The 128,065-nt window shown below is 44.2% G+C and overlaps 4 protein-coding genes, 1 non-coding gene and 1 pseudogene across 10 annotated transcripts; 3 read left to right on the top strand and 3 right to left on the bottom strand.

The window, feature by feature from the left end:
- The first annotated feature begins 11,429 nt into the window (after window positions 1-11,429).
- Window positions 11,430-48,732, top strand: LOC129829078 (calcium/calmodulin-dependent protein kinase type II subunit gamma-like). Of its 6 annotated transcripts, XM_055890553.1 has the most exons (23): window positions 11,430-11,637; window positions 15,575-15,669; window positions 19,114-19,173; window positions 24,700-24,754; window positions 24,839-24,904; window positions 25,681-25,753; window positions 31,345-31,447; window positions 32,033-32,116; window positions 32,642-32,736; window positions 33,152-33,274; window positions 33,942-34,025; window positions 36,796-36,838; window positions 38,670-38,729; window positions 41,137-41,177; window positions 41,368-41,451; window positions 41,826-41,864; window positions 41,953-41,998; window positions 42,245-42,328; window positions 43,764-43,913; window positions 44,229-44,304; window positions 44,397-44,491; window positions 46,147-46,383; window positions 46,471-48,732. In XM_055890553.1, the coding sequence occupies exons 1-22, from the start codon at window positions 11,570-11,572 to the stop codon at window positions 46,377-46,379; spliced, it is 1,857 nt and encodes a 618-aa protein (XP_055746528.1). In that variant the 5' UTR covers window positions 11,430-11,569; the 3' UTR covers window positions 46,380-46,383; window positions 46,471-48,732. The 6 variants fall into 6 exon arrangements, with proteins under 6 accessions (XP_055746528.1, XP_055746529.1, XP_055746531.1 ...); XM_055890554.1 differs by lacking the exon at window positions 38,670-38,729; XM_055890555.1 differs by lacking the exon at window positions 43,764-43,913 and having other exon boundaries at window positions 11,432-11,637.
- A 2,422-nt stretch (window positions 48,733-51,154) lies between these two features.
- LOC129828513 (butyrophilin subfamily 3 member A3-like) lies at window positions 51,155-52,096 on the bottom strand (annotated as a pseudogene).
- A 9,513-nt stretch (window positions 52,097-61,609) lies between these two features.
- Window positions 61,610-105,054, bottom strand: LOC129829075 (neurotrypsin-like). Its single transcript, XM_055890549.1, has 14 exons — window positions 104,656-105,054; window positions 83,037-83,079; window positions 73,046-73,288; window positions 70,269-70,407; window positions 69,867-70,045; window positions 69,616-69,763; window positions 69,307-69,485; window positions 69,094-69,235; window positions 68,640-68,863; window positions 68,379-68,520; window positions 66,310-66,597; window positions 66,100-66,222; window positions 65,609-65,880; window positions 61,610-65,453 (listed from the first exon to the last, which is right to left on the bottom strand). Exons 1-14 carry the CDS (start codon window positions 104,791-104,793, stop codon window positions 64,825-64,827), a joined length of 2,889 nt encoding a protein of 962 aa, XP_055746524.1. The 5' UTR covers window positions 104,794-105,054; the 3' UTR covers window positions 61,610-64,824.
- Window positions 74,764-74,816, bottom strand: LOC129829270 (U7 small nuclear RNA). The gene has a single exon (XR_008755359.1). It is a non-coding gene; the product is annotated as a U7 small nuclear RNA (small nuclear RNA).
- Window positions 75,870-78,561, top strand: LOC129829077 (E3 ubiquitin-protein ligase TRIM39-like). Its single transcript, XM_055890551.1, has 2 exons — window positions 75,870-75,979; window positions 76,684-78,561. The coding sequence occupies exon 2, from the start codon at window positions 76,686-76,688 to the stop codon at window positions 78,324-78,326; it is 1,641 nt and encodes a 546-aa protein (XP_055746526.1). The 5' UTR covers window positions 75,870-75,979; window positions 76,684-76,685; the 3' UTR covers window positions 78,327-78,561.
- Window positions 79,433-82,052, top strand: LOC129829076 (E3 ubiquitin-protein ligase TRIM21-like). The gene has a single exon (XM_055890550.1). It carries the CDS (start codon window positions 79,887-79,889, stop codon window positions 81,576-81,578), a length of 1,692 nt encoding a protein of 563 aa, XP_055746525.1. The 5' UTR covers window positions 79,433-79,886; the 3' UTR covers window positions 81,579-82,052.
- Window positions 105,055-128,065: the final 23,011 nt, after the last annotated feature.

Below are 128,065 nucleotides of genomic sequence, written 5' to 3'. Positions count from 1 at the left end.
ATGTGATTTTCTGGATTTTTTTTTCTCATTTTGTCTGTCATAGTTGAAGTGTACCTTTGATGAAAATTACATGCCTCTCTCATCTTTTTAAGTGGGAGAACTTGCACAATTGGTGGCTGACTAAATACTTTTTTGCCCCACTGTATATGTACATTGCAATTTCTTTCAGAATGAGAGGCCGTTCATGTGCAAAGTATTAACATGTCCATAAGTACAATTATCCACTGTGTGGAGTGAATCCATTTTGTCTTTCCTGCTCTTTCTCAGTCCCCACCCCTTTCCTTTGTCTACCAAGCCATCACATCGGCTTAGGAACTTTGTTAGTAACCAATATCATTACTAACAATATCATTGTTAGTAACCAATATCGACTGTTTGTTTGTTATGTATTTCTGTGATTAGTTAGTTAGTAAATAAATAATTAAGCCAATTTGTATATTGTGGATTCATTATGGAAACTAGGGTTCGTGTAGATAACCAAGAATTTTACGACGTTAGTAATGAGAACTGATGATGCAATTAATAATCATTAATGGAAGACTAATTGATAGAGTTATATTCTGGAAATTATAACTCTAATGCTAAACATTTTCCCGTAGTGCCCTGACTTCCAAGTTAATTAATGATTAGTTTAGTTTAATCGTAATAAAAAAACAAATCAAATCAAATTTTATTTGTCACATACACATGGTTAGCAGATGTTAATGCGAGTGTAGCGAAATGCTTGTGCTTTTAGTTCCGACAATGCAGTAATAACCAACGAGTAATCTAACCTAACAGTTCCACAACTACTACCTTATACACACAAGTGTAAAGGGATAAAGAATATGTACATAAAGATATATGAATGAGTGATGGTACAGAACGGCATAGGCAAGATGCAGTAGATGGTATCGAGTACAGTATATACATATGAGATGAGTAATGTAGGGTGTGTAAACATAAAAGTGGCATAGTTTAAAGTGGCTAGTGATACATGTATTGCATAAAGATGGCAAGATGCAATAGATGATATAGAGTACAGTATATACATATACATTATATTAAGTGGCATTGTTAAATTAAACCTAGAGAATTGATTTGATAAAATAAATAAGTCTTCACATTTAATAATAGTCCAGACACGACAACAGTGACACACATAACACACAGCAACCTTTCTACAGGCATGTGGGGGAGGGTTCTTGAAATGAATGCGCGCCAACACATGCAGCCTATACACTGAGTGTACAAAACATTAAGAACATATTAAGAATATCGAGTTGTCCTTTGGGTGGTGGACCATTCTTGATAAACACAGAAAACTGTTGAGAGTGAAAAATCCAGCAGCATTGCAGATCTTGACACAAACCGGTGCACCTGGCACCTATTACCATGCCCCATTCCAATGCACATCAATCTTTTGTCTTGCTTACCCTCTGAATAGCACACATACACAATCCATGTCTCGAAAGAAGGCTTAAAAATCCTAATCTAGTCATCTTTCATTGACCAGCTATAAGTGAATTATTGATGACTAGAGCTGGAAACCAATCAGATGGCTTCCACAACTTGTGAACAATATCAGACCAAACAAATGGGATTGATAGACCTAACAACTAGAAATGGGCATATGTTTTAGTAAGTGGTGTCAGGTGTGGTCACGGGACGTTTCCAAGTTTCTGAGCCAGGTAGCAATAGCTCGCATTACGGTTAAAGGTTCTAGGCCTTGCTTTGTCACACCCAGGTCAACTGCATATCCCTGGAAAGCTTATCGCATTGACTACAAGACTGTCAAGGTGCCATAGTAGCCAATCCCCTGTGTAATGGATGCATATGACTTAATGGCAACATCGAATGTCCACCGAGTGACAATCTTTGTACATCAAAAATATGATGTTGCCTGCTTACACCCTCAACATCATATTTTTTATGTACAAAGGTGGTCACTCGGTGGACATTCGGTTGCCATTAAGTCATACATCATCAGATAACATTGGCAATAGATTTGTTCCTACCAACCTAAGGATTCATTTTATACCCCCCATGTAGCTATAGCTCAAACACAGCCCAAATCGAAGCTTACCTTTGTTGTTTGGTGAAAACGTTGTGTAAAATAAACATTTTGACTCTAGGGGCTGGTGATCAATAACGGTAGGTCACAGGCAGACAAATTAGATATCCTCATGATCTGTGGAGGCCTGGCTTTCGGTGTGTATCAGCGTATTCTGTGTTTATTTCGTTTATACTTCACGGTTGAACTAAGCTCACGAGGCCTTTAATTTAGTCAGAAGTCCAAAAATGTATGAATCAACGGCATTGCCCCTTTAAACAGTACATTACTGTAATCGCACAGCATTGTGGGATTGGCAACTTGCAACCTTTTCAAAACAATTCTGAGTAATAGGATTGAGAGACATCAAGGTCTGGAGTGAACCAACCGAACAATGTGTATAGGGTACTTGGGGATAACTAGCCCCCCCCCATAATTCACATTAACATTTGTGACCCCAAGATGTCACAAAATTATTTCCCCAACACTCCCTGGCTTCCACTGCTCTTGCTCAACAAAAAAAGTCCCCTGTGTTATCACAACTTTTGGAGATATTTCAACAAAACAATTGGTGTTAAGTTGATTTTTTGAAATGTTGAAAAAGTTGTCGATATGCCGCCCCCTCCACTAGTGACTGATAGCTTTACAGTTAATGTTACTTTTTTAGCCTTTTAGTTATTTTACACAGCATATTATGTCATATAGCTAGATAGCTAGCTACGTTTTTAAGAGAGCTGGGGACTGGATTAGGTGTAAGCAGTGCATGAGGCTCATGAGTTGTGCTCCAATTTTACTGGGGATAGCTTTATTTGTGACCTTATGTACAAATTAGAATCGTGCAATAGCAGAGCATAAGAGTTGCCACATCAAAAAAAATATATATAAAAATGACATTACAACATTTCATGAAATAACAAAAAGTGTCAACCGTAGCCATTTATTTTCCTTTATAGTTGATTTACCTAAGCATGGCCTTCATCCACATACTAGAGGGGGCTAGTTATCCCCTACTACATTTATATGATTTTCAACATGAATGACCTTGAATATTACACTGTAATGAATAACTGATTCATACAATGCATTTGTACATTTATACTGCAGCATATTGTAAATTATGGTGCATTGTTGGAAAATGTTGTGGGTAGGGAAAGAATCGCTTTTACGTCTGGAATACGGGTGAAGCGTACCTGTTCCGGTGCGCCTCTCAAAACAGTGGTATACGCAATTCTATTGGACTGAGTTGTGTACAGGGCAAGACTTGTGATTATGAACGGACAATTATGTGGTGTCCTTGTTACAGACTCATGGGGTTGGGTCATTGTGAAAAAAAAAAAATGTTGTTGTCTTTGCCTGAACAGTGATACAATATAATTTTGAGTTTTGCTCTATACTATTTCTGCGTGATTATTCTGTTCCAATTTCATTAATAAGGTGTACAAAGAAACACAAAGGCTTCAGTTTCTCTATTGTTATTTTCAGTTTTCTATAGTTTTGAACCTGTTTTATGTTGCCTTTTATTGCTATGAATCAGAGTGTATGTTACATAGTTGTCACGACTTCTGCCGAAGTCGGTTCCCCTCCTTGTTCAGGCGGTGTTCGGTGTTTTCCCACACATCCGGTTTTCATTCCCTCATTCCCTCATTTCATTCCCTCATTCCCTCATTCCGTGTTGCGTATTTAACCCTCTGTTCCCCCCATGTCTTTGTGTGGTATTGTTTGTTTGTAAGTGCTTGTGCACATGTTGACTGGTGCGCGTCGGGTTTTGTACCCAAGTTGTTATTTTCTTGATGCTGTTGGTTTTGGAATTAAACTGCTCCGGCTATTACCTAGTTCTGCTCTCCTGCGTCTGACTTCCCTGCCACCAGTTACGCACCCCTTACAATAGTGTTAGCCAGTAGGGTAACTTGTTGCCATTTTTTTTGTCTTTTTCCTTCTGTGTGTCATATTGGAACATGCTAATCATGGGATTTATACAGAGCAAGGGCCAGAGTCAGTGGCTCTCCATGAGTATCCAAACTTTACTGCTGGGCCTTATGTCACTAGGAGAGATCCCCCAGGGGAAATCACTTCATTTCTTATTACCTTTTACACATCTGATGATGATAAAAATGAAGAGGATGATGATGATGATGAAAATGTTAAACAGGCCAAAGCAGCTGCTGCAGCAGATCTGGTTCTGTTACAAGCACAAGTAGCTTCTCTTACTGCCAGTGGCATCTCTGAAGAATGATTACAAAGATTCCCTAGACAGTAACATTAACAGAGAAGAGAGCTACAGGGACTATGTAGATCAAAAGGCGATATCTCTTGAAAACCATATGATGAGTGTCCTCGATTATCTTATCAATGATGTAGTAAATTGTTTCTTATGCAGAGATGAGTAAAGTCAAACACTTCCAGCACCACTACCGTCCCACAGTCATTACTATACACCCCTGGTCTGAGTCCTATCCCAGTCATGACTCCCAGTAACCTGGCCGGTGCCGCCCATCTATATACTAACCCTCCCATCAGTCTTGAATTCCCTACCTTTGGAGAGTCTAGTGAAGCAGGTGCTCAACTTCATAGAGCAGTGTGATAACTTTCTCCATCTAAGACTGCTGCTGATGCTGAACTAATGGAAGCACTTTCTGCTGTCTTAAAGGGGCCAACACGCAGCTGGTGGTTGGCTGAAAAGACTAAAGTCCACAACTGGGCCACTTCCAAAGAGGCTTTCCAGTCAGCCTTCTTGCCCACAGACTATGTGACAGAAGTGGAGGAGAAGTTGATAAACACAGTCGAAGAGCCTAACCAGTGCCTCCTTGTTTTCACCTATGATTATAGGGTTCTCTGTCTCAAATGGAAGCCAGACATCTCAGAAGATGACCTGGTGAGATACTGAATAACTGCAATACACAAGTGGCTGGATGTTTGAGAGGTGTAGTGAAGACTGTGGATCAGCTGGTGAAGGTAGGAACCATGGCGGAGAAAGACTGTTCAGCTTCTAAAAAGTACTGGCAGAAAGTGGGCAACCAAAAGGACAAGGACAGAGGGGACAAAAAGGGGAGAAAGAACCAAGAAAAGGGAGGACACTATAGACCACCAGCAGATATCAATATGGTGCATCAGGGGAGAAGTACCCAAAGAAGGACCGTAACTTTTATTGGCGCCTATGGATATGGGTGGATTGAAGGGAGAACCTGTCTTGGACACTGGTATACTCATGCAAGAGTGCTTGTTGAAGAAGACGTCCGCAGACTCAGTGTCTGATGACCTGTGAACAAGAACTTTGTTGTGGAAAAGTACATCAAGCGCTAGGCAAGAAGAAGCTGATTTACGATGGATGTACTGGTCTATGGATACCTGCATCATGTCTGATGCCTACCTGGCGTTCCCACTGATTATTGGCCTTGACTTCCTCTCAAAGACTGAAGCCATAATCAACCTAGGGGAGCATACCTATGGGGGTCAAAACGGATAAAGGGCATTCCTTTTTCGATTTCATCCAAAAGAGGCTGATGAGTGCAAATGGCAGGTGAGAAAACCCAAGATTCATCATCCCAATGTTAGTCTGTGCTGTACATAGCATTGCCGTGTGAGAAAGGCCTTACAACACTGACCCCTATGGGTGTTACAGAGACTCTGCACCCCTGGGATGCGGACCAGCCAGATGTGTTGCAAGAGCTCATCAGAACATGACTCACAGTGACCTCTGGTGTTCTGGGAAAGACCTCAGTGCGAAAGCACAAGATCTTCAACCTTGATGAAATCCCAGTAAAGCATACAGGGTCTCTCCACTCAAGAAGAAGATCACTAATGAACAAACCAGACAGATGTTGCAACATCGCTGAGACATCCATCTCAGCATGGGCTTCGCCAGTAGTCCTGGTTCAAAAGCCAAATGGATCATACATGTTTGTGTGGACTACCGTCGGGTCAACGCAATAACACTCCAAGATGCCTATGCAATGCCCATAATCCATGACATCCTAGAATCGTTACATTGCGCAGCCTGGTTCAGGTCACTGTATCTAAAATCTGGTTACTGGCACGTCACCATGTCAGAAGAAACCAAAGCTAAGATGGCCTTCATTACTTCTGACAGCCTATTCCAATACAAATTGATGCCGTTTGGATTGAGGAACACCGTCTACATAGACAACATTATCATCTACTCCAACAGCCTCGACCAGCATGTGAAGGACCTGAATGAAATGTTATCTAGACCGCATAAAGCAAACCTGAGCCTTAACATGAAAAAATGTCACTTCTTCAAGTCTCAGCTGAAGTTCCTTGGACATGTAGTGTATGGGAAGGGGGTTGAGATTGACCAAGACAAGACAAAGGCAGTGAAAGACTATCCAACCCCCAAAGACATCAAGTCTCTCCGGAAGTTCTTGGGGTTAGTTGGCTGGTATCACAAGTTATCCCACGCTTTGCGGACCTGGCAGCACCTTTAAACCAGCTGAAGAGGAAAGTGTTGGAATGGAAGTGGACAGTTGAAAGACAGGCCAGTGTGGATGTTCTGAAGGGTGCCTTGCAAGACCCAACTGTGTTGACTCAATTGAACCTCTCCTTACCCTTTCAAGTGCACACTGACACAAGTGAAGTTGGGCTGGGGGCCATCTTAACCCAGACCACACTAAAAGGAGAGAAGGTGATCGCCTATGCCTCCAGAGGTATCCGTGGAGCGGAATATAACTATTCTACCTCTGAGAAGGAGTAGTTTGCTCTTGTCTCGGAAGTAGAGAAATGGAGGCACTACCTTGAAGGAGTAGAGTTTGAGGTGTATACAGACCATGCTGCCCTCTCCTGGGTGTTCAACTGCCCCAAAATCACATCTCGACTGACTCGATGGATTCTAAGGCTTCAGCAGTTCCACTTCAAGGTACACTACCGCAAAGGTTGCCTTAACCTGGGCCCAGATGCTCTGTCCAGAGCCTTTGAACCCCTAACTGGGGCTGCCTTTCCATGTCTCGCTGTCGTCTCCAGCAAATGTCGCTGTGATCTGCCCAACACACTAATTGAAATCAAAACAACAACCTAGAAGTGTGTGACATATGTCAAAAAACACCAAGATGGACAGCAGACCAGAATGCATTGGGTTTGAAGACCACCAAGGAATATTCTATCGTAGAGTTCCTTTGAAGGATGACGGGGCAAAGTAGCAGTTGGTTGTTCCCCAAGCACTGATCTCCAGTTCTCTAGACTACCTCCATGAGAACCTTCTAGGGGTCATCTAGGACAACTGAAGACCTTAATACTTGTTCTGGAAGTTGCCTGGCGGCCCAGTGTGGGTAAAGATGTATGGGAGCACATAAAGTGCTGCAACACCTGCTGACAGTGCAAAGCATACAACAACATCTTCAGACTACTGAGGTCAACGAACCAGGAAACACCCTTGGTTGATCTGATTCTAACCAGTAAGAGGAACAGAAATATATACCTGAAGCCATAGGTGGATATTACACCAAGTGAATCGAGATGTTCGCTCTGAGAGACAGCAAAACACATCACATCACCAAGATGCTGAAGGAGGAAATCTTTGCCCGGTGGGGGGGTCCCACGATTCTTGGTGTCTGACCGGGGTCCCCAATTCCCCTGCCAGCTGCTCTCTGACCTATGTCCTGAGAGGTCACTCAGAAGCTCACTACCAGCTACCACCCACAGACTAACCTTACCGAATGGTTGAACCGCACCGTCAAGACAATGATTGCCTCTTTCATAGGAGAGCATCACAGAACATGGGACCTAAACGCAGCTCAACTGGAAACTACAGGAAAAGCTCCTGCTGAGTTGGCACTAGGGTGGCATCTGAAAGGTCCCCATGAGAGACTGATCTACAAGCCACCTTCACCACAACAAGCAATTTACAATCTGATTGAGAGACAGCAGAAGAGGTTCACCGAGTGTGTGTTCACCGAGCCAAACAAGCGAAATATTACAATTCTCGGGGGAAAGATGCGCATTTCCAACTGGGAGATTGAGTCTTTCTAAGGCCATAGACAATTACATGGCACAGCTATCGCCAAAGTGGGCAGGTGCAGCTAAAGTGTTAAAGAAACTATGACCAGTGAACTACCGAGATTAATGGGGCAGACCAGTAGGGAAAGAGAACTCTGTCAATGTGGTGAAACGCATACCCTATTACAGCCTTGTGCTGGATTATAACGATTGAGTCTCGGGCTCTTGCAACCTTGTCACGGGCGGATCGGATTTCTATTGGACTGAATTGTGTACAGGATGGGATTTGGGATTATAAACGGACAATTATTGGGTGTTTTTAGGGTGCGCTCGTAAATTCAGTCTGGCAATCTACTCCGAATTCAGAGCACTCGATCTGCGTGTTTCAGAGCACAGAATAACTGATGCATTCACGAAAGCTCAAACCCCGTTGAATATTGCCGGTGTCAGTAAACGTCGGCAAGAAAGCGTAATTAAATTGTTGCCAGCAACACAGTTAGTCACCAATGCTCTAGATAACATGAAAACAGTCTAAATAACTCTGCTAGGGCGCGTAAACTGGTCAGTGAGGCGTTCTCCCATTTGTGTCTGGAAGTAGCTAGCAAGCTAGGCAACGAAAGCCAGTTTGCTTGGGTGCTTGACTGACGTGAGGTCAGAACGCTCAGATCAGCCCCACTCCTCGGTCATAGCTTCCAGGGTGCGCAATGAACGCTCTGAGAGCGAAACGCTCTGGATTTACAAACGGACAATATAACAATACGTTGAATTTACGAACGCCCAGAGCGCACTGTTAACACACACTCTGGCACTCCAGATTGAATTTACGGACACAACCTTAGTTTGTGTTTTTTGTTGTCTTTGCCTGAACGTTGATACAATATAATTTTGAGTTTTGCACTATACTATTTGAGTGACTTATTTTGTTCCAATTTCTTAACGTGTACAAAGAAATAAAGGCTTCAGTTTCTTTAGTTATTTTCATTTTTTTATCGTTTGAACCTGTTTTATCTAGCCTTTTATTGCTGTGAATCAGACAACGTTACAGGCTTATTAATATATTTTGAGGCTACATTTGTGCAACCTGTCAGTGAGAGTGCTGTACCAATTTCACTGGTACGTGGTAGTAGTTCCCCAACAATTAAATGTGTATAGGGGCAGTAGCACGTAAATCTTGGTGGGACAAAAAACAACAACTAATGTTTAGATGCATGCCAACAAAGCCACAACACAACATTAAACAATACATTAATTGCACTATAAAGGTGATAAAGCTATCCCAACAGCAGAGTCCCACCACATTACCATTACTACACCTGGCTATCAGCGGAGCCTTGTCTGGAAGCGAAACAGTTAATTCAGCCTCATTTTCTGCCTTTAAAAAAAAAAATGGCTGATATGGCTGACTTGCTTAAACAAATGTGGTTTCTACTGACAATTGAGATGTACCAACTGTGGCATAAGGGGACTACGAGCGATAAGGGGCTATCTGTAATTTCAATTAAGACATTAATGGGCAAGCTACAGTAGGATGGACATAGTCAGTGTAGCTATTTGTTCATCACTTTTGAAATGTACAGTGACAGAATTCAGAATATGGGCCGTTCTTACAGTATTGTCTCTATACACTAATTCAGAACTGTAGGACAAATACATGGGGCATATAAGCAGACAATGATAGCTCTTACAATATTTGATTATGACATTTCTCTAAAACATGTGTACCACCAAGTCAGAACAGTAGGCTGGGAAAAGGGACCAAAGGGGAAGGGGAAGGGGAAAAGGGACCAAATTATAAGGGTGAGGCACATGGGCTAGTAACAGCTTACTACACAACAGACACTTAGTATTACTTTCTTAGCTACAGTATACATATCTCCCTGGCATATTACATAATACATAATTTATTTAATACATTTTTGGACTCACTTATGATCAGTCCAATCAAAGCTACGGCAGATATGTGATTTGACATCATTTTATCTGTGGCCAATGACCTTGAGCCTTCTTGGAGGGACACTTCTAATGTAACTATGGCAGCACCCAAGGGGCTTGAATTTTCAAGCTCTCCCAGTTGATTATGCGTGAAGTAGTGTCCCCTTGAGTGACAGAACACTGAGCCAATCACGACACAACTAGAAAATATTACCAACCCCTACGCTCTCTATTTTCTGCTGGCTGCCCCTCCACCACAGAAAGCACTGAGCTAGGCTCAAACACCTGCATTTTGGAGATGCCTTATTCAAGAAAGCAAAAAAGAGAATGTTTGTATGTTTGTATAACTAAATGTTTTAACATTTTTTTATATTGTTTGCAAACTGATATGTGACATGTATTAATGACAAAATAACATGCAAAACAGGGAAAAATAAATAAAAATTACAGGTTGCCACTAGAAGTGCACGTGATATAAAATACCAACATGTTGTATTTCATTTATATCACTTGCACTTGTAAAGGCCTTAACAAAGGCTTCCAAACTGGCATTCATGCTATAATATGCGAACACATTACCTAGCAGCCAACCTGCTTGCACCAATCCCATGCAGTTATGGTAAGATATTGTAAAATACAAACCCCAATATCCCCTCAATGAATTTTAATAATCCATCCATTCATTAATTTGTTACAATTACTGTAAAAATGTTACATAATGCACTGTACTGTTATACGGTAACTTGCAGGCAGCCAGTAAGTTACTGTTAAAACAACAGTAAAAAATATTAGTGCGTTTTGGACACCATAAAATACAGTACGTAACATACTGTACCTATTTCACAGTAATTTACAGGCAACTGGCTGCCTATAAGTTACCGTAACAGGAACAGGAAAGGATTTACAGAGCATGTAATTATTTTATGGGTAGACATTCACCTGGACTTGGGAAAAAGATTTGGTAAAGACATCCATCTGCAAGTTTATGATGTTCTTTTTATGTTTGATAATCCAAGATTCTCCACTAACGAACAGCATGTGATTCATTTGTTTAATTCTTGCTAAATATTACATCTATAAAATGAAATTAGGAACAATATCATTCCATTTTTTTAAAGGTTTAAATTAAATAACTTTACCACATTGAATAATAAGGTCAGTAAGAAAAATAAAGTAATTACATGAGTTGATACTCTTAAGCTTGTCAAATGTTGGCTATTTGAATGTAAAACTGTGTTTTTGTGTTTATCAGTTTGTGATGTTTTGTGTTCATTTTTAAGGATGTGTAGATTTTTGTAACATTTGAATTTGAATCCTTCATATTTTGTACTGAGTGTACGAAATATTAAGAACACCTTCCTTGTATTGGGTTGCACCCAAATCAAGGCAGGAGAGGAATGTTGTTAAGTCTTCAAACGTCTTGTTAGAGCTCGCGAACCGCTGAATCACCGAATACTGCCCCGCTCTGATTTACATGACTCTGCTCAAAAACCCTGCTCACATCTCGCGTGGCTCTGTCTCTGGCAACCCCTCCCTTCTCGCTCTCTTTCTTCCAGCCTGTCAGTGCCGTAGCTAGTACAGGAGGGTGACAGTCCTCCCCTAAACCCAGCCTGCCGTACCCTGACCGAGGCTTGGAGACCCTTTCCCTCCCGCTCAGCCATGGCTACTACTATCGTTACATCCACACGCTTTACAGATGAATACCAACTCTACGAGGAGCTTGGGAAGTAAGCGACTGTCGCCGTTTGCTAACGTTAGCTTGCTAATGCACAGTGCCTTGCTGTCTGTCTTTCCTACTCCCCACCCCCGTATGCTAACTCGCTCCTTCTTTAGCCAACTAGCTAGCTGCGATAACTTGACCCTATTGTCTTTTGCTGATGTTGACAGAAGGCAGCTAGCTTGCGTGTCGTAGGTTAGGGACAGAGTTTACAATGTATGTATTTAATGCACGTTGTGTGTATATGCGATAGCACAACTAGCTAACAAACTAGCTAAAAACGTTAGTGTGTCAACGTCTTGTCTTTTGGTCTGCTGAAAATTGCCAGGCAGGAAGCGTTTGAGCGAAAACACTGACATTTGCTGGCACGGCACGTTGCGTTAGCAGCCTGTTTGACTGTGCTGAATGTTAGCATGTATGATAACTAGCTGTCTGTGGTTGAACAATATTAGGTCATTTGTCTAAACTGCGGTTTTAGCTAGCTGTGTATAAGTCTGCATCTGATGTGTCGAACATAGATCTATAGTTATAGCCCACAGGCCTCCTCCCAAAGCGAAATTGTTTGCACATTATGTAAAACCCTGCACGCCTTCATACAACAGCCGTAAATATAAATGCCATAAGTAGCATTATAAGCCTCCTAACACACGCTATGTCGCTGTGGCTTAAAAGTGCAAGGGTGAGCGTGATGCGGTTTCTCAGAATCTCGATGGCTTTTTTTTTCTGAGAGAACCGGGACGTTTTATTATTATTATGGGCATTTGTCGGTGGCTCGATCCTCTCGACTCTGATGATGGTTGTTTTCTATTCCTAACTCTTTAGCCCCAGACCCTGGGTAGAGTCGCAGTGTCTGGGCGTCTCTCTCTGGCATTCTATTGATCCATGATTGGTTTATCAGTTCACACACCTGGGCCGCGTTGAGTAGTTCAACGTTGTGAAACGTTCAGATAGCAATGTATGTAGAACAGTTGCTTCTCTGACATGTATGCTACTCTTATCATGATCAACATAAACAGTCTAGTCATCTAGGAAGAACCACCAGAGTTGGGCACACTGCCATAAAGGCCCAGACCTCTTGGTACATACTATTATAATATAGCTATAAACATATGCCATTTAGCAGATTTGATCTAAAGGTACTGCGCACATTTCTTATCGGTGGCCCCAGTGGGAATCAAACCCACATCTGGTGTTGTTCATCATTCTATACTAACTGAGCTACCCAGATACTGTAGCACGAACACAGGTAGATGTTGGGCTACAGAGTGGCTGTTTCCAGTGAGAGCTGGGAGAGTAGTTAAACCTGCTTCTGTTTGTCCTCTGATTTAGGTGTGGCCAACCCTCCTGGAGGGCTACTGGCTTGGGTCGGCAGGGTTTAACCTGGTCCCAGCTCTGTTCTAACACACCTGTTACATTTAACTAGCTTGTATCCTAATCAAGACTGAGCTGCTGTGTGATCGAGCATGGTTGGCGCAGAAGCATGCTCACCCAGTAGCAGTCCAGGAGAGAGTTGGCCATCCTTGCTCTGTTCTACAGTACCAGTCAAGTTTGGAGACATCTACTCTTTCAAGGGTTTTTCTTTATTTAAAAAAAAAACGCTTTTCTACATTGTAGAATAATAGTAAAAATGTCAACTATGAAATAACACATGGAATCATGTGGTAACTAAAGTGTTAAACAAATCAAAATATTTGAGATTCTTCAAAGTAGCCACCCTTTGATGACAGCTTTGCACGCTCTTGGCATTCTCTGAAACAACTTAATGAGGAATGCTTTTACAACAGTCTTGAAGGAGTTCCCACAAATGCTGTTCCTTCAATCTGTGGTCCAACTCATCCCAAACCATCTCAATTGGGTTGAGGTCATGTCATTGTGGAGGACAGATCATCTGAAACATCATCTTCACTCTTTCTTGGTCAAATATCCCTTACACAGCCTGGAGGTGTCATTATCCTGTGGAAAAACAAGTGATAGTCACACTAAGTGCAAACCAGATGGGTTGGTGAATTGCTGCAGAATGCTGTGGTAGACATTCTGGTTGTGTGCCTTGAATAAAATAAAATAAATTACTGACAGTGTCACCAGCAAAGCACCCCCACACCATCATGTGCTTCACGGTGGGAACCACGCATGCAGAGATCATCCATTCACCGACTCTGCATCTCACAGACATGGTGGTTGGGACCAAAAATCTGAAGACAGATTTCCACCGGTGTAATGTTCATTGCTCATGTTTCTTGGCCTTGGCCCAAGCAAGTTTCTTCTTCTTATTGATGTCCTTCAGTAGTGGTTTCTTTGTAGCAATTCGACCATGAAGGCCTAATTCACACGGTCTCCTCTGAACAGTTGATATTGAGATGTCTGTTACTTGAACTCTCAAGCATTTATTTGGGCTGCAGTTTCTGAGGTACAGTTAACTAATGAACTTATCCTCTGCAGCAGAGGTACCTCGGGTTCTTCCTTTCCTGTGGCGGTCCTCATGAGAGCCAGTTTCATCATAGCGCTTGATGGTTTTTGCGACTGCACTTGAAGAAACTTTCGAAGTTCTTAATTTTCCATCTTGATTGAACTTCATGTCTTAAAGTAATGATGGACTGTTCGTTTCTCTTTGCTTATTTGAGCTGTTCTTGCCATAATATGGACTTAACAAGGTGCACCTGTTAATTGAAATGCATTCCAGGTGACTACCTCGTGCACATTCATCTTCTGCACATCGATCACTCCAGTGTTTTAATTGCTAAATTGTAATTATTTAACCACTTTGGCCTATTGCCTTACCTCCCTAATCTTACTTATTTTGCACACACTGTATATAGACTTTTCTATTGTGTTATTGACTGTACGTTTGTTTATTCCATGTTTAACTCTGTGTTTGTGTCGCACTGCTTTGCTTTATCTTGGCCAGTTCGCAGTTGTAAATGAGAATTTGTTCTCAACTGACCTCCCTGGTTAAGTAAAGGTGACATAAACATGTTTAAAAGCTGCTTGAGAGAATGCCAAGAGTGTGCAAAGGGTGGCTACTTTTTATGAATTTCCATTATAAAATATGATTGGATTGAACACTTTTTTTTGGTTACTACATGATTCCTTATGTGCTATTTCATAGTTGATGGCTTCTATTCTACAATGTAGAAAATGGTACATTTAAAAAAAAAAAAACTTGAATGAGTAGGTGTCCAAACTTTTGACTGGTACTGTACATACACTAGTACTGGTGTCTAGACTTTCGTGTACACTACAGCCAGTCTGATCCTGGTCTGCACTACTATTGGTTTTCTCTACTAGGCCTACCTAGTAGTTAGTTGATTTATTGACCAATCTAATGCCATTAATTAAACAAAGTCCGCTTGCTCACCAGGGATGTGTTCAGTAGGGAACAAAATAGCAAACTTTGCAACGGGAAACAAAAATGTATTTTCTTATTGGACTACATCCGATAGTAGCCTACCTTTTTCGGTTCAATCTATTTTGAAAAATGTTCTTGTGCCGACTGAACATGACCTCGGTGTCGTAGAGCTGGATCAGTACCTGATTAGAGGGGAAGGAACAACCAGCGGTGCTGTAGACCTGTATTTGAGAAAGAGAGCTCTGCAATCTGGGTGTCCAACCCTGTTCCGGGAGCGCTACCTTCCTGTATGTTTTCGTTCCAACCCCAGTTGTAACTAACCTGGTTCAGCTTATCAACCAGCTAATTATTAGAATCAGTTGTGCTAGATTAGGGTTGAAGTGAACCTACAGAATGGTAGCTCTCCAGGAACAGGGTTGGAGAGCCTTGCAATACACTGTCAATTTCATTTTTATGGCTCCATGCTGTGTATCAGTGTTGATGGCCAACCCTTCTGTGTGTGTGTGTTGTGTATTTGTTTGTGTGTTTGCCTGGGCATTAGTATACTAAATGTCAAACCCCCCCCCGACCCAGAACTGATCATTGCTTGCCTTGTTTTCAGGGGAGCGTTCTCAGTGGTGCGCAGATGTGTGAAGAAGTCATCAGGTCAGGAGTTTGCTGCCAAAATTATCAACACCAAGAAACTCTCAGCCAGAGGTAATACACACACACACACACACACACACACACACACACACACACACACACACACACAGACAGAGAGAAAGAGCGGTCAGTGGTAGATTTGTGGGGGGGGGGGCGGCAATGTTCATCCCTGTGAGCTGTCAGTGATCTGCTGTACAAATTGGTGACTGTCAGAGATGTCTTGAGAGTTGACCACAAGTAGCTAATGTGTCATGTTTATGTAATCTCTTGTGGCAAATGTTATCAGACATTCTAACTTTGATAAAATATTCTGCATACTCAAGATCTTGGTTCTGAGATTGTGTGGGGGGAGGGGTTGGTAGGTTATGTGGTAAATATGTTTACCAAGGAGGCCGAGCTCCACTGTGGGCTGTAGGCATACGGGGCCACGACTTTTCTCAGCATACAGACCTCTCTCTCTCTCACACACACATAGACAGTGTGTCTGGGGACTGTGTACTGCCTCAGCTCAGAGCTGCCCTCCTCTGCAGTCAACACGCATTCTCGCTCGCCCGCTCTTTTTTTTTTTCTGTTCAATTTGAGCAGTCCTGGCTTTTTGCTTCATACCCGTTTTCTCGATACCCCTCCTGCTCTCTCTCATTTCCTCCCACCCGCCAGTAGCTAGCGGATTGGTCAGTATCGAGGCTAATCCAGTTAGCCCCTGATGAGATATATATTTGGTCTAAGAACCCACGGATCACACACACCTCCCTGTTAGCCCCTTCGTTCTCTGTGCGTGTGTGCCTGCGTGTGTGTTAATAGTGTGACATTAGGGAAGGTATTTGGTATTCTGAAACAATCTAGGTTCAGCAATATCTATAGGCTTTTCATGGTAGCAGTCAATTGCTAAGCTTTGCACAGCATTTAAATGTGTGTGTGTGTGGGTCAGGATGGGAGGGACTCCGACAGTCTTGCAGTGATCTGTGTCTAGAGACAGAGAGGAATGGTGGAGGGAGATGCAGACAGAGGGTGTAGGGAGGAGGAGGAATAGTGAGAAGGGGAAAATTTGGAGATTAGAGGAATAGCCATAGATGGTTGGGTTGTTTAGCAACAAAACCGATGCGTGCGCAACCCTTAGGGGAAAACAGACGGGGTAGGCTTAGAATCAAAGGATTGTTCACACCATGTCAGCTATATTTCCTCTCAATGAATATTGGAAAAGTGAATACACTTTCACAATGAGCCCTTGTCTCTCAAATACATCATTACAGTTCTTGGTTAGCTAGCTAGTGAATTTGAGCCATATTAGCGTAGACGTGACATGAGTCAAAACAAGACATGTAATCAATAACAAGATACGACGAGCTACCTAAGATTCACCACGTCAGCTTCTTGTCATCGTTGCTAGCTATCTGACCGTCCAGAATCAACACGGAGCCTAGTGCCTTTGCGTTGCACGGCCATTGTTTTTGTGACGACGTCAGGCAACCCGTCTATACGTAGTGTGTACACACCGGTGGCAGTGTGCCTGGTAGGATTTAAGGATTTAAGTGTCGTTTTTAGCACCATTGGGCCTGTTTGACCTAGCGCACTGCCCCATGGGTAATAAGTCTCTTAAAGCTCCGCTAAACACCGTCATAATCTGAGGCGGGCTAGTGGTGTGTGTGTGTCTTGCCTCTCCTTCTCTCCCTGATGTAACATGGCTATAGGCCCGCCCCCCGGTGGAGCAGATGGCCAATTAGAGAACAGCAGGAAGTGCCAGTAATGAGTTACCCTGCAGCACTCTCTGTCCCATCTACTACCGCCATACACACATGCATTGTGCACGCCCATACATGCACACGTCAAGAAATAATCGAATGAATCAGCAAAAGCTGTAGTATGGCGTGCTGAACACGCACCACACATGCAATGGGAAGTTGTGATCCTTTTTCTAGGGCTGGGTGGTAAACTACATACCGGTATTCATTCATTCACAGACCAGATTGGATTTTTACTTTACCGTTTACAATAGTTTTTTAAACTATTTAACTGTTTCATATGTTACATTAAATAATTCACTAATGACTCTAAAAGAGGATTGAGAAGATTGTCGCCAGTAAAAAAAAATCAAACTGCTTACAACTGAGGACTGCTAGCTAACACAACAAGTTAACAACTTCTGGAGGGCAAGGCTTGCCAAATGGATCCCAGAAAATCATCTGACTACCCCTAGTGGCGGAAGTAAGAACTCAAGTTGAAGCAAAAATGCCTTCTGAGGAGAATAATTATTCTGTCAAATAGAGGCATACAAAGACAAAAGAAGAACCTAACGGTGTGTACATTTTAACAAATTAGTGTAGCAAAGTAAGACATTTATTGAAATGCTGGAATTGAACAAATAACTATGCAAATGGCAACCATTGGTTCAGTACCAGAGTTTGAGTCATCTTCAAAAGGATTTTGATTCCTATGCAAGGTTCTACAAATAGGAGTACTTCACTGTCAGTCTTGTCCAATTATTTTTGGTTGAACAGTTTAATGCAGTCAGAATGGAGAAAGTCTATTAACCACTTAGAATTAATTTGTTACCATGCACTACCCATAAAGCATATTTGGAACTGTTTTATTCAGAAACACCAAATGCCGTCAAAAATAAACGCAGTGATGATATTTTGGCAATTACGCTCAGCCCCACCTCTTTTTACAAATGGAAAGTTCATATAATTATCTCTCGCTCTCTCTATGCGCCAGTAGGGAAATGAGACAAGTTTCTGTACTTTTTCCCCTTTGCAGAAGGGTGAGAGAGAATCTATAGCCTACATTGGGAGGAGAAAAAGGAGAGGGGTAATGGGGAAGATGGAAGGGGAGAGAGGCAATCAGGAATGGAAGGAGGCAGAGCAGTGATGGGGGAGGTGGAAGGCTTAAGGAGTAGAGGGAGGCATGGGGGGAGGGGGGGTAGAAAGGTGGGAGAACTGTGTGTTCGGATGTAAGGCTGGTTAGCAGCAGTATAGGAGTGCTGCATTTGTTTGGCTGAAATGTATAATGTGAAGAGCAAGATGGATCGGTGTGTATTGCAGTGTGTTTGTTTGACAGTGTTTCAGATGATGAAATTGCCAGGTCTTGAGTTTAAGATATTCAGTGTTGCAATATCAAATACTCAGATTGAATTAATGCAAATAAGTGCTGTGTTTGTGTGCATGCTCTCCCTCTGTTTTGGAGCCCTGTAGCAGTCACACTTCTGACTCACTCTATGCCGTTGCTAGGTTTACCCCAGATTACCTCTGACCTCTCGCAACCGCCTTGCTAACAGTGCCGACGAGGGGCGGGGGTGTGTGTGTTCCAATTTCATCATGTGTCCCCTGCTCGACAAAGTGCTGGCATAGCAATGTCCCACAGCTGGAGCTGCGAGTAACCTCCACAAACATACACATCTGATACAGTCGTGTATATAACGGTCTGTCTCTGTCTCTGTCTCTGTCAAGTGAAATCAGCTTCCCTAACTTAATTTTTTATTTTTTTTTGTCTTCTCCTCAGATCACCAGAAGCTGGATCGAGAGGCTCGCATCTGCCGTCTTCTCAAACACTCCAACATAGGTTTGTCGTCTCTGTCTCTATCTCTCTACACTCTTAAAGGTGCTAAAAGTAGAACCATATGGGGTTCTTTGACTTCCCCATAAGATAACATATTTTTTGGTACTTGGTAGAACCGTTTGCAGAGTGTTCTACCCCTCTATGAAGGGTTCTACAGAGAACCTTCAGCTTATATTTCATAGTAAACTCTTTATGACATTACATTACATATAATATAAGGCTGTTCCTTGAAGGCCTAGTTATACCCTAACACAGTGGTCTGAAGCTCCTGCAAGTCACGTCATGCTGGCTTGCAAAGTGATGTGTAATTCCATTTGGACTCCAGCCAAAGTAAGGATATCCAACAATTGGAACTTTTAAATGTAGATTCAGCGATATGATGTAGATGCACAAAGTAAGCAACGTTGTACGTCAATTTCTGCAACGACTGAAAGCGTTGGAACGCGATGAATAACTTCTCCACTTGGTCAGATACTGTGTTTGACTGTGAGAGCGAAGTCTTGCATCTTGCGCATCGCAATAATGTTTCGCTGACTACCTTTAATCACCCGCAACCTGCATTCAGAATGACTGCCAGAGAGGGCAGATTGATTACTGAGACTACTTAAATCATCTAAACTGGAACAACTGTCTCAGTAACGGGTTTAATAATTAAAACGGCTAACAGATTGGATTAGAAAAATCTGTTATTTATCTTTGTATCATAAGATGACTCAACTTGTACATGCAAAAGAAAAGATATTGAAAGAAACAATTCTGAAAATCAACCTGCAATAGAGCATGCTGGGTAATATGATAATGCATGTGGTTTTGAGTGTATTACTCAATTCAGAGTATGGATGTTACCCGTTAATCCGTTAGTCGCTGAAAACACATTTGACCTGTCATGCTTATTAGTCTATATATTCATTTGCATAATTTTGTGGAATAAAATTGCTGCTTGTGAGTTTTTGAAACCGGCTTTTATAAGCCTAGTCATTGCGCAACCAATAACAATTCTAAATGCAATCGTGTGTTAACGTTGGTGGCCACCATTTTTTAAAAGGAGCTATTTTTATTTCTCAATCTCTGCTTGTAATTAAGGCACGCCTTCCATTCGCCCTATGGGTGTATAGGCTATAGCCTGCCTACCGTTGACTATCAGCGTGTCACCCACCAATTTACAATGTGAACTTGAGGCAGTATAATTGTTTGAAACGTGAACGGTTTACTTCAGATAATGAGACATGTCTTACCTTTGCTTCAGAGTAGCCTGGCCAAAATCCAACCATAGAAATGTGGAGGCAATTATTTTATAAAGACTTCCTCCAGCCGTTAACCAGCGTTTCTCTCCTGTTCTATTTGTTTTCATATCAACTTTCTTTCGTTGTCCAGAAGCCAAAGGCACAATCCTTGTCATATATTAGCAACACATCCCAGTTGCTGCTATTAGATTCCCCGTCTTTAGAAGTTTCTAACAGAGATTTATCTCTCACAACTGCTCGCATTAGGTGTGCTGTTTAGAACAGTGTATAACTCGAATTGCATTTTTGCAAACGGTTGAAAATGACGTTTTATTGGTTGCTTCATTACAGGAGTTGCATGTTCAATAATAGGCTATAGCCTTTTGACTAGGATTGTTGCGTGTTTCCAGTAAGCTCTTAATGAAAAATGTCCGGTCCTTGTATGCATGCATTGTATCAGAGAGGAAGAGGCAAAGCGAGAGGTTTCATTCTCGCCAAAATAAGCCCAATGCGTTTCTATGTGCTTAACCTTGTCGCTTGCCTTCGCACCTAGTGACAACTCCCATTGTTAGTGGGGAAACATAAGCATCTCGTCATTATATACAGATCTCTGTTGATCATTTTACTGTTTGGAAAAATTTTGTTTGTTGACCGCTTAATTAGGGTCAGTTAGACGGCAGCAAAATGTACCAAAATTTGCATCCCTAATTCAGAGTAAAAATGAGTTACACTCAACTCTGGTTATTCACACCAATACTGGGGTTCTCTAACACCACGCAGTCACCTGAGTGTTAAATTAACTCCTGGATCAACACTAGACACATTACACTGGCCAATTTGTAGTGTACCAAACAATACACTGCTGGGTCACTCAGACTCCCTTCTATTCTCCTACTCTCTGCTCAATAAAATCACAGAAAATATTTAAAGACGGATATCATGGCAAAGATATCAACTTTGCCAGTACTGTATATGTAAAATGATTAACAGAATACCAGATATATATATACCCATAACATTGGTACAGTTTAAAACATTCACACACCTATCGTTTTAAACTTAGCAGATTACTTTACCTCCCTGTTTAAACTTTAATATGAGGAGTTTAACACTAATGTTTAAGCACTATAAAAAATATCTACAATAAAAAAAAAAACGGATTCAGAAGGTTTTTATGTAGAACCTCTTTCTTGCCTTCCAAATAATACTTCTTGCCTTTCCAAGAATCATCACATAACCCTTTCTTCCAAAAACTGTTTTTCGGATGAAAAGGGGTCTTGGTACAAACTAAAAACAAATGGTTCTATATAGTGCCAAATAAGGGTTCTTGGCTTGTGACCATAGCAGAACCCTTTTTGATGCCATATGGATTTTTTTTAAAGGTTCTATAAAGAACCATGCTCATGAAATTCTAAATGGAACCTGTATGGTGCTATAAAGAACCATAAAGAAAAAAATTCTATATGGCACCAAAAAAGGGTTCCGCTTTAGTTACAACACTTACTTAGTCAAACGACCTCAATTGACCCAAGACCATACGTGAGTTTTTCACAAGACACCATCACATAGTCATGCAATGCATTCGCAAAGTATACAGACCCCTTACCCTTTTCCACATTTTGTTACGTTACAGCCTTATTCTAAAATGTATTTTATAATTTTTTATCTACACAACTCATAACGAGAAAGCGAAACAGGTTTTTAGAAATGTTTGCAAGAGTATTAAACTGAAATACCGTATTTACCGAAGTATACAGACCCTTTGCTCTGAGACTCGGAATTGAGCTCAGGTGTATCCTGTTTCCATTGATCATCCTTGATGTTTCTACAACTTGATTGGAGTCCACCTGTGGTAAATTCAATTGATTGGACATGATTTGGAAAGACACACACCTGTCTATTTAAGGTCCCACCGTTGACCGTGGATGTCAAAGCAAAAATCAAGCCATGGGGTCGAAGGAATTGTCCGTAGAGCTCCGAGACAGGATTGTGTCTGCATAGATCTGGGGAAGGGTACCAGTATAATTTCTGCAGGTTGAACACCGTGGCCTCCAGCATTCTTAAATGGAAGACGTTTGGAACCACCAAGACTCTACCTAGAGCTGGCCACCCGTCCAAACTGAGCAATCTGGGGTAGAAGGGCCTTGGTCAGGGAGGTGACCAAGAACCCGATGGCCTCTGACAGAGCTCCAGAGTTCCTCTGTGGCGATGGGAGAACCTTCCAGAAGGACATCCATCTCCGAAGCACTCTGTCAATCAGCCCTTTATGGTAGGGTGACCAACACGGAAGCCACTCTTTAGCCCGCTTGGATTTTTGCCAAAAGGAATCTAAAGGACTCTGACCACGCGAAAAAATAATTTCTGGTCTGATGAAACCAAGATTGAACTCTTTGGCCTGAATGCCAAGCGTCATGTCTGGAGGAAACCAGGCACCGTTCATCACCTGGCCAATACCATCCCTACGATGAAGCATGGTGAAGCATCATGCTGTGGGGATGTTTTTCCAGCGGCAAGGACTGGGGGACTAGTCAGGATCGAGGGAAAGATGAACGGAGCAAAGTACAGACATCCTTGATGAAAACCTGCTCCAGAGCGCTCAGGACCTCAGACTGGGCGACGGTTCTACTTCTAACAGGACAACAACCCTAAGCACACAGCCAAGACAATGCAGGAGTGGCTTTTGACAAGTCTCTAAATGTCCTGAGCGGCCCAGCCCGAGCCCGGACTTTAACCCCATCGAAAATCTCTTCAGAGACCTAAAAATAGCTGTGCAGTGACGCTCCCCATCCAACCTGACAGAGCTTGAGAGGATCTGCAGAGAAGAAAGGGAGAAACTCCCCAAATACTGGTGTGCCAAGCTTGTCGCGTTATTCCCAAGAAGACTTGAGGCTGTAATCGCTGCCGAAGGTGCTTCAACAAAGTACTGAGTAAAGGGTCTGAATACTTATGTAAATGTGATAAAGGCTGTAACGTAAAACAAATATGGAAAAAGTAAAGGTATTTTCGAAAGCACTATGTAATTGCTTAACAGTTTAGTTATACAAGAATGACTGTCACTCACGTTTGCACAAAAAGAGCTGTGCACAAATCACGGCCCAAAATTTTCTGAGTCACCGCCCCTACATTTGAATTATCAGTAAAATAACCCAAACATTTTTTTCTAACTGCGAAGAACCGTTGAAGGGCTTTTCGTTATGTATAATACTCATCGCACCGATTGACAGTCTGACGTTCATTCGCTTGCTGACAACACGGTGTGTTTAAGGGACCAACCGCCAGTGTGCGACTGACAGCCGTCATTTTCACCCGTGTGAGTTTCCCTTTTGCAAGGGTGGAGACTTCGTTTTTGCCTGAACTCTCAATTTCTAAGTCGTATGAACACAAGTTAATCAGGCTGCTGACCAAATTACAATATTTTACTTCTTTGCAGTTGAAAAAGGGTTCTCTTTTTTTGTTGTTGTGGTAATTCAAATGTAGGGGCGGTGACTAAGAATATTTTGGGCCGTGGTTTGTGCACAGCTCTTTTTGTGCAACCGTGAGTGACAGTCATTCTTGTATAACTAAACTGTTATGCTATTACATACACTGCAGAACCTTATCCCTCTGCAAAGAACCCTTTGGAACCCTTTTTTCTAAGTGTGTCTGTCAATCTGTATGTCTGAGTGTATATCTCTCTGTCTGGATGTCAGTCTCTGTATTTGTTTGTCTACTGGTTTTATTTTCAGTAATCGATTTGAGGATAATAATTAGTGTTGAAATCAGTTGGGGGGGGTGACCAGGAGGAGAGAACAAAGGATGTAGAGGAAGCGAAAATATGAGAGCGGGATGAGGCCATACCAATGAGTCAATGACAATTTTGTGCTGTCTTCTTCATTTGTATCCCTCTATCATGTCTCACTCTACCTTCTTTCTGCCTCTTTTTTTTCCCAGTATCCCAGATTGCTCTGCCCCTCAGGCATGGTCTCCTTCCTTTTCTCACACTCTCCCTTTTCGTTCAAATTGTTTTATACTTCTCCCTCTCTCACCCTCTCCTCTCATTTGGCCCGTGCTTCTATAAACTTTGGATAAAGAGAGTGGGACAGATAGAGGAGACGCGGGGATAGTGATATGTACTGTACTTGCTGCAGGGCCGACCTGCTTCTTATTGCACAGCAAATGTACCTTTTACATCACCTTGAACCCTTACAAACCATACAGTAGGTCAGATTTAGAATCACAAACTGAGCCCTAGCCTGTAATATTCCACTTTTAAATCTCACAATTCTTTCTCTCCCTCTTCTCCACCCTCTCTCCTTTCTTTCTCTAGTGAGACTACATGACAGTATCTCGGAGGAAGGCTTTCACTACCTTGTCTTTGACCTGTGAGTATAACACACGCGCACATTTCAGGCTTGCGAATGAGCTTTATTATGTATGATAACAATCATGTTCTCTCTCTCTTTCAGGGTGACAGGAGGAGAGTTGTTTGAAGACATCGTTGCTAGGGAGTACTACAGCGAAGCTGATGCCAGGTGGGCAATCCCTATTTACTGTTACCATGGTTACTGTGCCGCACAGCGCGGGTCAAAACCGTGGGAGAGTGGCGTGATTTCATGTGGCGCGCGCACACACACACACAGGCTGACTGGGTTTCCTTGTATTCATGTCTGCTGCATTGTCATGTCTTGTTATCCCTCTCTCCTCCCTCTTCCTATATATCCTATAACCCTTTCTCTTCTTCCCCTCTCATCTCTCCCTCTTTCCCTTTGTTTCCTTCCTATCTCTACTCCCTCTCTTCCCTCCCTCTCACTCTCTTCTCCTCAATCTTGCTGTTAGGTGATGCTCTTTGTTGCATTAAGGGAAGTGTCCATGAAATAATTTAATTAGTGCTGACCAGGGCTTTAGACACACACACTCTACAAGCCACATGGGGTCAGCAACACCCCCTTCCCAAGACTGATTTGACCTTTCACCTCTGAGCCTCACAACCAGCACACTGTCTTAACTGTATTTTTGCTAGCTGGCTTATCCATTTGGGGTACTTGGGAAGTCTCAAAAGAACATAGGCCAAGTTGGTCAAATGCTTATAAGGGGGTACTCCAGGCATAGCAAAATGTGATATGGGTACAGTAACGGGGGGGGAAAAAGGTTAAAAGCCACTATTGTAATACTGTCTCACTACTTTGTTTCTTCCTTTGTCAGACCTGTTGAGCTTTCTGTACAAACCAGGCATGTGTTTAGTGATGAAAGGATGACTGATTTTCTCCTTTTCTCACGCTCAACCCCCTTCTCTCCCTTTCCTCTCCAGTCAGTGTATCAACCAGATCTTGGAGAGTGTCCAACATATCCACCAGCATGACATCGTCCACAGGGACCTCAAGGTGTGTGTTTCTGTGGTTTGCGTGTGTGTTGCTATAACTACCACACACATGTGGCCATGGCAACGCACTGCTCTCATCTCCCTCTTTATCCCTCTCGCGCTCTCTCTTTTTACTCGCTCCGCTCCCTCTCACAAAGGCCCACTCTCTCTCTGTTTACCTCTCTAGCCCTCATCTTTTCTCACTGCCTCTTTTTTTCCACTCTCTTCTGCACTAGGGATATGCACATTTTAAAATGAAATTGGGTTTTGGTAATATTAAGAAGAAAATCCTTAACAAAATTACATTCACAGTGCCGTTATCACAAAACTCCCACTAACAGGTCCCCATCATCATAAAGGGAAAATAAAATGTAAAAAATACCTAATGCGATAATGCTGTAATGTTATTTTAATTTTTTTGCTACTTTATTAACTGGAGCTGTAATGCAGGGAGAGAAGCAAGTCATGCAGGGAGCGGGGTAGGGACAGTGTATCTGAGGGACAAGGGGAGCAGGGAGGGGAAGGGGGAGAGACAGCAACCAAGTCCACTCGCACTGGTAGACTAACTTATTGCTAGTTATTTATCTCATCTTGTTACATAGTGCCTGTCTTGACTGCATCAAACCGAGAGAAGCTAGCTAACGTCAGCTTCCGACCTACTGTTAATATCAACAACTTCATTCAGATGATTAAGTAGCAGCCTACCTGTTGGCTCTTAGTGTTGTAGCTTGTCCTTCTCATTTAACTTTTAGTTCTGTCATTTATAATTCCATCTTCCATTTATTAGCCTAGATATCGCCTAATAACTTGCCACACCGAGGCACTCGCTCTGACTGTAGCCTAGTGCTGGGTTAATGACTTGTGATTGGATGACAGCAAGCGCCACTCGTGAAAAGCAAGCGCAGCAGCATAAATTATAATGTTCTCTCTCTGTGTGAAGAGTGATAGAAACCATCTGCATTGTGAATTCACTGTGCTGGGAGAGTGAGTGCAACCTTGTGGTGTACTCCAGTTTGGAGTTTTTATTAGATTTTTTTTTTCTCCCCCTCCCCCCTTTCTGCCATTTGGCAGTAAGTTCAACTGCAGACCACACGTAACCACGCCAGCCCAAGACTTCCACATCTGGTTAATCAGCTTCTTGGCAAAGGATAAATGCTCACTAACAAAGATGTAAACAACCGGCCTCACAACCACAGTCCACATGTAGGCGAGCATTTTGCTGATGTCAAAGTTGTGATCAGAGTGCCCCATGGTGGGGTTATGGTATGGGCAGGCATAAGCTATGGACAACCAACACAATGCACAGAAATACCATGAGATCCTGAGGCATATTGTGAAGCACGTTTTCTTTTATTTTTTCCTTTTTAAAGGTCTCTGTATGCCCAGTTGTGAAATCCAAAGATTTGGGCCTAATTAATTTATTTCACTTGATTGATTTCCTCATATGAACTTTAACTCAGTAAAATCAATTAAATTGTTGCATGTTGCCTTTATATTTTTGTTCAGTGTGTGTGTATATATATGACATAGCTTGAATCGCTCTACCGAGGTTAGCTGTATTACCTATTGTGTGCTGTCTGCTTCGTTGGCCTTTTTTCCTGAGTGGGCTTTTACTGCAGTCCTTTACACACACACACACACACACACACACACACACGCACACACGCGCATGCAGTCTGCAGTGCTGTCTAAATGACTCTCAAGTGGTTTCCATGGCTACCACCATATGTCAATATATGGCTGCAGAGATAATTGTAGGAGAGATGGAGACCCACACACTGTCAAATGTGGACAATTCCAAAACGGCTTAAAGGAAAAATCCACTCAAAGGGCTTTTTTTTTTTTTGCTGGTGTCAAAACGCACGTTAGTTTACAATTTCATCATGTAAAATCAGGCGCACTGGCGTTTTCCAGCCCTAACACCAGGTTCGGCAATTTACATCAGTCCGCTTCAGCTCAGCTGGGCGGGGTGGAAGTATTTGTCCTTAAAAACATAATTTCAGGGCAGCACTGATAGTAATACTTATCACTAAAACCAGTTTTTGGTTAGTCTTAACGCAGTTGGTTATGGCATGGATTTTGACAACGGAAAAGCAGCCTATCCAGCCGTGACGCACACTGCCCATATGTGCATGAAACAAGAGTAGCCTAAAGTGCTTTTGGTGCATGTATACTTCCTATTTAGAAACATAAAAACACATGTTTTCCCGTTGTTTTATTGAATTAAAAAACCAAGCATAGTCTCCCCTCTCAATGAAGGCATCTTTATTTGTCTGCCAAATGCAATCGCGAAGTAGTCAAGACTGTCGATAAACAGTTTGACTCCTGAGACCGCTTGGAAATAGATCTTCATCACCAAAGCTTTATTAAAAGATCAAGTTTGAGGGGAGTACAACGGTGAGCTGACATTCCCTTTTTTATCTATGTATTGTAGGCAGGCCCACATTATTTTAGGCATCCAGGTTACATTTTTTGATGTGCAAGATGTAGACTACGTGTCCATGTCCACCATGAAACGAGAGATGAGAACCTGAATACCGGTGAACCTTGTATTTAGAAGTTATCTGTAACCTGTAAAAAAAAAAAAAAGTCTGTTTTCATATGTTAAACACCCAAGACCTGCCCTAGGCCTACTATAGCAAAGGCTGGTTCAACAGCAATGTGTCTTTTTACATGTTTGTTCTTTTTATTTTTTATTTTTATGGATTTTTTTTACGGATTGCTTTTTTTTCGTTTAATTTTATTACAATCAAACTTAGAATGATTCACCTTCATGGCGACAACGTCCGTGGCACGCTTGCAATGCCATTTCTGGAGATATGTGAATGTGATCTGATCTGTAAAATGGTTCCATTCTCCCTTTCTCTTTTATATTGGATATTTGTCCAGCTACTGTAAAAAATGTGGATGTGCGTAAAACCCTTCATAGTCTGTCTTAAAATGTATCCTCGTGGGCATATAGTAATGGTGCCTGTAAGTGTGACACAGCCTATTTTAAAACAAGTTGTTGTGTTAAGACTAGTTTTTACATTTAACCTTTATTTAACTAGGCAAGTCAGTGAAGAACAAATTCTTATTTACAATGATGGACTACAGGGCAACAGTGGGTTAACTGCCTTGTTCAGGGGCAGAATGACAGATTTTTACCTTGTCAGCTCGGGGATTCGATCCAGCAACATTTTGGTTACTGGCCCAACGTTCTAAGTAATTGCATGGCTTCAATTGCATTCACACTGATATAGGGGCCTACTGTAAATTGCATCATGGCTAATTTGGCAAATTTGAATCAAATTTGGGGCGGCAGGTAGCCTAGTGGTTATGTGGACTGCAAATGTTCAAGTTAATGTATTTAGCAGAGATAGGCCTACATTTTGTTATTTCGTTTCTATAAGCCATTTGACAAACTTACAGACTAACATTGGAGTTGATTCTAAGGCAATACATAAAATACCGTAAATATACAATTTGAAGCAAACACATATTTCGCCATGGAGCACGTTCTGATTGGCCAGTGAGGGCTAAGCCACGACTTGTTTGTTCATGTAAACCCAGCCCTTTCACGCTAATGCTAGCAAGTGCCAATGGTGGAAAAAGTACCCAATTGTGATGCTTGAGTAAAAGTATTTGGAGGGAGAGAATCTCTCTCATATCTCAAAGTATAAATCACTTCAAATTCCTTTATCAAGCAAAGCATACCGCACCATTTTATTGTTTAAAACATTTCATGATAAGCAGGGGTACACTCCAACACTGACAAATGCATTTGTGTTTAGGGAGTCCGCCAGATCAGATGCAGTAGAGATGACCAGGGATGTTCTCTTGATAAGTGTGTGAATTGGACCATTTTTATGTCGTGCTAAGCATTCCAAATGTAACAAGTACTTTTGGGTGTCAAGGAAAATATATGGAGTAAAAAGTACTTTATTTTCTTTAGGAATGTAGTGAATTAAAATGTGTAAAAAAAATAAATGGTAAAGTACAGATACCCCCCCCCCAAAAAAAAACCCCTCAGTAAAAATACCCTAAAGTACTTTACACCACTGACAAGTGTGCCGATTTTAATTGTGGTTGTGAAAATAGCACAAATATTTCTTACACACCCCTGAACGTATAGCGCTACCGCCTGCGCTTAGAATTACCATTGCGTTAGTTTTGGGGCTCTATTTAACAAACTTATCTTGGTATTTTGTTCATTAGTCCACTGTTGATACAGTCCAAAAATGTTTTGCATGTCGGCAGTGAAGTTTTCAAAATATTGGACTTTCAAGAAGCAAAGTGTCACCGGCCTCATGTAAAATACAGGGGTCAGCAAGCCGCGGCTCTTCAACATCCCCCTTGCGGTTCCCCTGCTATTTATATACTGAACATAAAATATTAACGCAACTTGTAAAGTGTTGGTCCCAATATCCCCGAAATGTACCATACGGAACACAAGCCTATTTCTCTCAAGTTTGTGCACAAATTTGTTTACATCCCTGTTAGTGATCTTTTCTCATTTGCCAAGATAATCTATCCACTTGACCAGGTGTGGCATATCAAGAATTTGATTAAACAGCATGGTCATTATACAGATGCACCTTGTGCTGGGGACAATAAAAGGCCACTAAAATGAGCAGTTTTGTCACACAACACAATGCCACAGATGTCTCAAGTTTGTAGGGAGTGTGCTATTGGCATGCTGACTGCATTCATGTCCACCAAAGCTGTTGCCAGAGAATTGAATGTTCATTTCTCTACCATAAGCTGCCTCCAACGTTGTTTTGGAGAAGTTGGCAGTCCGTTCTACCGGCCTCACAACCGCAGACCACGCGTAACCACGCCAGCCAAAGACAGCCAGATTATTGGCAAAGGATAAATGCTCACTAAAAAAGATGTACACATATGTCCACAACATTTGAAAAGCGCTTAGTTCATATTGAATGTTTTTGATATCTTTTATTTCAGCATGTGAAACATGGGACAAGTTGCATTTTATATTTTTGTTCAGTGTAGGTAAAGCAGTATAATAAACATTGATGACAATCAAACCTTCTGTTTCCATTATAATAGTTGTATGTGTTTCGTTATTCAATTTCTTGCTGAGCGTTATCTGAATATTTCAATTAATCACTGCAGAACAATATTTCCTTTGTTGGTAGTTTAAAAAAAATCAATATATGTTCACAAGATTCAATTCTCCCTGCAACTTCACCAGTCAGATGCTCCAACTGCTCTGTGACCGTGAATGCCAGATTTCGTGGTAATGTGATCCGACTGATATCCGTGGTGCTGAATATCATATATTGCCACTTGCACATGCAAAGGACAAATGTCTTCTGCGGCAACCTCAACACTTGTCGCTTCCAGTCATAACGTTTCAGACCCCTGACCTAGTACAATGTATGGCATTATTTAGGTAGCTACATAAGATAATCAAAAACTTAATACTCCTCTCTTTCCTTCATTTCTCTCTTTACTCCCCTTTTATTCTCTCCCAACTGAATTCAATATTTTGACAGGATATGGATGTGTAAATGTTGGCAAAGCCGAAGAGTTCGAAGCACTTTAGTTTTTACATATAGGCAAATGCATCTCTGTCCCTCTCCATATCTCTTTCTATCTCCACCCCTTCAGCCTGAGAACCTATTGCTGGCCAGTAAGATGAAGGGCGCAGCGGTAAAGTTGGCAGACTTTGGCCTGGCCATTGAGGTGCAGGGAGACCAACAGGCATGGTTCGGTAAGACCACGCGCACACACTCTTTATGGACAGTTTTTTTGTCATAAACACACACTGAGTGTACCAAACATTATGACCACTTTCCATGACATAGACTGCCCAGATGAAAGCTATGATCCCTTATTGATTTCACTTTTGAAATCTAATTCATTAAATGTCGGGGAGGAGACAGGTTAAAGAAGGATTTTTAAGCCTTGAGACAATTGAGACATGGATTGTGTGCCATTCAGAGGGTGAATGGGCAAGACAAAGATTGAAGTGCCTTTGAACGGAGTATGGTAGTAGGTGCCAGACCCACCGGTTTGTGTCAAGAACTGCTGCTGTGTTTTTTTCCCACGTAGAGTCCATGCCCCGTGTGTATCAAGAATGGTCCACCACCCAAAGGACATCCAACCAACTTGACACAACTGTGGGAAGCATTGGAGTCAATATGTGCAAGCATCCCTGTGGAACGCTTTCGACACCTTGTAGAGTCCATGCCCTGACGAATTGAGGCTGTTCTGAAGGCAAAGGGAGGGGTGGGTACATTTTGAGTAACCTTCATCAGACCTAAATCTTCAACATGTTTTTTTTTCTGCCTGGCAGGTTTCGCGGGTACCCCTGGCTATCTGTCTCCTGAGGTCCTGAGGAAGGACCCCTATGGCAAGCCTGTGGACATATGGGCCTGTGGTGAGCCTTTAACCTCTTAACTGTAGGTGAAAAACAAATAGACGTGTTGGCTGACAACGTCACGAAAATGAGGCGCGCACATCGATGGGGCCTGAAGCCTGCTTTTTGATTCTGAACAGATACTGTAGCTAGCAACAATGACAAGAATCTGCCACGTGGGGAATCGTAGGTGGTTCGTTAAAGCTAGTTTTATCATGGTATTGATACAAGGTCTTGTTTTGAGGTGTTTTGACTGATTTTCATGTCAATACTAATATGGCAAAAATATTCGCTAGCTAACCAACAACTGTAATGATGTATTTGCGACAAGTGCTCGTTGTGCAACTATGTTTTCAATAAACATTTGGAGACTAAATAGAAGTTACACGTTAAATCTAAGCCATTCCTGTCTGTTTTGCCCCATAGTTACGCACGCGTCTGAAGCTGGGCTATGGTGCAGAGATCATACATCTTACACCAGGGTTTACAGAAAATCTAACCGCTCTCTTTCTGTCTCTTTCTCTCGGTCTCGCTCAACCTCTCCAGGTGTTATTCTGTATATCTTGTTGGTTGGCTATCCTCCATTCTGGGATGAAGACCAACACAAACTCTACCAGCAGATCAAGGCTGGGGCCTATGATGTGAGTCGGTGTGTGTGTTTGTGTAGGGCACAGTGTAGAGGTTGACTGGACAGCTGGTGAATTTTTAATAGTGTCCGATTGAGAGCTGCACCCCAGCTATTGATCCTGTCAGCCTCCTGACGCATTGCAGAGGGGGGTGTGTGTGTGTGTGCGAGGGGGGTATCCTCTCCTTGTCTCTAGTATCCGGTTACACAGTTAATGAAGACTGGTTCTGAGATTTAACATGGCAGACATTCATATACACACAAATGTCATGCGTCTGTTAGCGTCCTGAATTATAGGAAGACATTGTTTACATGATATGAAACATGAAGAAGTACATTGTGTTACGTACATAATGCAAATGATGGTCTCTGTATATCTGTTCCTCTTCCTGCCTCTCTCTCTCCATATATATCTATCTCGCTCTCTCTAGTTTCCCTCTCCCGAATGGGACACTGTGACTCCAGAGGCTAAGAACCTGATTAACCAGATGTTGACTATTAATCCTTCCAAGAGAATCACTGCTGATCAGGCTCTCAAACACCCATGGATCTGCGTAAGTACACACACACACACCTGTATATGGCAACACAAAATCACACACACCTCACATACTGCTTTGTGTATAGGGTTGCAATGGGAGGTTTTATTATAGTTAACTTTCAAAGTTCACCTGTACTACCAATATTGTTTTAACTTTCAAGGATTTTATGGAATTTTATCACATGACATCTAGTGCCCTTTTTGGGTACTTCAGATTATCACAGGTGTCTGTAATTATCTCTGGCACTCTGTGGCCTTAAAATAATCAAATAAGATGCTTTTAAAAATAAAACGGAATGATAGATGTAAATGTGTCGGCATGAAATGTCCTTTATTGTACCATGTCTGTCTTTTGTAAATGATTTGGCTTCAAACTGGTGGCAGTTGTCAAAATCAGTAGTTAAGAGTTAATTGAAAATAATGTCATTACTATTTAAAAAAAAAAAGCATCTAATCAACAATTAGACTATTTTCTCTTGAACCATATGGTCTATTAGAAAACCATGGACAATATGGGCACAGATATAAAAACCTAATACTATATGTTAATACATTTTTCATAAAATTCCGCTATACATTTCCAAAATTGCCGTAGACTATTATAAATTCCGCTAACTTTGGTAAATTACCGGTAGTTTTGCAACCCTAATTGTGTAATACTTCTCTCTCACCTCCTATAGCAACGTTCCACCGTGGCGTCTATGATCCACAGACAGGAGACTGTGGAATGTCTGCGCAAGTTCAACGCTCGGAGGAAGCTCAAGGTACACTACTGCTACTTACCCCTACACCTCTCCTTCTCCACCCCTACACCTCTCCTTCTCCACCCCTACACGTCTCTTCCTCCTGCTTTCCTTCGCTACCTCCGCTCCTTACACCGTTCTTCCTCTTCTTCTCTACTCCCTACACCTCTCCTTCTCCACCCCTACACGTCTCTTCCTCCTGCTTTCCTTCGCTACCTCCGCTCCTTACACCGTTCCTCCTCTTCTTCTCTACTCCCTACACCTCTCCTTCTCCTCTGGCTCACTATACCGCTCTACACCTCCTTTTCTCGTCTCTCTATTCCTTCTTTATTTACACGTGTCCTCCTGCTCCATTATATACCTCTCCCCATAGACCACATCCTTTTCTCCTCATTACCCTCCCAGACCACATCCTTTTCTCCTCATTACCCCCTCAGACCACATCCTTTTCTCCTCATTACCCCCCCAGACCTCATCCTTTTCTCCTCATTACCCCCCCAGACCTCATCCTTTTCTCCTCATTACCCCCCCAGACCACATCCTTTTCTCCAAATTACCCCCCCAGACCACATCCTTTTCTCCAAATTACCCCCCCAGACTACATCCTTTTCTTCTCATTACCCCCCCAGACCACATCCTTTTCTCCTCATTACCCCCCAAGACCACATCTTTTTCTCCTCATTACCCCCCAAGACCACATCCTTTTCTCCTCATTACCCCCCCAGACCACATCCTTTTCTCCTCATTACCCCCCCAGACCACATCCTTTTCTCCTCATTACCCCCCCAGACCACATCCTTTTCTCCTCATTACCCCCCCAGACCACATCCTTTTCTCCTCATTACCCCCCCAGACCACATCCTTTTCTCCTCATTACCCCCCAGACCACATCTTTTTCTCCTCATTACCCCCCCAGACCACATCTTTTTCTCCTCATTACCCCCCCCCCCAGACTACATCCTTTTCTCCTCATTACCCCCCCCCCAGACCACATCCTTTTCTCCTCATTACCCCCCCCCCCAGACCACATCCTTTTCTCCTCATTACCCCCCCCCCCCCAGACCACATCCTTTTCTCCTCATTACCCCCCCCAGACCACATCCTTTTCTCCTCATTACCCCCCCCAGACCACATCCTTTTCTCCTCATTACCCCCCCAGACCACATCCTTTTCTCCTCATTACCCCCCCAGACCACATCCTTTTCTCCTCATTACCCCCCCAGACCACATCCTTTTCTCCTCATTACCCCCCCAGACCACATCCTTTTCTCCTCATTACCCCCCCAGACCACATCCTTTTCTCCTCATTACCCCCCCAGACCACATCCTTTTCTCCTCATTACCCCCCCAGACCACATCCTTTTCTCCTCATTACCCCCCCAGACCACATCCTTTTCTCATCGTTACCCCCCCCCCAGACCATCGTCCTTTTCTCATCGTTACCCCCCCCCCAGACCATCGTCCTTTTCTCATCGTTACCCCCCCCCCCAGACCATCGTCCTTTTCTCATCGTTACCCCCCCCCCCCCAGACCATCGTCCTTTTCTCATCGTTACCCCCCCCCCAGACCATCGTCCTTTTCTCATCGTTACCCCCCCCCCCCAGACCATCGTCCTTTTCTCATCGTTACCCCCCCCCCCCCCAGAACTTCGTCCTTTTCTCATCGTTACCCCCCCCCCCCCCCCCCAGACCATCGTCCTTTTCTCATCGTTACCCCCCCAGACCATCGTCCTTTTCTCCGCGTTACCCCCCCCCAGACCATCGTCCTTTTCTCCTCGTTACCCCCCCCCAGACCATCGTCCTTTTCTCCTCGTTACCCCCCCAGACCACATCCTTTTCTCCTCGTTATCCCCCCAGACCACATCCTTTTCTCCTCGTTATCCCCCCAGACCACATCCTTTTCTCCTCGTTACCCCCCCAGACCACATCCTTTTCTCCTCATTACCCCCCCAGACCACATCCTTTTCTCCTCATTACCCCCCCAGACCACATCCTTTTCTCCTCATTACCCCCCCAGACCACATCCTTTTCTCCTCATTACCCCCCCAGACCACATCCTTTTCTCCTCATTACCCCCCCAGACCACATCCTTTTCTCCTCATTACCCCCCCCAGACCACATACCTTTCTCCTCATTACCCCCCCTAGACCATCGTCCTTTTCTCATCGTTACCCCCCCCCCCAGACCATCGTCCTTTTCTCATCGTTACCCCCCCCCCCCCCAGACCATCGTCCTTTTCTCATCGTTACCCCCCCCCCCCAGACCATTGTCCTTTTCTCATCGTTACCCCCCCCCCCCAGACCATCGTCCTTTTCTCATCGTTACCCCCCCCCCCCAGACCATCGTCCTTTTCTCATCGTTACCCCCCCCCCCAGACCATCGTCCTTTTCTCATCGTTACCCCCCCCCCAGACCATCATCCTTTTCTCCTCGTTACCCCCCCAGACCACATCCTTTTCTCCTCGTTACCCCCACAGACCACATCCTTTTCTCCTCGTTACCCCCACAGACCACATCCTTTTCTCCTCATTATCCCCCCAGACCACATCCTTTTCTCCTCATTACCCCCCCAGACCACATCCTTTTCTCCTCATTACCCCCCCCAGACCACATACCTTTCTCCTCATTACCCCCCCTAGACCATCGTCCTTTTCTCATCGTTACCCTCCCCCCTAGACCATCGTCCTTTTCTCATTGTTACCCCCCCCCCCCCCAGACCATCGTCCTTTTCTCATCGTCCTTTTCTCCTCTGCCTTTATGACTCATCTCTCCGTTTCTGTCTTTCTCTCCTAGGGAGCGATCCTCACCACCATGCTGGTGTCCAGAACCTTCTCAGGTGGGTGTGTCTCCTCCCTCGCTCCAGTTAGAGTAAGGGGGGAGGACAGATGGAGCTCTACTCCCTCCTTCCCTCTCCTCCTCGGTGGAGACCACCTAATGTAGGTTTTTAGGCCGAGTGTGTGTGTGTGAGTGAGTACTCAAAGACGTGTGTGTTCAGGACACCTCTTCTGAAGGAGAGGAGGAGGTGAAAGGAGCTCCTCTGCAAGTTCTGAGCAGATGTCATAAAGGTGTCAGTACACAGAGGTGCTAGAAAGAGGTCATTGATTCTAGAATTGCAGACTGTTTTCTAGATTCTAGAATTCCAGCAGTACTGTGTTTTTAGATTCTGTGTGTTCTATATCTGTCTAACGCACCTCTCTCTCCCCTTGTCGGCTCTGGAGTGTGTGCGGTTCACTCAGGAGTGGTGGATGTCTGTCTGGTGTCACAAAGGGCACTTTTAAGGCTCTACTTTCACTCTTCTGCTACTTAAGATGATTAGGAATATAACGATTCACCGATTTTCAAACTGTTTAAGATAGGACTGCATCGGTCCGCGGATTCCAAACCGATCCAAATGTAGCATGCATCGGTCAGAAAAACGATTCCAGCGTTACGCGTTTTTTTCTCGTATTAGTTTCTTTCTACCTTCTGAAAAGACCTCCTATTTTATGACAACTGATGCGTCCTCTCCTGTCGAACTAAGCATGTAACTGCATTGACAGTCATTGATCTACAAGTCATTTTGCATGCCGAACAAGCCCAGCCAATATCAGTAACCTAGTCAAACTGTGCCCAGCTTCGTACGGTAGGCAGCCATCTTGCACATCTGCGCGACACCTTCAGCATTCAAATGCTGAAATGGCTTACCTGATATTAGGCTTTATTACTTAAGTGACAACCTAATGTAATTTGTTATCTGTGCGCTGTTAAAAGTAAGCTACCGGAGACTCATCTAGCTATAGGCTACCCACTGAACGGGGCTTACAATAGATTTTATTTTGATTGTTCAGGTTCATCATCAGCAATAGTTTGGTTTAAATAATCAGTGTTTATGGTCGTTTTTAGATATACAGGGTGAAGGTGATCATTTCCATAAGAAGACCGCAATCACTTTGCGAGACGCTGCATGGCAAAAGCGGGAGGCGAAAAGCAGCTCACTAGACTTCCAAATGGTCAAAACCATTTGATTTTGAGATGAAGGTAGAATCCAAAGTTGACTATATATTAATAGCTCATTTGTAAACTAATATTGATGCATTACTAGCTCAAACGCTTGATGTGCAAAAATGACAAGTTTAATTAGAGGGTGATGGTGATTTCAGAACCAAAGTGGGGGGGACAAAATGTAGGCTATGTTTCCCCCTTTAATCTGGTAGTGGGGTTGTAGATGCCTAGTCTCCCTTATGGCTCATCTCAAGCGCCTACATATACATACAGAATTTACACACACATACAGACAGATCCAGGTCAGAGAGGCCCAGCTCAGGAGCTCCATCTGCAGCAGATTTGAATTTAGAATGGAAAATGAACGTGTTTATGCAACAAATGTTACTGCATCGATTTGTTCTCTAATCAAATCGGATCGTTTCAAACTAAAACATTTCGGTGCCCTTGTATCTAGATGCGTATCGAATTGTCTTGAAGTGGAAAGATGCTCATCCCTAGGGTGAAGACCTGGCTTTAAGGGAATAGGATTTTTGCGTCCTAAATGGCATCCTACTCCTCGTATAGTGCACTACTTTTGGCTACTATATGGACAATAGGGTGTCATTTGAGATTGGTCACTGTATTGGGTTAGGCCAGCCCAGATTTGAATAGCTCCTCCCAACCTGAGTATTTCTGTCCAATAGTGGGCCGGCAGCATGCCAACCCTGCTGCTGTGTCCTCCACCGCCTCGCTGGCGCAGGAAGGTACGTCACAGAGACACGCCCTCTTACTTCCTCTACACACACTTCCTGCTTCCTGTCTAAGTCCCTCCCACTTCATTCTATAAGGGAGCACCATGTGTTTTTTTGTTTTTTTACTTCTAAAGAGGAGCACCAGGTTATCTGGCCCCTTTCCTGAATGCAGCTCACGTTAGCCTGAAACACATACACACTCATGTGAGACCATATGGGTGTTTTTAAGGAGGAGGCTAATACCATGGACACACAGGCTAAACACATCTAACTCTACACATACTGTCAACAATACTACTTAGCCTCATGTCAACATCAGAAATCATCAAATTCATTAGCCTTACATTTCAACCCCCCTCCCCACCCTCCTCTTTTGGTTACGGCCATGAGAGGGGGTTGAGGGTGGCGGGATGGGGGGGGGGGTGTGTATCTGTGGCGACTGACTGACTGGGGGATGGACAGGAGCAGAGGAGGCATGCTGCCATCGTCTGACCTGGGTAAAGAGGGGAGAGTGGGTGGACTAAGGTCAGCGATCCCATGCGGACTAGGAAACGGTATAATGTTTCTGGAAGGGTTGGATAGGTGCAAGCCACAGCAAATTTCACCCAGCCAATCATAGGGAAAATTGGAGCTACTACCATATTATTTACACCTATCAGATCCTTTCAGATCTACACAAGTGTCTCTAGGAAGTAGGGTAATAGTAGTATTGACCCAATATCAAGCGTGGGGGAGCTCCCCTGAGCGTGCGATTGATGCTCTGGTTCTGCATGAGGATGGTTGACAGAGCTATACGCTAGAACCCTCCAATCACAGGGCTCTCCTCTGAGAGTGGACCAATCGCCTGCCAGTAAGTCCTGAAGACGGATGACATCATCGCCCTATGAAAGGCATCTGCAGCTTAGCCTCCCTGCGATTTCACTGCTTTCCCCTCCACTGTGTATGGCTGAGGCAGACTCTGCTCTCTGCTTATGACCCTCCATCTTACCCAGTCACATTGTCACACTGTAGCCCAGATTAATTACAGTGTGAACAATGTTCCCTTGCTGCATGTGGACTTGTATTCCCTATACAATCCTTTTCCCTTCCATTCTCTACTCCCTGAAGTGTGCACTCGTTCACTTTCCCTCCCAGAGGTAAAAGGATTGGATTGGTATGAGTGCACACTTGGACACTTACAAGTTACTTCCTGTCTTCCTTGAAATAGCCACTGATCTGAGGTGACTGGACAGAGGAAAGGGAAGATATTAGACAATGGCCACGTTCTAGTTAATTGCATTGCAAATGCCTGTCTGCCAGATCTCAGGTGTTTTAACACGTCAGCTAATCTGATGCTCGACTGTGAGGATGTGGCATGCAGCCATTGGTTGATGCAATGCACCATTGCAATGTAGTTGGCCTGTGACGCGACCGATATGTCCGACGAAGATGTTGGAACGGGGACCATGCTTGCCCGCCCTGTCGGTAGTTGGGTAGAAGACGTGGCAGGTGTCAACGGTTAACCAATCAAGGCCCAGCTCTGTTCTGCTGTTTGCTGAATGGAAGCTATGCACCTTTGGAACTGTTGTTGATGTGGATGCTGCATGGCTGGTCCACTGCGCGTTCCAGCCGTTCCGCTGTGTGATATAAAGTGCATGGCATGGAACAGCTCTGATCAAGGCTGCAACCCCAAGACGGAGCAGCTATCTGCTCCGCCCGCCGCTCCGCTAGGGCGCAAGACTGTTCCCTGTCGATACTGCCACACAGTAAGAACACACACACACCAGCAGTGCACGAACCACCACCGACAACCGATGCCTGCTGCCTAAAACATGTCTCCCACCCTCCCTCCCTCTCCTTGTTTCTCTCACTCTGATAATGCACCACTGAGACTTCTCTTTCCATCTCTTTTCTTCCCGCTCTCTCCCACTTGTTAACGGAAGGTAAGGAACCCCAAGAGATTGCATGCATCCCAGAATTGCGTGTGTTTGTCCGTAATACTTAAAAAGCAGTTGGGACAGCAGCAAAGTGAAATGCTTTAGATGAGACCAGAGTGAGATGACGGACTGGAGCCTCCTAAAGGAAATCAATAGTTTACAGTAACGTGTCTAAACATCCGCCTCTTCTCTATAGCACGCTCATTCTCCCTGAAGTGTGCGCTTGTTCACTCCCCTTCGTGGAATAGAATGCCTCTGGTGTCAGGAATATGGTGGGATACGCCCTTAAGTCCATGTTCACACCAATCCAATGCTTTTAAGTCCATGAAAGGGTAGTTATTAAGTACACACTGCCGGCAGAAGGTGTGGAGAATCAGACTGCGGTCTAGGAGTGGTTGTTGCTTGACTTGGACCAGGTTGGATGAATGTGAGTGAAGTGACTGGAGAGATGTTTTAAGTCCAGTGCAACTCTCTTCTTATGCTGTATTCCCCTCTCTTTACAGCATGCAAAAGTTTACTGAACAAGAAGGCGGATGCTGCTAAGGTAATGGGTTACGTCTGATGTCGTGTAGCTGTCACACACACTCCCTCTTCCACTCTCTCTCTTTGGCTCACAGGGGTAGTGAAGAGATTGTTTGATTACTTGATTTAGTGGAGAATTAAAGGCTGCTGTATTTATAGAGGGAAATGAAGAAAGATATTACTCTTCATTTTGTTAATTTTGTGTGTCTCAGCCCACGACCAACAACAACAGTAAGAACAGCATCGTGAGCGCTATAAATGCCATGAAGGACAACAGCATGGCTGCCTCACAGATGGTACAGAACCTTTACCTCCTCTCATCCCCTGTTCCCCTCCTAGTTCCCTAACCTTCTAGCACCCTAGCCTGCTCTGCTCCCTCCATTACCCTCATTGTATCTCTCTTCCTAGCACCCTAACCTCCTAGCACCTTAAAGTCCATACTCCCTTCCTAGCCTCCTAACTCGGCCCCCTAACCTTCATTCTCTTCCTAGTGGTCTTTTGTCTCTGTTGGCTGGAGTCTAAGATTGCTTCACGTTTGACCCTTCACAAACCTCTAACCCCTTCCCACACCAGCCTACATCTTAATATCAACTCGCACCCTAACCTCCAGGCACTTGTACAGACCTGGGTGTGTAACCAGACTTTTAACTCTATGCTTCTCTTCTATCAGGAATCTCAAAATACAGTGGTTGCTACTGATGGGATCAAGGTGAGGGTGTTTGTGTGCAGAATTAGGTTAACAACATATGAATAAGGCTCACTATGTGTTGTTAACCCCCCCCCTTCTCTCTCTCTAGGGTTCTACAGAGAGTTGCAACACAAATGAGGATGAGGATATGAAAGGTAGGGAAATTACACTTATCTTTCTTCTCCGCTTGCTTGCTCTTCTCTCTCTCCTTTTGCTTTGTTCCCTCTCTGTGATCTAACCATATAGTTTCTGATAGATCTTCCTGTGCTCTGTAGCTAGCAGTGTGCTAAGGTTTGTGTGTGTGTGTGACTCACCCGTGTATATGTGTGTACGTGCGTGCCTACGTGTTTGTGTGTGTGCATTATTTGCGTGTGCGTGCCTGTGTGTGGATTCTAATCTAGGGGACAGCGTTGTGATGATGAGTCAGGGCAGTGCAACAGAGGAGATGCCCTCTCTACTGACCTCGTCTGACAACTCGCCTGCCAGTAAGTGTTTTCACGGCAACCACAACCTTTCGGGGACGTCCCTGGCAAAGACCCCACTCTTCCTGCCCTTTGTGCCTCTTTTCCGCTGTGCGTCTCCGACCTTTGTGTCTTTTTTCCCTAGCCTTCAACATTGGGAATCTCACCTCTATACCCTTTTTTTTTGCTGAATCCCAAACCATTCCCTTCCCCTTCCTCTCACCCCTCTGCCTTCCATTTGCTCATTCACACTTGCCTCCACCACATGCACAAGTGCTCCAAAGCTGAGTAGTCTTTCCACTATGGTCATTTAGCAAATAAAAACCTGCCGAGTCACTCTAATCTTAAAAAGCGTGCCGAGTTACAACAAGTTACGTATCTTCCGTAGATTCTCACCAGATTGTCAGAGAGAACTCCATTGGTAACCACCTAGCTAGCTTGTAATCCTGGAAGTGTAGCCAGCCCTATAAAGAGATGTATGTAATAATTGTTAGTAGTGATGGGGGGAGGAGAATCAGTACAGTTACATATCGCAATATTATTTTTAGATGATTTGCATTTGTTTGCGTCCCATTTCAAGGCTTGGCACGTGACAAAATGTAATACCTCCCAAATTAAGTATTTCACTGTTACTGAAGTTCATATCTTGTAAAACGACAAGGGGAATTTATATATATTTATTAAACGCTTGATTATTATTTAAATGTAAAACATGAATTGCATAATTTAATAAGTTGATGCGTTTATTGGATTTCGCACCACTCTGAAAGTCTCCCTCGCGTGACAACAAAGGGCCCTCTAAGCGAGTTGGTTGGGGCGAGGGGCTGGTTTGGTATGGTCTCTCAATCTTCACTGCGTCCTGAGAAACGGGATGACCCCCCCCACTCCTTCTCCTACAGTTGTGTTTGTGTGTCTCTATCAGGAGATGGTGAAGAAGAGGAGTCTCCTACTCTTATTCCTCTCCTTCTCTCTCGCCGTCCTCTGGGTGTTCTAGTGTTATCCTTCTCTCTTTTCCACTTTCTCCCACAGTGTTGCTCTTTACTCCCCCCCCCCCCCCCCCCCTCTCTCAAAACACTGCTCTTCTATTGGCCAGTGCTCGTACAAGCGCTGAGCCAATGGCAGGCATCGGTTCTGCTTCTCAAAGTGCTGCTTGTACATTCGTCCTTTTTATATTGTCAGTTTTCATAGAGAGAAGTGTGTTTCTGCACTGTGATAGAATATAATAGAGTGAAGTGGAGTAGAATGAAGGGACATGTAGTTTAATATCACGATCTAGTCAGTAAATTTCTTAATCAGCTGAGCTTCTCAGAGCCCCCCCCGTCCCCCCCCCCCCCAAACAGTCTGTCTGTTTCAATGTCTTAGCGAACTAACATCATTCATTACTGTTCATGTTGTGTGTGAGTGGTATGCACGTGTCTGACTGCGTACGTGTGTGTTGACCATGCGTTGTGTGTTCCAGCTGTTCCTCTGCATGATGTAAAGCGCATGGCGTGGAACAGCTCTGATCAAGGCTCCAACTCCGAGTCAGGGCACGCTCAATCTGCTTCCCCTGCTGCTCTGCTAGGGAGCAACGCTGTCCCTGTCACAGTCAATACCACCACACAGCACAGTAAGAACACACACCGAGGGAGAGAAGCAGTTACATGCACTCATACAAGGGAGATACTGTATGCACACCACATAGAACAGACACACAAACTCATGACAGAGTTGGAGCACCCACTAGTAGGGAGTTGTCCATTGTTAGATGTCAGAGAGAGAAAAGGGAGTGAGAGAGAGAGTGGAATATATAGAAAGAGTGAGGAAAGACAGTACAGCTGTAGTGGAGGGTGAGTAGTGAAGTTGCTCCTATTTAACTAGATCGCTGAACTTCCATCTCTTCTCCCATTTTTGTTCTTTCTCTCCCCCCTTTCTCTCCCTCTAGCTCGTAAGCAGGAGATCATCAAGATAACTGAGCAGCTGATTGAAGCCGTGAACAATGGAGACTTTGAGGCCTACACGTGAGTACAGCTACGTTGTTTCACACGTCTGATTACTGAATTACTAGCGTTAGTCTTTCTCTCTCTTGCTCGCTCTTCTCCTCCCCCATCAGGAGGATCTGTGATCCAGGTTTGACCTCCTTTGAGCCTGAAGCTCTGGGGAACCTGGTGGAGGGCATGGACTTCCACAAGTTCTACTTTGAAAACCGTGAGTCTCTCTCTCTCTTGTTCTGTCACAAACAGTGCATTCGGAAAGTTTTCAGACCCTTTGACTTCTTCCACATTTTGTTACGTTACAGCCTTATTCTAAAACGTATTAAAACGTTTTTTCCCCTCATCAATCTACGCACAATACCCCATAATGAAAAAGTCCGAAATGGGTTTTTAGAAATGCAAATGTATAGAAAAAATATTCAAACAGATTCCTTATTTACATAAGTATTCAGACCCTTTGCTATGAGACTCGAAATTGAGCTCAGGTGCATCCAGTTTCCATTGATCATCCTTGAGATGTTTCTACAACTTGATTGTAGTCTACCTGTGGTCAATTCAATCGATTGGACATGATTTGGAAAGGCACACACCTGTCTATATAAGGTCCCACAGTTGACAGTGCATTTCAAAGCAAAAAACAAGCCACGAGGTCGAAGGAATTGTCCGTAGAGCTTCGTGTCGAGGCACAGATCTGAGAAAGGGTACCAAAAAATGTCTGCAGTATTGAAGGTCCCCAAGAACACAGTGGCCTCCATCATTGTTAAAAGGACGAAGTTTGGAACCACCAAGACTCTTCCTAGAGCTGGCCACCCAGCCAAACTGAGCAATCTGGGGAGTCGGACCTTGGTCAGAGAGCTGACCAAGAACCTGATGGTCACTCTGACAGAGATTGAGAATTCCTCTGTGGAGATAGGAGAATCTTCCAGAAGGACAACCATCTCTGCAGCACTCCACCAAGCAGGCCTTTATGGTAGAGTGGCCAGACTGAAGCCACTCCTCAGTAAAAGGCACATGACAGCCTTCTTGGAGATGCCCAAAGGACTCTGACCATGCATAACGAGATTCTCTGGTCTGATGAAACCAACATTGAACTATTTGGCCTGAATGCTAAGCGTCATGTCTGGAGGAAACCTGGCACCCTACAGTGAAGTGTGGTGGCAGCATCATGCTGTGGGGATGTTTTTCAGCGGCAGGGACTGGGAGACTATATTAGGATCGAGGGAAAGATGAACGGAGCAAAGTACAGAGATCCTTGATGAAAACCTGCTCCAAAGCACTCAGGACCTGACTGGGGCGTAGGTTCACCTTCAAACAGGACAACAACCCTAAGCACACAGCCAAGACAACGCTGGAGTGGCTTCGGGACAAGTCTCTGAATTTCCTTGAGTGGCCCAGCCAAAGCACGGACTTAAACCCCATCGAACATCTCTGGAGATACCTGAAAATAGCTTTGCAGCGACGCCTCATCCAACTTGACAGCTTGAGAGGATCTACAGAGGAGAATGTCAGAAACTCCCCAAATACAGGTGTCCCAAACTTGTAGCGTCATACTCAAGAAGACTTGTAGGCTGTAATCACTGCCAAATGTGCTTCAAAGTAATTATGTAAATATGATGTTTCAGTCCTGTGTACATTTTTTGCAAATGTATTAAAAATACGTCTTATGCTTTGTCGTTATGGGGTATTGTGTGTGGATTGAGGGGTAAAAAATTATTTAATCAATTTTAGAATAAGGCTGTAACCTAACAAAATGTGAAAGTCAAGGGGTCTGAATAATTTCCGAATGCACTGTACATGCAAACACACTTGCATACAACGAATGAGTTCAGCAGAAAGATCCAAACATGTTTTATCTTTGTGTTCCTACAGTGCTGAGTAAGAACAGTAAGCCGGTCCACACCACCCTGCTGAACCCCCACGTTCACCTGATTGGAGAGGAGGCTGCCTGCATCGCCTACATCCGCCTCACGCAATTCGTCGACGGTCAGGGACGCCCCCGTTCCAGCCAATCGGAGGAGACCAGGGTGTGGCATCGCCGTGACAGCAAGTGGCTCAACGTCCACTTCCACTGCTCTGGGGCTCCGGCCGCACCGCTGCAGTGAACTGGTACACTTACACTTACACTTACACACTTACACTTACACTTACACTTTTAACCCTTTGAATGTTCTAAAGTATCTCGCTTTCTCTCAGGTGTCCAAACGCTCCAGGCTGTTGGAGTGTGAGTTTTGGGGCGTGTTTTCGGCGTGTGTTTTGGGGGCGTGTCCTCTTTGTGGGTTGACCAATGCCAGGAGCCCGGCCGGGCAAGACTGCACCCTCTCCAACACCAACCAATCCAGTCTCTCCTTTGATCCGCTGGGGGCCGGCCAAGTGTGGATTCCGCCCCTGTGGGATGATGCATGCATCTGACGGCCAATAGGAGGGCTCGTCCTTTGACTTCTGACCCCTCCCACCCGGCAGCCATTTTGTCTCCCGTCCATGGCCGCCATTTTGAGATGAGAGGAGCGGGGAGGAACGGGTTCTTGAACTTGTTATGAGAATGAGTATACAGTGTAATATATGACTAGTACAAGATAACACCCAACCCTAACAAGCATTTATATATATGATGAGAGGAGAGTGTGTGTGATGGTAGTAGAGGACATGGGAAAAAATAATCTCCGGAGCAGGATTTGCTCTCTTTCCCAGAGAATGTAAATGGAGAATTCCCAAGCAGAATTCTATTTGGAAGGACAGTTGTTTCAATCAGAAATATGTAAGAACCTGATGCGAGAAACTTGATATCAAAAGGTGAAGCACCAAAGTGTAGAACTTTAGGCTTTGTAGGAGTTTGTTGTTTTGTTTTTTATTTGTTTTGAAGGGAAGGTAGGGGTGCATTCCAGAGCACTGTTTCTGTTGTGTTTTTAGCCTTGTTTACGTTGCGTTTCTGTGGACTGAGTCTGATGTAGTCAATTTTAAGCGACTGAGTTAAAAAAATAAGTTTTGTGAAAGTGAACCTGCAGTATGTACCTGCTGTCTGTTTTATTGTTCTGCAGTGGGAGATGGCAAATTTGGGGGAAAGGCATCTGCATTTGAAATGTTTTCCTTCTTCCTCTCCCCCTTGTCCTCCTTTTTTTTCTTTTTTTCCCTAAGACTTCTCCCTTTTTTTTTTGTCCCTCCATTCTCCGTTTCTCACTCCCACCCCCTGGCTGTGTATACATGGCGTGTGTGTGTGATTATACATAACATGTACGTGTGTCTAAGAGTCACTCAGAGAGCATGACAAAGGGGTGGACACTTGTCTAACACACACCAACCAGCTCTAGTCCCATGTCCATGTTACTGACACCATTTTGACAACCTCTGACCTCTACACACACATGTATACCAACACATACACCTCCCAAATTCTTATTTCAACCTGATGTCCTGAGCTGTCAGTCTCGTAATATCCTGTGTAAATACATATCGTGCACACACTTGCGCACACACACTGTGGTGTCAGGTTTTGTAACGTATCTTCACCACTGCAGTGCCCATGGTGAAACCCTGGCACGTTTGTTTGTGTTTTCGTCCCATTAGTAAGTGTCTCTCCCTCTGAGCAGTCTGTTTATCTGTGTGAATGTGTGTATATATGTGTGGGTCTCTGTTTGCTGGTTTGGGTTTTGTTGACAGTTAAAAAAAAAAAAAAAAATTCTCTGCTTTTTGGAAAGTTGTGCATTCTATACGCGCACACACACTAAAGTTAGGCCAACTATTAAACTGATCAGACTAGCTGGTTAGAATATAACAGGGATGGAATGGACTGAATTCAGATAAGTTGTTGAGGATATAAATCTGTTACACACACACAGGAGGAAATGGAGGGTAAACGAGGAGACAACTGAATTTTTATTGATTACCAGTAAATTTATAAATTTTATTTCACCCAGACAGTGGGATTTTAGTCCTTATATTGCCCATTCAGGTGGAGGGAAGTGTTCCGAGAAGTATTTGTGGAGTTAAACCAGAGAGCAATGTATGCATGTTTCAGTTTAAGCATCTCTACCGTGCACCTACCTGAACTAGGACGGAGGATAGGGTATATAATAACTATCATATTTGCATATTTTGAAATGAAGAAAAATAAGAACTCCGCCTCCGTCCAGCATATTAAATAGGTGACATGAGATAATAAAATAAACAAAAAATACTATTTAATTACAAAAAGGATTGAGGAGCCTTAGCTTGTTATGAAGCTCATTGTCAGTACTCTCCCTGCGTCGTGATGTTAACCTGTCGGGCTGCGCTTTCTTTCCCCAGCAGTCGTTGGATGCTGGAGTTTCTTTGCATGATCATGATGTACGGTAAATTAAAACCATGAATTGAGGACGATCAAATGTTTGTCTAATTGTTAGTAGGTCCTTTATCATAGCTTTGTTATTCTTCGAAACTTGGATCTTGAAAGTATTTAATAAAAATACTATTTCAGCACCGTTTTGTCTCCGTGTCTCTTTTAATGTAAAACTAGGGGCTAGATTATATCAGGCCTGCGCTAGCCGCCACACAGCGGATATTTTGGAAGTGTCGGAGGTGGAACTGCATTAGAGCTGTAAAATCCACAAGCGGCTCCTAGCATTGGCTTTTTGCGGAAACTGCCATTGGATTCAACGAAACCACCCAATTTTGTAATCTGACAAAATCCTATACAGTGGCCTTAATTCATGCAGCTGCATTACAAGTTAAAAAACGTTTGTTTGATTGTCTACACCTCGATTAGACTGATAGGCTATACATTCACATCCAAATGTACATGAAAGCATGCATCAGACTCCAATTTCTAGCTCTGTTTTGAACTTCTAACTGTAGGGATAGTAAGGGAGTGGTTTGTGGCATGAGCAGTCACTCCCCTATTTGTCAGCTCATACCACAGTTACACTTCCAAAACGGATGTCTGCTAACGAGGTTTAAGGCTTGATCTGATTAAATCGAGGCCTAGGTGTTCCAATGTTCTGCTAACCCTAAGAATGCACGCCCAGTAGATTGCCTCTAAGTGGTGTGCTAGGGAAGGCGTAGTGTTTGCTGGTTTTTCCTTTCAATTAAGACCGAGACAATAATTAGTGACCATCAATCAAGTACAAGGGAAAAGCGAAACCCAGCAGACACTCGGCCTTCTGTGGAATGAGTTTGACATGTGCCCTAAAGCTATTGATAGTGTGTCTATCAGGCCTTTTAAGTCTTATTTAAAGATTTCCTGTCCTGTTGTTCTCATGGAAGGTGACTCTAGCCTATGCCTATTTAGGGCAGTATTGGAACCTTATTTAAGGCAGACTGTGTATTCCTGTGTGTGTCTGAGATGTAGGACAAGTCTCTGGGTCCCTCTCTTCTCTGTGATTAATGAGGACACTGCTGCAGGTCAGCTTCTACACACACACACACCCCACCACCATCAAATACACACGTTCATGAACACACACACACATATACTAGTACTAACACACAGGTTTACCAACCAACCTACCATCACCTTTCCAGCATTCTATTTATCTCTCTGGCCATCTGCCTCTATCACTCTTGTTCTCTACCTTTCAGTCTTCTCAAAGGTCACAAACATCATGTAGACATGAGCTGGGAATAGATAGCCTGAGCTCATTCTCAAGTCTTTCCTCAATTCCTCGTCTCTCATCTCGTCTTCTTCCCGCCTCAAAATGTCAGAGGGAAAAGAGAAGGTCCGAGGGTCCTCCTCCACCAATCTTAACACTTAGCTTGAATACTCCCCTTGTTTACTCACTAGATCATGATATTAAAGTACATGTCCCTTCATTCTACTCCCTGCTCTACTTTACTCTATTATATTCTATCACAGTGCAGAAACACACTTCTCTCTATGAAAACTGACAATACACAAAGGATGAATATCCAAGCTGCACTTTGAGAAGCAGAAGCAGCCGGGGGGGTGGGGTGTGTCAAGAGGAAAGACTATTGAGAATTACCCCTGGTCTCCACAGGGAACTTGAGTCATATTGTCATTGTACAATATGACCTGGTGCCCTGGGCTAAGATACAGCTCTCAAGGTCAGCCACTGAAGAACAGTTCTATCTGAGGCCAAAAGGAGGCGTTAGCGCTTCATATACTTAGAAGAACAGGGAACAGATCAGCATTAATAAATGCAGAAAACCTGCCCTTTCTGTCAGATGAATGATGTATGATTCTGTAGAATTAGATGACATATTTAGAGAGAGAACTAGATACCAGTCACTCATTCCTTCTTAGAGCTTAGTCAAGTATTTATTTTGTTTAACCTTCACATTAGATTAAACAGTATACCATGAACGTTAGACATCTTGATATACATTGAGAATACAAAACATTAGGAACACCTTCCTAATATTGAGTTGCGCTCCCCTTTGCCCTCAGAACAGCCTCAATTCGTCGGGGCATGGACTCTACAAGGTGTCAAAGGCAATCCACAGGGATGCTGGCCCATGTTAAATCCAATGCTTCCCACAGCTGTGTCAAGTTGGCTGGATGTCCTTTGGGTGGTGGACCATTCTTGATGCACATGGGAAACTGTTGAGTGTGAAAAACCCAGCAGCTTGGCAGTTCTTGACACTCAAACCGGTGTGCCTGGCACCTACTACCATACCCGGTTCAAAGGCATTTAAATCTTTTGTATGGCCCATTGAATGGCACACTATGTCTCAAGGCTTAAAAATGATTCTTTAACCAGTCCTCTCCTTCATCTACTCTGATTAAAGTGGATTTAGCAAGTGACATCAATAAGGGATATCTTTCGCCTGGATTCACCAGGTCAGTCAGTCTATGTCATGTCCCTAAAGTTTTGTACTCTCAGTCTACATAGCTAGGCAAATAGAACATGACGTAGGATCAACATTTTCAGTTCTCTCAACAAGTTTCCTAGGCCATGTGATTGACGGGGGAGATGACCAATGAGTTTTCATCATCAGTTAACCCAATTTCAAATAACACTGAGTTTCTCAGGGAAGGTGTAGCCAATGAAAGAGTACATATGAGACCTGGCCTCCACATTATAGAAGGAGATCTGACCCTCCTCATAATCCACAAACACCCCTACCTTCTGGGGCTTCGCCAAGAAGAAAGTGACACGGGAACAGCTGAAGGCCTCATACTCATCCCTCAGTCCCACATTCCAGTATCCATTCTTAGTGCTCTGTGTATACATCTTCCTGTCAATGGACTCTCTGGCCACCCCTAACCTCCACCAAGTATTCCCCTCCACCTGCACCTCATAGTAAAATCTCCCTGAGAAGCCCTCCTTTCCCAGGACAGAGCGATTCCAAACAAACCTCTCTGGGTTGTCAGGGAGATTATTCATTCTGCTCCAGTTCTCACTTGTTTCTTGTCCTTAGATAGGATGAGCCAGGTATTTGCTGTATCAGGGTCCAGAGTCTCCCTAAGCTCAAGAAATGCTCTCCTCACCTTCTCCTCCAGCTCAGACACAGAGCTCCTCAAAACTCTCCTCACATTCACCACACACAGCTCACTGTGATTACTGATCTCAGACCAGTCCTTGGTGTTTGGAGGGGTACACCGGGATGGGGAACTGTGGTGAAGGTGGGCCTTAGTGTTTGAGAGCTGCTTCTCCTCAGTGAATTTAGCCTGGTATTTCTCAATAGAGTGCATCCGATCAGTGAAGACCTGCATGCTGTCTGTCATCTCTCTCTCTGCATCTCTCTTGCTGAGCACTATTGATTGTTTGAACTCCTGATTCATCTGGAGTCGTTCATGAATCATCTGGAGTAGCTCATGAATCATCTGGAGTAGCTCCTGAATCATCTGGAGTCGCTCATGAATCATCTGGAGTAGCTCCTGAATCATCTTGATTCGCTCCTGGATCATCTGCTGTACTTGTGCCTATGTCTTCCCCAGTTCAACTGTGGTGAGTCTTGTGGTCTGTCTCAGTGCAGAACTCAAAAATACACGTCTAGTCGTCCTACAGAACATCTCAAGGAGTAAAATAAATAAATATGTATTTCACATTACATTTACATTTAAGTCATTTAGCAGACGCTCTTATCCAGAGCGACTTACAAATTGGTGCATTCACCTAATGACATCCAGTGGAACAGCCACTTTACAATAGTGCATCTAAATCTTTTAAGGGGGGGGGGGGGGGGGGGGGCAGAAGGATTGCTTTATCCTAGGTATTCCTTGAAGAGGTGGGGTTTCAGGTGTCTCCGGAAGGTGGTGATTGACTCCGCTGTCCTGGCGTCGTGAGGGAGTTTGTTCCACCATTGGGGTGCCAGAGCAGCGAACAGTTTTGACTGGGCTGAGCGGGAACTGTACTTCCTCAGTGGTAGGGAGGCGAGCAGGCCAGAGGTGGATGAACGCAGTGCCCTTGTTTGGGTGTAGGGCCTGATCAGAGCCTGAAGGTACTGAGGTGCCGTTCCCCTCACAGCTCCGTAGGCAAGCACCATGGTCTTGTAGCGGATGCGAGCTTCAACTGGAAGCCAGTGGAGAGAGCGGAGGAGCGGGGTGACGTGAGAGAACTTGGGAAGGTTGAACACCAGACGGGCTGCGGCGTTCTGGATGAGTTGTAGGGGTTTGATGGCACAGGCAGGGAGCCCAGCCAACAGCGAGTTGCAGTAATCCAGACGGGAGATGACAAGTGCCTGGATTAGGACCTGCGCCGCTTCCTGTGTGAGGCAGGGTCGTACTCTGCGGATGTTGTAGAGCATGAACCTACAGGAACGGGCCACCGCCTTGATGTTAGTTGAGAACGACAGGGTGTTGTCCAGGATCACGCCAAGGTTCTTAGCGCTCTGGGAGGAGGACACAATGGAGTTGTCAACCGTGATGGCGAGATCATGGAACGGGCAGTCCTTCCCCGGGAGGAAGAGCAGCTCCGTCTTGCCGAGGTTCAGCTTGAGGTGGTGATCCGTCATCCACACTGAAATGTCTGCCAGACATGCAGAGATGCGATTCGCCACCTGGTCATCAGAAGGGGGAAAGGAGAAGATTAATTGTGTGTCGTCTGCATAGCAGTGATAGGAGAGACCATGTGAGGTTATGACAGAGCCAAGTGACTTGGTGTATAGCGAGAATAGGAGAGGGCCTAGAACAGAGCCCTGGGGGACACCAGTGGTGAGAGCGCGTGGTGAGGAGACAGATTCTCGCCACGCCACCTGGTAGGAGCGACCTGTCAGGTAGGACGCAATCCAAGCGTGGGCCGCGCCGGAGATGCCCAACTCGGAGAGGGTGGAGAGGAGGATCTGATGGTTCACAGTATCGAAGGCAGCCGATAGGTCTAGAAGGATGAGAGCAGAGGAGGGAGAGTTAGCTTTAGCAGTGCGGAGCGCCTCCGTGATACAGAGAAGAGCAGTCTCAGTTGAGTGACTAGTCTTGAAACCTGACTGATTTGGATCAAGAAGGTCATTCTGAGAGAGATAGCAGGAGAGCTGGCCAAGGACGGCACGTTCAAGAGTTTTGGAGAGAAAAGAAAGAAGGGATACTGGTCTGTAGTTGTTGACATCGGAGGGATCGAGTGTAGGTTTTTTCAGAAGGGGTGCAACTCTCGCTCTCTTGAAGACGGAAGGGACGTAGCCAGCGGTCAAGGATGAGTTGATGAGCGAGGTGAGGTAAGGGAGAAGGTCTCCGGAAATGGTCTGGAGAAGAGAGGAGGGGATAGGGTCAAGCGGGCAGGTTGTTGGGCGGCCGGCCGTCACAAGACGCGAGATTTCATCGCGTCTTCCATCACATTTATTTAACCAGGTAGGCTAGTTGAGAACAGGTTCTCATTTGCAACTGCGATCTGACCAACATAAAGCAAAGCAGTTCGACACATACAACAACACAGAGTTACACATGGAATAAACAAACATACAATCAATTATACAATAGAAAAATCTATATACAGCATGTGCAAATGAGGTAGGATAAGAGAGGTAAGGCAATAAATAGACCATGGTGACGAAGTAATTACAATATAGCAATTGAACACTGGAATGGTAGAATGTGCAGAAGATGAATGTGCAAGTAGATATACAGGGGTGCAAAGAAGCAAGATAAATAAATAAATACAGTATGGGGATGAGGTAGATTGGATGGGCTATTTACAGATGAGCTATGTACAGGTGCAGTGATCTGTGAGCTGCTCTGACAGCTGGTGCTTAAAGCTAGTGAGGGAGGTGAGTCTCCAGCTTTAGTGATTTTTGCAGTTCGTTCCAGTCATTGGCAGCAGAGAACTGGAAGGAGAGGGGGTGACCAGTGAGATATACCTGCTGGAGCGCGTGCTACGGGTGGGTGCTGCTATGGTGACGAGTGAGCTGAGATAAGGCGGGGCTTTACCTAGCAGAGACTTGTAGATGACCTGGAGCCAGTGGGTTTGGCGACGAGTATGAAGCGAGGGCCAGACAACGAGAGCGTACAGGTCACAGTGGTGGGTCATACATGGAGCTTTGGTGACAAAACGGATGGCACTGTGGTAGACTGCATACTATTTGTTGAGTAGAGTTTTGGAGGCTATTTTGTAAATGACATCGCCGAAGTCGGGGATCGGTAGGATGGTCAGTTTTACGAGAGTATGTTTGGCGGCATGAATGAAGGATGCTTTGTTGCGAAATAGGTCATCTAGATTTAATTTTGGATTGGAGATGTTTAATGTGAGTCTGGAAGGAGAGTTTACAGTCTAACCAGACACCTAAGTATTTGTATTTGTCCACATATTCTAAGTCAGAACCGTCCCGAGTAGTGATGCTGGACGGGCGGGCAGGTGCGGGCAGCGATCGGTTGAAGAGCATGCATTTAGTTTTACTTGCATTTAAGAGCATTTGGAGGCCACAGAAGGAGAGTTGTATGGCATTGAAGCTCATCTGGAGGTTAGTTAACACAGTGTCCAAAGAAGGGCCAGAGGTATACAGGTGGATCAAAGAATCACCAGCAGCAAGAGCGACATCATTGATGTATACAGAGAAGAGAGTCTATACAGATAATTGAACCCTGTGGCACCCCATAGAGACTGCCAGAGGTCCGGACAACAGGCCCTCCGATTTGACATACTGAACTCTATCAGAGAAGTAGTTGGTGAACCAGTCGAGGCAATCATTTGAGAATCCAAGGCTGTTGAGTCTGCCAATAAGAATGGTTTGATTGACAGAGTCGAAAGCCTTAGCCAGGTCGATGAAGACGGCTGCACAGTAATGTCTCTTATCGATGGCGGTTATGATATCGTTTAGGACCTGGAGCGTGGCTGAGGTGCACCCATGACCAGTTCTGAAACCAGATTGCATAGCGGAGAATGTACTTTGGGATTTGAAATGGTCGGTAATCTGTTTGTTAACTTGGCTTTCGAAGACCTTAGAAAGGCAGGGTAGAGTATATATATGTCTGTAGCAGTTTGGGTCTAGAGTGTCTCCCCCTTTGAAGAGGGGGATGACCGCGGCAACTTTCCAATCTATGGGAATCTCAGACGATACGAAAGAGAGGTTGAACAGCCTAGTAATAGGGGTTGCAACAATTTCGGCAGATAATTTTAGAAAGAGAGGGTCCAGATTGTCTAGCCTGGCTGATTTGTAGGGGTCAAGATTTTGCAGCTCTTTCAGAATATCAGCTATCTGGATTTAGGTGAAGGGGAAGTGTGGGGGGGTTTTGGCGAGTTGCTGTGGGGAGCGCAGGGCTGTTGACCGGGGTAAGGGTAACCAGGTGGAAAGCATGGCCAGCCATAGAAAAATTTGAAATTGAAATTCTCAATTATGGTGGATTTATCGGTGGTAACAGTGTTTCCTAGCCTCAGTGCAGTGGGCAGCTGGGAGGAGGTGCTCTTATTCTCCATGGACTTTACAGTGTCCCAGAACTTTTTTGAGTTTGTGCTAAAGGATGCAAATTTCTGCTTGAAAAAGCTAGCCTTAGCTTTCCTAACTGCCTGTGTATATTTGTTCCTAACTTCCCTGATAAGTTGCATATCACGGGGGCTGTTCGATGCTAATGCAGAACGCCACAGGATGTTTTTGTGCTGGTCAAGGGCAGTCAGGTCTGGAGAGAACCAAGGGCTATATCTGTTCCTGGTTCTACATTTTTTGAACGGGGCATGCTTATTTAAGAGGGTGAGGAAGGCACTTTTAAAGAATAACCAGGCATCCTCTACTGACGGGATGAGGTCAATATCCTTCCAGGATACCCTGGCCAGGTCGATTAGAAAGTCCTGCTTGCTGAAGTGTTTTAGGGAGCGTTTGACAGTGATGAGGGGTGGTCGTTTGACCGCAGACCCATTACGGATGCAGGCAATGAGGCAGTGATGGCTGAGATCTTGGTTGAAAACAGCAGAGGTGTGTTTAGAGGGCAGGTTGGTTAGGATGATATCTATGAGGGTGCCTGAGTTTACAGATTTGGGGTTGTACCTGGTGGGTTCATTGATCATTTGAGTGAGATTGAGGGCATCAAGTTTAGATTGTAGGATGGCCAGGGTGTTAAGCATGTCACAGTTAAGGTCACCTAGCAGCACGAGCTCCGAAGATAGATGGGGGGCAATAAATTCACATAGGATGTCCAGGGCACAGCTGGGAGCACAGGGTGGTCTATAGCAAGAGGCAATAGTGAGATACTTGTTTCTGGAAAGATGGATTTTTAACCATAGAAGTTTGAATTGTTTGGGTACAGACCTGGATAGTAAGACAGAACTCTGCAGGCTATCTCTGCAGTAGATTGCAACACCACCCCCTTTGGCAGTTCTATCTTGTCAGAAAATGTTATAGTTAGGGATGGAAATTTCCTAAGCCAGGATTCAGACACGGCTAGGACATCCGGTTTGGCGGAGTGTGCTAAAGCAGTGAATAAAACAAACTTAGGGAGGAAGCTTCTAATGTTAACATGCATGAAACCAAGGCTTTTACGGTTACAGAAGTCAACAATTGAGAGTACCTGGGGAGTAGGAGTGGGGCTAGGCACTGCAGGGCCTGGATTAACCTCTACATCACCAGAGGAACAGAGGAGGAGTAGGATGAGGGTACGGCTGAAGGCTATCAGGACTGGTCGTTTAGTGCGTTCAGAGCAGAGAGTAAAAGGAGCAGGTTTCTGGGCATAAGAGAATAGATTCAAGGCATAATGTACAGACAAGGGTACGGTAGGATGTAAGTACATTGGATGTAAACCTAAGCATTGAGTAATGATGAGAGAGATATTGTCTCTAGAAACGTTTAAACCAGGTGATGCCACAGCATATGTGGGAGGTGGAACTAAATGCTAGGTTAAGGCATATTGAGCAGGGCTAGAGGCTCTACAGTGAAATAAGACAATAATCACTAACCAGGACAGTAATGGACAAGGCATATTGATATTAGGGAGAGGCATGCGTAGCCGGGTGATCATAGGGGTCCAGTGAGTGGTTGGGCTGGCTGAAGACACGGTGATTCAGACAGCTAGCAGACCGGGGATAGCAAGCTAGCAGACCGGGACTAGCAAGCTAGCAGAAGGGCCTTAAAGGGACGTCTTGACGGAGGAAAGTCTGTTTTGGCCTCCGCGTGCGGTGACGTCGGTAGACCAGTCGTGATGGATTAGTAGGGTTCCGAGTAGCAGAGGAGTCCAAGTCCAATTGGCATAATAGTTATAGTGGCCCAAGAAATTGGCCGATGGATCTATACAGCTAACAGTCCAATATGCTCTAGACAGCTAGCAGCTAGCGGGCCACGGCTAGCGGGTAATCAGGGGTGGTCGCGATGTAGAGGCCAGTTGAGTACCCCCTCGAGCAGATTATGTCGTAGTCCATTCGTGAAGGATCGGTGGGGTTCCGTGCCCCGTACCGGCAGTAGAAGGGGTCCGGGTATTTTAGCCCAGGGGTGGCTGAAGGGCCTCTTTAGCTAACCGGGAGAAAGGGCCTAGCATGGGCTAGCTTCAGGCTAATTGATGCTTGCTCCGGGACCGACGTTAGCCAATACTCGGATAGCAGCTAGCTAGCTGCGAAGATCCAGGTGAAAATGTCTAGAGCTTGCGGTAGGAATTCGGGGATATGGAGAGATAATAGGTCTGGTATGCTCTGGTTTGAGTCGTGTTGTACAGACTGGCGAGAGCTTTCTGAGCTAAAAGTTAGCTGCTGACTACTAGCTAGTAGCTAGTGAGCTGGCTAGCTTCTGTTGGGGGATTTCGGATTCGAGGTGAATAATAGTTTAGAAAAAAACAGATCCGCACCACATTGGGTGAGGCGGGTTTCAGAGAGTGTTTGAAGTTGAGTTTTAGAAAGAATTTAAAAAAGATATGCGAAGAAAAAGATATATACACGGGACACGACAAGACGAGGACAAAAGACGTCTGACTGCTACGCCATCTTGGATAAAAAAAATTCTGTCATGCTTCTTACACATCCTGTCTTCCAGGTTCTCCACAGGGTCAATTAGCTTGTGTCTCTTCATGCTTGCGATTCTCTTATGAGGCTGCACGTGCATTTCACAGAAAGAGGTCAGACACTCCAGGTAGGACTTTAGGGCTTTGCACCTTGTTGCAAACATCACAGGACACTTCTCCAGGCTTGGCAAGGCTTTGGTCCGGGCTACAGGGAGCTTTCAATTACACTTAAACTGACTTCCTGAACTGAGCAGCAATCTCAGCAAAGCAAGTATTTCCACTGAGATCAGGACCCGGTTTCCCAAAAGCATATTAAGTCTATGTTCCTCTTAGAACCAAAGGATTTTTTTAACGACAAACTTAGTTTTAAGATGCTTTTGGGAAACAGGGCCCATGGTCTCTTGTTTGAAGGCCACTTACACAGTGGAGACTGGCACAAGTCAGTATCCACTAAAACCATCCTTGCAGAAGTTGTGTCCACATGTGGTGACTGGTGACAAGTGGTGACTGGCTCAGCGAACACATCCAGACAGATGAGGCACTGGAACTGATCTTCAGACAGGAGACTGCTGGAGGACGTCATTTCTGCTGTGCAGGTTATGACCGTTGCAATACATATTACGCAGTCCACCTTGGTTGCTGACAAACAGTCACTGGTGTAGGCTCTACTACCATTGCGTCTTCAGCTCTACTCGCTCCTTCCACTCTTCTCACCGCCTCCAGATAGGTGACACGCTGGACAGCCCTTACTTGTGCCACCTCTGTCTTTTTTACCCTAACAGTGCAATCTGGAAATGTGTGTGCATGTTCGCAGCCACAATTGCAATATCTAACCTCCACTGGCATTCGATTCTCTTCCTGTCTGCATACACTTGACATGTTCAAATCTTTTGCATATATGGCACTGAAGGGGTTTGTGCACGGAAGCTCTTACAGGCTATCTCATTTAGCCCAACATGAGAAGGGAGAGACTCTTCATACAGTTGAAGTCGGAAGTTTACATACACAGGTTGGAGTCATTAAAACTCGTTTTTCAACCACTCCACAAATTTCTTGTTAACAAACTATAGTTTTGGCAAGTCGGTTTGGACATCTACTTGTGCATGACACAAGTCATTTTTCTAACAATTCGTTACAGATATATTATTTCACTTATAATTTACTGTATCATAATTCCAGTGGGTTAGAAGTTTACATACACTAAGTTGACTGTGCCTTTAAACAGCTTGGAAAATTCCAGAAAATTATGTCATGGCTTTTGAAGCTTCTGATAGGCTAATTGACATCATTTGAGTCAATTGTACCTGTGGATGTATTTCAAGGCCTACCTTCAAAGAAAAAAAGTTGGAGACCTCCACAACTCCAAACGCCTGAAGGTACCACGTTCATCTGTACAAACAATAGTACGCAAGTATAAACACCATGGGACCACGCAGCCGTCATACCGCACAGGAAGGAGAAGCGTTCTGTCTCCTAGAGATGAACATACTTTGGTGTGAAAAGTGCAAATCGATCACAGAACAACAGCAAAGGACCTTGTGAATATGCTGGAGGAAACAGGTACAAAAGTATCTATATCCACAGTAAAACGAGTCCTATATCCTATATCAACAAGGAAGAAGCCACTGCTCCAAATCCACAATAAAAAAGCCAGACTACGATTTGTAACTGCACATGAGGACACAGATTGTACTTTTTGGAGAAATGTCCTCTGGTCTGATGAAACAAAAATATAACTGTTTGGCCATAATGACCATCGTTATGTTTGGAGGAAAAAGGGGGACGCTTGCAAGCCGGAGAACACCATCCCAAACATGAAGCACAGGGGTGGCAGCATACTGTTGTGGGGGTGCTTTGCTGCATGAGTGACTGGGGCACTTCACAAAATAGATGGCATCATGAGGTAGGAAAATTATGTGGATATATTGAAGCAACATCTCAAGAGATCAGTCAGGAAGTTAAAGCTTGGTCGCAAATGGGTCTTCCAAATGGACAATGACCTCAAGCATACTTCCAAAGTTGTGGCAAAATGGCTTAAGACAACAAATTCAAGGTATTGGAGTGGCCATCACAAAGCGCTGACCTCAATCCTATAGAAATGTTGTGGGCAGAACTGAAAAAGTGTGTGCGACCAAGGAGGCCTACAAAACTGACTCAGTTACACCAGCTCTGTCAGGAGGAATGGGCCACAATTCACCCAACTTATTGTGGGAAGCTTGTGGAAGGCTGCCCGAAACGTTTGACCCAAGTTAAACCATTTAATGGCAATGCTACCAAATACTAATTGAGTGTATGCAAACTTCTGATCCACTGGGAATGTGATAAAATAAATACTGAAATAAATCATTCTCTCTAATATTATTCTGACATTTCACATTCTTAAAATAAAGTGGTGATCCTAACTGACCTAAAACAGGGAATTTTTACTCTGATTAAATGTCAGGAATTGTGAAAAAACTGAGTTTAAATGTATTTGGCTAAGGTGTATGTAAACTTCCGACTTCAACTGTACATGGATAAAATTAATTTATTCACTCTATCTACCAAATGGGTCAGTCAGCATGCGCCAACCACTCCACCTACTTCCTTAGGTGTTACATCTTCACATTTTATAGGCCGGCCCAGAGAGAACCCCCTTTATACGCGCTCTGCTTTGAAGAGCCATACACAAAACATTCCACTCATATATCTTCTTGAGGCCCAATGTATGATTCTTCTGCTCCGCAGACACACATAAAATCAAAATAAGCCCACTTCTTGTGACCCTCACTGACGTCACGTCACCCAACGCATCAATGACATTTAACTAGACTTCATAAGGATCTCCCAGTTTACATTGGTCCAAAACCATCACTCCGACTAAAAACGAGTCTAGGGGTTTCCTATTTTCCACCACAACTTTACTTCTCGTTTCCTTTCTTTTTCGCCACTGTAACCCACTCATTCACACTTTTAGCTAATTGGTGTCACCCAGCTCCTGCTCTTAAAGGGACACTTTTCCCCCCAGGTGTTACTATGAGGTAAGGAACAGTACAGCCACATACAGTTCAACACAGGACCTACCCATCAAGCAGCTGTTTTATTAAAGAAAAGTCCACATCGAGACCAACACAGGACCTGCTCTCTTTAATAGTCCACCATGTTTCAGTACAGAGACAGAACCGTCAGAGGAACACACGGATGGCTGTAAGACAGTTTTACATTTCTACTGGGTCAGACTCTTCACAGCGTTAAACAGAGACATAAATCCTCTGGCCGGGATTCAATCAAACCCACAAAAGCATCGTTTATGCAGTGTCTGCGTTTACAAACTACTGCTGCCTATGTGCGCACACACACTGTGTACAGTATGCAATGCGGGTTTGGTGGAATATGTCCAGCTATGGAAATATTTACATTGACTTAATATGATTCTCTGGACAGTGTTTTATTCAAACATCAGGGAGGAGTTTCATGAAACGATTCTATAGTATACACCACATCATGTTACTGGATAGGTAGGCGTCTGTAGAGGATTCACAAAAGAGGCATAGGAGCATTTCCTGTTTGAGAGAAACAATTAGTTATAGAATACAATATGCTACACAACACCAGGGCACAGCACACGATTGAGGAAGTCCATCCAGTAAAAAAACAAAAACAGAAAACAATCATGGTCATATACTGTCTGGGGTTGGGAGCTATTGTCCCTAACCACTGCTTCTGGGTCATAACTTTTTGTATCCTCCCTAATGGCTAAGCTTTGGAGTTGGCTAATCTGATCCTAGATCTGTGGTTAGGGGCAACCTCTCCCTCAAGCGTACGATAAATTATGGCTCTGAATATACGACAATATAGCCGTCTACTGGTTAGATCACACACATTCGCTCAGAGAACAGAGACAGGAACATTCAACTACAGGAAGTCTAACTGTTTGGCCATCGGAATTAGACAATAATTAATGCAACACACAAACAATCAGAACTATTTACAGGCAATGTTAACAACTAGAACAGTTCAGGGAGATCAGTAGAAAATAATGAATATGATCCATCTATCCCTTGGCTCTATGGCTTTGACAGGAGAGAGAAGAACATAGTACATTAGGAATAGAACAGAGTAGAGTACAGTAGCATAGAATTGTATTGTCCTTTTTTTGTGATGTTGCAGTGCGGTTGAGAGGCACAGCGTATGCCACAGTGCAGAATCCCTGGAGCAATTTGATCTAACAGTAAAGTGTCTTGCTCAAGGGCACAGCGGCAGATGCAATCTGGGAACAGGAACCATTAAGCTCAGGTTACTGGCCCACACTTCAAGGCTAACTGCTGTCCCCCAAAGAGTCCGGCTTTAGGCCCCCAAGAATGTCCAGTTTATTTGAAAGGAGAGAGAAGAGTTGTCCAGTTCACATTCGAAAGAAGAGAAAGTCCAGTCCATTTCCAAGGTAAATGAAATAGAATCTTCAGAAATACAACCGTGGTATTAGATAGTCCAGAACAGCATTTTTTTTTTTTTTACCACTGGTTAAGGAACAACCGATCAGTCTGGATGGACTTTACATTTAAGTAGGGCATCACAAGACCAATCATAAAAAAAGCCAACCCCACTGTCAGAGAAAAGACATGTTGTCTAGCTACACATGATCAATACAGCATCCCACCTCCCCTCCACACACACACATATGGCACCCATACCCGCACACACACACCACAGCTAGCGTAACACACACACCCCACAGCTAGCGTAACACACACACCACAGCTAGCGTAACACACACACCCCACAGCTAGCGTAACACACACACCACAGCTAGCGTAACACACACACCCCACAGCTAGCGTAACACACACACACCCACAGCTAGCGTAACACACACACCCCACAGCTAGCGTAACACACACACCCCACAGCTAGCGTAACACACACACCCCACAACTAACGTAACACACACACCCACAGCTAGCGTAACACACACACCCACAGCTAGCATAACACACACACCCACAGCTAGCATAACACACACACCCACAGCTAGCATAACACACACACCCACAGCTAGCATAACACACACACCCCACAGCTAGCGTAACACACACACCCACAGCTAGCGTAACACACACACCCCACAGCTAGCGTAACACACACACCCCACAGCTAGCGTAACACACACACACCACAGCTAGCGTAACACACACACCCCACAACTAACATAACACACACACCACAGCTAGCGTAACACACACACCCCACAACTAACTTAACACACACACCCACAGCTAGCGTAACACACACACCCCACAACTAACTTAACACACACACCCCCACAGCTAGAGTAACACACACACCCCACAGCTAGCGTAACACACACATCCCACAACTAACATAACACACACACCACAGCTAGCGTAACACAGACACCCCACAACTAACTTAACACACACACCCCCACAGCTAGCGCAACACACACACACCACAGCTAGCGTAACACACACACCCCACAGCTAATGTAACACACACACCCCCACAGCTAGCGTAACACACACACCCCACAGCTAGCGTAACACACACACACCACAACTAACTTAACACACACACCCCCACAGCTAGCGTAACACACACACACCACAGCTAGCGTAACACACACACCCCACAGCTAATGTAACACACACACCCCCACAGCTAGCGTAACACACACACACCACAGCTAGCGTAACACACACACACCACAACTAACATAACACACACACACCACAGCTAGCGTAACACACACACCCCCACAGCTAGCGTAGCACACACCACAGCTAGCGTACCACACACACCCCACAGCTAGCATAACACACACACCCCACAGCTAGTGTAACACACACCCCACAGCTAGCGTAACACACACACCCCACAGCTAGCGTAACACACACACACCACAGCTAGCGTAACACACACACACCACAGCTAGCGTAACACACCCCACAGCTAGCGTAACACACACACACACACACACACACACACACACACACACACACACACACACACACACACACACACACACACACACACACACACACACACACACACCACAGCTATGATAATTATCAGACAGAGTTGACATGAATATTAGAGGTTTACATCGTCTGGGTCAGGAGGCAGAGGGAGAGGAGGATCTCTCCTCTTCTCTTGTTGTCTTTTTCCTCTTTCTCCCCCTCCGTCTTTTCCAACATGTCCTCCTCCTCTTCCTCCATTATCATCCATTCTTCCTCGGAAAGTCACATGGCACAGCTGGTGAGCCAATGGCGTGTCCTCGATCAGACCAGGGCGTGTGTGTGGGTGACAGCTTCGCGGGTCTGGGAGTGTTTATCGTGAGTGTGTGTATGTGCATGCTGATTGTGTGTGTGTTTGAGCTCATTGTGAGTGTTGCTTTGCAGATCGTGAGTGTGTTTATGCTCATTGTGATCGTGTGTATGGATATTGTTGTGCTGTGTGTGTATGAATTGGTCAGTGTGTGTGCTCTGCTCTTGGGAGTGTGTGTGTTGCAGCTTGTCATAAACGTATGTGAGTATGCTTCGCTCCTCCGTGTGTGTGAGCTCCTCGTGCTCCTGACTGTGTGTGTTCTGCTCCCGCTGTTGCGTGTGTGTGTGTGTGACCTCCTCGATCCAGCGCCGGAACCGGCCGACCCGTGTGTAGAGTGCCGGGGTTGAGGGGTCGCTGCAACCGTAACCCCCGGAGACAATCCCGGTCAACACCCATCGTCCCCCGTCTCCCTGGCACACCAGCCCGCCACCCCAGTTGCCTTGGCAACCGTTGTTCTTGTGGAGACGGCGTGTGTCAGGGGGGCTGCCGGCACATAGCGTGCTGTGGGAAGAGTAACCATCCCCATAACGCTTCTTACACTGCCATGACGACAGGAGGGGTACCCAGGACTGTAGCACAGCATCTGTGAAGGGACAAGGGAGTGGTTGGAGGAAGAGTAAGAGATTGTGAGTGAATGGGGAGACTGGATGTACAGTAGGCAATGCTAAACCACAAATCAATGTCCTCAGAGGTTGTAGTTGAGAGATCAGAGTTGAGGGAGTGGAAGGTGAGGCGTACCTGGGCCGTCCCAGCCTGCGGTAACCGCAGCGATGCAGGAGGAGGGGGTCTTGCCACCCGCAGTGTCCGGGGTGGGGAGGCAGGCAGCATTGGTGTGGGGATCAAAAGTCAAACAGTGACCCTTGGGGCTGGGCACCCTCAGCAGGGCCAGGTCATGACCCCCAGGACCCTGATCTGACCTGAACTTCCTGTGGACCACCACTTTCTCCAGGGTCAGAGTTCGGTAAGAACCCCCCACACGCACAACGTACTGGGACGGGTCAATACCAAACCTAGAGGATGAAGGGATGGGGATGGAGCGAGAGAGAGAGCGAGAGAGCGAGAGAGAGATAGACGAAGGAGAGATAGGGGAGGGAGTTTTTTAAAAAGGTGTACAGATAATTGGATGGGGAGAAATGTAGGCAGAGAAAAAAGACGTGAGCAACAAAAACTAGTGAGCAAACAAATGTCAGGAAAAGAGCGGAGAAAAGACAAAGGAGAAGTGCTCTCACCTGGTGAAGCAGTGAGCGGAGGCGAGGGCCCAGCAGGGAGAGATCAGAGTACCGCTGCAAATAGGGTGGCCATCTTTCCCCTCAGAACCCAACCACACTGACACCTGCCACGGCCATGACGTGCTAGAGGAGAGGGGGAGATGTGTGTATGTGTTCTCATGTATGATATACTGTACTGCACATCTGAACCATAGGTAAAGCTTCTCTTACCCGAGTATATTCTCTCCTCCTCCTCCCACTCCACTCTTCCTCTCGTTCCCTTCCTCCACAACCTTCCTCACTCCACAGGTGCGCTCACTTGGCCTGACTTGGCCCTCTGTTGCCTGGGGGGCGGGGTCACAGCTCACCGCTGCATCCTCTCTCTGTCTGCAGCCCTCAGGGTTCCGGCCCAGAGATGGACACTCCCCCAGGAAGTCCTCCTTCCCCCTACACCTCACCTGGTCCAGGTGGACGGGACCCTTTCCCCGACCGAACCCACCCACCACTACCGCATGACCACTGAGGGAGATGGGGATGAGAAAGGGTGGGAATGTGAGGATGAAAGACAGATAATTGATAAGAAACATTGAAAATGCTGGATAGACTGAATATACACAATTACTTCAACACACATACAGTTGAAGTCGGAAGTTTACACACACTTAGGTTAGAGTCATTAAAACTTGTTTTTCAACCACTCCACAAATTTCTTGTTAACAAACTATAGTTTTAGCAAGTCAGTTTGGACATCTACTTGTGCATGACAAGTAATTTTTCCAACAATTCTTTACAGATTATTTCACTTATAATTCACTCTATCACAATTCCAGTGGGTTAGAAGTTTACATACACTTAGTTGGCTGTGCCTTTCAAGAGCATGGAAAATTCCAGAAAATTTTGTCATGGCTTTAGAAGCTTCTGATAGGCTAATTGACATAATTTGAGTCAATTGTACCTGTGAATGTATTTCAAGGACTACCTTCAAACTCAGTGCCTCTTTGCTTGACATCGTGGGAAATCAAAGGAAATCAGCCAGAAAATAAATTGTAGACCTCCAAAACGCCTGAAGGCGTTTTGGAGTTTCAATTTCCAAACGCCTGAAGGTACCACGTTCATCTGTACAAACAATAGTATGCAAGTATAAACACCATGGGACCACGCAGCCGTCATATCGCTCAAGAAGGAGACACGTTCTGTCTCCTAGAAAGGAACGTACTTTGGTGGAAAAGTGCAAATCAATCCCAGAACAACAGCAAAGGACCTTGTAAAGATGCTGGACGAAGGTAAAAAAGTATCTATATCTACAGTAAAACGAGTCCTATACCGACATAACCTGAAAGGCCGCTCAGCAAGGAAGAAGCCACTGCTCCAAAACCACCATAAAAAAGCCCGACTACGGTTTGCAAATGCACATGGGGACAAAGATCATACTTTTTGAAGAAATGTCCTCTAGTCTGATGAAACAAAAATAGAGCTGTTTGGCCATAATGACCATCATTATGTTTGGAGGAAAAAGGGGGAGGCTTGCAAGCCGACGAACACCATCCCAACCGTGAAGCACGGGGGTGGCAGCATCATGTTGTGGGGGTGCTTTGCTACAGGAGGGACTGGGGCACTTCACAAAATAGATGGCATCACGAGGCAGGAAAATTATGTGGATATATCGATACAGCATCTCAAGACATCAGTCAGGAAGTTAAAGCTTGGTCGCAAGTGGGTCTTCCAAATGGACAATGACCCCAAGCATACTTCCAAAGTTGTGGCAAAAGGGCTTAAGGACAAGGTATCAAGGACAGGACAAGGTATGGAAAGGCCATCACAAATCCCTGACCTCAATCCTATAGAAAATGTGTAGGTAGAACTGAAAAAAGTGTGTGCGAGCAAGGAGGCCTACTAACCTGACTCAGTTACACCAGCTCTGTCAGGAGGAATGGGCCAGAATTCACCTTATTGTGGGAAGCTTGTGGAAGGCTACCCGAAACGTTTGACTCAAGTTAAACAATTTAAAGGCAATGCTACCAAATACAAAATTGAGTGTATGTAAACTTCTGATTCACTGGGAATGTGACGAAATAAATAAAAGCTGAAATAAATCACTCTCTCTACTATTATTCTGACATTTCACATTCTTAAAATAAAATGGTGATCCTAACTGACAACTGACTGAACAATTTTTACTAGGATTAAATGTCAGGAATAGTGAAAAACTGAGTTTAAATGTATTTGGCTGAAGTGTATGTAAACTTCCCACTCCAACTGTAGGTCTATGCACACCAAAGCACACAGACACACACACTCACCTGTGGCCCAGCTGTCTGCAGACCACGGCGGCGTTCAGGGCACTCCAGCCTGAGTCACAGATACTTCCCCAGTCTCCATGGAGATACAGCTCCACTCGACCTTCCTTATGGCTACCACCCCCTACCAGACGCACCAGGGGACCTGCAACACACATACATGATAAACATCACAGATTTCTTTGAAAACATACTTGTTCAAAGTAATAGCCCCAGAAGAAAAAAAAGGGCTGGATGGAAGTTTGCACATATTGTCAGGCTCACCTGTGGCAGGTGCAACAGCCGGGACCTCATTGGTCTCTTCTTCTTTCGCTCCGGCTCTGCAACGGATGCCCACGTCCTCTCCATGGGAACAGTCGCTACGGCCCCATATGCCATGGCGACAGTCCAGCAGGGACGACTCCGTTCCCTCACAGCGAACATCGTCCAATAGGATGAGCCCAGAACCCTCGCCAAACGTTCTGTCAGCCATCACGTCAGCATGTCCCCTAGAGGTGGACCACGAAATTACTTCAACTTAAAGGTGCAACTTGGTAGTTGATGATTACCATAAAGCTCTGACATTTATGATGATGTCATATCACTGAGTCTACCTTTAAAACATGAACAGAGACTTCCTAGTTGCAGGAATCAACAACAATGAAATTCAACACTGTGACACTATTGTCTCTTCCAAGTGTGGTCATGTCTGCAAAGGAAAGTACACACACCCACACACCTGTATCCGAGCTGTCGACAAACCACCTGTGCGTGTTGTTGAGTCCAGTGGTCGTCGCACACCGTACCCCAGTCCCCAGAGTGAAACACCTCCACACGACCCTCCCATGGACTGTCTCCTCCTACCAACCGGACCACACCGTCTGGAACATACACACACAGTCATTTGTGTGCATGTTATATCTGTTTTCAGAATGTGTGTGTGTTTGTGTACCTGTGTAGGGGCTGCAGGACACCCCAGCATCTTCCATATGGTCACAGTTGTGTTGTTCCCAGTCTCCATGAAGACACTGGTCCAAGAAGAGTTCATTTCCTGTACATCTTACAGCGTCCAATTGAATGGGACCTGAGCCCTGTCCAAAGTGGGCCCATGACCAGGCCTTCGCCACACCCCTAAACACATGGGTACATCAATGTGTCAAAACCACAATAATGACTCTTCCTCGAGCTGAGTATAAATGGTACTACAGATTCCCTCTGTCTCCTCATTCTCTCTTGTATGCGCGTAAACACACACACTCACCCGAAGCCCAGCTGTCGACAGACCACCTCTGCATCTCTGTCGTCCCATTGGTCATCGCAGACAGAGCCCCACCTACCGCCATGGAACACCTCAACACGCCCCTCAAAGTCTTCCTCTCCTCCAACCAATCGTAGAGGAGGACCACTGCCTAGGGGAGGAAACAATGACCCAATATGGATGCTAAATAGGGTCAAGATGTAACAATATGCACTTTCTTTCCTTCTCTCTAGCTCCCGATGCTTTCTACTGACCTTTTGGTGGAGCACACACTACCCCTGCCTCGTTTCCATGGCTACAATCCCCGGTAACAAATGTCCTGCTCCGGCATTGGCTGATGGAGCTCTCATCACCACGGCAACCCAGCCGCTCATAGTGGAAGAGACCGGAGCCCGAGCCGAACCGGGAGTGCTGCAACGCTGTGCCGATCTCACTGAGTACACACACACACACACACACACACACACACACACACACACACACACACACACACACACACACACACACACACACACACACACACACACACACACACACACACACACACACACACACAATCTTACAGATGAAATGGAGATGCTGCAATACTACAATGCCGATCTTGATGAGGAGGCGCGCTCAAACATATACACTCCTACCACACACATCCCTCTTACCCCAGTCCCAGCTGTCTGCAGATCACACTGGCATCTCTGTCTGTCCAATGAGAGTCACACACTGCCCCCCACTGGCCATTCAGGTACACCTCCACACGTCCACTTCCTGACAATGTCCCGCCCACCAGCCGAGCTGCACCTAGGAGCGGAAGAGATGGACAGGTACATCAGCCAATCAACAATCTGGAAGAAAGACACATGACAGGTATCTCATCAAATCCAAATATTATGTACAAATGATTTGCTATTTGTCATATATGGTGCATTCGGAAAGTTTCAAAACCCCTTCAACTTTTTCACATTTTGTTACATTACAGCCTTATTCTACATTTGATTAAATTGTTTTATCCCTCATCAATTTACACACAATAACCCATAATGACAAAGCAATAATATGTTTTTATAAACATTTACTAATTTATTAAAAATAATAAACTGAAATATCACATGTACATAATTCAGACCCTTTACTCAGTACTTTGTTGAAGCACCTTTGGCAGCGATTACAACCGCGAGTCTTCTTGAGGGCGTTTCTCTCATTCTTCTCTGCAGATCCTCTCAATCTCTATCAGGTTGGATGGGGAGCACCGCTGCACAACTAGACATTCAGACACTTGTCCCGAAGCCACTCCAGCATTGTCTTGGCTGTTTGCTCAGGGTCGTTGTCCTGTTGGAAGATGAACCTTCGCCCCAGTCTGAGGGCCTGAGCCTTCTGGAGCAGAATTTCATTAAGGATCTCTCTGTACTTTGCTCCATTCATCTTTCCCTCGATCCTGAATAGTCTCCCAGTCCCTGCCGCTGAAAAACATGATGCTGCCACCACCATGCTTCACCGTAGAGGCCAGGTGATGAGCGGTGCCTGGTTTACTCCAGACATGACGCTTGGCATTCAGGCCAAAGAGTTCAATCTTGGTTTCATCAGACCAGAGAATCTTGTTTCTCATGGTGTGGTAGTCCTTCAGGTGACTTTTGGCAAACTCCAAGCATGTGCCTTTTACTGAGGAGTGGCTTCCGTCTGGCCACTCTACCATAAAGGCCTGATTGGTGGAGTGCTGCAGAGATGGTTGTCCTTCTGGATGGTTCTCCCATCTCCACAGAGGAACTCTGGAGCTCTGTCAGAGTGACCATCGGGTTCAAATCAAATCACATTTTATTGGTCCTATACACGTGATTAGCAGATGTTATTCTGGATGTAGCGAAATGCTTGTGCTTCTAGCTCCAACAGTGCAGTAATATCTAACAAGTAATATCTAACAAATTACACAAACATATACCCAATACATTTAACATTACACACACATCTACGTAGGAATGAATTAAGACTTTATGCTTATGGACGAGCGATCTCAGAGTGGACTAAGATACAGTAGAATAGTATAGAAAACAGCATATACATATGAGATGAGTAATGCAAGAAATGTAAACATTATTAAGTGACTGAGATACCGTAGAATAGTATAGAATACAGTATATACATATGAGATGAGTAATGCAAGATATGTAAACATTAAGTGACTAAGATACCGTAAAATAGTATAGAATACAGTGTATACATTTGAGATGAGTAATGCCAGATATGTAAACATCTCCCTGACCAAGACCCTCTCCCCCGATTGCTCAGTTTGGCCGGGCGGCCAGCTCTAAGAAGAGTCTTGGTGGTTCCAAACTTCTTCCATTTAAGAATCATGGAGGCCACTGTGTTCTTGGGGACCTTCATTGCTGCAGAAATGTTTTGGTACCCTACCCCAGATCTGTGCCTTAACACAATCCTGTTTTGTTTTGTCATTATGTGGTATTGTGTGTAAATTAATGAAGAAAATGTTAATTTATTCAATTTTAGAATAAGGCTGTAACGTAACAAAATGTGAAACAAGTGAAGGGGTCTGAATACTTTCCGAATGCACAATATATTTGAGTGTACAAAACATGAAAAACACCTGCTCTTTCCATGACATAGACTGCCCAGGTGAATCCAGGTGAAAGCTATCATCCCTTATTGATGTCACATTAAATCCACTTCAATCCATGTAGATGAAGGGGAGGACACAGGTTAAACAATTTATGTTAGACAATTGAGACATGGATTGTGTATGTGTGCCATTCAGAGGGTGAATGGGCAAGACAAAAGGTTTAAATCCCTTTGAACAGGGTATCGTAGTAGGTGCCAGGCACACTGGTTTGAGTGTGTCAAGAACTGCAACGCTGCTGGGTTTTTCATGCTAACAGTTTCCCGTGTGTATTAAGAATGGTCCACCACCCAAAGGACACCCAGCCAAGTGTGGGAAGCATTGGAGTCAATATGGGCCAGCATCCCTGTGGAATGCTTTTGACACCTTATAGAGTGTGTCCTGACGAATTGAGGGGGGGGGTGCAACTCAATATTAGGAAGGTGTTCTTAATGTTTTGTATATATATACACAGTTTGTACACACCTACTCATTCCAGGGTTTTTCTTTATTTTTTATTATTTTCTACATTGTAGAACATTAATGAAGACATCAAAACTATGCAGAGCTGTCATCAAGGCAAGGGGTGGATACTTTGAAGAATCTCAAATGTAAAATATATTTTGATTTGTTTAACACTTTTTTGGTTACACCATGATTCCATATGTATAATTTCATAGTTTTGACAATGTAGAGAATAGTAAAATAGTTTAAAAAAAGAAAAACCCTGGAATGAGTAGGTGTGTCCAAACTTTTGACTGGTACTGTATATACACACAAAATACTGCATTTATTTAATATGCCTATTTCACATATGTGCTGTCGACCTACCCTGGTGGCAGTCGCAGTAGGACCAGCCGATGGCCCCAGAAGTCTGTCTGAAGAAGCACCAGGGGTTGGACTCTCTGTCAGGGTTACGACAGTAGCTGTGCTCCCCAAGGCCTCGGCCAGGGTACTGCAGCACGTAGTCTGGAAACTCTGTCCACCGCAGGCAGGGGGCGCCAGAGTCCGTCTGAGACACAGAGCCGTTATAGTAACCCAGCTCTGTAAAACCCTCCGAACAGGAGAGAGGGGCTGAAGAGAGAGAGAGAGAGAGCGAGAAAGAGAATGGAAGAGAGAGAGAGAGGATAATGTTAGTAACCCAGCTTTGAAAAACCCTTGGAACAGGAGCAAGGAGCTTGGAGGAGAGATAGAGAAAGACAGTTGTGGATGGTGAGAAAAGGGACAATGTTACAGTAGAGCTGTAAACCCTTCATAGCAGAGCAGTGGACCCGGAGAGAGGGAGAGAGGAGGAGATGAAGAGAGAGAGGGAGATGGAGAGTCCTTATTCAAAATGGAAAACCACCTTGCTTCTCCTATATTCATGTACAGACAGTTACACAACGTATTAATATGCACTTTCCGATGACACAGCAGGGGACCTCTGTAATACAGTTACTCAACTGATCCATGTTAAAATCCCTCCCACTCCCATTCGTACTCCAAATGAAGGAGGACACACAGCAGAGGGTCCCTAAGGAGGGTACCCTCTGTAGTCTGAGGGTCCCTAAGAGGGGGAATTAGTGGAAGAGGCATAAACAACAAAGGCTAAATAGAACTGCTGCTGACACAAAAATGATGCTGCCCCAACCCAACAACAATATCCCAGGCAGTAATTAGGAGAGAGAGAGAGAGGAGAGAGAGAGATAGAGGAGAGAAAGAGAGAGAGAGAGAGAGAGAGAGAGAGAGAGAGAGAGAGAGAGAGAGAGAGAGAGAGAGAGAGAGAGAGAGAGAGAGAGAATGTATCAGACGTTCCATTGAGTAGCAGGATCAGACTCTATAGTGACTGAACAACACACACTCTGCCAGACACAAACACACATACATGCACGCACCCACACATGCGCGCACACTTACACACACCCTGTGATTAATAGCTAGGACAGAGAGAGGAGCTGCAATAGCCAGGACCAGTGTTATCTCTCACACACAGCTTGGCCATCCTTGAACATCATCTAATCATGCCATGCACGCGCACACACACACACACACACACACACACAGACACACACACACACACACACACACACACACACACACACACACACACACACACACACACACACACACACACACACACACACACACACACACACACACACACACACACACACACACACACACACACACACACACACACACTCTCTCTCTCTCTCTTTCCAGAGGCTGTAGCCCTTACTCATCATACCTCATTCCAATCTGGAAGAGGAAGAGAGAAAAAAGGAGAGGGACCCACATAAAAAATATTGTAGTGTATACTACAGTCGGAATACTATAGTATTCACTGTAGTGTTTTCTCTACAGTTTACTATTGCATAAATACTGTAGTAAAAAAGAGAAGTATATACTATAGTAATTACTGTATTGTTTTTGCGGCCTGTAGTATGGTATACTGTAGTATTTACTGTAGTGTTTTTGCAAACTGTAGTATACTGTAATATTTACTATAGTTTTTGAGGACATTACTGTAGTAATTACTAAAGTGATTTATTATCTTTGACATGGAAGTTTGAGGCTTTCTCCTTGAAAAAACCTACTGGAGAAAAACTATAAGAGCACATTTTCCATAACCTGTAGGTAGAACTAAACAGAGAGTTCACACTTTTGTTCTTTTCCATGACCTGTAGGTAGAACTAAACAGAGAGTTCACACTTCTGTTCTTTTCCATAACCTGTAGGTAGAACTAAACAGAGAGTTCACACTTCTGTTCTTTTCCATAACCTGTAGGTAGAACTAAACAGAGAGTTCACACTTCTGTTCTTTTCCATAACCTGTAGGTAGAACTAAACAGAGAGTTCACACTTCTGTTCTTTTCCATAACCTGTAGGTAGAACTAAACAGAGAGTTCACACTTCTGTTCTTTTCCATAACCTTAAGGTTATGTAGGTCTTTCACTTATGGGTGGCACACATTGGGATTATTGGGGAGGGGAATGGGCAGGGTATATGCAAATTAAGTACTGTAGCATTTACTAGTGATGGGGAAACAAGGCTTCCTGAAGCATTTCCAGCCAATTGTGTTTGAAAATGTTTCATTGCTTGAGGCTTTGATCAACACAGTGTACACTAGCGGCACCAGCTGGTCAAAAGAATTTAGATCAGCCAAATGATTATAGATGATGTCCCACACACCGTAGCGCCTGCGCAGGGTAGCATTTTTGTCTTCTACCAAACCAATCAGGTAGTTGTTTGACAAAAAATAAGCTACTTAGCGATTTTGACACATTCCTCGGCGTTCCGGTATGAAATAGTGATGGGGAAATGAAGCTTCCTGAAGCATTGATGCTTTCCAGACAATTGTGCCGTAAATAGGTTCATTACCCAAGGCTTCAATCAAGAATTTCTAGCAGCTAAATTATTATATTAGATGACGTCCCATACACGGTAGAGCATGGTTTCCCAAACACGGTCCTCGGGACCACAAGGGGAGCACATTTTGGTTTTAGCCCTAGAACTACACAGCTGATTCGAATAATCAACTAATTACATTACAAAATGATGTGAGGAAAAACATCAGAAGAGACTTTAGACAGGCTGGTAAAATATCAACTCTGTCCCTTTAAGGGCAAATATTTGCAAAGAGCGGAGCAGGGTGGAGTTAAATGATGTCACTTTGCTGAAGTGAAAGTTAAATATGGAGCTGGTATCTGCACACAGAAACAAACTTTCTCCTGCAACTCACAAAAATAACACTGCAGCGAAATAAAAGGGAACAACAAAAACTCTGGTGAGTAGCGAGAGAGATGGAGAAGATGCTTAATAAGGAGATAGCAAAACCTTATGAGTGAGAGTGGGAACTCAATTGAAGACACCAAGGTCGGCCTCCCGGGTGGCGCAGTGGTCTAGGGCACTGCATCGCAGTGCTAACTGCGCCACCAGAGTCTCTGGGTTCGCGCCCAGGCTCTGTCGCAGCCGGCCGCGACCGGGAGGTCCATGGGGCGACGCACAATTGGCATAGCGTCGTCCGGGGTAGGGAGGGTTTGGCCGGTAGGGATATCCTTGTCTCATCGCGCTCCAGCGACTCCTGTGGCGGGCCGGGCGCAGTGCGCGCCAACCAAGGGGGCCAGGTACACGGTGTTTCCTCCGACACATTGGTGCGGCTGGCTTCCGGGTTGGAGGCGCGCTGTGTTAAGAAGCAGTACGGCTGGTTGGGTTGTGCTTCGGAGGACGCATGGCTTTCGACCTTCGTCTCTCCCGAGCCCGTACGGGAGTTGTAGCGATGAGACAAGGTAGTAATTACTAGCGATTGGATACCATGAAAATTGGGGAGAAAATGGGATAAAAAAATAAAATAAAATAAAAATAAATTAAAAAAAGACACCAAGGTCACTATGAGAGTGAGAAAAAAGACACAAGTACAACGTTTACTGTCTAAATGCTGACACATTCTAGCACCTCTTTTGATGTGTTTGTTCTGTTGTTGTGTTCCAGAAATGGCGTCCCCTAGAAGTTTCCTGTCTGAAGATCAGTTCCAGTGCTCTATTTGTCTGGATGTGTTCACTGAGCCAGTTTCCACTCCATGTGGACACAACTTCTGCAAGGTCTGTATCAGCAGATACTGGGATACCACTGACCTGTGCCAGTGTCCAATGTGTAAGCATAAGTTCTTCACGAGACCTGAGCTTCTCATCAATACCTTCATTTCTGAGATGGCTGCTCAGTTCAGGAGGTCAGTTCAAGTGGAAGCTCCCGGCAGCCCAAACCAAAGTCTTACAGAGTCTGGAGAAGTGGCCTGTGACGTCTGCACTGGGACGAAGCTCAAGGCCCTGAAGTCCTGCCTGGAGTGTCTGACCTCTTTCTGTGAAATTCACCTGCAGCCTCATCAGAGAGTTACAGGCATGAAGAGACACAAGCTGATCGACCCTGTGGAGAACCTGGAAGACAGGTTGTGTAAGAAGCACGACAGACTCCTGGAGCTGTTCTGTTGTACTGACCAGACATGCGTGTGTCAGTTCTGTACTGAGACAGACCACAAGACTCACCACATCGTCCCTCTAGAGGAAGAGTGTGGCGAGAGGAAGGCTCAGCTTGGGAAGACGGATGCACAAGTGCAGCAGATGATCCAGGAGCGACTGCAGAAGGTTCAGAAGATCAAACACTTAGTACAGTTTAGGAAGAGAGACACAGAGAGAGAGATAGCGGACAGCGTGCAGAGCTTCTCTAATCTGGTGCGCTCCATTGAGAGAAGACAGGCTGAGGTCATTGAATTGGTTGAGGAGAAGCAGAAAGCAGCAGAGATGCGGGCTGACAGGCTCATTAAAGAGCTGGAGCAGGAAATCACTGAGCTAAAGAGGAGACGCACTGAGCTGAAGCAGCTCTCACACACTGAGGATCACCTCCACCTCCTCCAAAGCTCCCTATCCCTGAGCCCCCCCACCAACACCAAGGACTGGTCTGAGATCAGTGTTCACAGTGCGCTGTGTGCAGGGATCATGAGGAGAACTTTGTCTCAGCTGGAGGAGACAGTTATCAAAGAGATGGAGAAGTCGTGTGATGCTGAGCTGATGAGGATGCAGAGGTGTGCAGTGGATGTGACTCTAGACCCTGATACAGCACATCGCTGTCTCATCCTGTCTGAGGACGGGAAACAAGTGAGATATGAAGAAGGACCACAGCTTCTCACTGACAACCCAAAGAGGTTTGATTGTTTATACTCTGTCCTGGGAAAGGAGGGTTTCTCCTCAGGGGCATTCTACTATAAGGTGCAGGTAAAGGGGAAGATTGAGTGGATTTTTGGAGTGGCCAAAGAGTCCATCATGAGAAAAGAACCTGCAACTGAGTGCCCTGAGGGTGGACTGTGGACTGTGTATATGAGAGGTAAAAATAAGTATCAGGCCTGCAACTATACTCGTGTCCCCATTTCCCTGAGAGAGAAGCTCCAGAAGGTGGGGGTGTTTGTGGATTATGAGGAGGGTCAGATCTCCTTCTACAATGTGGAGGCCAGGTCTCATATCTACTCTTTCACTGGCAACACCTTCACTGAGAAACTCTATCCGTATTTCAACCCTTGTAATAATTCTGAGGGTCCAAACTCAGCCCCATTGGTCATCTGTCCTGTCAATCACACAGACTGAATAAAATGACGTAATTTAGCACATTTTATGTGCAATTAGTTTATAGATTTAATTTGATCATGCAATGATGAGTAAATAATATAATGTATTACAGTGTTGGTTATGTATGTGCTGTGTAAGATAATGGGGGTGTACTGTGTTGGAATATTGGGTGTACGGAAACATTTATTTTTATTTTTATTGGTTTACTGCCAGACAACCTTAAAAGACTCAATAAATCCACTAAATGCCAAAACTGACCTATCATCTCTGAGGAATATCACAGCCGATAGTAGAGGCCTGTATAAAACTGACCTATCATCTCTGAGGAATATCACAGCCGATAGTAGAGGCCTGTATAAAACTGACCTATCATCTCTGGGGAATATCACAGCCGATAGTAGAGGCCTGTATGAAACTGACCGATCATCTCTGGGGAATATCACAGCCGATAGTAGAGGCCTGTATGAAACTGACCGATCATCTCTGAGGAATATCACAGCCGATAGTAGAGGCCTGTATAAAACTGACGGATCATCTCTGAGGAATATCACAGCCGATAGTAGAGGCCTGTATAAAACAAACTACTGTGCTATACTTCCTCCTACTGTACACACTGTCTCTTCCTTCTGCTCATCTCATTACACTTCCCTCTCCTTCTTTCTCTTCATCCCCCCATTCCATTGTACTCCACGAGTTAATGAGCATTTTCTGAACCCGTTTTTGTTTTCCAGTATACTTTCAAGCAAATAACTATGGACGATTAAAGCTAATGACACGCCTTCCCTACTATAGGGTAGTAGGAGCATGGGAGGAGTTACGAGACGACACTTTGCTGAAGTCAGAGTTAAATTGAGAGCAGGAAACTGCACACGGTAATGAACACGTTCCTGCTGTTCGTGAAGATTGCAACACAGCTGCAGCCTGCACAGAGTCCACCTTTCATAGAGAAATAGAAGGCACAAGCAAACTCAAGTAAGTACTGATCGAGTTGGAGGGAGGGTTTACCTGAACAGGTAATGGCTTCTTTCTACCAGAATCGCTGTTCTTCCTGTTTTTCTCAGCTGTATTCACCTGCTACGCCCTTGGCTAAAAGCCATGATCTCTGTCGACAATATTAAAGGAATTGTATGAAGATGATTTGTTATATCCGTTTATTACATTTTTCTAGAATTATATTTCCTTGACCACAGAAGTCACTTTTGTGTTGTACATGTCTCAGGAAAAGACACGCAAAAACAGATAGTCACAACGGTAACATTACACGTCGATCAGCAACAGAGTATGACAACCATTTCGTTCACAACCACAAAACACAGTCTACAAACAGGAGAACAGAACAGTTCTGACAAACATCCACTACAGTATATAGTTTATAAATCACTACTGGGTCACTTCTTTAAACCGTAATATCTGATGGAAATGTGCAAATCTGACTGATTCATTTATCTGTATTATATTATATACTGTTGGTTAGTGTAAAGTATATTCTTTCTGAATCCATCATATTTTTATAACCTCTTCCTTGTCTGGATAAAAGGAGAATGAATTGTGGTTGTACTCCTTCCAGAACATAATTATATGGTTGCTCTTGCTCTTTGTGTTGCAGAAATGGCGTCCTCCAGCAGTTTCCTGTCTGAAGATCAGTTCCAGTGCTCTATTTGTCTGGATGTGTTCACTGAGCCAGTCTCCATTCCATGTGGACACAACTTCTGCAAGGCCTGTATCAGCAGATACTGGAACACCACTGCCCGGTGCCGGTGTCCACTGTGTAAGCATATTTTCTACAAAAGACCAGAGTTAAAGACCAACACAACACTGAGAAATGTTGCAGATCATTTCAAAAGAATGAGTGACAGAGACAGAGATTTGTCCCCTGCCAAGCCTGGAGAAGTGGCCTGTGATCTCTGCACTGGGAGAAAGCTCAAAGCCCTGAAGTCCTGCCTGGAGTGTCTGACCTCTTACTGTGAGATTCACTTGCAGCCTCATCAGAGAGTTGCAGGCCTGAAAAGACACAAGCTGATCGACCCTGTGGAGAACCTGGAAGCCATGATGTGTAAGAAGCACGACAGACTCCTGGAGCTGTTCTGTAGGACTGACCAAACGTGTGTGTGTCAGTTCTGCACTGAGACAGACCACAAGACTCACCACACCGTCCCTCTAGAGGAAGAGTGTGGAGAGAGAAAGGCTCAACTGCGGAACTCCATAGCACAAATGCGGCAGATGATCCATGACCGCTGGCAGAAGGTTAGGGAGATCAAACACTCAGTAGAGCTCAGCAAGAGAGTTGCAGAGAGAGAGATAACAGACAGCGTGCAGGTCTTCACTGATCTGGTGCGTTCCATTGAAAGAAGCCAGGCTGAGCTCATTGTGGAGATTGAGGAGAAGCAGAAAGCCGAAGACAGGCGGGCTAAAGGGCTGATTAACGAGCTGGAGCTAGAAATTACCGAGCTTAAGAGGAGACGCACTGAGCTGGAGCAGCTCTCACACACTGAGGACCACCTCCACCTCCTCCAGAGCTCCCCATCCCTGTGCACCCCCACATTCACCAAGGACTGGTCTGAGATCAGTGTTCACTACTACCTACATGTGAAGAATGTGAGGAGAGTTGTGTCTCAACTAGAGGAGACACTTCATAATGAGATGGAGAAGTTGCCTGACATCAAGCTGAAGAGGATGCAGCAGTATGCAGTGGATGTGACTCTGGACCCTGATACAGCATTTCCATACCTCAACGTGTCTGAGGACAGAAAACAAGTGACACTGGGAGACGTACTAAAGACACTTCCTAACAACCCAGAGAGGTTTGATTATAATCCCTCTATCCTGGGAAAGAATGAATTCTCCTCTGGGAGATTCTACTATGAGGTGCAGGTAGAGGGGAAGACTTGGTGGAGGTTAGGGGTGGCTAGAAAGTCCGCCAACAGGAAGGGCTGGCTTCCACTGACCCCTGAGAATGGATTCTGGACTCTGGGTCTGAAGAGTGGGTACCACCAGTACCACCGGCATTGGTATTGTGCAAACATGTACGATAACCTCTTATTCCTGCCCTTCTTCTCCGGCGAGCCCCCGACACCCCAAAAAGTGGGGGTGTTTGTGGATTATGAGGAGGGTCTAGTCTCCTTTTATGATGTAAAGGCCAGATCTCACATCCACTCTTTCACTAGCTGCAACTTCACCGAGAAGCTCTATACATACTTCAACTCGGGTGGTAATGCTGGTGGTAAAAACACTGCCCCATTGGTCATCTCTACTGTCAATCACACAGAATAAATTGTGATCCAATAAGGTCACAGAGCTTATAGTGGCATATGTATTCATAATGCTGTCAGTCAGAGATGTGACAGTATAACCTAATGATGATTTGGTCATTTGTCAGATGGTGTTATTCAATTAGGCACCTGAAAGAAAACATACATACATGAATGGAATTGTAAAATGTGTTGATGGGAGTAATGTCTTTGATATAATATGATGTTGTTGCATGTAATGGTGTGTTCAATTGTAGTGGCGTGAGGTGTGTCTAAGTGTTTGTTACATACTGAAAGTACAGAGGAGTTGTAATTTACTTTCACCTTATCTTTTACATCCGATGTTTATGATGTGTTTTAAGTTGATCATTTTGGTTATTTGATCATTTTTCCTTTTTTCTATCAAGTGTGATGAGACCATGTGTGAAAATACATTTTAGAACAAACTTGCGTATGATTTGGGAATATGTGCTGTTTCGAAGGAAATCATGTTTTTTAGTTGCCTTCTTGTTTGATGGACCCTGACAGATCTCAAAAGATTTGACCTAAACCCAAATTAACTCAAAACATTCTGGTCACACACTGATTGCTAGGGCAACCAACACTCTGTGTTGCTACGACAACCAGTCTCCTCCATCGCTATGGGAACCATCACCCCGGGAACACTCATTCTCTCAGCTCCCATAATCCATTTCCCCGCCACAATGAGTATTTGACACGGTTTACACGTACAGAGCTGAGCCATGCGGGGGTGGGTATATGTCTGTGCTCACACACATGCCGGCAGTGCATACAAACACGAGACACACTCATACCTACAACATCAGCTACACAATAATAAAGCACACTGATGTACTGTTCGCTAACAAAGCCAAGGAGGGCCTTACAGATTATCATATTAATCTCAGACGAAACCTCAGACACATTTCATCCAGAACCTTCCCCTCCCCAGTCTGCTGTCTGATTGGCCAGACGTTGTGGCAGGGTTTCTTTTCCTTGATGTGGCACCATTCAAAGGCCTCAATTAATCATCAGCACTGTAGAGATTTGGGTGCGTGTGTGTGTGTGCTTCTGTGGATTTTGAGCACTTGGATTGAGGCCAGAAATGATGAATCGGCTGGTCTTTGCTAGTGAGAGAGAGAGAGAGAGCCCCACCCAGATCACAACCACCAGCCACACAGAGAGAGAGAGAGAGAGAGAGAGAGAGAGAGAGAGAGAGAGAGAGAGAGAGAGAGAGAGAGAGAGAGAGAGAGGGAGAGAGAGAGAGAGAGAGAGAGGGAGAGAGGGAGAGAGAGAGAGAGAGAGAGAGAATAGAGATGGGGGATATAGGAGGAGGGGAAAATAGGTTATAAGAACATGTGGAGTGAGAGTAGGAATGGAGAGACTATGAGTGGGGGAAGAAGGGATGGCACATTTTATAGAACACAAAGAATTGGATCAGGGAACTGGAAGAAGATGAGAGAGGTGACTGTTAGCCTACCTGTGTTTTGCACCTCGTTTAAATAACTGTCATCAGCTACCACCTGAGAGAAGAGGAACACATCAGACATAGTTTCAGATAACACAACCTACTGTCAATGTTTCACATCATCTCTGTTACAGAACAAATCAATTCTATATAGACCCCCATGACCTTGCCTAAGACCCGAAGCCTGTTACAGGCTTTAGCTCAGTGGGCTTGTCTTGTGGCGTGCCGACGATGCAGGTGAAATCCCTACCAGTCACATAGACAAACATTACAGACACACAAGCATACAGAACACAGAGACCTGGGTACTGAATAGTGGAGGCGGGTGTGAGGAGCTTTAGGAGTACCGCCTCATTGTAATTGCTGTAATGGAATAAATGGAACCATGTGTTCAAATGTTCCGTGGATTTTTGTATACCGTTCCATTAATTCCATTCCAGCTGATACAATGAGCCCATCCTCCTATAGCTCCTTCCACCAGCCTCCTCTGGTACTGAAGAATTGAGTTTTAGACAGTTTCAGATGATATCTGACAGAATGCTGTGTAGTGCAGTCTCTTAGAGTCACAGAAACCAGGTCAGAGTCGAGAGGAGAGAAGGAAATGGAGGACATTCTCTGACTGTTTCTGCTGATACTATATATATATATATATATATATATATATATATAGTATTTTACACCATTTGTCTCCCCAATTTCGTGATATCCAATTGCAATCCAATTACGATCTTGTCTCATCGCTCCCCAACGGGCTCGTGAGAGGTGATGGTCGAGTCATGCGTCCTTCCAAACATTACCCGCCAAACCACGCTTTTTTAACACCTGCAGCTTAACCCGGAAGCCAGCCGCACCAATGTGTTGGAGGAAACACAGTTCAACTGATGACCGAAGTCAGCCTGCATGCGCCCGGCCCGCCACAAGAAGTCGCTAGAGCGCGATGAGCCAAGTAAAGTCCCCCCCGGGCCAAATCCTCCACTAAACCGGACGACGCTGGGCCAATTGTTCGCCACCCTATAGGACACCCGGTCACGATCAAACCCGGGTCTGTAGTGACACCTCAAGCACTGCGATGCAGTGCCTTAGACTGCTGCGAGACTCAGGAGGCCCCTGTTTCTGCTGATACTGAATAAAAGAGGACTCAGATAACATCTATAAATGTTTCACCCTCTTCACCTCGACTTCCATTGTAGCTTACTTTGAATCAAACACATATAGGCCTGGACTACCAAGTTTGGCATGAAAACACTAGGCTAAATCATAAATAAACAGTATACAGGCTTATCTTTCTTGTGTTTTTCATGTTTTACAGCACAAGGCATAGACGCATACACACTAAAAACAAATGATTCTAGTCCCAAATCCCAAAAAAGGGTTGGTTTCTAACCCTTTTTGGTGCTACAGTGTATGGAACCATTTTTTGAAGGTTCTATAAAGAACCATGCTCATAAGGTTCTAAATAAAACCTGAATTGTGCTATAAAGAACCCTTTCCCAAGGTTCTAAAAATAACCATTAAAAAAAGGTTCTATATAGAACCAAAAAAGGGTTCCGCTATGGTTACAACCCTTTTTGGGGCAATATAGAACCGTTTTCTATGGTTCTTAGTAGAACCTGTGTGGAGAATGGTTCTATAAAGAAGGTTCTTTGTAAAACCATACAGGTTTTGTTGTTGTGGTTTAATAGCCATATTATATTGTTAAAATTCCAAAGGTTTTATAATTGTGTTTATTAACAAGTTGCTCTGGAATGGCTGGGGGTCCCTAGTGATGTCATATTTGATGCCGGAGCTCCGAGGCATGCGTCGAAATTGCTAAGCAGTGTACTTCAAAGCAGTGTCCCGATGCCTGTATCACTTTATCAGAAGCACGTGATCAATGACGTCCGAAGGTTCGTTTTGTCAAACAACCACCTGATTGGTTTGGTATTGGTTTGGTAGAAGACAAAAAGGCTACGCTGCACACGTGCACTACGGGGCGTGTGTTATGAGAACTTTGTTTTCAATGTTCTTAAACTGAACTTTAATTCATCTACTCAGTCTGCAACCCAGAGTTCTGGTTTAAATGAAGCAGACGGAGACCAAGCTTTCAAGAGTCAGATTCTTCATTCAAGAGAGCTCTGAATATCATACAATGCCTTTTATACCTCACACATTTGGTTATGACATACACTTTATAATTTATAAATGCCTCTCCTCTCATCTAACACTGTCACAATGTTCACCTTCGATAGCTCCTTCTGTCTACCTGGGTTCCTCTATCTACATGTCTGCAACTGACAAGTCGAAACAGGAAACCTCTGTGGTTCCCCAGTGCCTGACTTACTTCTCTTCTCGGAGCACAGTCTAGTCTATAATGTCAGAGTAATAGACCAAATTGTTTCCTGCAAATCCACACAGACATGTTCCATCCTATAATTGTCTATATTTCTCTAACCTACTTTGAAACACACACACACACACACACACACACACACACACACACACACACACACATGTTAAATGACCCCTTCTATTATTTGGCATTAACTCAATAAATGAATGCTATGTATAAGTCTTCTCCAAATGGTCATTGCTTATCATATCCTGCAACATGTTACATAATCTACTGCAAGCCTAACGGTTTCTCCACTCCCTGGGTGGGGAGACCTCCTTCCTGTTATCAGTTTCACAGGTGTCACAGTACATTGAGTGGTTGTTTTAACTTTTAGCCCTTAACTTATATAATTTCTATGTCAGTGTGGGACATCATCTATAACACCAGCAGGTGCCACTAGTGTACACTGTGTCGCTCAAAGCCTCGTGTAATTAACCTATTTTCGACACAATTGGCTGGAAAACCCCAATGCTTCAGGAAGCTTAATTTCCCCATCACTGGGGGTCCCCAAGGAGAGAATTAAGAAATACTGACTTAATCAACTGTTCTCAATTGTCATGAGGCCATACATGAGTCTGTCACAAGGCACCATCACCAGCCATGGTCATATATAACATGTAATAGCAAAACACAGCAGATTAGATCAACTGGGATGGTACTCACTCACAGTTGCACAAAAAGGGCAGACTACAAACCATGCCCCCAAAAATTCAAATTAGCCACCGCCCCTACCAATTAATAAAATCAAACCCAATTTTATTGGTTGCGATACACTTACTTAGCAGATGTTATTGCAGGTGTAGCTAAATGCTTGTGTTCCTAGCTCCAACAGTGCACTAACAATTCACAACAATTCATACAATCTAAAAGTAAAAGAATGGAATTAAGAAATATATAAATATTAGGATGAGCAATGTCGGAGTGGCATTAACTGGAATACGGTAGAATACATTATATACATATGAAATTAGTAAAACAGTATGTAAACATTTTTAAAGTGACCAGTGATTCCATGTCTATCTACATAGGGCAGCAGCGTTTATTAAGGTGCAGGGTTGAGTGACCCGGGTGGTAGCCGGCTAGTGACAGTGACTAAGTTCATGGCAGGTTACTGGGTGGAGGCCGGCTAGTGATTGCTATTTAACAGTCTGATGGCCTTGAGATAGAAGCTGTTTTTCAGTCTCTCAGCCCCAGCTTTGATGCACCTTGATGCACCTGACCTTGTCTTCTGGATGATAGTAGGGGGAACATGCCGTGGCTCGGGTGGTTGATGCCCTTGATGATCTTTTTGGCCTTCCTGTGACATCGGGTGCTGTAGGTGTCCTGGAGTGCAGGCAGTGTGCCCCCGGTGATGTGTTGGGCAGACCGCACCACATTCTGGAGAACCCTGCGGTTGCGGGCAGTGCACTTGCCATACCAGGCGCTGATACATCCCAACAGGATGCTCTCAATGGTGCATCTGTAAGAGTTTGTGAGGGTCTTAGGGGCCTTTTTGCGCCTTCTTTACAACACTATCTGTGTGGGTGGACAATTTCAGATTGTCCGTGATGTGTATGCCAAGGAACTTTAAGCTTTTCACCTTCTCCACTGTGGTCCCGTTAATGTGGATGGGGGCGTGCTCCCTCTGCTGTCTCCTGAAGTCCACGATCAGCTCTTTCATTTTGCTGACGTTGAAATTATTTTCCTGGCACCACTCCGCCAGGGACCTCACCTCCTCCCTGTAGGCTATCTCGTCATTGTTGGTAAACAGGCCTATCACTGTTGTGTTGTCTGCAAACTTGATGATTGAGTTGGAAAAGTGCGTGGCCATGCAGTCATGGGTGAACAGGGAGTACAGGATGGTTCCGAGCACGCACCCTTGTGGGGCCCCTGTGTTGAGGATCAGCGTAGTAGAGGTGTTGTTTCCTACCTTCAGCACCTGGGGGCGGCCCGTAAGGAAGTCCAGAACCCAGTTGCACAGGGCGGGGTTCAGACCCAGGGCCCCAAACTTAATGATGAGATTGGAGGGTACTATGATGTTGAAGGCTGAGCGAAGTCAATGAACAGCATTCGTACATAGGTATTCCTCTCGTCCAGATGGCATAGGGCAGTGTGCAGTGCGATCACGATTGCATATTCTGTGGCTCTATTGGGGCGGTATGCAAATTGTAATGGGTCTAGGGTGTCAGGTAAAGTGGAGGTGATATGATCCTTAACTAGCCTCTCAAAGCACTTCATGATGACAGAAGTTACCTTTGCTTTCTTTGGTACAGGAACAATGGTGGACATCTTGAAGCAAGTGGGGACAGCAGACTGGGATAGGGAGAGATTGAATATGTCAGTAAACACTCCAGCTAGCTGGTCTGCGCATGCTCTGAGGACGCGGCTAGGGATGCCGTCTGGGCCAGTATCCTTGAGAGGGTTAATTAACAAGCTTAAATGTCTTACTCACATCGGCCACAGAGAATGAGAGCCAAAGTCCTCGGGAGCGGGCCACTGTGTTATCCTCAAAGTGGGCGAAGAAGGTGTTTAGCTTGTCCGGGTGCAAGGCGGCGGTGTCCGCGACGTGGCTAGTTTTCCCTTTGTAATCCGAGATTGTCTGGAGTCCCTGGCACATACGTCTCGTGTCTGGGCCGTTGAATTGTGACTCCACTTTGTCTCTGTACTGATGTTCCTGTTCCTGTTTGATTGCCTTACGGAGGGCATAACTGCAGTGTTTGTATTCAGGCATATTCCTAGACACCTTGCCATGGTTAAATGTGGTGGTTTGCGCTTTCAGTTTTGCGCGAATGCTGCCATCAATCCACAGTTTTGGGTTTGGGTAGGTTTTAATAGTCACAGTGGGAACAACATTCCCTTTACACTTCCTGATGAACTCAGTCACTGTGTCAGTGTATACATCAAGGTTATTCTCAGAGGCAACCCGGAACATATCCCATTCCGTGTAATCAAAAAAAAGCATGGATTCCGATTGATCAGTCCAGCGTTAAATAGACCTTAGCACGGGTACTTCCTGTTTGAGTTTCTGCCTATAGGAAGGGAGGAGCAGAATAGAGTCCTGATCTGATTCGCCAAAGGGTGGGCGGGGGAGGGCCTTGTAGTAATCCCGGGAGGGAGAGTAACAACGTTCAAGAGTTTTTGAAGCGCGAGTACTACAGGCAATGTGTTGATAGAACTTTGGTAGCATATTCCTCAAATTTGCTTCATTAAAGTCCCCAGCTAAAACAAATGCGGCCTCAGGATATGTTGCTTCCAGTTTGTAGAAAGTCCAGTGTAGTTATCTATCACTATAAGAGGAAAGAACCCTTTTTTGAACAGCAAGGAACCATTGAAGGGCTCAAAGGGTTCTTATGATCAGTATGGTTCCACATAGAACCATCACCCTTCCCTTGAGGAACCCACATGTTGTAGTGTGTAGGCTTGGTTAAAGATGGAGATTATTTCATCATAGTCCAAAAAGTCACTGTGTTCCCTTTCAAAGTACAACAGTGCAGGATTGTTGAGATGTGCAGTCAGCATGCAAGATGTGATGGATGTTTTGATCTGGTTTGTAGTGGAGAAGAGTCTCTCAACACTACATGAAGTAATAAGAAGGATAATGATGGCCCTCAGTAGTCTATTGATGTTAGGGAAAATGTCAGGCCTGCAGCTGTCCAAAACCTCAATAAGGGATGGGAATTCCTTTCCGGTGCAGTTTCTGAATGAACACGGTTAATTCAGCATCCATAACAGAGTTATGATAGTGACCACATGGGGCCTGAAGTGATTATTTCAGTGCAAAAGTCCTAGACCCTGGCAGACAGGCCGCTGCTGCCAGATATGGGAAGCATTTCTGTTACATGCATTTTAAATGTATATTTAAATTACTTCTGAGTATTTTGTATAACGCTGGGATGAACTACACTGTTTTGTAATAAGAAACTTTCGAGAACTGTAATTTGTATTTTCAAAATGGAAAAATAATTTTATATACCATTTTTTTTTATAGCGGTTCACAATTTTGTGGCCCCCTTTCACCCTGCATTGGTATCAGAAGTGTAATGGTACTACGGTGTAATGAGAGCAGCTGATAAATTAACTAAATATACAGTGCATTCCGAAAGAATTCAGACCCCTTGACTTTTTCTTACATTTTGTCACGTTACAGCCTTATTCTAAAATGGATAAAATTATTTTCCCCCTCATCAATCTACACACAATACGACATAATGACAAGGTAATTCTTTTTTGGTAAAAAACAACAACAAAAAAACACTGAAATACCTTATTTATATACAATTGAAGTCGGAAGTTTACACCTTAGCCAAATACATTTCAACTCAGTTTGACACAATTCCTGACATTTAATCTTAGTAAAAATTCCCTGTCTTAGGTCAGTTAGGATCACCACTATTTGAAGAATGTAAATTCTTCAAAAAAATAATAGTAGGGAGAATGATTTATTTCAGCATTTCTTTCTTTCATCACATTCCCAGTGGGTCAGAAGTTTACATTCACTCAATTAATATTTGGTAGCATTGCCTTTAAATTGTTTGACTTGGGTCAAACAGTTCGGGTAGCCTTCCACAAGCTTCCCACAATAAATTGGTTGAATTTTGGCCCATTCCTCCTAACAGAGCTGGTGTAATTGAGTAAGGTTTGTAGGCCTCCTAGCTCGCACACACTTTTTCAGTTCTTCCCACATATTTTCTATAGGATTGAGGTCAGGGCTTTGTGATGGCCTCTCCAAAATGGAAGACCCATTTGCCACCAAGCTTAACTTCCTGACTGATCTCTTGAGATGTTGCTTCAATATATCCACATGATTTTCCTACCTCATGATGCCATCTATTTTGTGAAGTGCCCCAGTCCCTCCTGCAGCAAAGCACCCCCACAACATGATGCTGCCACCCCCGTGCTTCACGGTTGGGATGGTGTTCTTCTGCTTACAAGCGTCCCCCTTTTTCCTCCATACATAACGATGGTCATTATGGCCAAACAGTTCTATTTTTGTTTCATCAGACCAGAGGACATTTCTCCAAAAAGTACGATCTTTGTCCCCATGTCCAGCTGCAAACCGTAGTCTGGCTTTTTTATGGCGGTTTTGGAGCAGTGGCTTTTTCCTTGCTGAGCGGCCTTTCAGGTTATGTCGATATAGGACTTGTTTTACTGTGGATATAGATACTTTTGTACCTGTTTCCTCCAGCATCTTCACAAGGTCCTATGCTGTTTTTCTGGGATTGATTAGCACTTTTCGCACCAAAGTACATTCATCTCTAGGAGACAGAACATGTCTCCTTACTGAGCGGTATGATGGCTGCGTGGTCCCATGGTGTTTATACTTGCGTACTATTGTTTGTACAGATGAACGTGGTACCTTCAGGTGTTTGGAAATTGGAAAGGATGAACCAGACTTGTGGAGGTCTACAATTTCTTTCTGAGGTCTTGGCTGATTTTTTTTGATTTTCCCATGTCAAGCAAAGAGGCAATGAGTTTGAAGGTAGGCCTTGAAATACATCCAGAGGTACACCTCCAATTGACTCAAATGATGTCAATTCGCCTATCAGAAGCTTCTAAAGCCATGACATAATTTTCTGGAATTTTCCAAGCTGTTTAAAGGCACAGTCAACTTAGTGTATGTAAACTTCTGACCCACTGGAATTGTGATACAGTGAATTATAAGTGAAATAATATGTCTGTAAAGAATTGTTGGAAAAATTACTTGAGTCATGCACAAGTAGATGTCCAAACCGACTTGCCAAAACTATATTTTGTTAACAAGACATTTGTGGAGTGGTTGAAAAACGAGTTTTAATGACTCCAACCTAAGTGCATGTAAACTTCCGACTTTAACTGTAAGTATTCAGACCCTTTGCTATGAGACTTGAAATTGAGCTCTGGTACATCCTGTTTTCATTGATAATCCTTGAGCTGTTTCTACAACTTGATTGGAGTCCACCTGTGGTAAATTCAATTGATTGGACATTATTTAAAAAGGCACACACCTGTTTATATAAGGTCCCACAGTTGACAGTGCATGTCAGTGCAAAAACCAAGCCATGAGACTTGAAATTGAGCTTAGGTACATCCCGTTGTCATTGATAATCCTTGAGCTGTTTCTACAACTTGACTGGAGTCCACCTGTGGTAAATTCAATTGATTGGACATGATTTAGAAAAGCACACATCCGTCTATATAGGGTCCCACAGTTGACAGTGCATGTCAGAGCAAAAACCGAGCCATGAGGTTGAAGGAATTGTCCGTAGAGCTCTGAGACAGGATTGTGTCGAGGCACAGACTTGGGGAAGGATACCAAAAAAGGTCTGTAGCTTTGAAGGTCCCCAAGAATACATTCGCCTCCATCATTTTTAAAGGAAGAAGTTTGGAACCACCAAGACACTTCCTAGAGCTGGCCGTCTGGCCAAACTGAGCAATCGTGGGAGAAGGACCTTGGTCAGGGAGGTGACCAAGAACCTGATGGTCACTCTGACAGAGCTCCAGAGTTCCTCTGTGGAGATGGGAGAACCTTCCAGAAGGACAACCCATCTTTGCAGCACTCCACCAATCAGACCTTTATGTAAGCCACTCCTCAGTAAAAGGCACATGACAGACTACTTGGAGTTTGCCAAAAGGAACCTAAAGGACTCACAGACCATGAGAAACAAGATTCTCTGGTCTGATGAAACCAAGATTGAACTCTTTGGCCTGAATGCAAAGCGTCACATCTGGAGGAAACTTGGCACCATCCCTACGGTGAAGCATGGTGGTAGCAGCATGGAGGTGGCAGGAACATGCTGTGGGGAGGTTTTTCAGCTGCAGGGACTTGGAGATTAGTCAGGATTGAGGGTAAGCTGAACGGAGCAAAGTACAGAGAGATCCTTGATGAAAACATGCTCCAGAGCGCTCAGGACCTCAGACTGGGGCGAAGGTTCATCTTCCAACAGGACAATGACCCTAAGCACACTTCCAAGACAATGCAGGAGTGGCTTTGGGACAAGTCTCTGAATTTCCTTGAGTAGCCCAGCCAAAGCCCGGACTTAAACCCGATCGAACATCTCTGGAGAGACCTGAAAATAGCGGTTCAGCAACGCTCCCCATCTAACCTGACAGAGAGAGGATCTGAGAGGATCTGCAGAGAAGAATGGGAGAAACTCCACAAATACAGGTGTGCCAAGCTTGTAGCATCATACCCAAGAAGCCTCGATGCTGTAATCGCTGCCAAAAGTACTTCAACAAAGTACTGAGTAAAGGGTCTGAATACTTGTGTAAATGTGACATTTCAGTTTTTCTTTTTCATTACATTTGCAAAAATGTCTAAAAACCTGTTTTTGTTTCGTCATTATGGGGTATTGTGTGTAGATTGATGAGGGGGAAAAACACTTTATAATTTTTAGAATATGGCTGTAAGGTAACAAAATGTGAAAAAGTCAAGGGGTCTGAATACTTTCTGAGCGCACCTAAATGTATATGTAAAAATGAAACTCAGTATTATCCTAGTTAGCTCAGTCCCGAAATAAGGCCAATAATAATACCCAGTGTGCTTTGCAGTTCATTTTGGTATGTTAATTTGCACATATAGATTTGATCATTTATCAGACACACTTATCCAGCGTAACTTCAGTTCATTCAATAAGGTAGATAAACAACATGTCACAGTCATAGCAAGTAGAATATGTTGGGAAAGGGGTCAAAACGACAGTTGTTTGGGAAAGTTTAAAAAACACATGGTAGTGCATTTAGTAAAACTGCTGTAATGTAAGTTCCATACTGAATAAACCTTCTCCGCATTTGACATGCGGTTTCTGGAACTTTCTGGAACTGTTTCTGTGAATGTTTTGGAAGGCTACTTGCAAATGTATTTCTGCATTTTAAAATACTTTTCAAAATATAAGTATTTTGTAGTTTATTTTGATACATTGATCTTTATGGTATTTGCTCCTCTCATTATTCCATATGTATCCTCGTGGAACCGGGTGTGCAGCTCAGTCAACTGTCTGTCCAGAATGTCAACCCACATGGTGTCTAGTTCCAGTGGTTCAATCACTTGTAAAAATCCTCTCAGAAATGGCGTTTGCGTTTGAATCTTGTGTCTAAAAACCCAATTGCCATTTTTGTTACCACCCCCCTGTGGACATCTGATACAAACTGTGGCAAGTTCAGGTTTCGATTCATCCTTGTACTCGTCTACCATAATAGCATATTAGGTGCTTGGCCATTCACAGAGCTCTGCTTTGATTTTGCACATTAGTAGGGAGGCTGCTTACTCAAGCAGCCTGTCTTGAATGTCTGGACACAGGAGTCTAGCGTTTTTGGGCAGTTGCTCTATACGGTTTTACATTTTTGGATCATATTTGGAAATTAATTAAATAAATAAAAACATTGCCCTTATTAAGAGCCTCTTCACTTTCCCTATATCCACGTAGTACTGTGTCCTGTTTAGCACATAGCATTATAATGTCCAGAACCAGATGGTTCCTCTCTACAAATAAATAGCCCATGGCCTTGCAGTTAAATTGATTTTAAACATTACCCTGGCTTTGATTGCGATGGCTTGTGCTGTAGCCTTGAAGTTTATCCAGTGCAAATGTAGGATTTGCTAGCCTGGTGCTTAACACATGCCTCGCGAAGGAACTTCCAATCCTTATATAAGTCCTGCAACATATTAGCCTTCAATAGTGGCCTCTGGGAAATGTCTACACATTTTACAGAAAACAGCGTCCCTTGTCGTATGCTATTCCAGCCAAGAAAACTGCTGGACCCCAGGAAGAGTAGCTGCTGCCTTAGCTAATGTGGATCCATAATAAATACAAAATACAAATACCACTTCCATGAGATTGTAACGACCGTCGTCGGGAGAAGGAGAAGAGGACCAAGGTGCATCGTGGTAAGTGTTCATATTACCTTTAATAAAATACGAAACACTTGATGAAACAACAAAAACGACAAACGAACAGTCCTGTAAGGTGAACACACAAAACAGAAAACAACCATCCACAAACACAGGTGGGAACAGGCTACCTAAGTATAATTCTCAAACAGAGACAAAACAGAGACAACGATAGACAGCTGCCTCTGATTGGGAACCATACCAGGCCAAACACATAGAAATACAAAACAAGGACAACATAGAACACCAGACATAGAATGCCCACTCAAACTCACACCCGGGCATTTCACCGCGGTGGCGGCTCTGGTGCGGGACGTGGACCCCGCTCCACCTTAGTCTTGGCCCACTTAGGTGGCGCCTCTGGAGCGGGGACCCTTACCGCCGACCCCGGACCGGGGACCCTCGCAGCGGGCCCCAGACAGGAGGGAGACTCTGGCTGCTCCGGACAGGAGGGAGACTCTGGCTGCTCCGGACAAAAGGGAGACTCTGGCTGCTCCGGACAAGAGGGAGACTCTGGCTGCTCCGGACAAGAGGGAGACTCTGGCTGCTCCGGACAAGAGGGAGACTCTGGCTGCTCCGGACAGGAGGGAGACTCTGGCTGCTCCGGACAGGAGGGAGACTCTGGTTGCTCCTGACTGAAGCCCGTCCCTGGAGGCTCCGGACTAGAGGGCGTCGCTGGAGGCTCCGGACTAGAGGGCGTCGCTGGAGGCTCCGGACTAGAGGGCGTCGCTGGAGGCTCCGGACTATAGGGCGACGCTGGAAGCTCCGGACTAGATGGCGTCGCTGGAGGCTCCGGACTAGAGGGCGTCGCTGGAAGCTCCGGACTAGAGGGCGTCGCTGGAGGCTCCGGACTAGAGGGCGTCGCTGGAGGCTCTGGACTAGAGGGCGTCGCTGGAGGCTCAGGACTGACATCCTTCGATGGGGGCCTCGTGCCATAACTCCTCACTGGAGGTTTCGTGCCATGGATCCTCACTGGAGGCTTCGTGCCATGGATCCTCACTGGAGGCTTCGTGCCATGGATCATCACAGGAGGCTTCGTGCCATGGATCATCACAGGAGGCTTCGTGCCATGGATCATCACTGGAGGCTTCGTGCCATGGATCATCACAGGAGGCTTCGTGCCATGTATCATCACTGTAGGCTTCGTGCTTTGGATCATTAATGGAGGCTTCGTGCCATGGATCATCACTGGAGGCTTCGTGCCATGGATCATCGCTGGAGGCTTCGTGCCATGGATCATTGCTGGAGGCTTCTTGCCATGGATCATCGCTGGAGGCTTCGTGCCATGGATCACTACTGGAGGCTTCGTGCCCTGGATCCTCACTGGAATGGAGAGACACACAAGAGGCCTGGCTCTGGGAGAAGAATACCCCGGGCCGAGGAGACGCACTGGAGACCAGATGCGCTCAGCCGGCACCATCCCTCCTGGCTCGATGCCTACTCTAGCCCGGCCGATTCGAGGAGCTGCGATGTAGCGCACCGGGCTATGCGTGCGCACTGGGGACACCGTGCGCTTCACCGCATAACACGGTGCCTGCCCAGTCACTCTCTCGCCACGGTAAGCACAGGGAGTTGGCTCAGGTCTCCTACCTGAGTCCGCCAATCTCCCCGTGTGCCTCCCCCCAAAATCAATTCTGGGGCTGCCTCTCGTGCCCGTTACCTCGCGCCAATTCCTCGTAGTGTCGCCGCTCCGCTCTAGCTGCCTCCAGCTCCTCTTTCGGACGGCGATACTCCACCGGCTGTGCCCAGGGTCCCTTGCCATCCAGAATTTCCTCCCATGTCCAGGAGTCCATTTTCCCACGCTGCTTGGTCCTTTGGTGGTGGGTAGTTCTGTAACGACTGTCGTCGGGAGAAGGAGAAGAGGACCAAGGTGCAGCGTGGTAAGTGTTCATATTACCTTTAATAAAATACGAAACACTTGATGAAACAACAAAAACGACAAACGAACAGTCCTGTAAGGTGAACACACAAAACAGAAAACAACCACCCACAAACACAGGTGGAAACAGGCTACCTAAGTATGATTCTCGATAGACAGCGATAGACAGCTGCCTCTGATTGGGAACCATACCAGGCCAAACACATAGAAATACAAAACAAGGACAACATAGAACACCAGACATAGAATGCCCACCCAAACTCACACCCTGACCAACCAAAATAGAGACATAAAAAAGATCTCTACGGTCAGAGCGTGACAGAGAATCAGTGCAGTTTTCCATTTTTCACTGTAGTGGGGCACAGTCACATTTTTGATTGTGTCATATCCGCAATGTGGACTCGTGATGACACGCTCACCGTGAAGAGGAGTGGCTAGGTGATGGTGAACTAGATGGGCAGTGGAAGTCAAAGCAGTATTCATGATAACCTCCTCATGAGCTGACATGTTAGCCTCTTCATGGACTAACAATGACTCGGACAGATTGGGCTCGACCTAGGGAGGTAGTGGAGCACTATCTTCATCCTCCATCCGAGGCTTTTTTAAAAAGCGCATGAGTGAACTTTAATTCGGGCATAACTTGAAAATAGCTAGCTAGTGCTATTTCACCTTAGCAAATAATCACTGCTGGGCGGCGAAAACAATTTGCGCATAATTAGCTAGCTAGTATATAGGCTAGGAATGTGTGTGGGGATGAGTGGTACTTAGGGTGACCACATGTCCCGGATTGTGCGGGACAGTCCCGCATTTTGGCCCTTTGTCCAGCATCCCGCAACCAAACAATCATGTCCCACATTATATCAACATATTCAAACCACTCATTTGGGAAAAAAACGTTGATTTGTCCTGTATTTCAGTCAGACATTCCAACCTGTCTATTGCAGTCACATTGCACTTGTGAAAATATACAGTGCCTTAGGAAAGAATTCACACTCCTTGACTTTTTCCACAATTTGTTACGTTATAGTCTTATTCTGAAATTGATTAAATAGTTTTTTCCCCCCTCATCAATCTACACACAATACCCCATAATGGCAAAGCAAAAATAGGTTTTTAGAAATAGCACATTTACATAAGTATTCAGACCTTTTACTCAGTACTTTGTTGAAGCAACTTTGGCAGCGATTACAGCATCAAGTCTTCTTGGGTATGATGCTACAAGCTTGGCACACCTGTATTTGGGGAGTTTCTCCCATTCTTCTCTGCAGATCCTATCAAGGTGTGTGAGGTTGGATGGGGAGCGTTGCTGAACAGCTATTTTCAGGTCTCTCCAGAGATGTTCGATCAAGTTAAAGTCTGGCTGGGCCACTCAAGGACATTCAGAGACTTGTCCCTAAGCCACACCTGCATTGCCTTGGCTGTGTGCTTTGGGTCATTGTCCTGTTGGAAGGTGAACCTTAGGCCCCCAGTCTGAGGTCCTGAGCACTCTGGAGCAGGTTTTCATCAAGGATCTCTCTGTGCTTTACTCCGTTCAACTTTGCCTCGATCCTGACTAGTCTCCCAGTCCCTGCTGTTGAAAAACATCCCCACAGCATGATCCTGCCACCTCCATGCTGCTACCACCATGCTTCACCGTAGGGATGGTGCCAAGTTTCCTCCAGATGTGACGCTTTGCAGGCCAAAGCGTTCAATCTTGGTTTCATCAGACCAGAGAATCTTGTTTCTCATGGTCTGAGAGTCTTTCGGTGCATTTTTGTCAAACTCCAAGTGGGCTGTCATGTGCTTTTTACTGAGTAGTGACTTCCGTCTGGCCACTCTACCATAAAGGCCTGATTGGTGGAGTGCTGCAGAGATGGTTGTCCTTTTGGAAGGTTCTCCCATCTTCACAGAGGAACTCTAGAGCTCTGTTAGAGTGACTATAGGTTTATATGTCACTTCCCTACCAAGGTGCGACTCCCCAGATGGCTCAGTTTGGCTGGGCGGCCAGCTCTAGGAAGAGTCTTGGTGGTTCCAAAATTCATCCTTTTAAGAATGATGGAGGCCACTGTGTTCTTGGGGACCTTCAATACTGCAGACATTTTTTGGTACCCTTTCTCAGATCTGTGCCTTGACACAATCCTGTTCCAAAGCTCTAAATCAAATCAAATCAAATCAAATTTGATTGGTCATATACACATGGTTAGCAGATCTTATTGCGAGTGTAGCGAAATGCTTGTGCTTCTAGTTTCCCGACAGTGCAGCAATATCTAACATGTAATCTAGCAATTCCACAACAACTACCTAATACACACAAATCTATGTAAAGGAATGGAATAATAATATATACATATAAATATGAGGATGAGCAATGACAGAGTGGCATAGGCAAGATGCAATAGATGGTATAAAATACAATATATACATATGAGATTAGTAATTCAAGATATGTAAGCATTACTAAAGTGACTAGTGATCCATTTATTTAAGTGGCCAATGATTTCAAGTCTGTATGTAGGCAGCAGCCTCTCTGTTTAACAGTCTGATTGCCTTGAGATAGAAACTGTTTTTCAGTCTCTCGGTCCCAGCTTTGATGCACCTGTACTGACCTCGCCTTTTGGATGGTAGCGGGGTGAACAAGCCGTGGCTCGGGTGGTTGTTGTTCTTGATGAACTTTTTGGCCTTCCTGTGACATCAGGTGCTCTAGGTTGGAGGGCAGGTAGTTTGGAGGGCAGGTAGTTTACCCCCGGTGATGCGTTGTGCAGACCGCACCACCCTCTGGAGAGCCTTGCGGTTGAGGATGGTGCAGTTGCCATACCAAGCGGTGATGCAGCCCGACAGGATGCTCTCAATTGTGCATCTGTAAATGTTTGTGAAGATTATAGGTGACAAGCCACATTTCTTCAGCCTCCTGAGGTTGAAGGCACTGTTGCGCCTTCTTCACCACACTGTCTGTGTGTGTGGACCATTTCAGTTTGTCCGTGATGTGTACGCCGAGGAACTTAAAACTTTCCACCTTCTCCACTGCTGTCCCGTCGATGTGGATAGGGGGGTGCTCCCTCTGCTGTTTCCTGAAGTCCATGATCATCTCCTTTGTTTTTTTGACGTTGAGTGAGAGGTTGTTTTGCTGACACCACACTCCGAGTGCCCGCAGCTCCTCCCTATAGGCTGTCTCGTCGTTGTTGGTAATCAAGCCTACTATTGTTGTGTCATCTGCAAACTTGATGATTGAGTTGGAGGCATGCATGGCCACGCAGTCATGGTGAACAGGGAGTACAGAAGGGGGCTGAGCACACACCCTTGTGGGGCCCCAGTGTTGAGGATCAGCGAATTGGAGATGTTGTTTCCTACCTTCACAACCTGTGGCGGCCCGTCAGGAAGTCCAGGACCCAGTTGCACAGGGTGGGGTTGAGACCCAGGGCCTCTAGCTTAATGATGAGCTTGGGGGGTACTATGGTGTTGAATGGTGAGCTATAGTCATTGAACAGCATTCTTAGATAGGTATTCCTCTTGTCCAGATGAGATGTGAAGTGCAGTGTGATGGCAACTGCATCGTCTGTGGATCTATTGGGGCAGTAAGCAAATTGAAATGGGTCTAGGGTGACAGGTAAGGTGGAAGCGATATAATCCTTCACTAGCCTCTCAAAGCACTTCATGATGACAGTAGTGAGTGCTACGGGGCTATAGTCATTTAGTTCAGTTACCTTTGCCTTCTTGGGTACAGTAACAATGGTGGTCATCTTGAAGCATGTGGGGACAGCAGACTGGGATAGAGATTTGTTGAATATGTCTGTAAACACACCAGCCAGCTGGTCTGCGCATGCTCTGAGGACGCGGCTACGGATGCCGTCTGGGCCGGCAGCCTTGCAAGGGTTTACATGCTTAAATGTCTTCCTCACGTCGGCCATGGAGAAGGAGAGCCCACAGTCCTTGGTAGTGGACCGCGTCGGTGCCACTGTATTATCCTCAAAGCAGGCAAAGAAGGTGTTTAGTTTTTCTGGAAGCAAGACATCGGTGTCCGTGACGTGGCTGGTTCTCTTTTTGTAGTCCATGATTGTGTGCTGACTTTTCCACATACGTCTCGTGTCTGAGCCGTTGAATTGTGACTCCACTTTGTCTCAATACTGACATTTCGCTTGTTTGATTGCCCTTTGGAGGGAATAACTACACTGTTTGCATTCGGCCATAATCCCAGTCACCTTTCCATGGTTAAATGAGATGGTTTGTGCTTTCAGCTTTGCGCGAATGCTGCCATCTATCCACGGTTTCTGGTTTATGTAGGTTTTAATAGTCACAGTGGGAACAACATATCCTATGCACTTCCTTATAAACTCACTCACTGAATCACCGTATACGTCGATATTATTCTCTGAGGCTAACCGGAACATGTCCCAGTCCACGTGATCAAAACAATCTTGAAGTGTGGATTCCGATTGGTCAGACCAGCATTGAAATGTTCTTAACACGGATACATCCTGTTTGAGTTTCTGCCTATAAGATGGGAGGAGCAAAATGGAGTAGTGATCAGATTTGCCAAAAGGGGGGTGGGGGAGGGCCTTGTATGCAGTTAGAGTAGCAGTGATACAGAGTTTTTCCAGCATGAGTACTACAGTCTTTATGCTGATGGAATTTAGGTAACCTTGTTCTCAAATTTGCTTTGTTAAAATCCCCAGCTACAATAAATGCAGGATCAGGATATATGGTTTGAATATGCAGAATTATCATTCATGATGGACAGTGATGATGCCATGGCCTATTTTGAAATTAGGTATGCCTAACTTGGTGTTTGAGGGTATTACAAATATAGTTCTATGTGGGCATAGGCAGACGTTGCAATTGGAGGATGCATTTTATGCATATTCTATAATGAATTTCAATAGGCTACATCTGTCGGTACAAACAAACATAATTTAAATGTGTATTGCACTCCAGCACCTTAGAAATTAGCACTACACCAATTAGACTCATGTAGGCTACATTGTCCTGTAAATGTCCCGCAAAATCATCCTATTGTCCCGCATTTGGGTATTTTAAATGTGGTTACCCATGTGGTTACCCTAGGGCTACCATATGGTTGCTATATAACCAATTAGATCCCAGGAACCTTCTACCTCATTTTTCAACATTTTTAATTAGTCAGGAGACAATTGTTTTTATAGATTTTAAGCCAGCCTGATTGGGCTGGCCAGTATTCAATCTGGCAGGGCCTGGGCAAGGCCCTGCCGTTGCTTTGCCTCTGACACACACAGATTTACATGAAGCTTCTAGTCATTTCGCACAGAGTTTCCCCAAAGTCAGTCCTGGGTCCTTTGGCATTGCTCTGGTTAATCATATTACACAGTGAACAGTAGTCTCTGATGAAAATCTAACATGCTGATATCTCCACTCATATCAATGTCACGGTTATCATACTGATATAGAAGCATTCAGATGTTACCGCACCACAGCTCGATCTGTTCCAATATCCACACTAGCACACCACTTTGAATGAATCAGTATATTGAGCATGCATTCTAAACGGTAAAATTGTGTTGGTATTGGAACATACTGGTAGCCTTCCATCTGCATAGCACAGGTGGCTGCACAGCCACACAGAGACGGGGTCACAGAACCGGTACAGACACACACACAGAGATATGCACCACAAGACTGTCAGCCAAGCCCACTGAGCTCAAGTAATAGCTCTGGGAATTAACCAGTCTTCAGGTCTCAGGGCAAGGTTTCTCTTCACATGGGTGTGTTCACTTGATTCACGATTCACCAAACCAGCTCTGTTGCATTACCACGACACGCAACACTCACGTATCTACATGGTTTCATAAATAATACATTACAAACCTTCTGATTTATTCAGAAAAAAAATAAAAAGTTAAAATAGAGGAATTCACTGATTAATTGATGGACCATTTAATTGATATATGCCTCATAGGGTTTGAGGAACCAAAGGGGTTTATAATTCCTCAGCATTGATGATTAGAGAGAATTGCAATCTACAATACTGACAAATAATCAGTGTCTTGTAACATATGGTTTACACAGCTGATCTGGCCTCTGATGTGACCAACTTCTAATGTCCCTGGTCTGGATGAAACATGGCTTCACCCATGGCCTATACACACCACACAGGTTTTGACTATGGTATCCAGCTACGGACTAAAGTGACTTTTCGTAGCAGGTTAGCAGAATTAACATCGCAGGTTAGGAGAATTAGTCTACCTGGGGTGGCAGGTAGCCTAGTGGTTAGAGCGTTAGCCTAGTAACTGAAAGGTTGCAAGATCAAATCCCTGAGCTGACAAGGTAAAAAATCTGTTGTTCTGCAGTCAACCAAGGCAGTTGGTCATAGGCCATCATTGTAAATAAGAATTTGTTCCTAACTGACTTGCCTAGTTAAATAAAGGGTTTGCTAAGCAGATCCCTTTATGTGTAACCTTTTTTTGAAGGTCTATAAAGAACCAAGCTCATTAGGTTCTAAGTGGAATATTTGTTATTATACCATTATTTATCCAGGTAAGTCAATTAAGAACAAATTCGTATACAATGACAGCTTGTGGACTATAGGATTTATGGTGCTATAAAGAACCCTTTACCTAAGATTCTATAAATAACCATTAATAAAAGGTTAAATATAGCACCCAAAAAAAGGTTTGCTATGGTTACAACCCTTTTTGGGGATAAAGAGAATCCTTTTTGATGGTTCATTATATAATCTCTATGGAGAATTATTCTATAAAGATTTTTTGTTAATCTCAAAGTTTATTTTTTAATCCTTTTGAAGAACCATCATTTCTTTTAATCTTGGTTAGCCATATTATACTGTAAAAATTCCTAAAGGGTTATTATTGTTTTAATTGACAAATTGAGTTAGATGTGCTAACTGTACAACAGCGGTGGGTCCCTGAGGAGAGACTTGAGAACCACTGATTCAGTCAACTGTTCTTAGTTGACACAAGGTAATACATGAAATAGTCACTGACCATATTCGTATTCAACGTAAATTCGCGTAACTCAACACATGATATCAACTATAAAGACACCCACTCTCGGTTGCACAAAAAGAGCTGCGCGCAAACCACGACCCAAAATATTCTAATGCACCCCCATACATTTTAATTGTCGCTAAAAGAGCAAAGAACACTTTTCTTAACGGCAAAGAACCATTGAAGGGCTCAAATAGTCAGAACCATCACCCGCCCTTCCCAAATAATCCTTTTAGTATACATTCTAACAACAATCCACCTCACATCACCCCCCCATTTCCATCCAATCTCCTTATTTAAAAGATGCACGTTGAGAGACCCATTCGACAGTAATATAATACCCACTCTGAATGATCTGCATGAAAGGATCACCTCGCATATGGCCCAACAGTTAAGCCTATCCTATAAGCAATAGGGCTACATTGCGTCTCATTAAGGCTTTATGGTTATAATATAAACAGGCCACAACCCAACATCATACATATTGTAGATGCAAATGATGTAGATGCCCTGTTGGAAGGCTGGGGGGGGGGGGGGGGGGGGGGGGGGGGGGGGGGGGTTGATTGAATTGCTGCGACAAAGGGCAATAGCGCGTGGTGTTACCGTTCATCACCCGGGCGAAAAAAGCAGGGGCTGGTTCCTGTGGTAGCCCGTTAGGAGGGAACCGTGTGTGTGTGTGTGTGTGTGTGTGTGTGTGTGTGTGTGTGTGTGTGTGTGTGTGTGTGTGTGTGTGTGTGTGTGTGTGTGTGTGCGTGCGTGCGTGCGTGCGCCAATAAGGAATGCGTGTACATACATTCAAACTGCTTTGTCCAGCACAATTAGTCTCTACCCCTTAACGTAGCCGAGCTATAGGCAAAAATAAAGTATTGTTGAAATACAAAAATCATAAAAAACGCTAATAAACGTATACGATATTCCATTAAATGAGGTCTGTGATTCCAACCATGATAACATGTAGGCTACACATTGAAAAATCAGGGTTCCTCAAGGGTTCTTTGGGAACGGTGCTGGTTATATATGGAACCATACTGACCCAAACAACCCTTTAAGCCCTTCAATGGTTATTTGCAGTACAAAAAGGGTTATTTACCCTTTTGGTGATAATTAACATGTAGGGGTGGTGACTCATTAGAATATTTTGGACCGAGTGAGAATGGTTGACTAAGTCAGAAGTTGTCAATTAGACACCCAGCTGTTCCAGAGCTTTATAGAACCTTCAAAAAAGGTTCCATATAGAACCAAAAGGGTTTTGCTATGTTTAAAAGCAAAGGACCTTTACTTGGCCCTATATAGAACCATTTGTTTTTGGTGTGTAGCACCTAGCCTTATGTCGGTGGAGAAAAAATGGGGCGCACCTTGAAAATAAAAAGAAGCATTGTTGCTTTATTTAACGTAAGCTATTTCTCCAGGTTCATTTCATTTAGATTAAATCAGTTTTGTAAGTTCGACCCGGCCCAAGATAACCGCAAGAGTAAACATAGGCTGCATGCTGGCCATGAAATGGTGAGAAAATAGGGAGCACCTTGAAAATGAACGCAATTATAGCCACTAAACACATACAGCAAGTGATCATAGTAGCTTACCTTTGAAAGCACTTGGAGCCAGAGGCAGCTGAGACCGATCAGAAGCATCATTTTCCGGGTGGTTAGATCCATCCTGGCCGCTGTGTCAGTGTCATAGGCTGATAAAGAAACGACACACCTCTCCCATCTCTGTCCCATAAGACCGCTATTCTCAGCCGCGCACGGACTCGACAGAGGATGCCAAGAGAGCTCTGTCTCTGGCTCGTTCGCTCTCTCTCTCGCCCTCTCTCTCCCTCTTGCTAGCGCGTTCTCAATCTCTCTCGATGTGATGGAAGAACACACACATCTCTTCTACTGAACAGAAACAAACACATACACACCACCCCTGCGCCTTGAGGGAAGGAAAACCGCTTTAGGTTGGGATCTACACTATATATACAAAAGTATGTGGACACCTCTTCAAATGAGTGGATTCAGCTTTCAGCCACAACCGTTGCTGACAAGTGTATAAAATCGAGCCCACAGCCATGCAATATCCATAGACATACATTGGCAGTAGAAAAGCTCAGTCACTTTCAACGTGGCACTCTCATAGGATGCCACCTTTTCAACAAGTCAGTTCAAATTTATGCCCTGCTAGAGCTGCCCTGGTCAACTGTAAGTGTTGTTATTGTGAAGTGGAAACATCTAGGAGCAACAACGGCTCAGCTGTGAAGTGGTAGGCCACATAAGCTCACAGAATGGGATCGCCGAGTGCTGAAGCTCATAGCGAGTAAACATTGTCTGTCCTCGGTTGCAACACTCACTACCGAGTTCCAAACTGCCAATGGAAGCAACTTCAGCAGAAGAACTGTTTGAATGAGTAGTTTCATGAAATGGGTTTCCATGGCCAAGCAGCTACACACAAGCCTAAGATCACCATGCGCAATGCCAAGCCGTTGGCTGGAGTGGTGTAAAGCTCACCGCCATTGGTTTCTGGAGCAGTGGAAACGTGTTCTCTGGAGTGTTGAAGTACGCTTCACCATCTGGCAGCCCGACGGACAAATATGGGTTTGGAGGATACCAGGAGAATGCTACTTGCCCCAATGCATAGTGTCAACTGTAAAATTTTGTGGAGGATGAATAATGATCTGGGGCTGTTTTTCCAACCATGTCTCTGTATCTCCAAGAATTGAAAAACTGTAAATAATGCTAGATAATTCAAGGATAAGATTATTTAAAAATGGAGGCATTTATATGCAAAAGACATAAGGCAGTCTGTCAAAGTATATTTTTCTGGTTGATGTCAGCAATTAAATCTTTCTCAAGATAATACTTACAGTTAGACAAAAGACTGCTTTATTCCAGAAAAACGATTTATGTCAGGATCACTTCCAGATCGAAAAGTATTTCTATGGGAGTCATTTTCTCTTATCAAATCAATCTTAAATTGGTCAATGGAATGTGTAGCATTTGGTGTAATTTATATTCCAGCTAGACGTTTCAGACATTGCTATACCGAGCTCGTCCTCATTGAGAAGATGGGAAATGGTTCAATACACATAGATTGTAGAAACATTCATTATAAATCACATCATTAATGGGAAGAAATGAGTAGCGATTTGTCAGACACGATCAAGAGTTAATGTTGTAGATATCAGTTATGATGAAATGAAGTGACTGATACAATCACTGACAATGAGATAGACCGTCAGAATACAGAGTCATGTTTCCATGAACACTGTTGAGATGGGGATCCATGATCTCGCCACTCTCTGTGAATCCTCATCATTCCCGGCCTCACATCAAGGCGATCCGCGCTGATGACAGCTGGCCTCCCTCATAGCAGGGAGCAGCTCTATTCTCTTCTTATGCAGTCTGTCGGAGAAGTCCTTGTTGATGTGTACGGATGTGTTTTTCAGGAATGTTCTGGCCTCGGAGAGGATTAGCTGCTTGTCCTTGAACCTCAGCAGTTTGACCGTCACCAGCAGTGGTCTTTCAGCCTTCCATCGGAATTTTCCATTCCTCTATGCATTTTCAATTTCAATGGTTTTTGAGTCCAGCTTCAGATTGCTTGTAAACATATCCCCCACTTTGCGCTCGGTGTCAGCCCGTGTTTCAGCCACGTGATCAGACACGATTCACTCCATTATAATATTGTTGCGCCTGCTTTGATTCTCCATGTAACGTCTCTCAAGGCAGTCAGACATGTCGGGGACACCTTTCAGGTGTCGAGACACGACTGTGAACTTGAGTTTCATTGTAATTTAGCTTTTTTCCCGTTGTTTTTTAGCTCATTAATGGCTTTTTGGGAGTTTGCAAACTGGTCTTTAGGTCTTGTAGTTCGCTGAATAGCACATCAATCTGGTTGTTTGCAGAATCTGCAGAATCTGCATAAAAGATTGGAAGTTGGCCTCCTGTCTGTTGAGCATTTCTTCATAGTATTTTGTTGGGCAAGGGTCTCTCATAAGGTTTCAGCAGTAACATAATTCTCCTCGGAAAGATTTTTTCTACGAGTACTGGGCGGCGCCATATTGAGGTTAGGAATGGAATTCAAGTTCTTTCACTTATGTCGTGATCACACACACATTCATTCACAATTTGCCAGTGATGATCTGGTGTAGTGTGGTAATCCTTGTTGTGCCAATCCTTACAGTTATCACTTCAGTACAAATTAGATTTGTATGTTTGTAAGAGTGATGGTAACCGCAAGACAACAAAGCACAACACACAATGTCGGTGCGAGGATGTCAAGTGTGCCTTACTTGATAAAGGTTGCCATTGACCAGAGGGGTATCCTAAGAAGCAAGCTATATCTCCTCAGGGTTTTCTTAAACTAAACAGCTTCAGTTAGCTTCACATTACAGCTCAGGCTTAATCCGTATTGCGACTGTGGATATTGCTCGTCTGCCTGCCGCTAACTCTAGCAGGCTTGTAACCACGTGTGCATGTCACACATGGCTAGTCGAACGCCAAACTCTTCATTGAGACAATGCTGAAACATCAATCCATTGGTGAGTCCGTGCCACATTTTCATATGTGCCGAAATCAAAATGAAATACATTTTATATTGAAAATTGAGCAGGCTATGGTGTGAAATAGGCTTTTAGAAGTGCCATCTTTTTTTTATTACTTCTCGTTTATTTGTGTTTTTATATAACTAGGCAGTCAGTTTAAGAACAAGTTCTTATTTACAGACGGCCTACCAAGAGGCAAATGGCCTCTTTCGGGGACGGGGATTAAAAGACATGTTGACAAGAGAGACACCACAACACTACACAATGAGAGACGTAAGACAACAACACAGCTTGGTAGCAACACAACATGACAACAACATGGTAGCAACACAACATGGCAGCAGCACAACATGCTAGCAGCACAAACATTGTTAGGCCCATGCAAAAAGGTAGAGATAACAACACATCACTCGAAGCAGCCACAAGTGTCAGTAAGTGTCCATGGTTGAGTCTTTGAATGTAGAGATGAAGATAAAACTGTCCAGTTTGAGTGTTTTTTGCAGCTTGTTCCAGTCAATAGCTGCAGCCAACTGAAAAGAGGAGTGACCCAGGGATGTGTGTGCTTTGGGGGCCTTTAGCAGAATGTGACTGGCAGAACGGGTGTTGAATGTACCAAACCACCTGACCTTTGTTTTGGAGGTGTTCAGAACAAGATTTTAGGGGCAGAGAAAGCTTGGACACTAAGAAAGCTTTGTTGTAGAGCGTTTAACACACAAGAGGCCAGCTGAGTACAAGACTGTATCATCTACATATCAATGTATGAGAGAGCGTCCTACTGCATGAGCTATGTTGTTGATGTAAATTGAGAAGAGCGTGGGGCCTAGGATTGTGCCTTGGGGTGCTCCCTTGGTGACAGGCAGTGGCTGAGACAGCAGATGTTCTGACTTGACACATTGTATTCTTTGAGAGAGGTAGTTATCAAACCAGGCCAAAGACCCCATAGAGACACCAATACTCCTTAGCTGACCCAAAAGGATGGAATGGTCTACCGTATCAAAAGCGGTGGCCAAGTCAATAAAAATAGCAGCAGAACATTGCTTAGACTCAAGGGCAGTGGTGACATAATTTAGGACCATTAAACTTCTTAAGGCTAGGGTCTATTTTTCTCCACTTCCTGTCTGACTGACATGCCCAAAATAAACTGCCTGTTACTCAGGCCCAGAAGCCAGGATAGGCATATTATTGGTAATAACACAATAGATATGGTAGGAGAAAATCCAAAGAAAAAACAACCGGAATTCTTTTTTTTGGAAGCCCATGTTCTTACAATGGAAAGTATAGGGGCATATGCAAATCCAGCTCCCAGGTTGCAATTCCTATGGCTTTCACTAGATGTCAACAGTCTTTGTTCAAGGTTTCAGTCTTGTTTCTTCCAAAAGGAGGAAGAATTATGAGTTTTAGTTCTGGGACTCGGAGTTATACCCTGACTACACCACTTGCGTCGCGTGCGCGAGCATTACAAAATACATTTTGAAATCTATATTATTCAATTATTGCACCCACACTGATCGCGCGCGTCAACGAGCATCTGCGTTGCCAAGGGCTAAAATAGAAGTCAGTTCTATTTGTGACGCAGATCGCAGTGGAAGTCCTGCCTCTCCCATCTCCTCATTGCTTTATAGATGCAGATACCCACGTGCCATCTCCTCATTGGTTATACCCACGTGGGTGATTGAAAGACGAACTGTGTTGTCGGTTGTCGTGGTAATACTATGAAAGTTTAGATGCCAATCACCATATAAGTTCAACGAAGAAAAAGCCTGGAAGGAGGAGAGATGACTAGAAACGATTCTGTTGACCATTTTATGTGTGGATTAATTGTCGGAGTAGAGGTCCTTGCGCATTTCAGGTAAAATAATAACTCAATGTTTATATCCCAGGACAAATTGCCAAATTGGAAATCAGTCTGTGCTCACATAACAAAGAGGATGCGCACCTGCTAATATCGTTTTCCTATTGAACATACTTCTTTCCGTATTAAATATTATAGTTTAATTACATTTTAGGGTACCTGAGGGTTTCATAGAAAGTTATTTTGACTTCTTTTAACAAAGTTTAGCGGTAGCTTTTTGGATTCCTTTCTCTGCATGTTGAACGAGTGGATTACTGAAATTGACGCAAACTAAACTGATATTTTGGGATATAAAGAAGGATTTTATGTAACAAAATGACACTACATATTGTAGCTGGGACCCTTTGGATTGCAAATCAGAGGAAGATTTTCAAAAAGTAAGTGAATATTTAATCGCTATTTGTGATTTTATGAAGCCTGTATCGGTGGAAAAATATGTTGATGTGGGGCGCCGTCCTCAAACAATCGCATGGAATGCTTTAGCTGTAAAGCCTATTGTAAATCGGACAGTGCAGTTGGATTAACAATAATTTAATCTTTTAACCGATATAAGACACTTGTATGTACCTAAATGTTTAATATCCATAATTGTTATGATTATTTATTTGAATTGCGTGCCCTCCAATTTCACCGGAAGTTCTTGACAGGTGTCCCGCCTAGCCCTAATTAAAGTTGCAAAGTTACATCCATAACCTGAGCGGAAACCAGATTGACCCAGATGTCTTTTTGGGGTCAAGTTTAAGGAGCATCTCAAACTCGGTGACTACCTGCAGACAGAAGCTGTGTAGTGGGGCAGGGTAAAAAGAGGGAGGAGCATCAGGGCTAGTCACATTAGAAGGGCTGGAAGATGAGGAAGTGTTGGATGGGCAAGGAGGCATGGCGGAGTCAAATAGGAACCCTGACTTAATGAAGTGGTGATTAAAGAGCTCAGCCATACGCTCCTTGTCAATAACAACCACATCATCATCAACATTAAGGGACATGGGCAGCTGTGAGGACGAGGGATTATTCTCCAGTACTTTCACCGTTTTCCAGAACTTCTTGGGGTTAGACTATCATTTCCCTGAACAGCATCCAGTCAGCATGAGTATTTGTGTGCAGAGCCTTTCACCAAATGGTGTTCTTGAGGTGGAATAACTCTGACAGATCACGGTCTAACCAAGGGCTGTTTTTAAATGTTATTTTCTTTATGGGGGAGTGCTTATTAACAATACCACTGAAAATATTTTTAAAAGCCAAGCGTCTTCGACAGAGGGGATCAAGCTGAGTCTATACGAATTTACAGAGGCCAGGTCATGAAGGAAGGCTTGCTCATTCATTTTCTGCAAGTGTCTATGACAAATTAGGACAGGTCGTTTAATTGAGCAGCCATTACGAACACAGGCCGTAAAACAGTGATCACTAAGGTCATTACAGAAAACATCAGACTGATACCTGTCAGGATTATTTGTGAGGATAACATCAAAGAGAGTAGCCTTTTGGCAATAATCTGAGCGAGATTTAGGGAGTCCCAGTTTAGGTCACCTAGCAGGAAAAATTCAGACTTAGTGTAAGGGGCCAGGAGAGAACATAGGGCAGGTAGGGTACAGGCTAGTGCTGATGGTGGATGATGCATCAGTCAACAAAGAGCTATTTGAAAGCTTAATGTTTAAAACAAGCTAATCAAATTTTTGGGGGACAGAATTGGTGTAGACAACTGCACTAAAGGTGTTCCTTCGTAAAGTTTGCCACTCCATCACCTTTGGAAGATCTGTCTTGCCGAAAAAGGTTATAACCAGAAAGGTTAACATCAGTGTTCAGAACACTCTTTCTTAACCATGTCTCAGTAATGACCAACACATCTGGATTGGAGCTGTGAACCCACACTTTCAATTGATACACTTTAGGTAATAAGCTTCCAGTGTTAATGTGCAGAAAACCCAGGTTCTTACGAGAGCACAAGTCAGAATTGGGGCTAGCAATAGTAGACGGGCCAGGTTGTACATACACATTTCCAGATACTGTATCATCAGCAGTAACAGAATCAGGGCACGGCAGAGGACAGCGAGCGCTTTGCAGTGTTGATTTTTTATGACATTGGAATGTGCATCAGATGGCAACAAGAACATATTGTAACAGCAATTTCTTCAGACAACAAAAATACAAATGGTTAATGTTGACTTTGGTGTGCTTTTTTCCCCACTCCCATCGACTAAATAATTGTATTAACTCATCCAAAAGGGTTACTGTGTGTGAAGTTTAAGATGCCTTTAGTCATTACTAAATGTGTAATGTGATATATTTTAACATTACTATTTTTTAACATACAAAAAACTTTAGATTAATAAAACATTTAATCAATCGTCTTCCTCAAATGAAGGGGATGATTACTCAATCTTTGCAAGAGGGAGGGAATCAGATTTAATTGGTCCTCAACTAGTGGCTCAGCCATTACATTCAGGGTAAGTGGAGTTGGCCTGCCCCTGAGCAGATTAGTTCTGAAGGATTATTTGCCATGGAAATGTACCTGGCTATAAGGTGAGTCACTTTCATATGACCGGTTATACCGAGTTCAACTCAGAGTTCAACATACTTCCATGTCGTCTTAATTAACAAACTACATCATACCTAAAAACACTTTCATTCAAAACGTAAAAATGTTAGCATGAGCAGATAGACTGTCGCATGGAATGTACGTCAAGAGCCGATTCCAATGGACTTTCTTCAACCAGCTAACTAACCCTGCTTTTAAGATGCTGAAAAGCTGTTGAATACCATTTTGTTTAAACAATAGTAGGAAAAAAGACCACCAAATTAAGTTTTATCAACTGCGCTAGGATCAGGTCAAGCTAACATAATTTCAGGCTATTACGCTGCGAAGATGATGGAAAGCTTTGGGCTCTGGTTACGCGATACATTTATGTATGTTCAAAGCACTTCATCACTGGTAAGTCACAAACATTTGTTTGTATCTAACTAGCTATGTGTATTGCATCAAGCTAGCTAGTTAGCTTGTTTTAAGGACTAGTGAGCTACCATTTGGACCTCAAAACTTTTTGGTGAAAAAAGTATATATACAGTATATACAATACCAGTCAAAAGTTTGGACACACCTAATCATTCAAGGGTTTTTCTTTATTTCTACTATTTTCTACATTGTATAATAATAGTGAAGACGTCAAAACTATGAAATAACACATATGGAATCATGTAGTAACCAAAAAGTGTTCAACAAGTCAAAATATATTTGGTATTTTATATTCTTCAAAGTAGCCAGCCTTTGCCTTGATGACAGCTTGGCACACTCTTGGCATTCTTTCAACCAGCTTCTTTCAACCAACATATTGGTAAATGTTTTGGGTGCATTTCCAATTTGTAAGGTGCATAATCCTAACAGGGTGGAATCTAACAAGGTGGACATTTTAAGCCTAAATTAGCCATAGCTCTGTGAGTGAGCAAGATTGAGCTAGCATAATGGTGAACGCCTGAACACGATTTTAATTTCTCTAAGCACATTTTAACATTTGGATTACTTTTTTCTACATAATTTAATGTCCCAGGGTGGAAATGTATGTGTGTTTAAAAAGTGTTTATAATGCATAAAATTCCCTTTCAGGATCCATATTTTGGTGTTTTTAAGGTAAAGGACACCTGACCTTTATATTTAAACCTTTTGGAATTCAAATTTGACACTAAATAAGAACTGAAATTTCCTGGGGACAGAAAATGCACTGCATAGTAACAAAAATAATGTTTACAATGCCATGGCTGAATGCCTCATGATTCAACTTCTCAGAATTATTTTAATCAGAACATTGCATTTAGCCTCTGTTTTTGTTGTAGTTCTCAGGTCAAAATATTTAGGCAAATTATTACAATTGTAGTAGTAACGGCTTGTGACTAGTTCATGTTGAACAACATGGATAAGTAACATACTGTAGGTTAGATCTAATTGCTGTCATACATTTTGCATGAAATCAGACCTGGCTGATCTGTTGTTTTGGCTTCTGTGGAATTCATAACATTGTTGGACAGGTTTAAAAGCTCTTTGTTCTTTGTATCCATAGAGACAGCTCTTTTTTTTCCAGAAACTGAGAGAACACTCGTTTCGAATGCCTGAATCTCTAACCGTACTGGTGTGTGTGTGTGTGTGTTAAACTTCAAAAACATTAATAAGAGGGAGTAGGCCTACTTGAACATTGGGAGCATTAATGTTACAGTGACTTTTGTGTTGTTTACGATGAAAATGCCATATAAAAACATTCTGATACAGATTATTTAGGGCTTTTTCCCCTTACAATCAAAACAAAGTATGTCTATATCTCAATGCACTGATTTTTAAATGGATTCGTTTTTGTTTCGGGGCAAATTTGAACAAAGTCTAAAATCACGATTAACTAATGCCATTAACTCGATGAATTATTGTAATTGTTTGACGCCCCTAGTTATATTATAGCTACTAAATAACCACATCATTAATGGATCACTAGATTAAAGAATTGCAGGTCTCTCGTCTGCCCCTGAAAACCGGTTGGCCTACGCCTCATCACACTCCCTCATCTGATTAGTCATTTCCCACTAATCCAGAGAATTGACTACTGGAATGTGTGTTAGAGTAATTCTGTTGCATCCATGCTTGGTATCTATCTGAACCTTGTTATCTGAAGATAACTTTGATGCCATCTATATGGATGTATTATGTTTAATATATCTCTGTGGTGATTTGAATGTGTTCAGAGTGAGCTCTAACAACCATATGCAAGAGGTTTTATTGTCCTTAGGAGTTCTGCCTCAGCTGCATTGGTCTCAACCCCCATACAAACCTTTGGATGCTGTGACCTGTGTGGAGATTGGGCTAGTTTGATGTTACTGTAACTAGGAATGGTCTGATTGGTCAGTTTTGGTTTGAAAAAGTCAGACCTTCAGATGAGTATAAATTGAAGGGAAAGTAATTGTCTCTTTGTCTTGCGCACTTGTCCTGCTGCCACTCTACGGAGTGGTTGTATGAGAATTCATATTTTCTAGTCTTTTTGGCCTCTGGACTATTAGGCCCACTTTAATTGTCCAGTGTTAAATTTTAAAAATACAACACTGAGAGTTTTAAAACAACACTGAAAGTGTGGAGTCTGTGGATTCATATACTGTATACACCGACACTGTGAAAGAAAAAATAAAAATAAAAAGTGTAAAGCCTTATTCAAATATTTCCCAGAGTGCCTTTAGAGTTACTACCCATGACTGTATTTATTAGTTTTGTCATTGTTGCAGTCATCCATATTTGTCGACTTTGCCACATGAGATCTTAAGCGGATGTTATAAAAAATATTTTAACACAATACCACACATATTTCTGTAAGGCCTTATTTCCAGGGCCTAGTTTTAGCCTATAATACAGGGCCTGAAACTCACAGGCATCACTTTGAAACAAAACCACGCCCATTATTATCATATTTCCCAGCATGCTCTATGGTAGGTCGATTTTTTTGAATAGTTTGATTCAACATCTATATTTGTGCATGTACATTGATTGATTGATTAACTAATTAATCTTATGCTAATCAAATACATTGATTGATGAATTAATGTTATGCAAATCAAGTACATCTAACAAACATTTTCTATACTAAGACAATATATTACTTGGACTTCTTGCACCCACTACTGAAATGGTTGGTCCAATTTACATGGTTTAAGTTATTCTTTCTAACCTGTCATTTTGAAAACAGGTTACAGGTAATAAAAATATCAGAAAGTTAGATATCCCCTGTCTGGATTCTAATAGGAATCACACATCACCTTACAAGCATAATGCGGTTGTGGAAAAAGTACCAAGTTGTAATACTTGGATAAAATTAAAGATGCTTTAAAATGACTCAACCTAAAGTCACACAGTAAAATACTACTTCAGTAAAAGTATTTGGTTTTAAATATGCTCAAGTATCAAAAGTAAATATAATTGCTAAAATATACTTAAGTATGATAAGTAAAAGTATAAATCTTTTCAGATTCATTATATAAACCAAACTACACGGCACCATTTTCATTTTTTTTAAATTTACGGATAGCCAGTGGCAGGCTCCAACACTCAGACATAATTAACAAATATAGTAAGTGAACTGCTACTATGTTTTACATAAAATTAATAAAATATTTCATGGCTGTTTAAATTTCCCACAATGCGATGTAATTTACGGTAATCTACTGTATTCAGTTGATACAGTATTTTACTGTTGATTATACAGTGACAATTACAGGATATTTTTTTACAGTGTACCTATGTCCTTGTTCATATAGCATGTGCCCTGTCTAATATTGGTGCTACTCATCAAAAGAGGGACACCACACACGAACACACACACAACCTGTCCGTGTCTCTTTGTTCCAGTTGTTACATACAGTTGAAGTCGGAAGTTTACATACACTTAGGTTGGAGTCATTAAAACTTGTTTTTCAACCACTCCACAAATTTCTTGTTAACAAAATATAGTTTTTGCAAGTCGTTTAGGACATCTACTTTGTGCATGACACAAGTCATTTTTACAACAACTGTTTACAGACTGATTATTTCACTTATAATTCAATGTATCACAATTCCAGTAGGTCAGAAGTTTACATACACTAAGTTGACTGTGCCTTTTAACAGCTTGGAAAATTCCAGAAAATAATGTCATGGCTTTAGAAGCTTATGATAGGCATGCCATCATTTGAGTCAATTGGAGATGTACCTGTGGATGTATTTCAAGGCCTACCTTCAAACTCAGTGCCTCTTTGCTTGACATCATGGGAAAATCAAAAGAAATCCGCCAAGACCTCAGAAAATAATTGTAGACCTCCACAAGTCTGTTTCATCCTTGTGAGCAATTTCCAAACACCTGAAGGTACCACGTTCATCTGTACAAACAATAGTAAGCAAGTATAAACACCGTGGGAACACGCAGCCTTCATACCGCTCAGGAAGGAGACGTGTTCTGTCTCCTAAAGGTTAATGTACTTTTGGTGCGAAAAGTGCAAATCAATCCCAGAACAACAGCAAAGGCCCTTGTGAAGATGCTGGAGGAAACAAGTACAAAAGTATCTATATCCACAGTAAAACAAGTCCTATATCGACATAACCTGAAAGGCCGCTCAGCAAGGAAGGAGCCACTGCTCCAAAACCGCCATTAAAAAAGCCAGACTACGGTATGCAACTGCACATGGGGACAAAGATCATACTTTTTGGAGAAATGTCCTCTGGTCTGATGAAACAAAAATGGAACTGTTTGACCATAATGACCATCGTTATGTTTGGAGGGAAAAGGGGGATGCTTGCAAGCCGAAGAACACTATCCCAACCGTGAAGCACGGGGTGGCAGCATCATGTTGCGGGAGTGCTTTGCTGCAGGAGGGGCTGGTGCACTTCACAAAATAGATGGCATCATTATGTGGATATATTGAAGCAACATCTCAAGACATCAGTCAGGAAGTTAAAGCTTGGTCACAAATGGGTCTTCCAAATGGACAATGACCCCAAGCATACTTCCAAAGTTGGGGCAAAATGGCTTAAGACAACAAAGTCAAGGTATTGGAGTGGCCATCACAAAGCCCTGACCTCAATCCTATAGAAAATGTGTAGGCAGAACTGGAAAAGCGTGTGCGAGCAAGGAAGCCTACAAACCTGACTCAGTTACACCAGCTCTGTCAGGAGGAATGGGCCACAATTCAACCAACTTATTATGGGAAGCTTGTGGAAGGCTACCCAAAACGTTTAACCCAAGTTAAACAATTTAAAGGCAATGCTACCAAATACTAATTGAGTGTATGTAAACTTCTGACCCACTGGGAATGTGATGAAAGAAATAAAAGCTGAAATAAACAATTCTCTCTACTATTATTCTGGATTAAATGTCAGGAATTGTGAAAAACGGAGTTTAAATGTATTTGGCTAAGGTGCAGGTAAACTTCCGACTTCAACTTTACCTGCTGCTCAAGAGCCACAAGTTGCAGTGCTGATTTAACAAATGCCCGGTTGTCACGGCAACACGGGCTTTACTTCATATCTGAGTGGTTGACGGATCTATCGCCAGTTCCTATTGTTAATTTGAGATCCTAAAACCGAACGATAACACTCATAGTGTTAGACAGGGAAGGATGTGACCAGGGTTAATCACCTGTGTAGAATATGTCATTTTATTTATATTTTAGAATTAGACTGTAGAACTAAAGTTAGGTGGGTAAAATCAGGCCACGAGTAGGCTTATTTTATATTCTGATGGACACAGTCACCGGGTAATAAAAGGAAGAGCTTTGAAGATTAGCTTCACTTAACACACACACACACACACACACACACACACACACACACACACACACACACACACACACACACACACACACACACACACACACACACACACACACACACACACACACACACACACACACACACACACACACACACGAGGTTTGATGGTGTTGTTGTAGGGTGTGTGTCACAGTTCTACCCAGAGGCTCTGGCTCTCCCTCCCTCCTTCCCCTGCTCACACTCCCCTTCCCCAAACCATCGAAATGAAACAATCCCCACGGATAAAGCAGTTGGTATGGTAACGGATCGGTAAAGCTCCAAATCTCTTATTTTTAACAACCCATTACTGGCACGCACGCACGCACACACAGCCCATTACTGGCTGCTGCCTGCCATCCTATAATATCCCCACTTTCCTGACACAGACAGAACTCTAAAACTAGCAAAGATGCCACTCTGGAACTTTGATATGGTTATAGAGTATATTACAGTATATTCGAAATTATTCAGATCCCTTGACTTTCTCCACATTTTGTTAAATTACAGCCACATTTTCAAATGGATGAAAAAAATCCTCATCAATCTATACACAATACCACATAACATCAAAGCAAAAACAGGTTTTAAGATTAAAGAAAATTCTGAAAAATCACATTAACATAAGTATTTGGAACTTTTACTCAGCACTTCATTGAATGAAGCACCTTTGGCAGCGATTACAGCCTCGAGTATTCTTGGGTATGATGCTACAAGCTTGGGACACCTGTATTTGGGGAGTTTCTCCCATTATTTTCTGCAGATCCTCTCAAGCTCTATCAGGCTGGATTGGGAGCATCGCTGCACAGCTATTTTCAGTCTCTTCAGAGATTTTCAATTGGGTTCAATTCCGGGCTCTGGCTGGACCACTCAGGGACATTCAGAGACTTGTCCCGAAGCCACCCCTGTGCTGTCTTGGCTGCGTTGTCCTGTTTGAAGGAGAACCTTCAGCCCAATCTGAGGTCCTGAGTGCTCTGGTGCAGATTTTCAGCAAGGATCTCTCTGTACTTTGTTCCGTTCATCTTTCCCTTGATCCTTGCTAGTCTCCCAGTCCCTGCTGCTGAAAAACATCCCCACAGCATGATGCTGCCACCACCGTGCTTCACTGCAGGGATGGTGCCAGGTTTCCTCCAGATGTGACACTTTAGGCCAAAGAGTTCAATCTTGGTTTCATCAGACTAGAGAATCTTGTTTCTCATGGTCTGAGAGTCTTTAGGTGCCTTTTGGAAAACTCTGTCATGTGCCTTTTACTGAGGAGTGGCTTCCGTCTGGCCACTCTACCGTAAAGGCCTGATTGGTGGAGTTCTGCAGAGATGGTTGTCCTTCTGGATGGTTCTCCCATCTCCACAGAGGAACTCTAGCGCTCTGTCAGAGTGACCATCGGGTTCATGGTCACCTCCCTGACCAAGGTCCTTCTCCCCCGATTGCTCAGTTTGGCCAGGCGGCCAGGTCTACTCGTTCCAAACTTCTTCCATTTAGGAATGATGGAGGCCACTGAGTTCTTGGGGACCTTCAATGCTGCAGAAATGTTTTGGTACCCTTCCCCAGATCTCTGCCTTGACACAATCCTGTCTTGACGGTCTATGGACAATTCCTTCGACCTCATGACTTGATTTTTGCTCTGACGTGCACTGTCAACTGTGGGAGCTTATATACAGTCGTGGCCAAATGTTTTGAGAATGACACAAATATTAATTTTCACAAATTCTGCTGCCTCAGTTTGTATGATGGCAATTTATATATACTCCAGAATGTTATGAAGAGTAATCAGATGAATTGCAAATAATTGCAAAGTCCCTATTTCCCATGCAAATGAACTGAATCCCCCAAAAAAACATTTCCACTGCATTTCAGCCCTGCCACAAAAGGACCAGCTGACATCATGTCAGTGATTCTCTCGTTAACACAGGTGTGAGTGTTGACGAGGACAAGGCTGGAGATCACTCTGTCGTGCTGATTGAGTTTGAATAACAGACTGGAAGCTTCAAAAGGAGGGTGGTGCTTGGAATCATTGTTCTTCCTCTGTCATCAATGGTTACCTGCAAGGAAACACGTGCCGTCATCATTGCTTTGCACAAAAAGGGCTTTACAGGCAAGGATATTGCTGCCAGTAAGATTGCACCTAAATGAACCATTTATCGGATCATCAAGAACTTCAAGGAGAGCGGTTCAATTGTTGTAAAGAAGGCTTCAGGGCGCCCAAGAAAGTCCAGCAAGCGCCAGGACCGTCTCCTAAAGTTAATTCAGCTGTGGGATCGGGGCACCATCAGTACAGAGCTTGCTCAGGAACGGCAGCAGGCAGGTGTGAGTGCATCTGCACGCACAGTGAGGCGAAGACTTTTGGAGGATGGCCTGGTGTCAAGAAGGGCAGCAAAGAAGCCACTTCTCTCCAGGAAAACATCAGTCACAGACTGATATTCTGCAAAAGGTACAGGGATTGGACTGCTGAGGACTGGGGTAAAGTCATTTTCTCTGATGAATCCCATTTCCGATTGTTTGGGGCATCCGTTAAAAAGCTTGTCCAGAGAAGACAAGGTGAGCACTACCATCAGTCCTTTGTCATGCCAACAGTAAAGCATCCTGAGACCATTCATGTGTGGGGTTGCTTCTCAGCCAAGGGAGAGGGCTCACTCACAATTTTTTCTAAGAACACAGCCATGAAAAAAGAATGGTACCAACACATCCTCCGAGAGCAACTTCTCCCAACCATCCAGGAACAGTTTGGTGATGAACAATGCCTTTTCCAGCATGATGGTGCACCTTACCATATGGCAAAAGTGATAACTAAGCGGCTCGGGGAACAAAACATCGATATTTTGGGTCCATGACCAGGAAACTCCCCAGACCTTAATCCCATTGAGAACTTGTGGTCAATCCTCAAGAGGCGGGTGGACAAACAAAAACCCACAAATTCTGACAAATTCCAAGCAAACTCCCCAGACCTTAATCCCATTGAGAACTTGTGGTCAATCCTCAAGAGGCGGGTGGACAAACAAAAACCCACAAATTCTGACAAATTCCAAGCATTGATTATGCAAGAATGGGCTGCCATCAGTCAGGATGAGGCCGAGAAGTTAATTGACAGCATGCCAGGGCGGATTGCAGAGGTCTTGAAAAAGAAGGGTCAACACTGCAAATATTGACTCTTTGCATCAATAAAAGCCATTGACACTTATGAAATGCTTGTAATTATACTTCAGTATTCCATGGTAACATCTGACAAACAAATCTTAAGACACTGAAGCAGCAAACTTTGTGGAAATTAATATTTGTGTCATTCGCAAAACTTTTGGCCACAACTGTATGTGGAGGATGAGGGCTGCAGCAGGTATCTCAGATAGTGGTGTAATAGCTGTCGCTTTCCTCATCCTCAGATGACGTGAGAAGGATCTTCTGACCAAAATGCGGAGTCAGGGAAATATGCCATCTTTATTTATTAACAACGAAAACTGATGACACGAAAACAAACACTTTCAAAACTTACAAAAATAACAAAACGACGTAAAACGGAACCTGAACATAAACTCACATACATAAACGTAAACTCACGGACAGGAACGTTACATCGAAACACACGAACAGCCAAACAGTCCCGATAGTGAATAACATCGAACACAACGAAGACATCACAGGAGACAATCACCCACAAACAAACAGTGAGAATGCCCTACCTAAATATGACTCTTGATTAGAGGAAAATGCAAACCACCTGCCTCTAATCAAAAGCCATACCAGGCAAACCGAAACCAACATAGAAACAGATAACATAGACTGCCCACCCAAAACACATGCCCTGACCATAAACACATAAAAACTAACATAAATAGGTCAGGACTGTTACAGTACCCCCCCCCCCCAAGGTGCGAACGCCGGGCGCACCAGCACAAAGTCCAGGGGAGGGTCCGGGTGGGCAGTTGACCACGGTGGTGGTTCCGGTTCAGGACGCTGTCCCCGCACCACCATAGTCACTCCCCTCTTCTTTCTACCCCTTCTACTGACCCCCCTAACACTACCTTCCCCTAAATAAACAGCTAGCACCGGGACAAGGGGCAGCACCGGGACAAGGGGTAGCACCGGGACAAGGGGCAGCACCAGAACAAGGGGCAGCACCAGGATAAGGACCATCACTGGAATAAGAGGCAGCACCGGGACAAGGGGCAGCACCGGGACAAGGGGCAGCACCGGGACAAGGGGCAGCACCGGGACAAGGGGCAGCACCGGGACAAGGGGCAGCACCGGGACAAGGGGCAGCACCGGGACAAGGGGCAGATCCCGGCTGAAGGACTCTGGCAGGTCCTGTTTGGACGGCTCTGGCAGGTCCATGCAGGCTGACGGCTCTCGACGCTCATGGCAGACTGACGGCTCTCTACGCTCATGGCAGGCTGACGGCTCTCGACGCTCATGGCAGACTGACGGCTCTCGACGCTCATGGCAGGCTGACGGCTCTCGACGCTCATGGCAGGCTGACGGCTCTCGACGCTCATGGCTCTCTGACGGCTCTGGCTGCTCATGGCTCTCTGACGGCTCTGGCTGCTCATGGCTCTCTGACGGCTCTGGCTGCTCATGGCTCTCTGACGGCTCTGGCTGCTCATGGCTCTCTGACGGCTCTGACTGCTCATGGCTCTCTGGCGGCTCTGGCAGATCCTGTCTGGTTGGCGGCTCTGGCAGATCCTGTCTGGTTGGCGGCTCTGGCAGATCCTGTCTGGTTGGCGGCTCTGGCAGATCCTGTCTGGTTGGCGGCTCTGGCAGATCCTGTCTGGCGGGCGGCTCTAGCGGCTCCTGTCTGGCTGACGGCTCTAGCGGCTCCTGTCTGGCGGATGGCTCTGTAGGCTCATGGCAGACGGGCGGCTTTGCAGGCTCATGGCAGACGGGCGGCTTTGCAGGCTCCTGGCAGACGGATGGCTCAGATGGCGCTGGGGAGACGGATGGCTCAGATGGCGCTGGGGAGACGGATGGCTCAGATGGCGCTGGGGAGACGGATGGCTCAGATGGCGCTGGGGAGACGGATGGCTCTGGCCGGATACGGCGCACTGTAGACCTGGTGCGTGGTGCCGGAACTGGAGGCACCGGGCTAATGATCAGCACCTTCCTACTAGTGCGTGGAGCAGGGACAGGGCACACTGAACTCTCAAAGCGTACTCTATACCTGGTGCGTGGTACCGGCACTGGTGGCACCTGGCTGAGGGCACGCACCTCAGGACTAGTACGGGGAGAAGTGACAGTGTGTACAGGACTTAGGAGACGCACAGGTGGCTTAGTGCGTGGGGCCGGAACTGGAGGCACTGAACTGGATACACGCACTATAGGGAGAGTGCGTGGAGGAGGAACAGGGCTCTGGAAATGCACTGGTAGCCTAGTGCGTAGTGTAGGCACTGTAGGTACTAGGCTGGGGCGGGGAGGTGGCGCCGGAAATACCGGACCGTGCAGGCGTACTGGCTCTCTTGAGCATTGAGCCTGCCCAACCTTACCTGGTTGAATGCTCCCGGTCGCCCGCCCAGTACGGGGAGGTGGAATAACCCGCACCGGGCTGTGTAGGCGAACCGGGGAAACCATGCGTAAGGCAGGTGCCATGTATGCCGGCCCGAGGAGACGCACTGGAGACCAGACGCGTTGAGCCGGCCTCATGACACCTGGCTCAATGCCCAATCTCGCCCTACCAGTGCGGGGAGGTGGAATAACCCGCACCGGCCTATGCACACGTACAGGAGACACCGTGCGCTCTACTGCGTAACACGGTGTCTGCCCGTACTCCCGCTCTCCACGGTTAGCCTGGGAAGTGGGCGCAGGTCTCCTACCTGCCCTTGGCCCACTACCCTTTAGCCCCCCCCCCAAGAAATTTTTGGGATTTACTCACGGGCTTTTCGGGCTTCCGTGCAAGACGTGTCCCCTCATAATTCCGGTTCCTCTCTCCGGTAGCCTCCGCTCTCCTCAGTGCCTCCAGCTGTTCCCATGGGAGGCGATCTCTACCCGCTAGGATCTCCTCCCATGTGTAGACACCCTTTCCATCCAGAACATCGTCCCATGTCCATTGCTCCTTCTTCTGTCCCTTACTCCGTTTATTTTTCCCATACCGCTTGGTCACATTTTGTTGGTGGGTGATTCTGTAATAGCTGTCGCTTTCCTCATCCTCAGATGACGTGAGGGGAGAAGGATCTTCTGACCAAAATGCGGAGTCAGGGAAATATGCCATCTTTATTTATTAATACGAAAACTGATGACACGAAAACAAACACTTTCAAAACTTACAAAAATAACAAAACGACGTAAAACGGAACCTGAACATAAACTCACATACATAAACGTAAACTCACGGACAGGAACGTTACATCGAAACACACGAACAGCCAAACAGTCCCGATAGTGAATAACATCGAACACAACGAAGACATCACAGGAGACAATCACCCACAAACAAACAGTGAGAATGCCCTACCTAAATATGACTCTTGATTAGAGGAAAATGCAAACCACCTGCCTCTAATCAAAAGCCATACCAGGCAAACCGAAACCAACATAGAAACAGATAACATAGACTGCCCACCCAAAACACATGCCCTGACCATAAACACATAAAAACTAACATAAATAGGTCAGGACTGTTACAAGTGGGGAGTGAGGCCGAAGAGGGTTTTATAAATAAGCATCAACCAGTGGGTCTTGTGATGGGTATACAGAGATGCCTAGTTTACAGAGTAGTATAGAGTGCAGTGATGTGTCCTATAAGGAGCATTGGTGGTAAATCTGATGGTCGAATGGTAAAGAAAGCACCCTTACCGCTCGAGAGCACCCTTACCTGCCGATCTATAAATTACATCTCTGTAATCTAGCATGAGTAGGACGGTCATTTGAATCAGGGTTAGTTTGGCAGCTGGGGTGAAAGAGGAGTGGAACCAAGTCTAGATTCAACATTAGTCTGCAGCTTTGATATGTGCTGAGAGAAGGACAGTGTACCGTCTAGCCATACTCCCAAGTACCTGTATAAGGTGACTGCCTCAAGCTCTAAACCCTCAGAGGTATTATTCACACCGGTGGGGAGAGGGGCATTCTTCTCACCAAACAACATGACCTTTGTTTTTTAGGTGTTGAAAACAAGGTTAAGGTCAGAGAACGCTTGTTGGACACTAAGAAAGCTTTGTGGTAGAGCGTTTAACACAAAATCTGGGAAGTGACCAGCTGAGTACAAGACTGTATAATCTGCATATAAATTGATGAGAGTACTTCCTACTGCCTGAGCTATGTTAAATACATGTTGTTGATGTAAATTGAGAAGAGCATTTGGCCTAGGATTGAGCCTTGGGGTGCTCCCTTGGTGACAGGCAGTGGTTGAGACAGCAAATGTTCTGACTTTATACATTGCACTCTTTGAGAGTGGTAGTTAGCAAACCAGGCCAAAGACACCTCAGAGACACCAATTACTCCTTAGCCTGCCCACAAGAATGGAATGGTCTACCGTATCAAAAAGCTTTGGCCAAGTCAATAAAAATAGCAGCACAACATTGCTTAGAATCAAGGGCAATGGTGACATCATTTAGGACTTTTCAGGTTGCAGTGACACATCCATAACCTGAGCGGAAACCAGATTCCATATCAGAGAGAATGCTATAGACATAAAGAAAGCCAGTCAGTTGATCCAACATTTTTGATAAACAAGGCAAAATAGAAATACACCTATAACAGTTAGGATCAGCTTGATCTCCTTTTTAAACGAAGGATGGAAACTTTTTTTTTTAAAGAGAGAGATTAGTAAAACTACTCATGTATTTTACCGATTTTGTTTCATCCACAGACTTCAGGGCATAAGACTCCTCATGAATTTTGAAGCAAAATGTGTTTTATTGTTTTTGTCTTCAGAAGACACCTCCAGGCATGGGCCTGGAGAACTGTAACCACTCTCAGATTAATAGACAGAGCCATGGATGCAAGGATATCAGATGATGTCAAAATGATTGTTTTAACCATGTTTTGAGGCTATACAGTGTTTGTACAATGTTTACAAACATTGGAGGGAAAACAAGCTTACATATTCAGTTATCATGGGGTGAACGAAGTTAAGCAGTTGAACTAAGCTCATGAGGCATTTATAAGTTATATTCTTCAAGAATCAATGGGTATATATTCATTTATCAGTCCAAAAATGGATGTAGCAACTACAGATTGCCCCTTTAAAACCTCTCTAGGGGGTGTGGGACTCTACCGTCCCACCTGGCCAACATCCAGTGAAATTGCAGAGCGACAAATTCAAAAACAGAAATACTCATTATAAAAATTCATGAAACATACAAGTGTTACACATCTTTTTAAAGATTAACTTCTTGTTAATCCAACCACAGTGTCTTTACAGCAAAGGGAAACCATGTGATTATCTGAGAACAGCGTCCAGCAGACAAATCATTACAAATAGTAACCAGCCAAGTAGACGAGTAACAAAAGTCAGAAATAGCAATAAAATGAACCACTTACCTTTGATGATCTTCATATGGTTACACTCACAAAACTCCCAGTTACCCAATAAATGTTTGTTTTGTTCGATCAAGTCCCTCTTTATATCCAAAAATCTTCATTTTGTTAGCGCGTTTTGTTCAGTAAAACACTGTCTCAAACAACATCCGGTGAAATTGTAGAGCGTGAAACTCAACAAAACAGAAATTCTCATAATAAACATACATAAAAGATACAAATGTTATACAGCAGCTTAAAGATAAACTTCTTGTTAATCCAACCGCTATGTCAGATTTCAAAAAGGCTTTATGGCGAAAGCAAACCATGCGATTATCTGAGAACAGCGCCCAGCAGACAAATCATTACAAACAGTTAGCAGCCAAGAAGAGGAGTAACAAAAGTCAGAAATAGCATTAAAATGTATCACTTACCTTTGATGACCTTCATATGGTTGCACTCCGAAGACTCCATGTTACACAATAAATGTTTGTTTTGTTCGATCAAGTCCCTCTTTATATCCAAAAATCTTCATTTTGTTAGCGCGTTTTGTTCAGTAAAACACTGTCTCAAACAACATCCGGTGAAATTGTAGAGCGTGAAACTCAACAAAACAGAAATTCTCATAATAAACATACATAAAAGATACAAATGTTATACAGCAGCTTAAAGATAAACTTCTTGTTAATCCAACCGCTATGTCAGATTTCAAAAAGGCTTTATGGCGAAAGCAAACCATGCGATTATCTGAGAACAGCGCCCAGCAGACAAATCATTACAAACAGTTAGCAGCCAAGAAGAGGAGTAACAAAAGTCAGAAATAGCATTAAAATGTATCACTTACCTTTGATGACCTTCATATGGTTGCACTCCGAAGACTCCATGTTACACAATAAATGTTTGTTTTGTTCGATAAAGTCCCTCTTTATATTCAAAAACCTCTGTTTTGTTGGTGCGTTTTGTTCAGTAATACATTGGAACAAAGTGTGGTCACAACAGACAGACGAAAAATCAAAAAAGTACCATAAAAGTTCATAGAAACATGTCAAACGATATTTATAATCAATCCTCAGGTTGTTTTTGTCATAAATAATTGATCATATTTCAACCGGACAAAAGCTTTGTCAATAGAAAAGGAGAAACAAGAAAGGCGTGGTCCCGGTCACGCGCTGGACTCATGTCCACTGTCCACTCATTGAAAGTGCTGTTTCTCCCTAATTTTTCAGAGTAAAAACCTGAAACAATGCCTAAAGACTGGCCACATGTTGTGGAAGCCATAGAGATTGTGAACTGCGTCATAAGTCTTTGTATGGTGGATAGGCTTTCAATGGCAAAGAGACGTTTCAAAATAATAGCACTTCCTGGAATGATTTTCCTCAGGTTTTTGCCTGCCATATCAGTTCTGTAATACTCACAGACATTATTTTAACAGTTTTGGAAACTTTAGAGTGTTTTCTATCCAAATCTACCAATTATATGCATATCCTAGCTTCTGGACCAGAGAAGCAGGCAGTTTACTTTGGGCACGCTTTTCATCCAAAATTCCCGAATTCTGCCCCCTACCCTAGTGAGGTTTTAATAAGTCTATCAAAGTGTGCGAGTCCTTTAGACCTAAGGAATTTTTTTTTTCAGTACAAATTAGATTGAGCAATAAACTTGATTATGACAGTATAAAGCACAATACCACAGAGGAGTTTAGAAGGTAGGAACTCCCTCAAACTTGTAACTGCACTATGCAGCTGTTGCAAGAGCGCGTTTGTCACTGGCTGTCCACTGGTCGCAAAAATAATAATTGATAGGCAGCTTAAACTTCTTAAATTCAACCATGATTGTGTTAAAATACAAATATGCTATATGCTTGTGAACAGCCATCCACAACAGACACAATGC

Source organism: Salvelinus fontinalis, chromosome 30, assembly GCF_029448725.1.
Source record: "Salvelinus fontinalis isolate EN_2023a chromosome 30, ASM2944872v1, whole genome shotgun sequence".
NCBI lineage: Eukaryota > Metazoa > Chordata > Actinopteri > Salmoniformes > Salmonidae > Salvelinus > Salvelinus fontinalis.
The sequence above is the reverse complement of the archived record's forward strand: the minus strand, read 5'-3'. Positions and strand labels throughout refer to the sequence as shown.

Coding starts and splice junctions, on each gene's coding strand:
- LOC129829078 (XM_055890553.1), top strand. CDS start 11,570: ATGGCTACTACTATCGTTACATCCACACGCTTTACAGATGAATACCAA. Junction 24,755..24,838: donor CACTACCTTGTCTTTGACCT/GTGAGTATAACA, acceptor TCTCTCTTTCAG/GGTGACAGGAGGAGAGTTGT. Junction 32,117..32,641: donor TGTGGACATATGGGCCTGTG/GTGAGCCTTTAA, acceptor CAACCTCTCCAG/GTGTTATTCTGTATATCTTG.
- LOC129829076 (XM_055890550.1), top strand. CDS start 79,887: ATGGTTGCTCTTGCTCTTTGTGTTGCAGAAATGGCGTCCTCCAGCAGT.
- LOC129829075 (XM_055890549.1), bottom strand. CDS start 104,793: ATGGGACAGAGATGGGAGAGGTGTGTCGTTTCTTTATCAGCCTATGAC. Junction 73,289..83,036: donor AAACGAGGTGCAAAACACAG/GTAGGCTAACAG, acceptor CTCTCTCTTCAG/CCCCTCTCTCCTGTTCGGAG. Junction 70,046..70,268: donor TGCAGACAGCTGGGACTGGG/GTAAGAGGGATG, acceptor GTGTGTACTCAG/TGAGATCGGCACAGCGTTGC.
- LOC129829077 (XM_055890551.1), top strand. CDS start 76,686: ATGGCGTCCCCTAGAAGTTTCCTGTCTGAAGATCAGTTCCAGTGCTCT.